Source organism: Furipterus horrens, unplaced genomic scaffold, assembly GCF_987537825.1.
Source record: "Furipterus horrens unplaced genomic scaffold, mFurHor1.1.pri manual_scaffold_4, whole genome shotgun sequence".
NCBI classification, from domain to species: Eukaryota; Metazoa; Chordata; class Mammalia; order Chiroptera; family Furipteridae; genus Furipterus; species Furipterus horrens.
Window position 1 is genome coordinate 6,631,579 of NW_028327174.1, and position 138,502 is coordinate 6,770,080.

Below are 138,502 nucleotides of genomic sequence, written 5' to 3' on the forward strand. Positions count from 1 at the left end.
CCCCCTTACCTGCTCTACCAACCTCTGGTCTGGTACAGCCTGGCAGAAACCATCACTTAGACCACCCAGAGGGAGAGAGCCCTTTCTCTGATGCAGAAAACTGAGGCCAGCAACAACCAGTTGTCGCTTGGCTCTTTCCCCTCACTGCTGCCCCTTGGGAGGACTTGAACAGACCTGAGTTTGACTCCACGCCCTACTGCTCACTCAAACTCTCTAAGCCTCAGTTTTCCCTTCAGTTAAGAAGGGACAGTGATGCTCCTTCTCTGCCTAGGAAGTGCCTTCTCCTTTCCTCACTGCTGTGCTGATCCCTGCCATGGTCAGCAGTCAGTCCCCTGGGGAGCCTCAGCCCATCGTGCACCCCTGGTCCAGATGAAGGCTTAGTGCTCATTTCTGACGGACTGCCAGCACCTAATCCCCAGCACAGGGGCCCAATCACTGCTGCATACTACCTACCTCTTAGGGTTTGGGGGAGCATGGGGTGCTAGTGGGGGGGAACACCTAGAACCTTGCCCACCCACAGTCCCCTTGCCTTGCTCCCCAGGACACTGGGCTCAGGTCTTCCCATACCTCTTTCCACTCACTGTTCAAGGCCTCCCTGTCTCTTAAGGCTCAATGAAGAACCTCCCTTGTGCAACAGCCCCCCAACCTTCCCTGTACCTTGGGGACCCCTACTACCCTCTCCTCTACAGCCTGTGGCCTCTTCAAACCTACCAAGCACCAGGGGTCTCACCGCCTGTCTTGGGGTGGTCTGTACCATGGTGGCAGCTCCCAGTTTGGCCACGCAGGGCCCGAGTCCTTGTCCTCCCCACTCAGCCTCCACAGGGAGACCGGCCCCTTGGTGGGCTTTTGGGAAGGCCAGGGGAAGGACCTTCCATTCCCTTGGCTATTAGAGCCCCTAGGCCCCTGGCTGACCCCAGAAGAGGAAAGATGAGACAGTGTCCCAGATCAGCTGTTTCCTGGGAGGTCACAAGGGCAGAAAATCAGGACACCTGCTGAGTGGTTGGGGCCAAGAAACCCAGGCAGCAAGCCCAGCTCTGCCACTCACCCACTGGGACCTTGGGCCAGCTGCTCCCCCTTCTGGGCCCCCTTATCCACCTAGCCCTGGGCAGGGTCTTAGTGTGTCTCTCCTACTGGCAGGGATAGTGGTCAGTCCTTTGGGAGGCCACAAAGGGGTGCTGTGGTGTGTGTGTGAGGGACACACACAATACAGTGTGGTATGCAGGGCAACTCCCACTCTAGGGGGGGGAGCGGTCAGGGGTCATGTGGGGAGAGGGCCCATTGGGCCGACCAGGCCCCCTTGCAGCAGAATTAGGGTGTCTCACGGGCTGAGGTCCCCAAGGCCTCCCAGAGTAATGAGAGCACTGAGCAGTGGAGCCCCACACTGGGTGATGAGGGAAGGCGGGGACAAGGGACAGCAGGTGTTCTACAGTCAGGCAGCCTGGGCCTGGCCTCAGTTTCCACAACCGTAGAATGGAGACAGCCCCAGCTTGCCTAGCAGAGCTGTTGTGTCACTCCTAGCAGGTGACAGCCCTCAGGGTGGCGGGTGTCCACACTCACCCTGCAGCCAACCCTCCCCAGCATCACCTCGGTTTGTCTTCCCCACCATTCCTACTGCTGGCACCAACAGGGCCTCCTCCACATCTCGTCTTCCTCCTTTCCAGGGACCATTTCTCTCCCACACCCACGCCAGGCATGGACCGAACACACCGGAGGCGCTCATGTATGCTCGAGGACACAATGAATGAATGCAAACACCCCTGGCCCCTGCTGAACACACGTACACACACACGTAGAACCCCCCCCCTCCCATCCCGAGCTGCCCTGGATCTCAGTGGAACAACTGGGAGGCTGAGGAGGTGCTGGGCAGGGCAGTCTGGGAGGGAGCAGGGGGCAGGGTGTGGAGGGACGGGCAGAGGGCAGGCAGGGACAGGATGGGGAGAGGATAGGAGGCGGCGGTCATTGCGGCTCAGTAGCCCTGCGACTGGTAGCCCTGGGGCTCGGTGTCGAAGGAGTTGGCCGGCTGCTGGTAGGTGCCACCCATGCCAGTGGGGTCTGGCCCGGCGTTGGGCTCCACGTAGGGGGCATAAGGCATGCTGGAGTCCTGGCTGGGGTCCATGTAGTCCTGGGAGAAGAGGGCTGAGTCGGCGCCAATCTGGTACCGCTGGAAGGCCAGCACAGCCTGGCCTGCCTGGGGACGAGGGCCGGAGGGGACAAGGACAGGCGGGAGGGGATGGTTAGAAGAGAGACAGACAAGAGCATTGGGTTAGTGGTGGTTAGTTTACCAGACACAGACAATAGGGGGTTAAATATCCTCAAAGCACCAAAGACAAACCAAACTTGACCAATGAGAAGGAAAGCTGTCCTTGCAGCCAGTCGTTGAGAGGCCCAGAACCACATCGTCCAGCCAGAAAGAACTTCAGAAGTCACCTGCCCCATGTCCCCTAATCCCAGAGGTCACTCTGAAGCACCGAAAATTCTAGTCTCCACTGTAGGGTGTTAAATGGCCCAAAGGCCCACATCTTCTTTTTCAAACTGTGTTTTCGGAAGTGTTGTGGAATGGGAAAAAAAAAAGTTTCTTGGTGGGACAGAGAACTTACTGTCTCCTAAATCATTCTGCCTCTCTTGCAGCTAGGTGCAGCCATATGACTAAGTTCTGGCCAATGGATCACCCCAAGTTCTTTGTTCACCCTTTGACATGATGCCTGGAACACAGATGTGAGAGCTGGAGCTCTAGCGGCCAGAATGGACCATGAGGCCCGGGAAGCAAATTGTAGGGATGAAAGAGGCCTAGATCATTACAGACTTCTGGAGTCCATGCCAGCCTTGGACTGTCTTCCCAGCCTTGGACCTCATTTAAATCACTGTTATTTGCTGCTAAACCTAATTCTAACTGAAACAACTTGGTCTAACAAGTTTGGGAAACTGAGTTAAACAGAGTGAGACAAGTTTCAGGACCACAGGACTTGTCAGAGCCTTGACCATTTAACATATGCTGGGATCCCCAAGAAGGAAACTATGAGCCACATTTGCCAACCTATCTGACCACTGAAGCCCTTTTTTTTCAGTTGGGAAAAATTTGTCTACAGCATACATGCATAGGTGGGAAATTCTTTTTCAGTAAAAGCAATTATATTGCTATTAAGGACAATGACACTGACCACTTCAAGCTAGGGAGTAATTAAATCTGTCGTTATAGCCCTGGCTGGTGTGGTTCAGTGGATTGAGTGCCAGCCTGTGAACCAAAGGGTCACCGATTTGATTCCCAGTCAGGGCAAATGCCTGGGTTGCGGGCCAGGTCCCCAGGTCAGGGCACACAAGAGGCAATCACACATTGATGTTTCTCTCCCTCTCTTTAAAAATAAAGAAACTCTTTTTTAAAAAATCAATCATCATAAAAACAGCTCACAGGTTTACATTGATAGCTTCTCCAGAGATCTTTCCGTCCCAGGTAATCTGCCTGCAATAGAAGCATGCCAATGCATCACATATCCCCGTTTTTGAGCTGAGAAGACTGTGGCCTAGAGAAGGGAGGCCTCAGGGCAGAGCTGGTGCCAGAACCCAGACCTGAACACAGCGGCCTTCGAGGGCCAGGGCCCTTCCCACTTCCTTCCCTTTGATCAGCCCGCTGACAAGGCACCAAATCAACCAGGGACCCAAAAGGGCCATCAGGGCAGAGGCATGTGCTTGGTGTTTAACTCCAGAAAGTTCCAGAAGCCCAGTGACTAGGCATCCACTTTTAATTTGTGCCACTGGAGAAAGCTCTAAGGGGCAGCCCTTCCTGGGGAGGCAGGCTTAAAGGAGCTGGCTGAGGAAGCCAGGTGGGGCCCTCTTGTATTTTGAGGTCCTGGCCGCTGGGGGCTCAGATGCAGAAACCTACAGAAGCAGGAGGGGAAAAGCACCCTGGGATAGTGGTCTTCAGCACCGGGAGCCATTGGCAAGCCCACCAGAGCACAGATGGGATGAATGAATGAGTCCCTGAGAGGAACCCCAGCAGGCATGGTTCCCTGAAGCACCCTGGCTCCATTGTCCAGGCTGGTCTCCTGCAGAGACAGACGGCTGGAGCAGACGGCCTCTGTGGGTCCCTTCAGGGAGAGACCTCTGACTCCAGACACTGACTGCTACCTCTGTTGGCACTTCTGTGCCCTCATTAAGTCAAGGCCTCCCTTGACTCAGTTCAAGGGGCCACAAGACAGGAGCAAAGGAGGGGCGTGGACCCCTGCTGGACTGGGGTGCAGAGGTGAGGCTGGGAGTTCCGCTCAGAGCCCAGGAACCTGTGCTCCACCTGGCCCTGCTTCTTCAGATCAAGTATATGCTCTCGAGCCTCTCCCCCTTACTGGAAGCAACCTGCACTTGTATGCCTTCCGTGTCAGGAAGCTCACTCTGTGTGCTCTGCTCTGGGGCCTGCGTGTGCTCTGTTACCACTTCAGCTCCTGCAGAGAGGGGAGTGACCAGCGGGTTCCTGCCCCGGAGCTGAGGGCCCCAAGGAGGGAACCTGTGCAGAACTGGAGGCCAGAGTCCTTTGGAAGAACAAGGATGCGCCACATAAGAGTCACCCTGAAGCTGAGATTGTGGAAGTGTCCCTGACTCCCTGGACAGAACGACTGAATAAACGAATGAGGGTATAAATGAAAGAACAGAGGAGCCTACATTTATTGAGCATCTCTGCCAGCCTTTGCGTCACCCGTACAACAGTGATAGTAGTGGTCTACTATCACTCCTCAGCCCAGGGAATTAGGCTGAGGCTCAGAGAGGTGCAGGGGTTTCCCCGGAGTCCTATAGCGAGGCCGGGGGTCCTGTGATGTCCTCAGCCAGGCCTTCCCTGGCAGTCAGCCTCCACTGGGACTGTAAGATCAGCCTTCCTGACCCAGGCGGAAATAGGCTCTCACCCCGTGTCACTGGCCCAGCAGCCTGGCAGCCCACACAGGGAGCCACCTCCAACCCTCTAACAGCCCGTGGTGGGCCCCTGAGGGAGCTTTTGGTTTGTCTGTCTCCCCTCCCCAGCCTATGGGCTTCTGGGGCCAGGGACCCCATCTGATTCATCAGTAGGCACAAAACAGCTGCTCAATAAATGTTTACTCAATGAATGAACACATGGAGAATAAACAAAGGAGGCAATGAATGAGTGGTGAGCCTTAACAGGCCCCCCAAGCCAGCCTTCCACTGCCCTGGGTGCCCCGGCACCCTGGCCGGTCCAGGCAGTAGGCTGCCCTCGCATCCTCGCCATGGCACAGGACACGGGGCTCCCTGCCCCTGGGAGCCGGGCAGGCCTACTGCGGCTGTGCCGAGGTGGGGAACAGCGTGTTGTACTCCTCCTGGAAGGTAAGGTCCTTGAATCTCCGCACGGCCAGGGCTGCGGTCAGGCTCTGCCAGGAGAGAGCAGGGGTGAGGCCCAGGGAGGGGCTCGGAAGGGCAGAGGGGCCAGCAGCAAGGCAGGCTTCAGTGGCCATGGGGGCACTATTAGCTGCCCCTGGAAGTCCTGCTGTCCAATTACCCACTGCTGCTGTGTGAGCCCCGGCCCTATCTCAGGGCTGCAGGGCCCCCACTTCCAGGGTTAGCTTCTCTGGTCTGAAATTCCCTGGGGTCACCTGGTTTTCCCTCCCAGCCTTGAGGATACAGAGATCTGAAGTGACCATGGTTGGCCCCTTGGGGCCTATACCACAGGTTCTCCTCTTCCAGACTCTAGCTCCTAATATTGTATTGGGGTGAGGGGACCCATGTGGAAATGGCTTTCCAGGGCTCCTCACAGAGAGAAAGGGGCTGCCCCCATGCTGGCCAGAAGAATTGGGGCACAGGGGTTCCTCCTGGCAGGCCAGACCAAGGCTGGCTCGAAGGCCTGTAGGCAGTGGGGGGAGAACCTTTGGGGTGAGAGCCGAGGGGACCCCAGATAACTGCAGGAGGGAGACGAGGAGATAAAAGAGAAATTGAGGTGACTTGGAACCTCAGTTCCAGGGACAGCCTTGCTGTCATGCGGTCGGGCCCTCAAGACCACTGGGCTCAGAGCCCACAAGAGCTGCTCTTTGGCCAGTCCAGCGCAGAGACACGCTCTCCTTGACCCACACGATATATATACTTTTAACTTCAATAAACTGCTAACACGTGAAGATCAGATTTCACCTAGCAATTCAGATTTCTGTCTTCTCTGGGAAATGGCAGCCCCGGCCTCTGCAGGTCCCCATTCCTGACTCTGAACAGGGGCTGAGGCGAGGATGCCCTGTGAGGATAGACATGCCACTTGGCCTGCCCACGCCTCCTCACGTCTTGCCTGCCAGGTGGGCAGCTAAGACTGTGACATCCGCCCCCAGATCCAACCTCCTGAGGTTGCAGATGGGAAGACAGAGGCTGGAAAATTAGAGACAGCCCCAAGGTTGTGATGCCCCAGGTCTCCTGACTGCTAGGCCTGGGCTCCTTCCCGGCCTCGAAACTGCGAAGCCTTGCCTGCCGGGGTAGGCCTCAGCTTCCTCGTCTGTTACAGAGGAGAGGAAATGCCCACCACCCAGCTACCGTGGTGGGCGCTCTGCACCAAAGCAAGAGCCTGCTGTCACCACGCGACAGCCCCTCCGTGGGCATCGAGGACAGAAGCAGAAGGAGCCCTGGCTGTGCTGGAAGGCCCCAGCCCCGGAGCCCGGCTGGGCAGGCGGCGTACTCACCCACGTGAAGATGGAGAAGAAAGAGAAGGCGATGGCGGCCCGGGCCGCGTCTGTCCCTTCGTTAAGGGGGTTGTCCTTGGGCTTGGAGACCTGCCACTGGTTGGCCAGGTAGCAGAAGCCCACGAACCAGAGGAAGGCCCAGAAGGCTGGGGTGTCCACCAGGGTCAGGCAGAAGGGTCCACGTGTGGGGACAGGGGGACAATGGGGAAACCGAGGAACAGGAAGAGGTTTAAGAGCACATCTCCCATGCTCCCCCACCCCGAAGGGGGGCAGAGAGGGGAGCACAGGGGAGGTGAAGCGAAAACAGAGGCCAGTCCGATGCACAGCCAGGCAGAGACCATGGACAGGAGCCAGCCACGGCCCAGGAAGAGCCAGGGGCAGTGAGAGGGAAGGAAGGGAGGAAGGAGGGAGGGAGAGACAGAGAGAATATCAATCAGCCGAGGCTGGCATTTCCCTCACCTCAGCCAAACCCAGATTTCTCTGCTGCCCCTGACTGCCCACCCTGAGGCCTGAGCTTGCTGGGAGGAGTTCCCCGATGCCCCTCACTCCCAACGGCAGCCTCCCAGAGAACTGGGCAGGGGAAGGTAAGGGGGGCTGGGACAGGGTGTGTGGTCGAAACCAGTGGGTCTGAGCCTTGACCTCTAAAGTGCCTGCAGCCTCACAGAGTCCCCAAGGGCAGCGAGAGGCCCTCTGAGAGCCCAGGGCTGGGGAGCTCAGCAGTGGGAGCCTTGCGCTAATACGAGGTCTTCTTCGGCGCCCAGGGCCCATCCACAGAGGACCGGAGCGTCCCAGGTAGAGCAAACGTGTGCCCAGCAGAGGGGTGTCTAGGGCCCAGCCTCCCCAAGACACTGTTGGGGAACACTGGGGTTCTGTGGAACATGGCTGGAGAACTACTAATTTTGTTCTAGTTCCTTTAAATCTAAGAGACCCCAGACCTTGCTGCTGGGTTCATCCTGAGTCACTGGACTGGAAATGGGGGGAGGTCCCTGCCACAGACCTGACACCACGGCCTTAGGCTGGTGAGGCCGGGTCTGACTGACTCTTAAACTAAGCCTCCGCTAAGCAGATTCCCCAGACTCATAGGACGGAGGTCAGGGCACCTCTGCCAAGGCCACTTCTGAAGGGCAATGACAGCAGGTCACCAGGTTCCTGGGTTCCAAGTCCTGACTCCCCAGGGGCCTACCCGGGAGGTGGCTGCTGGGAGCGGAGGCGGCTCCCCTGGATGCTGCCCCGCCCTCCCCGCCACCAGCCGCGTGGCCCCAAGCCTGTCCCTTCCCCACCGCACAGGCGCGCATGAGGATTAACGGGGCCGGGACTGGGAACTCACCCGAGACTCCGATGTCGGACAGGACGGCCTTCTTGCGGTCCTTCACGCTGCTGATCTGCGGGAAGTACACGTCCAGGGCCAGGTACAGCAGGCAGGTGAGGAAGGCGAGCACGCCCACGGTCACGCCGTAGCTGCAGGCGTTGGGGTTGCGGTTGTAGATGCAGAACTCCTCGCCCTCCGAGGGGGTGTTGAGGTAGCCCTCGTTCACAATGGATCCGAACACCACGATGGAGAACACCTGAGGGGGGCGGAGAGGGGCGGGGGGCATGAGCCCCATGCTGGCGCGAGGGAGCATACCAACACCCCTCAGCCTGCTGCCTGCCTTTCTGTGAGCCCTCTGCACCCCGAACAGCAGGCATTTCAGAAGGAGGCCCAGAGAGGGAGGACAACTTGCTTGGGGTCACACAGCAGAGGGCAGGGTCAGTCGCTTCCATCCTCAGCCCCAGGCACTGAGGACCCTCTTGCTGCAGATGTGGCCCACCCCCGCCAGCCAGGTCCTGAGAGCTCTCCCTGGGCCCTGCCACCAAGGCTCCTCTAGCACTGGAGCCGGCCTCCCAGAACCAGGGGTCTCGTCCCCTCTTGGGCAGTGGACCTGCTAAGCCTCCACCCCTGTCTATGCACCCCTTCCCTCCACAGAGCCATGGGGTGTTGTGGGGTCTCAGGGCCCCCCCTTCCGTCCTTGGTCCCACTTTTCCCTCGTGTCTAGGCTTTGACGAGAGGAAGGAGTGAGGAATGAAAAAATAACACCAGCCACAACCCTGCCAATTACAGGGCCACCTGCACCACCCGCACCCGAGTGAGTCACACGTGGCACCTCCGTTAACCCCGCAGCAGGTCTGTTTCCGTTCGGTTGGCTGCCCGCTAAGACGGCCCCATGACCCCGCCTCTGCTATTCACACCCTGGACTGTGGGCTGGGCCTAGTGATTTGCTACAGAACATGGCAAAAAGGGGTGATGCATTGCTCCTGCGAGGAAGTTACGAAGACTGGCTCTCGGCCCCTCTCGCCTGCTCCCTCTGATGGAAGCAGCTGCCATGTTTTGAGCTGCCTCATGGAGAGGCCTACCTGGCAGGGAACTGGGGGATGCCTCCAACAGCCCACAGAGAAGTGAGTCCTGCCAGCACCATGTAAGTGAACTTGAAAATGAATCCACCCTCAGCTGTCAGAGGAGGCCAGAGCCTCCGCTGCCACCAGGACTGCAGCCTGTGACAGACCCCGGGGCAGTGGCACCCCGCTGGGCAGACTGCTGACCACAGAAACTGGGAGATAACAAAGGTCTGTGGTTTCAGGTCGCTGTCCTTTGCGGTAGTTTGTTAGGTGGCAACAGCTAATACAAAATCAGCATGATCAGCATTCTGCAGATGAGGCGGTTCAGGTGCAGGGACTGGCTAATGTGTCCAGGGTCACACAACCGGCCAGTGGCAGAGCTGGCATCAAACCCAGGGACCCAACGCTAAAGTTCATACTTTCTCTTGCCTCTTGCCTGCCCTGAGATTGTGTGAGGAGTAGGCCCAGACCGACAGACGAACATGCAAGAAGGCAGAGCCTCGGCCGGGGGGGATTATTATCATCCATTTCCCACTTCTCTTTGCTTTCCTATTGTTCTACAACAAACTGTAACTTCAATATATGCCAGATATATTTTTATATTCAGCTGACACCCAGGATGGCTAGTGACTCCAGGGCAGGTGGGGGGGGGAAATATGAGAAGCACTATTATCTTTTTTATCTTATCTTTTTCAGGTATCTGCACTTTCCATGGATTTTATAATGTACTGGATATATTAATGTGTATGTGTAACAAATACATCTACATTTAATGGGAGAACTGCTTCAGACACTTTCCCTGAAGGAGTGCATGGCTCATCCCTCTCTGTGCGCAGAAGGGTCCAGCGGATGAACGGAGAAGCAGGCGACAGCGCGTCCGTACAGTGGCCGTAAGGAGGACCGCAGTTCTGATACGTGCCACACATGGTGACCCTTAGAACGAGTGAAGAAAGTGAAAGGAGCCAGGCACAACCAGTCTGTAGTACGTGATGTCTTTCATGCACTGTATCTACATAGAGACAGGAAGCAGGCTGGGGGTTAGCAGAGGAGGGGGAGGGGAGGTGCGGGGGGATCACTTAATGGGTTCGGAGCATGTTATGGGGTGACGAGGAAGTTTTGGAACTAGAGAGAGGTGGTACCTATGCAACGTTGTAAAAGCACTAAACGCCACTAAACTGTACACTTTAAAATGGTTTAGTGCCTGTTATGTGAATCTTTCTGCAATTAAAAATAAAAAAAGGAAGGACTGTGGAGCTGTGTCCCGGATCAGCCACGGGCACAGAGACGGGCCAGGAGCCCCACGCCTGCCAGCCCTGATTTGGGGAGGCCCACAGACCCAGTCCCTGAGGTCCGGGCGGGCGCACCGTCACGCCAGCTCATAGCGCTGCCCTGGCCCACGCTCCATGTCTTTGCAATCATGCACCTGAGGGGCAATCTGTACTGCACCTCACTTACAGGGTGCAAAGCTGGGGTTCAGAAAGCGGTGACATCATTGTTAACGGTACAGGCTGAACATGAGCTCAGGTCTCCTGAAGCTCAGCCTCGTCCTTTTTCCTCCTGACCAAGCTGATTCTCTGCTTCAGGAGGTGGGTCCTGAGGAAAGAGTGGCATTTCCTGAGACCCGAGGGGTCAGGCAGTGTAACAGAGGGCCAGGTCCCGTGCTCAGGGGCACAGGAGGGCAGAGACAGGGAGCCCTGACTTCACAGTACTTCCTGACAGACACACCCCCTGAGGGCTGCTGCCAGAGGTGCGAACAAGGGTGGGCCCCTTTCCAAAAGCAGGAAGAGGAGATGGGAGGGGAAGCAAGCGGGCAGAAGTCCCTTTGGGGACAGCAGAGGAGGAACCATTAAGACAAGGCCCTCTTGGGGAAGAGAAGCAGCGAGTCCTTGGAGAGACCAAGAGGAAAGTGCTGGAGACCATGTATCCCCAAGAGGGCGAGAAGCAAGATCAAAACACCCTCCGAGGGACAGGCAAGACCAGGGCAGGGCGGACTGGAAGAAGGAGGCTTCACACCAGCTCCCTGCTGCCTGCGCTCAGGGCCCTGGGTCCCCAGCCCGCCACTCTACCCCATGGTCCTCTGGCAAACACGGGCCTTGGTCAGGTATTTGTCACAGGTCAAAGGCTTCTTGGTGCCTGGCACTGTGCTGGGAGGGGGTGTTGGGGGCAACCATGTCCATGGGGACCCTGCTGTGGAGGAGCTGGCTGGCTGGAGGGGCAGGAGTGGAGGGGCCAAGAGTCCGGGTCAGACCACCTGGGCTGGCTGAAACCTAGGCTGCTTGTCTAGCAGGTGACCTCGGGCAAGTGACAACCTCCCTGAGCCTTAGTTCCCTCAGCGGGGAGCTGGGACTGGAGAGGTATGAAGGGGAGGGACAAGGCCTGAGGGCCACAGTGGGGACACTGAATTTAAAAGCAGTGAGAAGTCACAGGGCAGGGGAGTGACGAGATCTGGCTCTGTGGATCTGGCTCTGTGGATCGTGGACCCCCTGCCATGCCGCAGCACAAAGGTCACTTCAGTGGTTCCCCACTGCCTTCTGGATACAAGTCAAGCTTAGGGTGGGTGGCCAAAGCCTCCCCTTCTGACACGTGCCACCACACTGACCACCTGTTACCCCTCCTCACACCCCAGACCTTGTCACTGTTGACCTTCCAGAAGCTGGCTTCCACGCCGCAGGTCCTGAGCTATAACGAACTTTCCTGTTTAAGTTCCGTGGAGGTGCAGTGAGCTGCCAGGATGCCCCTCTGCTGGACACGCACTGTCTGACCCGACTGCTCTGTACCCGCAGGTCACCCTGCGTCCGGGGCCTGGGAGATCTCATCTTGGAGGCCAGGAAAGTAGGGCTTGCCCCGAGCCATTTATTCATTCTGCAGTATTTCCTGAGCACCTAGTATGTGCCAGGCCCGGTGTGGGAGGCGAAGGAGGCGGCAGGGTCCCTGTTCTCACCAAGAGAAACAAACAGTAGCTGACAATATGAAGGTTAAGTCCTGACAAGTGTCCTGAAAAAGCATAAAGCAGGGCAAGAGGAGACAGACGGGGCAACTGTGTGGGAGGGGCTCTAATGACGTGACCTTTGAGCAGAAGACCAGTATTGCAAGGAGAAGGAACCGCAAGTGCAAAGGCCCTGGGGCACAAACAGCTCAGTGTGTTGAGGGGACACATGGAGGCTAGTGTGTCTGCAGCACAGCCAGTGAGGTGAGCTAACTGGGGTAGGCAGGGGCTGGCCCCTGTGCCTTGAGGGGTAGGGTGACATCAGGCTTAAGGCCAAGCAAGTGACATGACCTGACTGAGGTTTGAAAAGAATCACCCTGGCTGCGACACAGCAAGCAGACTGCAGGGGCAAAGGTGCAAGCAGTGCCCAGGTGAGGGGTGAGGGGCCTGGGCTGGTGTGGCCAGTGGTGATGGTGAGAAGCAACGGGGTGCTGAATGCATTTTGAAGGTAAAGCCACCAGCACCTGCTGACAGGGCTGCTGTGTATGTGGGGGGTGGGGGAGAAGAGGAACGCAGAGCAAGCTGGGGAGGGGCTGACAATCAGGAACTGTGTCCAGTCCCCTGCAAGCTGCAGGGCTGGGCCAGGACAGAGAGCCTCACCCGGACCAGGCCGACGGAGAGACTGAGGTTCAGCAAAGGGAAGAAACGTAGCCAAGGACACACCTCCTGCCCTTTGCGGTCTCCCAAACTCCCTCCAGGACCCTAAGCCCCAGTTTAACGGCTCCGCTGAGTGGCCATCTCCCCACCCTGAGTGGGAAGGAGCACCCCAAGAGCTGGGCATGGGCCCGAGTTTCCGTTCCTCAGCTGCTGACAGCCCATGGCAAGACAAAGGCGGACTCTCCCAGGACCCACTATGTGACTCTTAATTAACTCCACGTGGTCCATGTCCTTATCCTCATTTTACAGCTCATTTTATAGCTGCTTTTGGGAACCTGCCCAGGCCAAACAGCCCGTTAGGGTGAATCCAGTCTCAAACTTGAGTCTCTAAATCCAAGCTGGTACCCTGTGGCCTCCGGGATGACTTGCTAGGGCCAGATCTGCAGGGACAGCGAGGAGCACACAGAGCAGTCACTGGCGAGCCAGAAATTAAGCCAGAATGAAGTTCCCTGCTGTGCAGCGGGGGCCTGGGGAACTCATCCCAAGGAGCAGGGACCGAGGCGGGTCTGCCGAAGCAGGAGAGGATGGAGGGAGGGTGGCCTAGGGCACCCAGAGAGGCTGCTGGTTCCTGGCAGGCACAGGAAAAATAATCTTCATGCTACAGACAAAGCTAAAACAAACACAAAAAACATACCAAGGTAAACGGGCCAAGGCGTTGTGGGTTTTTTTTTTTCTTTTTTTTTGCCATCTTATAAGCCAATCCTGGGTCTTTTTAAAAATGGATTCCAGATGGCACTTGGAGCAGAGCTGTGTCAAACTCAGAAAAACAAACCAGAAAGAATTTCACTATCCCAGAATTTCAGGAGCTTGGACTACTGGATTCAGATAGGAACAGAGAGACCTGCCAGACCCAGCCCTGGCCTCCCTTCCCCCCACCCCTACTCAGCCACCCCAGGGTGCCAGCGCTGGCATTGCTTGGTAATTTTGCAACTGCTGGTCCCACATCTCCAAATGCCCTTCCCCACCTTTTTCGTCTTTCAAATAGAAGCAAACTTCTTCTCACCCTTCAAAACCCTCCCGGGAGGTGACTCCCTGCTGCCTTCTGGGACACCCTCCTTCCCAGTCACTCTCCCCAACCCTCACCCTGCACGCACTCCTGCTTGAGATTCATTGACCGCTCTGTCCTGCTCCCCCTTTCCCCCGCCCCATGACACACCGAGACAGCCCACAATCTCCACAGGGCCCCTGCATCTATGGGAGTGCCTGACAACAATCATCTCCTTTAATCCTCACCAAAACCTCTGGAGAGAAAATAAACCTAAAAACACCCCCACAAAGCAGGCTTACCGAGCCCATTTCACAGAGAGGGAAGCTGAGGCTCAGCGAGCCCCAGACCCTCCCGGCCCATAGCAGGTCAGTAGGGTGCCAGGCCTCTGCCCAGGCCCGCCCCTTAGCCCCACTCCTGAATGGGAGCCCAGCCTCTGAAGGAGTGGATTCCAGATCCCAAACTCTAGGATCAGCATGAGGCCTAGGAGGGACACCGGCTGTCCAACTGTGTCCCCAGCCCACAGGGCGGCAGGGGCCAGGCCCACCTTACTCCACGTCTGCACACAGAGCCGGCAGGCTGTGCGGGGCCACTGCGGGCACTGGGCTAACCTAGGCTCCTGGGTGAGCTCGGCCCAGCCAGCGTGCGGGGGGGCGGAGGCCACTGTGCTTCCCGGAACTTCCCCGAGGCCTGGCTTTAAACGTCTTCAGGCGTTTGCCGAGGTTCCCCAGATAAGCCTGGGGCCCTCCGGGCCTGCCCGGCTCCAACGAGCCCCATCCACCTCACCCTGCACCAGTGGCTGGGAGGAGTCCCTGGTCCCTGCCGCCCACTTGGCTGATTGCTCACTGGCTCTCCACCCACTTCCAGGCAGCAGCGTTACCTCCCTTACCGTTACCCCCGCCACCCAGGACAGCCCCCCTTCTGGCCTCCTCCGAGCCTGCTCCAGCTCCCCAACCCCAACTCTCACCAGTCCTTCCCCTGGCTGAGCGTCAAGTCCCTCCCCTGGGTGGGCTCCGGGTCTCACCTCCCGCCTCTCCCAGCCTCTCAGTGACCACAAGCTGCCCTCATTCTGGATTCCACCCAGTTGCTCAGACCCCAGACTGGGCTCATCCTCAAACCCCATCCAATGTGGCGGCCAGGCCCTGCCCCTCACCCTCCCCCAAGTACCTCTCGAGTCACTCCATGTCCCCATGCCGGTCCCGCCAGCATCCTCTCTTGCTAGGCGATGACAGCAACTTCCCAGTCTCTATGTGTCCACTCCTGCCCCCTTCACTGTCCCCTTTACAGCAGTTAGAAGAAAATCTCTTTAAACCTGAGTCAGACCACGCTGCCCACCCCCTGCTCCATCCCCCCTCCCCCCTCCCCCACGGTGAAATTCCCCACCCCACTCAGGGCTCAGACTCCTTTCCTACCACACTCTTCTCTTCTGGTCGCCTCACAAGCTCATTTCCACCTCAGGGCCTTTGTACTTGGCTGCTCCCTTGGCCTGGGATACCTAGAGTTCCCCAGATTTTCCTGGCTGGTTCCCACTGGTCCCTTCTCAACATCCAAATCTCAATGCATGACACCTCCTCAGAGAAGCCCTCCAGACCAGACTCCCAGATCTACAATATTCTCCAATAACTCAGCTTGTTTTCTTGATAATATCATTATCTTTTTGTTGTTGTTGTTGTTGCTATTTATTGGTTCACCTGTTGGGTGTACGTCCCCAGGAAGGGTCAGGAAAGGCTTTGAGGGGAGCAAACAGGAAGCCTGATAGGTGGACAGAGGCACAGGCAGCACGGAAGTCGGGAGGAAGGAGTATTCTCTCCTTAGCGTCCTGGCTTGTGCCCCCACTTGCACACCTGGGACTACGGGGAGCTCACGCACTCCACAACAGCGGGGCTGCTGAGTCCAGCTGACCCTGCCTTCCCGCCAGTGGCCCTGTGAAGTCCTGCATCCTGCCTCCTGGGCTCCAGGGAAAGACTGAGTGAAGAAAGGAGCAGCAGGCTTTTGAGGGATGATGAGTCAGGCTGCCGAGGGCCCCCCTTCATGGGAATGGGGCCCTGTCTCCCCCAAGGTCATGTGAGGAAAACAGCTGAAGCCAAGGCAGAGGCGCGTGATGGGCGGGCAGCAGGCAGGCAACCACTGGCTTCCTGAGGAGCCCCGTGCAGAGCCGCAGGGCTGGTAAAGGGTGGGTGGGGCACCCAGGGTCCCTTCTCTCCTCCCCTGCCCGGGCACCACGTCCTGCAGCCTTGGACGGGACCTGCTGGGGACTAAGCTGTAATCTTCCCACAAGCTGTCCCCTCTGGTTCTCAGCAGTGGGCGTGGGGGATGGGCTCTGCTGGGCCGGGGTCTGGCAAACAGTGCCCCTGTCTCCAAAGTGCTGAGACTCAGCCTGGGTGATGTGAAGGCTCCCCCTTCTCGCCACACTGTCCCCACCCTCATGCTCCTGTGGCTGTGTAACAAGAGGGCCAGTAGCCTCATTTAAAAGGGGGAAACAGACCCAGAGAGGGGCAAAGGGCCATGCTCAATGGCAAAATTATCTGGACGCCCACCCCATAGTCTACATCCCAGGCCTTGACATCTCTGCCCTTTCCGAGGTGGGGAGCAGGGAGGGGTAGGTGAGCACTGCCACCCCCAGAAAAGCACGGCTGAGCCCTTCCCAGGCAGGACCTCAGGTGTGCCCCGTTTTACGGGTCAGGGAGACTGAGGCTCTGTGAGGTCCCTCAGCCGGTAAGAAGGGTAGAGTGAACCACCCAGTGCTGTGTGCTCTTCCTCACCTCAGTGCCTGCCTCCACCCTGCCAGCCCCTACATGCCTGACATTGTTCCCTGTTGCTCCCCTCTGAAAATTCTAGGTCTTTACAGAGACAGACTGGTCCCAGGCTGCCTCGCATTCTAGAAGAGAAGAAAGACACAAGGGGAAAAGCCCTCTGCTTTGAGAGTTCTTAACAGCCCGTCCTGCAGAGAAAAAGAGAAGGCGGAAGATGAAGTGAGCTTGGAGGAATCCTGGAAGGCTTTAAGGGGGAGGTGATATTTGAGTTGGGCCTTTAAGGCTGGGCGGGAAACTTGCACAGGGATGGTGGGCTGAAGGAGGAGGGCAGAGCAGTGCACTTCACAACGTGGTCCACCCACATGGTGAGTCCTTCCGAGAAGCCAGGAATGGTCTGGCACTGGGGACACGACAGTGATGTAACAGACAAGGTCCCTGGCAGCCTCTCACTGCTCTCCCGCACCTCTCAGCCTTTCCTGTGCCTTCACATCTGCCTGGAGCTCCTTCCCCTTCTCCCCGAGCTGGCCCCACCCCTCTCAACTCCACTGTCACCTCCCCTTCCTGGCCCAAGTGAGTGTTCCCTCACTCTAGGTCTTGTGCTCACCTCCGTACTTTGAGGATTTTATTTATTTACTCTTAGAGACAGGGGAAGGGAGGGAGGAGGGAGGGAGAACCATCTGATGTGCTAGAGATATATGGATCGGTTGCCTCTCACAGCCCCCCAAATGGGGACCTGACCTGCAACCCAGGCCTGTGCCCCGACTGGGAATCAACCAGTGACCCTTCGGTTTGCAGGCCAGCACTCAATGCACTGAGCTGCACCTCCATGTCTGAACTGGTTTTTTCACCGGAGCTCCCTCACGGAAGAGCAGGCACCCAGCACGTGCTCAACGTGTACATTAGAGAGAAGATGCCAGGGCATCTGTGTCCTGTGGCTGCTGCGTCCAGGGGAAGGGCACCTAAACCCCCCATTGCCTGCCGGATGCACCGAGAGATCCATTCATAACAATCAGCCATGGGATTTGGCAAAGGGAAGGTCACAGGCGATGGACGGCTGCAAAGAAAGCCCCGCGAGGTGCATGTGAGAGAAAACCGAAGGAGAAACCCTGGAGGTGGTGACCATGGACAGATCTGAAGGACCAGAGGGATGGGCAGGAATGGGCAAGGGGATGGGAAAGAGCCGGCGAGGGGAGGGCCCAACTGAGGGTGGAGAAGAGGGAGGGAGGGAGACTTCCTGCCACTAGATCTGAGTCCTTGCTCAGGTGAGGGGGCGGGGTCTAGTGACAGGAAGGACCACCTGGGTGAGGGCGGCGCACAGCAGCGGGGGTGTCACTGGCTCTGAGGTCCTAGGCCCCAGGACCGCTAGAATCAGGGTAGGCGAGGGGGAGCTGGAAGGCAGAAGAGGACAAGGCTGTGGGAGGAGGGAAGGCCAAGGAAGCCAAAGGCCGAGGCGTGAGAAGGATCACAGCGGCAGCGGGTGCTACAATGACCGAATGACGGCGGGTACCACATCTCGGCGTCTCAGAGGGAGAGGGAAAGTGACCGGGGCTGGCTTACCAGAGGGGAGTGGCTGATCCTGGACTGGCCTAAGGGTCAAAGCTGGGGGAGGACCCTGTCCCACCTCCAGTCCCAGCAAAGGCAGGGTAGTGGGAAACAGTCCCCCTGGATGGCTGCCGAGGAAGCAGGGCCTGGGGGGGGAGGCCAGGTTCTAGTGCAGTTTACAATTAGGGACGCTCAGAGGGTGCGGAAGACTCAGGACACAGGCCATGTCCCCCTGCCCCCCAGGAGTTTTCTGGGGAGCCCCAGGTTGGGGTTCCTGGAAGATGTTCTAAACAGTCTGGGTCTGAGAGCCTGGAGCTGTCCCAGCCAGACGGTTATCCCTTCCCTGAAGTACTCCCCCACACTCTTCTCCCTGGCAGAGGGGAGCTGAGCAGAAGTCCATGCCAGGAGGGAGGACTCCCCTCAAACACAGAGGCACAGCTGCCCTGCCAGGCCCCATGGACTCTGCTCTGCTCACATACACGGACCTGGGGCCGAGGCCCCCCTGCTGCGGGCCCTTACAGAGCATTGGGGCGGAGGGTGGAGGCTGGGGGCACCGTGGTTCTTGACATCACTTCTTTAAACACCAACCAGGCCAAAAGTTCCCAACCTAGAATCCACTGGAGGCGAGAGTGGGGTTCTTTGAGTGTGAAAAGGTTGGGAACCATTAGCCCAATGAGGACAATCCTTTTCCACTCTGACAGATGGGGAAACTGAGGCTCCACCTGAAGGCACGGCATCTCGCCCAAGTCAACTGGCAGTCAGGGTCAGAGTGGGCGCAGGGTGGCCCTCGGCACTTCCCAGCGCCCGGCCCTGCCCCTCCTGCCCCTGGGCAGGCGGCTGCCTCTTCCCTGGGTGCGAAGTGCGGCTGCCTCACCAGCTCCGCCATCTGCCTTCTGCCTTTCCTCTCTCCTCCTCCGGGTTTTAACTCCTCTCCGCCATCCTCCCCAGCCTGTGTTCTTTCTCTCCAGCCTCAGGCCTGTCGAACAGCTTTGCACAAGCAGAGCCCTGAGGCTCAGGACTCCCCGAAGCAGGAAACAGGAGCCCAGTCCTCAAAGCCAGTGTAGGCTGTGATCCCAGGAATGCGAGTTAACTTCCCATGGCCTCAGCTTCTCACCTAAAGTGGGGGCCACGAACCCGCTTTGACCAGGATGTCGCGTGCCTAGGAGGAGCGGATTGCATGCCAGGCCCTTTAAATGTTCATTTCCCCCAAACCCAGGCACTGCAATCCCGTATTACAGATGAGGTAACAGGGGCTCAGAGAGGCCTGGGATTTTTCAAGGTCCGGCTCTGGGGGTCCTGCTCTTGGTGCCAAACCCTCCGAGGCCCCCCGAGCTCCTCAGCTGCCCCCATACACAGGAAATGCCAAGAGACCTGGCAGAATCCCATTAGCCAACATCTCCCGAGAACACCTTGCGGTTGACCCCACCCTACACCTGAGAGATGGGCCAGCCAAGGCTTAGCCGCAGGCAGACAAAGAGGCTAGAAAGGTTCCAACACGGTCAGTGATAAAAGCCAAAGGAGCATTAGACCTGTCTTCATGGACCTGGATCTCAGAGCAAGTGACAGGGACGTGACTGGTGCTGGGAGAGGACAGGCTAGATAGAGACCTCATACTTCCTGCCAGGACACCTGCCCCAGAGCCATCCCCAAGAGACGTTGCCACAGGGCAGCCACAGGGAACTTTTGAAATACACCTCTTCTCAGCTTAAAACCCCTCTCTGTGGCTCCCCACGGCCTTCAGGTGAAGTCCAGCTTGCGTATCTGTCACACGAACACCCTTCTTGGGCTGCCCACCCCTACTTGTCCCTCTAGCCTTTTGACGTGTCACTTTCACTTATATACCTGGGGACCCCAAGAACTCAGCACCATTTCTAAAACCCACTCAGACCTTGTGCACATTCTGTTCCTTCCACCTGAAATGCCCGTCCCTACTTCTTTATCAGAATCGGCTCAGGAGTCACCTCCCCCTGGAAGCCCTCCATGCCCCTACCCTGCAGAAGTAGCTAGCCCCACTGGTTCTCCTTATAGTGCCCCAAGCCTCCTGGGTGGTGCTTGTCCATTCAATTCTCTTCTCATTGGACTGAAAGCATCTCTGGGGGGACACACAGGCTGGCACTGACAGGGACTTGGTGTATGTGGAACGAATGAACGAAGACGAGAGCTGGCCAGAGGCTCTGTCTCCAGCTGGACCCCTTTTACCCACCCTTCTGATGCATGATGACAAGGGCCTGCAATCTGGCTGGGAACCAGACCGAGGGTCTCATCTTGAAACTGCTGTGTTTGCAAAGCAAGGTCACCTTTCATGCTCAGTGTTCACTTGGGATGATGAAGGGGCTGATAAAAAAAGAGGGTGTAAATCCTTCCCCCTGAGCCAGCCACCCCTTGGTGCCATGGGGAGTACAGTATTCCCTCACTTACCGCGGGTATTACGTTCTAGATACCCACCCCCCCGACAGGTGAAAATCCACGAAGTAGGAACCTTACATGTATTTTAGTATTTATATATATTTAAGGCTTTATAAACCCTTCCCACACACTTATAAACCGTTCCCAGTCCCTTAACCTTTTCCACACTTTTATAAACACTACTTATGTTCTTAAACATATTCTACACTCTTAAACCTACGTAACTTTAACAACATATGTATACAGTACTGCAAAATCCCGCGATATAACAAAAAATCCGCAATAAATAATTAAATATAATATTTTTAAAAATCGCACGATACAGTGAGGCCGCGGTAAGTGAACTGCGATAGAGAGGGACGACTGTACACTGAGTGAGGACCCTGCAGACCAGGTTCAAACGGTGGCTCTGACAGTTTGAACCTTGAGCCAGCAGACAAGTCTCCTCCATCCTGTACCTAACTTCTGTCTTCTGTGGGATACGACCCACACCCTACTTCCAGGATCCTGGGTGTTACAGCCAATACCCTCAAGAGAGCAACTCTGAAAATGGCAACATTTCAAACATTTTATTTTTTATTTTGCCAAAACAGAGCATTAATTTAAAAAAACTCCTCTCGTTGACCAACACCAATATTTTTTCCCCATGGGTCATGTTAACCCTCTAAAAGTAAGACTATAAGTTCTAACCAGAAGGGGGTCCTTCCTGTTCAGTCAGTTCCCTGCGGGCACGCCCTCTGTCCCACTCAAGCTCCAGCATAAGAAAGGAGTCATTATAGGCTGCGCTTGGGAGCAGCGGCCCCTCTGACCTAGCCCGGGCCTCCTCCTCCTCCGCTCAGAACGAGAGACCGAGGCACGGAGGGGCGGGGGGGGGGGGGGTGTCTGTGGGGGCAGGGAGTGGCAGCAGCAGCTCTGGGCTTGCCTTAGACCTGTCCCAGCTCAGCCGTCCCTCCTTGCCCGGGGCAGAACCTGCCAGTGGGCTCACCACCTTTACCCAATAGTCAATTACTCAGTTCTTGCTGCAACCACCCTTGCTGTGTGTGTGTGGGGGGGGGGGCAGAGGCAGAGGGGAGCTGAGAAAGCCTCTGTTAAGAGACAAGAGGGTCCCAGAACCTGTTTCGACCCCAATAGGATCTAGGGACATTGGGGGGGCTCCGGTTCCAGGGTGGTGAGGCCCTGGAGTTTATATGGTTTGGGGACCCTCTTTCAGAAAAAAAAATCACGAGTGATTTTTACACAATCACAAGTCCACTGCACACACTGCTAGGCCCCTCCCCGGGCTGCAGAAGGAGGCTGGCAGCACAGGAATCCTTGAGAGAGTGGCCATCGGCTGAGTTTGTCTGAGACTGGGGGGCTCCCAGGACATGGGATTTTCAGTACTAAAGCTGGGAAGGTTCCGGCAAATCAGGATGAATGGGTCATCCTAGCCCTGGAGCTCAGGCTTCATTAGCGAAGGTGAAGCTCACTGCCAGCCTGCCCACCCCACCCACACTCCCCCACCCCATAGCAGGAGGGGGAGGGGTACGCTCCCAAACATATTAAAATGTCTCAGCATGTTACTTATTTTTTTAAAAGACTGCAAGAAGACAGCAGGCCTCCTTCAGTGGTGGGATCTGACATGCTTTTGTCCCTTCCAAAATTTTGTTACTCATAACATAAAATTTACCACCTTAACCATTTTTAAGTGTACAGTTCAGTGATACAGAGATAATAAGTACATTCATACTGTTATGCAATCAACACAGGTGATTTTTATATTTTCCAGTAACTGGCAGGGATTATTACTTTTATGATCGGGAAAAAACTCCTATATTTTGTTTATTTTATTTTTTTTTAGAAAGAGGGGAAGGGAGGGAGAGAGAGGGAGAGAAACATTGATGTGTGAGAGAAACATCAATTGGCTGTCTTCTGTACGTGCCCGGACCAGGGATCAAACCCACAACCTAGGTATGTGCCCCAACCGGGAATTGAACCCGCACCCTTTTGGTTTGCGGGACAATGCCCAACCTGCTGAGCCACACTGGCCAAGGCAAATCCCTCTATTTTAAAGGTATCAGGGATAGGAGGCAGGGATAGGGGGCAGGAAGATTTGGGTTTGAATTCTCCATCTGCTACTTGCATGCTCAGTAGCCTTGGACTTCTCTGAGCCTCGGTTTCTTCAAGTGTGACACAGGCTGTTGGGGGAACTAGCTGGGTAACAGTGACAGTGCCCCTCACACAGTGGGTACTCAAGTCACTTTTACCTCCTCTTGCATGGAATGTCTTCCCTGCACCCCACTGTGCACATATGTAAACCCTCCTCAGCTTTCCAGGCCCGAATTGACATCACTTTCTCCACGAAGTCTCTCTGACACCCATGGCAGGCAGAAGACCCCCTCCCCTGGCTCTCACCGCCTGGGGGTGCCTGGCTCCCAAGCAGGGGGGCTAAGCCTGCGTCTGAGTCATGCTGCCTTCCCCTGGGGCCCAGCAGACTCAGTAAAGCTTTGCTAAATGAAGCCATCACAGGCACAAGTGATCCAAGCAGACACACTGCCCACGCCCCCTCATAAAGCCAGTGGCTTCGTCCTCCCAGGCCCGTGGCCCGGAAGCTGGCAAAGGGGAGCAACGCACACAGCCACCCCACCTGATCAGGCAGGTGACGCCCAGAGCTCTCTACCTTTGCCAAGGGCCTGCTGGGTCTCTGGGGAGCTGGAAGCTGGCACAGACGAAGGAATTCAGCGCCACAAACCCTCATGCATGTGCCAGGGGTGTCAGGCCTTGTGCCAGCACTGGGGACCCAAAGACTAACAGAACAGGGCTTCCCTGCCCTCAAAGAACTCCCCATATGGTGGGCACCCTTCTTGTGACACTAGGAGGTTTCAATGGTTTTGGACAAAAATTTAAAAAGGCACTCCATCAGACCCTGATATGGCCCAGAAAACCCAGGAAATGAGGGAGTTTGAGCACCCCCAGGCCTCAGCTTGCTTTAGGTACAGCCTCTTGGAGTCACTGACAGCACCACTGACCACCATCCCTAATTGGGGACCTCCTGGTCTGGGCACACAGCAGCTGGCCCCACGCCTGTGGTAGCAAGACCCTCCAGTGAGGGTGTCTGGGCAATGGCTAGCCAACGCTCCGCAGCCCCAGGCACCTCCTCCCCAGACCACAGCAGGCCTTCCTTCCTGGGGGGAGGGGGGGCTGCTGTGGCCATGTGAACCCTTCCCCTGGTCCCATCCTCCTCTCCCGGACCCCAGGTCTGAACAGGGACCCCACTCAGCCCTCTGCACTGGGGTATTCAGCTCCTCACCAGGCTGGAGGTCCAGGAACAGGCATTTCTGTCTTTCACGGTGCGGAGGGGACCTTTCCCCGGGTCTCCCAACCCCCACAGGCATCCAGGTGTATGTTGGGTGGGGGTGGGGGGACTGCCACAGATTCATGAAATATCAGAGCTCAAGGAGGCTCCTCCCACCTCTCTACAAATGAGGAAACTGAGGCACGAAGGAGGTGACGCTTCCACTTCGGAATTTAACTCCTAATTTCCCGTGCATATTTGTTGGGTGGTTTCCAGCCCAAGGTCACGCGGCGAAGGAGAGGCAGTTCCCAGGCGGAAGCCAGGTATCTGGCTCCCGACGCATGGCTCCACAGCGTCCGGAACGAGCCATAAGAACCGGGTTGCCTGTTCTCTCCTTTTTGAACGTCCACCGCAGGCGCGGCAAGCACCCCCGCGAGATGTTCCACGCCCTGATCCACCCCTCAAAAAAGGCCACTTGAAACCCGGGCTCCATCCCCACGGTCTCCGGTCCGCCCGGGCGGCCGCGCGCAACCCGAGCCGCGAGCTGCAGGGCCGCGGCTTGGAGGTCACGGAGATGGGGGTGGGGGAGGGAGGTGAACCAACTGGGGGCACCGGGAAGGGCGGGCCCCAGGAGTGGCAGCGGGCGGCCCCCCGCGAGCGTCGAGACCCCCGCCCTCGGGGCCCGGTCAGGAGGGAGGGGCAGGCACCTGAACCCCTTCTCAGGACGGCTCCCCGCCGGCTGCCGCGGCCCTGCCTGGGGTCCGGTGGGGTCGGGGTCCACCCCGTACGCGCCGCCCTTGCCCGCGCCCCCGCCCCCGCCCTACCCCGGCCTGGCCGGGCGACCCAGACGTCCTTACCCAGGACACGACGCGCAGGATGGTATGCGGCTGCCTGACCAAGGTGTGGGGGTCGAAGGCGCCCCCGGCTTTGCCCGCTCCGTACGCACCCCCTTCCATCGTGCCTGCACCCGCACGGTGCCCCCCGCTTGGCGCGCGCCGCCGGCCCGTGCGCGTGCGCGGCGCCCCCGCCCCGTCCTCAGCTCGTGGGGTTGGCGCGGCTGGTGTAGCCCAGCGCTCCCGCGAGGGGGCGTTGCGCGCGGAGGGCGTGGACCGCCGTGGGCGTGCGCCGGGCGCGTCTGCTGCAAACCCTGTGGGGGGCGCGCTCGTCGCTAGCTTGGTGACCTCTTTGCGAAATTGGGGGTTGGGGGAGGAGGGTGTGTGCAGCAAATGCGGGGTGTGTCTCCGCTCCCGAGCTGCGGGTTTACCTGGCCGCCCTGCCCCCAGCACAGCCCCTCCGGGTCTAAAGCTCTGGCTGAAACCACCTTCGTTATTTATTGGCTGGTTTCTTGTCGCTCTACCTCCAATACAGGGAGGGGCAGGGGCGCGTTTGTCCTGCTCAGAGGGTGCTCGGCACACGGTATGAAGATTTCGCGAACGAGTGAGTGAACTACGACTGAATACGCCTTCTCTCAGAGCCCTGCAAAACACAACCCTACCCTCCAGAGGACCATTCCACCTTGCTTTTACACTGATGTCATGCGGGTCCCCAAGTCTGCGCACTTCTCACGCCCAGCCTAGAAGGGCCCGACACTGGACACAGGTGGAAGCTGAGGGAGAGCAGAAAATTCTTTAGGAGACAACCCCAGCACCCTACCCCTTTCCTTAACCCAGTAATTAATTATGTAATTATTTGTTCATTTTTTCCTCTGCTAGCCTGTGGCTTTTGTCTATCTTGTTCACTGCTATAGCCAAGGCCGTGGCACACAGTAGGTGTGCAATAAATAGACCCTAGTCCCCATCACTCCGTCAAAGGTCAGGCAGGTTTCATGGAAGCAGGCTGGATGCCCTCGAGCTCTTGCTGCAATGGGAAGAACCACCATCCAGGTCTGCCTCTAGTTACCTCCATTGGTTCCCGGAGCAGGTTGGACAAAGATATCTGCTAAGGTTTTTGCCACCGTAGTAATGACAGGACACAGGAAACGTGTGGTGGGTGTGAGGGCACCTCCTAAACATTACAGAGGCCAATGTCCATCTTAGGCTCGTATTGAGGGTTAAGTCCATGCCAGACCCTGTGCTAGGGGTTTACGTCCACTATTTCATTTATTACTGCAACCTTATTTTTAAAATTATAAAATAGAAAAAAGTGTACAAGTGTGATGGGTCAAATCAGTGAGTAATAATCAGATAAGTGACTAATATTCATTCATTTATTCATTCGATAAATATTTACTTGAAACCCTCCTTGCACAAGGCTTTGGGCTGGGCATGGGGGGATAAGGACTGAAGAATTTAAGAGACTGTCCCTAATCTGTCAGCGCTAAGGTTTGATCACACTAATGAACTGAATCTCAGAAAGGGTGGTGTTCAGGAACCTGCTGAGCTTCAAACTCAGATCCTGCCTGCCCCCCCATGCCTGCCCCCCACCCCACAGTCACTGTGTAACCTTGGGCAAATGGCTTCTCCTCTCTGGGCCTGATTCCTCATCTGAAAAAAATAAAAATAAGCATAGTAGCTGCCTCTGAGGATTATTGTCAAGATTAAATGAGAGAATGAAGAAAATGTGCTTAGAATAGTACCTGATGCAAAGAATTAGCTTAGTAAATGTTATTAGCCTCCCCATTGCAGTTGGTTTTCAAGGTCGGTATGTACAACAAGGTATGTAGACATTTTCTTAGAAACACAAAGTTATAAATGTTGAGTAGGTTCCCAGGCTCCTCTATGAACCTTTACTTTATAGTTATCATTGCAGTTTATAGAAACATCCTCCTCTTCTACTGTATTTGTGTTCCGTGTTAGCAGCAAGGCTAAAGGAGGAAGTCAGGCTGTAATTTTTAAAGTATATTTTATTGATTATACTGTTACAGTTGTCCCAATTTCTTTTCCCTTTGCTCCCTTCCACCCAGTACCTCCCTTCCCTCCAGCAATCGCACCCCTCTTAGTTCATGTCCATGGGTCGTGCATATAAATTCTTTGGCTTCTCTTTTGGACCTACCAATTATGCTTCCTAATCCCTGCACCTTTTCCCCATTGCTCTGCTTTCCCCCTCCCAGCTGATACCCCTCCAAATGCTCCCCATACCTATGATTCTGTTCCTATTCCAGTTGTTTGCTTCGTTTGTTTTTATTTTTATTTTTTTATTTTTCATCACTTTGAATACTTCTTGCCAGTTCCTTCTTGCCTGCAAAATTTCCTTTGAGAAATCAGCTGATAGCCTTATGGGAACTCCTTTGTAGGCAACTCTCTTCTTTTCTCTTGCTGCTTTTAATATTCTCTCTTTATCTTTAACCTCTAGCATTTTAATTATGATTTGTCTTGGTGTGGTCCTCTTTGGGTCTAGCTTGTTTGGAGCTCTTTGTGCTTCCTGGACTTGTACGTCTATTTCATTCACCAAATTAGGAAAGTTTTCCTTCATTATTTTTTCACATAAGCTTTCAATTTCTTGCTCTTACTCTTCTGCTTTTGGAACCCCTGTGATTTGAATGTTGGCACATTTAAAGTTGTCCCAGAGGTTCCTAAGCCTCTTCTCTTTTTTTTTCAATTCTTGTTTCCTCATTCTGTCCTGGTTGACTGTTTTTTTCTTACTTATGTTCCAAATCATTGATGTGAACCCAAGTTTCCTTTCCTTCACCATTGGTGTTGTGTGGGTTTTCCTTTGTTTCACTTAGTGTAGCCTTCATTTCTTCTCTTATGCGTTTGCCGTACTTAAGCATATCTGTCAAGCCTGTGAGCATCTTTATCACCAGTGTTTTGAACTCTGCGTCTGTTAGGTTGGCTATCTCTTCATCTGTTAGCTTGGCTATTTCCTCCTCACTTAGTCCTCCCACAGGAACGTTGATTCGTTCCCTCTTTTGGGCCATACTTCTCTGTCTCCTCATCTTGACAGGTTCCTGTGTTTGCCTCTGTGACTTAGGTAGAGCTATCACACCTGTTAAGTTGTAAGGGGCGGAGCCTTAGATATTTGTCAATATGGGGTGACCTGTTTCACCACGTTGTGGTGCTGTAAGTAGGGGAAAGGTCTGAGAGGGAACAATGCCACTTACTCAGGACTTGCCTCTCTTCCAGGCACTTCTCCCGCTTCCCGTATGGGACTGGCACCTCCCTAGCTGTTGCCTTGGCTGTGGTTCCCAGAATGAGTGGATCTGCGGACGTTCTAGGACTGTGGGGGACCTCTAAACAAGCGGCTTTGCTGAGAGATCAGCAGTTTCTTCCTCTGCCCCAACCCCCACTAGTTTTCACAGTCAGAAGCAATGAGGCTTTATTTTCCCCAGGCATTGGAACCATGAGCACATGATCTTGTCTGGGGCTTGGTTTCCCTCCCTACTTTTCTTTTCTTTTTATTTTAAAAGAATGTATTTATTTATTTATTTTTAGAGAGAGGGGACAGGAGACAGAAAAAGAGGGAGAGAAACATTGATGTGCGAGAGATACATTAACTGGTTGCCTCTCGCATGCCCCCGACTGGGGACTTGGTTTGCAACCTGGGCATGTACCCTGACCGGGAATGAGCCAGCGACCTTTGGGTTTGTAGGCCAATGCTCAATCCACTAAGCCACACCAACCAGGGCCCCTCCCTACTTTTAAAATGTATGACTGCACTTTCCACCGCCAGCCACAGGCACTGCCCTGCCGCTGCCACCGCCGCCACCGCCACCACCACCGACACACCACATCCTCTCCACCCAACAGTCAGGCTGTTCTTTGTAGATCAAGCCTTTGCAAACCCAGAGTTTCCTACATCTTGTCATATTCTTCGGGTTAATTTGTTCCCAGCCCAGGCCAAGTGGCATCTTGCCTTTGCTTCTCTGCTGCCCCCTGGAGACTGCTTTGGTATAGAAGACGTTAAGTCTGTATCCTGTGAGCGTGGACTTGCCTGGGCAGAGGGCGCATGCATTCCTGGTATTTGAGTGGAAGAGTCACAGCATAACTGCAAACTTAAAAATTTGCCTCTGGGCTGGTGTCTCTCTGCACACCACACCCCTCTCCTTTCTTGGAGAGTGAATAAAATCTCTACTCTCTACATCTTCTACTCTTTGTGAATTCTTTCACAGCTCGCATCACCGACCACCTTAACATTTTGGTGGTCCGTACAGGGACATTCTCTATTTCTCCCTCTCCTCCCGCCTCCCAAGACTTGTGACTAGGGGAGCAGTGGGCAGCGGAAGCTCGACCCAGGCTGACTCCCTGACCCAGTCTCTGTGAGGTTTGGAGAGAGGATTCTAATTCTTCTCCATCTCTCCAGACTCTGTGGACAGCCTCCTCCTCACCCATCTTCACAGCCAGCAATTGCGTGGGGAAACCTGTCTGTCAGCTGTAGAACAACTTCATCAGGTGCATTTTGTCAGTGCTGAGATAGGAGGCCTGGAGATTACTGGAAAGTAAGAATAGAAAGTGACTAACCAGCGGCTCCTTTCAGCCACAGGCAGAAGATAACATTGGAACAAACTGCAGCCTCGCGTTAACGCCCTCGGCAGCCCGGGGGCCTCACAACAGCACCCCCCACCTTTTTTTACCCGATTACAATTTGATAAAAGCGCAAAGACTCCACCCCTTGATGCTGGTATCTCTCTCCACAGCATGCCTCTCTCCTTTCTTGGAAAGTGAATAAAAACTTTACTCTCTACAAAAATAAATAAATAAATGATTGCCTCTGGTACCTTTCAGGAGAACCGTTGGGCAATGCGTTTCAGTTGACTGAAGAATGTGCCAATTGACCAAGCAAACCCATTCTTTTCTCAAAGAAATGAACACTTAGTGAATTAAGTGAACACTTAGCTCTAAGCCTATGTATTGCACATTCAATCAGACCAGCGATTTTCAACCAGTGTGCCGCGGTTAAAACATGCAATACCTGACTATTTAGTCAGGGACACTGACCTCTTTTCCCTTAGGTTGTCAAATTAAAAAAAAAAAAATTAGACAACACAACAATAGCTGTCAATGTGAATGAATCAAAATTCTTTTTTTTTTTTTTGTCAGATTGGCAAAAAAATGTAATATACTTTTCGGTGTGCTGCAGCACATGGTTTCTGCCCTAAAGGATCTTAGAGTCCAGGGGAAAAGAATTAATGAGGGTGGCCGATGAAATAGGGTCACACGTTCTTTGGCCTTATTCTCTTGGATATAAGCAGGGTTGTGATTGGCTGATCAATAAAATGACGTTGTGCTATTTTCCTGGTCCAGGCCTTAAGAAAACATTAGCTTTCACTTTCTTTTTTTAAAAAAGATATTTATTTGTTTGTTTATTTTTAGAGAGAGGGGAAAGGAGAAAGAGAGGAAGAGAAACATCACTGTGTGGTTGCCTCTCACTCGTGCCCCCAACTGGAGACCTGACGGGCAACCTAGTCATGTGCCCTGACTGGGAATCGAACCAGCAACACTTGGCTCGCAGGCTGATGTCACTTTCCATTTCTTGAAACACTCTCAGCCCTGAGCCGTCATGTAAGAAGTCTGACTGGGTTAAGATCACCAAGTGCTCATTCATATCCAAGACAAGAGTCCCAGATGAGCCCAGGCTTCAAGCCATCACCACCACTGTCCTGAACCCTCCAGACGGACCCACGTACCAGCAGAATATACCACGTGACCTCAGCTGATGTTGAGACAGGACAGTAAGAAGCTAGGAAAATTCCTTGGCAAGTGGAATAGGGAAACTGAGACAGACAGCTGAACAAACTGGCCAAGCAATTTACAGCCAGATACAGAGGTCACCTCCCTAGCAATAACATCTAGGCCTCCATTCTATTTTAGCTCCAGGCCCACAAAAGCAGCAAAACCAGGTGGGTGACACCAGGACCAACTGCCATGAGTAATGACCCTCTGCCCTGTCACTGCCACTCAGTGGAGACCACAACCCTGAAAAAGCACACCTGGAAAACGGGTGAATATTCTACTGAAACCCTCCCCTAAAGCCTCCCCTAGGAAACTGCAAGAAAGAGATAAAAGCCTCAAGACAAAGGACCCAGCACACTCCTATTCTCTATACTTGCAGAAAAGGAATTAAGGCTGAGAAGGGTGAAGGGACCTCCCCAAGAACACATGGTAGTGACTGAGCTGAGACCAGGTGCCCCAGCCCAGCCCCTGGTATGCATATGGCTTGCATATTGCATATCACCCACCCTTGCCCCCAGCCCAGTAAAGGCCTGGGGGGCATATCTGATGCTATTCAATCTCTCACTGACAAAGTAATCCAGGGACACACCAAAGGCCAGTTCACACTTGATCATTTATTTTAAGATTTGCACGAAGAGAGACGCAGCAAAGATATACAGAAGAACGATGAGAACACAGGTCGCCTTGACTTGCTGTGCAAGCGCCTTCCTGAACGAAGACCTAAAGATCATCTTGCTTGTCCTGTTGCTCTGGAACCTGATGCTAATGGGTACCTTAGTAGCCCCTAAGCCATAGCCTTCTTTTTCCTTGCTGGCATCCTTGTCCCCAGCCACAAGGCACAGGATGATGGAAGCTGGAGTGAGCCTTCTCAGGGTGGCCGGGTCAGGTCCAGGGAAGCGCTGGCTAAAAGGGACAGTGGTGGCCGGAAGGATGGCGGTAACTGCATCCAGGTCTTTGGAGGCCGCCCTGCATAGCCTGGCCCATTCCAGGGGTTGAAGGCCACTGCACCATGTGGCCTGGGTGACCCATCCCCGGGCCACCCACAGCTTGTCTAGACAGCGAACCAGCAGCGACACAGCCACTTGCTGCAGCACAGCCCATGGCAACCGCTCCAGGGCCTTGCTGTTCTCAGGGTGGAAGCTGTCCCGGCTGCAGTAAGCCCACTGGGCCACGGACAGCAGGACTAGGCTGGCCTCCCATCGCAGGAGCCTCAGGATGCCGCGAAGGGCTCCGCGGATCACGGGGGTGAGCATCTGAAGGCCCCAGGCCCATGCAGTGATCAGTGGCTGCCACACGGCCTGTTGGATGGGTAGCAGCACCTCCACACCCAGCTTCCGGGCCAGGATGAGGGTGAGCCCATCACTCAGCCGCAGGATGCAGAGGCCCAGCAAGTAGACCGAGAAGCTGTGAGAGGCCATATTTGCCATGGCTGCCTGCAGCCCCAGCAGGGGCGCATAGAATTTTACCAACCCGGGGCCGAGCAGGAGCAGGAGCAGGAGCAGGAGCAAGAGCCACCAAGTGCCCCTGGCCAGCCAGTTCTCTTTCTGAGGGGCACCTCTCTGGCAGCTGGTGGTGGAGGAGCAGAAGGTGGGGTCCTTCAGGATCCAGAAGCTCTGTGCCCAGGCTCTGCTCTGGGGACTTGGGACTGACTGTGCGGATGCCACAAGCTCATATTATCTGACCCTCTGGCCCAAGTGCCCTGTCATCTAAGCCAGGTGGTTTTGCAACAATCACTGACAGCACACAAGATCATAATGGGAGCTCCTGTCAAAGAAGGGGCCTTTATTGCTTCAATGGGCAAGGGAGGCAGCCTTTGAAAGTGAAGCTGCGGGGCTGTAGCTGGGGCCTCCTGTGTTCACGCCCTCGTCTGACCAGTGTGAACCAGAGCTTTCTCTGTGCCAGGACCTGCACTGGGGCGGGGCATGTGGGAGGAGGACACAGTCTCCTCTGACAAGAAGCTTCCAGTCTGGTAAGAGAGATGAGCATCGAAATACCGTCATGGCTAAAGCTGCCCCACTCAGCTCCTCTCTTGTCCTCCTGCCTCCTCTTTCTGCTCCTGCTCATGTCCTCCTAACTAACCTTCGCCATGGTTAGACCACACCTCGGGTTTTATCTTGTAGCAGTGAACAACTGACCTTCAGGTATTTGAGTAAAACGCTGGATGGACCCTTTTCTGCTTTTGTAAACAAAATCTATCCATTCCTTTCCAGACTCTGGATTTTATCTTTGGATTAAACCAGCAATCCAGGATCAGGTAACCCAAGCCCCTTGTTTCAGCCTTGTAAACAGCTCGCACAAATCGGATCGGCGAGGCGCCATGAGTTCACTGGTCTGCGTGGAGTGTGCACAGCCACTGTGTGTTCGCTGTGGGAGGACATTCAGGGCCTCACCAGCGGCAGCCACTCTGGCCCTTTTAGGAGAAGCTTGTCTCCTCAAAGAAGCTTGTTTCAAGTCTTATTTCAGGCACAGTGAACTCCTGGCCACTGGTTTGTTTTTATCACGTAGATATTATAAATCACGGTACTAGTCATAGTCATCTTTTTCATCTGGCCTCACAGAGGCTCAGAATCATGTGGGTTTGGGTGTGGTTCTTCTCTGGCTTCCTTACTTTTTTTCGTGGTGTGTAGCCTTAGACATGTGACTGGAAGGAGAAAAGATAGTTATCTCCATAAATGAATCCAAACCCACACATATAATCTCTCCCTTCTAAAAGTAACACTACCTACCCAATATTCCAAAATGGATATCCTGACTCAGGCCCTCTCTGCTTCCTCTCCGCATCCCCAGCCCCGGTGACTCATACAAATAGTTTCCTGGTTCTGCTTCTTTATGTCCATCATCAGTGTCCCTTTTCAGGTCACCCATCATGATGGCTTGCATGGGATAGTGAAAGCCCTTCTGCTTCATCCCCACTTTCTAGCTGGCCTCTCCTAACCCTGGGGGCCCCTTAGTGTCATTCTTAGGCAGAGCAGCTCAGTCTACATTTGTTGAATGAATAAATCCCTTATTTGACAAATGGGGAAACTGAAGCTGAAGACAATATGCGAGGGAACTATATGCATAAATGGTATGGCAGCGAAGGTCTATTGATGCCACCCTTTCTCATGAGTGCAGAGAGGGAATTCCTTTTGGGAACAGTTTGTCCAGGACCTCGTGACATTGTTTGTTAAATCTTTTTTAACCGTCATCACAATTTTATTTTATTTTGAGATTCATATTTTATTTACAAGCAAATGAAGAGCGTCCCCTGTAAACTCTAATTTGGGATGAGAAGAGCAATATGGAAAAGCAGCTGCTGGCTCCATAGTAATGTGTGAAGGGAGTCCATCCAGCTGTTTCTTTAAACAACAGTTTTGTTATTAAAAAGAGAAAATAAAACAACTTACTTGGCAGGAGAGATACCATGATTGCGAAGGTGGTTTTCCCAGGGTGGCTTATCCATTGCCCTCCGGATGTGCTGACCCCTGCGATGCGATGTCCCCAAATGTGGGAAACCCGACTGCATCACTTGTGGTCGTGGGGGACTGCGTTAGCACTCTCCCCTGGGGGGAAAAAAAAAGATAAAGCCACGTGATTTTTTTCATGTTGCATATGTGAAAAAACTAAAAAGAAAAATGACTTTTCAAAAATTCTAGTTTCTAGTCAAAGGTGAGAGGTGACCAAAATGTCACTTTTATTCAGTGACATCTCCTGCTCCCCTAATCCTCATCAAGAGTATCTGCTCGAAGAACGGAGAGACCTCAATCTTTAAGAGCAGGGTCTTTCAGCCCTGGCTGGTGTGGCTCAGCGGATTGAGCCCAGGTCATCAAACCAAATGGTCACCGGTTCAATTCCCAGTCAGGGCCCATGCCTGGGCTGCCCGCCAGGTCCCTAGTTGGGGGCACGTGAGAATGTTTCCCTCCCTCTCTTTCTCTCTCCCTTCTCCTCTCTCTAAAAATAAATAAATAAATAAATAAATAAATAAATAAAGCCTTAAAAAAAAAAAAGCAGCTGTACTTTCAGCTTCTCGGCTTCCAGCTTGGCCTTCTAGGAGTTCTTCAATAGACACTTGCTGAAGGGGTGTGTCACTCTCCTTTTTCAAGTCCCGAAGGGGGTGAGCTACTCACTGTCCATGTCCTCGATGAGGCTGGCGGGGCTGGCCGGGCAGGTCGTTCCTTTTGAGCTGAGATAAGGCTGCTCTGTGTAGCGGCAAAGGGCCAGCGTGTCCACCGCCGCCTTCCTCCTGCCGCAGTCACCGCCTCGGCGGGACCGGGACCGGGACCGGGACCAGCGCTTCTGCCCCAGCTTTCAGCCCCCGGGCACACTGGAAACTCCTTCCTCATCCCAGTTGTAGTCTTTTTTTTTTTTTAGAGCGAGGGGAAAGGAGAAAGAGAGAGTGAGAAACATCACTGTTTGGTTGCCTCTCACTTGCACCCCCCCCCCAACTGGGGACCTGACATGCAATCTAGTCATGTGCCCTGACCGGGAATCGAACCAGCGACACTTGGTTCACAGGCCAATGCTCAGTCCACTGAGCCACAGCAGCCAGGGCTTCCAGCTGTAGTCTTATCTGGTCTGTGATGGTGGCCATCTTGGTCCCCTTTGTATTCCCACTGCCTGGCGCCGGGCCGGTTCAGTAAGAATTCCTTGGTTGAGTGAATGCGTGGCTTAGGACCCAGAGCTCCTTTTTCAGGGAGCTACTGAACCCTGAGTCTAACGTCATGAATAACCCAATCTAGAGCCAGTCGGACTTGAGCACTGTCCTTCATGAATTAAGTGATTTTTGTAAAATTATTTCCTCTTGGCCTAAAACTTAGTTTTCTTGCTAAGAAGGGACAATATGGGTCATAATCCCTTTTCCACCATTCTGATACTAAAAAAACAAATAAATTTCCTAAGCCATTGGGTGACAAAAGCCAAATTGACCTGAATTTTTTAGGCAGCTAAATTGGCCCTGAACTGATTGATGGAGGCTTTTTATATTTATCCCACCTTATGTGAATATGCATGATTCTTTATAGAATTAATTAATGCATTTCATCGAAGAATTTTGGGAGGATTACATAATATACAGAATGTTCACCATATTGCACAATATTACCTCAAACATTAAAAGAACCAGATTTGGAAACACATCTGGCCTTGGTGTGAGCGTTAAATAAGAGAATGTTTTTAACCACGGTGTAAACGACAGCCTGGTCTAGAATCAAGGAACATGACAGGTGGAACGGAGGTGGAAAGTGACAAGGGAGAGTCTGTGTGCTCAGCCTCAGCAGAGACGCGAGTAGCCAGCCAGTTAGGGCAGAGTCCTAGGGAGCAGCCTCAGGAGTTTACGCTTTATCCTGAGGGGTGGCGATGGGGACGGGGGAAGTAACGAGATGAAATTTAGAGGGGCAAGCCTGGGGACTGGGAGAGCAGTGAGAAGCGTCCTGAGGCCCCTGGGAGCCCAGGCAGACATCAGAGAGGGTCCTTCATGCACCCGGTTCCTTGAGGCTGGGCAGCTGTCATGATCCGGAACATGAGGCATTTTTTGCCGCCTCAGAGACCGTCAGAACCAAGCCACTGCGGCTGGAGAGCGGGACGAGTAGCCAAGATCGGGTTTGAAGGACGGGGTGCCCGAAATCAGGACACATTAAAGGCAAATTCGCGTCGTGGAAGCGGCTCCGGGTTGGGAGCCAGAAAACCAGGGGTTCACTTTTCTCTCCAATTTAGAGCAGGTGAGAGCAGTGCAACTCGTTGCAACTCAGCGTACCTGCAAAATGGCAACGACGCTGATCTACTGTGTCAGCACGCGCGAAATTATTTTGGACTGAATCCCAAAGCTGGATTATTCACTTCAGAGGTGACTGCGTTTCATATGAAAAGACGCGACGCAGCCACCTTCCCTCAGCGGAACGGCGCGTTTCACAAAACTGGCTGCCGCCATCGCCGTAGGTTTATTGCGCTCCAGCCCCTGGCCAGCATTTCCGAGGCGTTTCACCACTTTTGACCCCAGCCGCTCGCACTAGGGCTCTAAGCCGGGTCTCCGCAGCTCAGGTCTAGCCGGGAACGAACGCCAGGCGAGGACGCGCGTGCGCGGAAATGGCAGCCGGTATCCGTCCCCCGACCCGACGTCTGCCGCGGGTGCGCGCTCGCACGCCGGAAGGGGCGGGCCCAGACTGGGCTTTATATAGTGCACGCCACTCTCCAGCCGACCTCTACCGGCGGCGTTTGGCGGCGGAATGGTATGTAGTGTCATGGCTCCTTCCTCCTTGTCTGTAGTGGCGGCGTGGCTGATTCCGCGGCGCATCGACGCCATCTCGGCTCGCTCAGCGACGGGCGCCTGCTCTGGGAGCTCAGGGTACTCAGCGCGATCGGCAGGCAGGCCTATTTTCGGGAGACGCCTGAGGCCTGTGGTCGGCCTTGGGCCTACCGGCCAGCTGGCAAAAGGCCTTGCAGCGGGAGCTGGGGCGGGGAGCCCGGGCCCGACAGTTTTCAAGCCCTGGATTACTTCTGGGTCTCGACCTCATCATTCTAGTGCTAGTCGAGATCCACTGGAGTCCATGAGTACTTGGGCCAGGAGGACCTGGAGTGAGGTCGCTTGGCTCTATAGTTTACGCTGGGAGGTGCAGAAGTCAGCGCGGTAGGCGGGAGGGGAGACTTCAGCGGGGGCTGTTGAGGCCTCATTCTGAAACGCCTGGGACGGTTTGGACAGGACGAGTCCTTAGGCCTCTAGAGTTCCCAGAAACCACAGATGATGAACTTATTGACGGGCGGACAGAGAGACTCTGTGCTGATTGTCATGTTCTGATTTGGCTCTGTCGAGTTCTAGTGGCCTGTGTATCATTGTAGCCAGAGGGGCCTTTAGCACCATAACCCACTACCCATCCATTTGTCCCAAAAGTCCCTTTTGTGGTCAGACTTTCGGAGTCCATCATAAAGCCACCTGTTAAGGTATTTTAAAATTTGGTGTGGTTTTGTCTGATTGGGGGGGGTGTTCATCTTGCTATAGAATGAGAATTTGACATAAAAGTTCAGTTTACCTAGTTGATTGCAGCTTCAGGATGTGTGGCCCTGCAGAGAGCAAACCTAATTAACTTGGGTTGCCGGGGCTCTGGTCTGATTCAGCATTGCTGAGACTCCTCGGAGGACCGCCTAGACAGCTGGGAATCAGGAAGTGAGGTGCAGGTGCTAACGGTCATTTTCTCCTAGTCTCACAGGAAGTTCTCCGCTCCCAGGCATGGGTCCCTGGGCTTCTTGCCTCGGAAGCGCAGCAGCCGTCACCGTGGGAAGGTGAAGAGCTTCCCCAAGGATGACTCCTCTAAGCCTGTGCACCTCACAGCCTTCCTGGGCTACAAGGCTGGCATGACCCACATCGTGCGGGAGGTTGATAGGCCGGGATCCAGTACGTACATGCTTTATCCTCCAAGCTGGCGGGGGATTAGGAACGGAGGGTGGGGACAGACTAGTTGGGACCAGGCTGTAAGAGGGCAGACCTGAGATCAACAGTGTCTCCATAGCAGGATGGAGAGGAATTATTTTAGGGCTGATGATTATTCCTGAACACTGCCATTTGTAGGTGGAGGGAGGTGTTGAAATCAAGGAGCACAACGTGGGTAAATTTGTCAAGCGCCACAGTGTAGAGAAGTGTGCTAACCTAGAAAGCTTGAACGCTACCCATGTCCCTGGGTTGTGGGCTTGAAGTAGGAAAGTGACCAAGTAGGAGGACACAGCGCTGGTTACTTAACCACGGTTGCTCTTAATGTTAGGCAGCTGGTATCTACGTGAGTTACACTTCTTTGGGGCTCCGGTACTACCTAGGTGATAAGGAATTTGCCTCTAGAGATTTCTGTGATAGACAAGAACTGAAGCTAGGCTGTTAATTTTACGAGGGTCCTATAATCTGAAGCAAGTTGCCCTCTTGGCCTACATGAGCACTTCAACACTAATCCTGGTTTGGGGGGTTCTAGGTGGCCACTCAAGTCTGACCCCTTGTTTGCTTGGCAGAGGTGAACAAGAAGGAAGTTGTGGAGGCTGTGACCATTGTGGAGACTCCGCCCATGGTGGTTGTGGGCATTGTGGGCTACGTGGAAACCCCTCGAGGCCTTCGTACCTTCAAAACTGTCTTTGCCGAGCATATCAGTGACGAATGCAAGAGGCGCTTCTATAAGAACTGGTAAGGGAGGGGGACACTGCACACACTTTACCTAGGTTAGGGCCCGGAGAGGAGGAACTCCTGTGTGGGCTTCTCAGCTCTGACAGGGGTGGTAGGGCCAGTTGCCTCGGGAACAGAACAATTCCTGGGGATGGATCTTGAGTGCTGGTGGTTAACTGAGCTGGGAGCAATACCTTAAGCCTTTATTTCGTGTTCAGCTTAGTGGGTATTGGCTGAGGACTCAGTTTTCAGGATTTTTGGGGGTGTTGGAAAAGTATTGCGAGTCCAGTTAGAAACCAAGATAGCAGTGTTGTTAACTCCCCTAGTCCTTCTGCCTGGGTGTGTGGCCTGGGTAATGGCTAGACTGGAGCAGGAAATTGTGTGTGTGTGAAAGTATGTGACTTCTATTAATCTTGTGGACGTCTGCTCAGCTCCGCTCGGCTCTGCCCGATGAGCTCCATCCAGGCTCCTCTTGCCGGTGGAAAAGGCTCCTTAGAAGCCGGCAATGAGCCCCATCCCCACGTGGTGCCCGTGTGCCTTCCTCTCGCCCCTCGGAGGGGCGATGAAGGCCTGCACCCGGTCCCCGGCCCCAACTCTGCTCTGCTCCTGAAGGCATAAATCTAAGAAGAAGGCCTTCACCAAATACTGCAAGAAGTGGCAGGATGACGACGGCAAGAAGCAGCTTGAGAAGGACTTCAGCAGCATGAAGAAGTACTGCCAGGTCATCCGCGTCATCGCCCACACCCAGGTGAGCGCTCGCCAGTGTGCCCAGGAACGCAGCTCACCGCTGCTGCTTCTCATGTGACGTATGGTCACATGGGGCTTTGCAGATCAGATGCCATCAGTTTGGGAGATTTCCTTATCTCCTGAGTCAGTCTTCAGCTCCAGCTGATTTTGTGCCAAGCCTCAGATTTTAGGGGGTTGGCTAGACTGGTTCAGGTTCCTCAAACTTCCTGGTGGAGGAGCTAGGCCAGTGAGCAGCCCGGGGGCTGTTTGAAGCTACACAGCAACACAGTCCAGTCACTGCCCTTGAAGCCTGGGCTCCTGGGCCAGGTGAAGACCCACTGGACGGGCCTGAGCCAGGCCTCCAGTGCCCCTGCTTGTGGGTTGGTCTCTCACTTGCCAGCAGAGGGCAGTGTGCCCCTATTGGCTCTTAATTAGGGAAACTCCCATTTTAGGGAAAATTGGTTGAAGGGATTGGTGACTCACAATTAACACTGTCGGGTGTCTGATTGAAAACAGTGTTTACATTTCACACTTGGCAGAAGGAACCCTTCGTGGGCTTGGTTAGAGGGGGCGCCTCCTCTGCAGCCTGGGCCACTGTCCTGGCTGTCCACTCCGCGTGGTTAGCAATGACCACGTTATCACAGGTTTATAGTAGTCCGTCACTGAAGGAAGTTCTGTAGGGTAGTGCTGGGCACTTTTTAACTAAAAGCTTTAGGCTTGAATTTGTTTCCTTTTTTAACTTCTGGGTTGTTGGCTGCAGTGCTGTTCTACTTTCCAAAGTATGTGTCCTGTTGGTAGTTAATAGAGTGAGGTAGGTGGCCAAGGTGGATGAGGGCAGAACCCCAAAGGTGCGGGCCACAGGACAGTGATCAGGAGTATCGGCTCGGTGGTGCCAGGATCTGGTTAAGTTGACCTGCTTTGGTGTGGGCCTGGTGTGTGTTAAGGGTTGGCTCATCAGAGTTGAACGGGGCATTGTACCCAGTGGGGAGTCAGGACACAGGCAGGTTGTTTTCTGCACGGGAAACGAGCTTGACGCCCAGGGAGCTAAGCGGTACCCATCCCCTCCTAGATGCGCCTGCTTCCTCTGCGCCAGAAGAAGGCCCACCTCATGGAGATCCAGGTGAATGGAGGCACGGTGGCCGAAAAACTGGACTGGGCCCGTGAGAGGCTAGAGCAGCAGGTCCCTGTGAGCCAGGTGTTTGCGCAGGACGAGATGATTGATGTCATTGGGGTGACCAAGGGCAAAGGGTACAAAGGTGAGCTTTGCAGTGGCCCGGGTTGCTGTGGTTCTGGTCGGGGTGGGGGTCTCCGACCCGCTGTTCGGTGATGAGGCTCTGGAATGAGCGCTGGGCACAGCGCCCGAGCCAGACTGCGGAAACATTCCTTGCTGCCTTCCTTCTGAGAACAGCCCTGTGGGCGGGGGGCTGGGCGTGTGTCCCCTGGTTGCGGGCTAATTGTCCAAGGCCTGTGCTTTGCGCTTTTAGATGGGCATTCAACTTGGGGTGATATGGCCATTAGAGGGTGATGTGCAGATTAAAGCCCCCTCTGTGCTTGGGACTTAGAAGGTGTTGAACTCAAGTGGGCCCTCCCAGCAGGAAAGGGCCAATGGCATGGGTCCTAGGCAGCCCAGTAACAGTCTGCGTCTATTCCAGGGGTCACCAGCCGCTGGCACACCAAGAAGCTGCCCCGCAAGACCCACCGAGGGCTGCGCAAGGTTGCCTGTATCGGGGCCTGGCACCCTGCCCGGGTGGCCTTCTCTGTGGCCCGGGCTGGGCAGAAAGGCTACCATCACCGCACTGAGATCAACAAGAAGGTGAGGTGCCTGCGGGGGAGGAGTCATGTGGAGTTCAACCCTGGGAGTGGAACGGTGACCCCATAATAGGGGGGGTCCCAGTCCCTGTCACCACTCCGTTGGTGATGGAGCTTCTGGGCATCATGTGGATTTAGCTGCTCCCGTGATGGGCATAGTCTGGCTCTTGGGTGATATGATTTGTAAGGTGCCACCCTCAAAGGTGCTTCTGGTGCCCCTGTCCCGTGGTGTGACTGGAGATAAGAGCCTTGTCCTTTCTCCCGGAAAGTGCTGGCGAGGCTGCCATCTGCCGTCTCAGACAGCAGTCTCTTGTTTAGAGCTGGCCAGCTTTCCTTAATTTTCAGCCCGGGGCTGAGGTCGGTGCTGCTTTCTCAGTCCTGGCAGACTTGCCTGTGCTGTCTGGCTCGCATGTGTGTGAGTCACCTGCCCTGTGTCCTGTCTCCCAAGTGTTTGCCCTCGTTCCCTTGTTCAGATCTACAAGATCGGCCAGGGCTACCTCATCAAGGACGGCAAGCTGATCAAGAACAACGCCTCCACTGACTTCGACCTGTCTGACAAGAGCATCAATCCTCTGGTAAGCAGCGGGAGCTCTCTCCTCAAAGCCTCTAAGTTACGGGCTGGGGCCGCATGCTGTCGCATCCTGGCTCATCCGTGAGGCTGTGTTCGCCGTCAGTTCACTGGTCCCTTGCACAGCAGCCAGCTCTCTGCTTCCTATAAAGGCCTGTTGTCAGCCCCCTGGTTGGGGTTGGCTGGTGAGAAGTGGGGTCTCGGGCCCAGCTGTTAGGTGAACAGGCTCGGGAGTGAGCGCCGGGGACAGCGCCGGAGTGGGACTGCAGACGCGTTCCTTGCTGCCTGCCCTCTGAGGACAGCCCTGCTGGCGGCGGGCACCTGTGGACCCCAGAACCTGAAGGGGCCTTGCGTGTCCAGCATACTTCTAGCCCCGCGCTTGAGCTGTGCTGGCTGACCTGGCGGCCTTGCTTTTTTCCCAGGGTGGTTTTGTCCACTACGGTGAAGTGACCAATGACTTCGTCATGCTGAAAGGCTGCGTGGTGGGAACCAAGAAGCGAGTGCTCACCCTCCGCAAGGTGAGACGGGGGGCCGGGGGTAGGGTGGCGCTGCACCAGGGGCCCGTGGAGGAGGGGACAAGTTCATGAGCATAAGGGGCACAGTCCACAGCCAGGCTGAGCTTTGTTAGGGAGGGGAGTTCAAAGGGAAAAGGGGGTTTGCTGCTCCTTTAACATCCTCATCGTCTTTGAAGTCCTGGGAGGAGGAAATTCCAGTCTGGCCCAGCTGTTTGTTTCTGTTCTCATGCGTGGAGGCCAGTTCCGTGGATACAGCCAGCCTGACGATAAGAGCTGATGCTCTGCCCTCTCAGGCCTATGGAGTAAGAGGGTGAGGAGAAGGCCCTGCTCTTCAGAACTAAGCTTTTCCCCTCTTGGCCCACAGTCCTTGCTGGTGCAGACCAAACGGCGGGCCCTGGAGAAGATCGACCTGAAGTTTATCGACACCACCTCCAAGTTTGGCCATGGCCGCTTCCAGACAATGGAGGAGAAGAAAGCATTCATGGTGAGCACCTGCGTGGCGGCCCTCAGCTGGGTCACCTGTCAGCCTGCCTGCTGCCCATCTGGGGCTGGGGACAGTGGCCTACATCTGATCCCACCGGGGTGTGGCTTTTTCTTACTGAGTTTGCCTTCCTTCACCAGTAACCTTGTCGCCTGCACTTTTTCCCACAGGGACCACTTAAGAAAGACCGAATTGCAAAGGAAGAAGGAGCCTAATGTTAGGAACAGATTGTGTAGCTGGTGGGTTCTCAATAAAAATTATTTTCCAGTGATACCTGCCTCTGACTTCACTTTCCCCAGTCTTTGCTGCTTCCACATGGCCCTTGTGGTCCCAGAGGCGTGCTGCCCTTGACCTCTGCCTCTTAGCTCCAGGTTCCATTTGGTCTCATTTTCCCTACCATCTGCCTGACCGGGAGCAGGCTGGGAACAGGGGTAGGCTACAGCCGAGCCTGGGACTGCCCCTGAACTTGTGAAGCCAGCCTCGGGGGATAGCTTTGTGCAGAATGTTTGTCACCAAGGTGAGGCTGCTGAGGCTCGGCTGGGGAAGTGTTTGCACAGCTTGGGTGGCAGCTGTGGAGATGGGGAGGAGGTGACGAGGACTTGCCATTCCCTGATGCTTTTGGCTGCTGATGGGCACGGCAGGGCAGACCCTGGATCTGCTGAGTGCAGTTGAGCCACTTAGTTACTAATCCATGCAGGAGCAGGTTCCAGTTAAGGCTTGTTGAGCTGCTTTTGTGACCTGCAGCCCAGTTCTGGCACTGGGAGAGGGGCGCCCATGCTGAGGGCCTGCGCCACACCTGGAGCTGGGAGGAAACACGGGGGTGTTTACTCTGAGGAGGCCTTGGTGGTTTTAATGAACTCACCCAGCTGAGTGAAGTCATTGGAGCCCTCTGGCCTGGGTCTGCCCCGGGGGACTGGGTTGAGCCCCACCCCCTGCAGGAGGGGACTACCCTGTGCTCCGCTGGCCTACACGTGGAGCACCTGCTATTGAGTGCTTGACACCAGAAAGGAGTGTTGGCTTTTCTAAGCTCAACAGCCCAGCAGATGACCTCAGACCTACCACTCAGGGATTGACTTGGCCTCGGTGAACCCTGGTATAGCTGGCACTCCAAGGCTGCCTCCCACATCTGGCTGCAGCATGTTTTGCTTCAGCAGGCTGAGGGCAGAGACCACAGCTGGAGCAACTGCCCTGTCCCCTAGCTGGCAGGGCTTTCACCAGTCAGTGTTGTGCTTCCCGTCTGGAAAGGGTAATGTTGGGGGGGGCAGTTAGACTGAGATCCCATATACTGGAGGGTACTTACAGAGGTGTCCCTCTAGTCCCCGGTGAGCATGGCTCTCCTGTGACCAACAGCCTCACAGTGTGGGGCAAGGTTCAGAGGAAGCTGGCTGTGGGTCCCGAGAGGAGATGAGACTTGGAGTGCACTGAGCAGGAGTCTATCCTGGAGCTCCCGTGCGTCTTTCTGAACTGAGCTAATGCAGAGCCCACTCAACCCTGAGTGCCTTCCATCTGCTGGGGATTCGGGGCCCAGAGCAGCTAGAGCTGCACTTCAGGATGGAGCCACCAGGGGGGGAGAGTGGGTGCCAGCGGTCCGGGCCAGCCCCTCAGTCCTGCAGGATGGCCTCCCTACCAGCTTTAAAGGGGGCAGAGTGCCTTCCTGGCAGGGTGTTCTGTGCTCGCTCCTGGGAGTCAAGTCCAGAGAACAGTGGGGACCTGCTCAAGGCAGAGCCTGAGTCCAGGCAGGTCCCTGGCGGGCCCCACCTAATTCCTTGCTCATCCCAGTGGGCCTCCCCTCCCACAGTTAGGCCAGCCCTGGAGCCCAGCTGCCCACCCGGCCCAAGGAGGAAGGGCTTGGCTGGGCTGACATCCTGGCCAGGGCTGTGTCCCATTGTGTCTATGGGTAGCCAGGATGGTTCTGGGGATGCAGGGTCCAGAGAACACCCCACCCCCGTGTGTGTGCCCGAGGCTGAGAGCATGCACACGTGCAACATGCAACCAGCACCACAGATAACTTCCAGGTAATGTGCTGTCCCCACATGTCCCCGCACATGTGACACATGCATAGAAAGTCATTTTCGGGGACGGGCTTGCTTGACCTGGGGGCTTAGTCCTTGGCTGCTGACCATTCCTACACGACATCGTCATTTCTGCTCTGCCCCTGGCCAGTGAGTGACCTTGGGCATATCCCAGAACAGTGGCAAGCCTCAATCTCATCTGGTGGTGACTCATTACCTCAGTGGTGGCTGTGGCACCAAATGAGGAAGACCCTGTGGATGCACAGAAGGCTGGAGTTAATGTGGCTGAGACAAATGAGCAGCTTCCTGGGGGCAGCGGGAAGCTCAGCCTGTGTGTGTGGTCCACCCACTGAAGAAATCCTGAGTGCTGCCGTGGGCACAGCGGTCCCTCGGGTGCCAGGCGCAGAGGTGAGCCCGGAGCTCCTCTCCAGGAGCTAGCATTCCAGCTGGGGGTAGCAGACAGCAAACGCTGGTAAACAAGACAGTTTTTCAGAAGCGATGAATGCTGTGAAGAAATAGAACAGGCCACTGGGGTAGGCTGATGAGGCAGGGGAGGCCTCTCTGAGACCTGAGAGCATTAAGGATTCAACCTGATGGAGCTCTATGGGGAGAATAACCCAAGCAGCGGGAACAAAACAGGTGCAAAGGCCCTGAGGTGGGAAAGGGGCTTCTGGGCTCTGATTCTTGGGAGGCAGCTCAGTGAAGGAAGGACCGGATTCTTGCCTCCCCAGCCAGGGCCTGGCGTGTAGCAAGTGCTCAACAAATGTTACTCCCTACGTCTCTGGGACTCACCCATGCTTGTGCGTGTGTCTGGGTGTCCCAGACCAGGGTCCCCAGGCACTTCTGTGGGTCTGCGGTTGGTGGGTCTGTGCCTGTGCGTGTCACCGAGGGTGCATCCCTGAATGCGTGCTGGAGTGTGCTTCCTGCCATCAGAACCCCCAGACAGGCCTCGCTGGAATCCTGTGGTGGCAGAACAAAGAGTCTCATTCCATTCCCCCTGGGAAAAAAAAAAAACCTGATGGGAATGTCTGAGCAAGTGGGAACAAGGAGGTAGCGGGAGCCACCATCGCCTTAAAAGGCACGACAGCCAGTGACTTCGCTGAGCTCACCTGGGGATGGCCTTGGGGCAGAGGGGGTTGGGCAGTTGTCTGCCACCTCATGGGCTCACCCAAAATGCTTTCCCCTGGATCTTCGCTGACACCCTTGATAGCAGGGGCTGCCTGCTGGACCCCCTGTGCCCCTAGCCACACTCCCCACCCCCCCAGGTGCCCAGCCCCTCCCATCGGCGCTCAGTAAGCAGCAATTTGTCTGAATCTTCCACGGGTCCCCCGGCCTCCATGCGATGTCTCCCTGCTCAGGCTGGCACTCAAGGTCTCCAGCATCATGGCCAGGTCCACACTCCCGGTCTGCTCTCAGGGCCCCAAATAGCTTTCTCCGCCTTTTCAGCACCTGCTCAGAAGCAGGGCTGGACGGCTGACCCAAAGCTCGCTGGAGGCAGGAGAGGAACGCCCATGAGCCTACGAGTGAGGGAAGCGGCATCCAGGAACGTTCCAGGGCCTAGTAACACATCGGAACTGTTACCACGTCCTCTGCGTCCATCAGCCCCGGGGCCCAGCAGCACAACACCGCCCCTGGCCCACAGTGACCAGGCCTCACAACGGCTTTGAGTGCCTCCAGGGGGCAGTGCCCATGCCAGCAGGGGATAGCAATTGTGAATACCTTACCCGCTTCAGGCACCATCCTAAGTACTGGTCTATATGTAACCTTGATCTTCTGCTCTTTGAGGCAGCTTCTATCATTGCTCCATTTCACAGATAAGAAACTGGGGCTCAGAAAGGATGAGCAACTTGCCCAGGGGCACACAGTGTACAACTGGTAAGGCTGGAATTTGAGCCTGGCGCCCCTTCACCCTGACCCTCCTTATGCTATTAGGGGGCCTGTAAGGCATATTTTAGCTCAAGGGAGAAGGATCAGGGTGCTCATTTGTTGAACAAGCCTTTTGTTAGCCCCTTTTGGGGTTCCTTGATCTAATCTGTACAAGCACTATTTCCATTTCACAGATGGGGAAGGTGGGGGCCCAGAGAGAGTCAGAGAACCCTCGGAGGTCACGGAACCAGAATGTATCCTGCCAGGCGTCTTAGATGCTGCATCTCACCGAGTGGCTGTGACAGCGCTGAGAGCCGCGAGCCTGTCCTCCTGTTGCTACTGCGCCAGCTTTCACAATGAAGAAACGGGCGCTTGGAGCAACAGCCCCTCAGGCCAGACTCTCGGGAGTGGTGCGGCAGGGGTTCAAATCCCAGCTCCGGAAACTTAGTGTTAACCACTGTACCACACTGCCCTCAACTGTAGGGGCCTGGAGGCTCCTGTGAGATGGGGTGGGGGAGCCAGTTCCCAGAAGCCCCTGTTGCCCCTCCCTGGGTTCCTTTGCCCCAGTCCCTCACAGGCTCACGTGGGCCCCTGCTTGCCTGATAGATGGGGCGGTGGGGGTGCTACCCTTAGGGCTACTAGCAGACAGGTGGGGGTGAGGAGCGGGCCACAGCCAGCCCCACCCTCCTCGGGCCCTGGCCCCACAGCTGGCCTCCAGGTCAGTGGCTTCATGTGACTTTGGAGAAGTGGCGCCTCTGAGCCCTAGCCCCACAAAGCCAGGCAGAGAAAAGTGCTGTGAGGGAAGGCTCTAAAGATAGCCAGCTTGCCGACTTCCCCATCCTCGCTGGCCACCACCTCGTCCCCATGGCTCCTTTAGCATCCCCCCCCACCACCACATCCACCCCCCATCAGGCCTCTCCTTGGGTGGAGCCTGGTCACCCAGCCTGGGGCACAACACAGGGACCAAGGCAATGGTCACAGTGTGGAGACCCGCTGCCCTCTGGGCTCCCCGCCAGGCAGGGCTGTACCTTGTCCCGCCCACGCAATCCCCTTGGCAGGGCAGGAGTGTTATTATCACCCCCACTTTATGGGGGGAGCCTGAGCAGAAGGGACACCAGCCCATTCACGCCTCGACAATGACACAAACATTCCGTTTTTCATCGTGGCCACAGCCCTGAACGCGCTAGCGTGGCGACCCTGAGGCCCGTGAAGACATTGTGCCGTCACCCATTCATCTGTCACCAAGGAAATTGGTGATACCATGCCCAGGTCTCCCCCTTCTGATCTTCTGCTGGAGACTCCCAATGGCTGAACCCAACTGGGAGCTGGCAAAGGAGCTGGGCTGCGGCAGGCCCCAGAGCAGGGGGGGATCCAGGATCTGGGGACAGAGTGACCTGGCACCAGGCCTAACACCGTGCTCTGCCTCCTTGGGCCAGGCACTATCCTGAGCACTCGCATAAATACTCAGTGAAAGGCAGGCTCTCCCTGCTCCAAAGCTTTCTGTGGCTCCACATTGCACATGCACTGATTCATATACGCAAAAACACTTAGTAAGCGCTTACTATACATCAGGCACCTTGGCATGGCATTCAAGACTCCTCACAGTTTGGCCCCCGTCTACTGACCGGCTCATTCACAGGCCCCTGTACATCGTCCACGTGGGGCTCCCAGAGTCGTGCTGCCCAGGCCTCGTGGTTATGCCGAGGTGGCTCCGTGTGGTGGGGGAAGAGCCCACAGGGGCTGGGTCTTGGCTCAGTCCCCTCCCTGGGCCGTGACAGCACTCCTAGGGCTGGAGGGACCCTGCACAGGATGTGCCCAGCCAGGCTCCTGGCATGGGGTCCATCCCCAACGTGTGGCCCACACTTCCCATCAGTAAATTCTGCATGAGCAGCAGCCAGAGGAGAAGGCAGTATTACTTCCATTTCACAGATAAAACCAGAGTTCAGAGAGGGCGACGGACCTGCCCAGGCTCACACAGCCAGCAGGGGGCTCTGCCTGGTCTGGGACCCAGGGCCTTTAAGCCAGAGGCTGCGACGGGCAGCCAGTCATCCCCCAGCTATTGGTTTGGCTTTTAAGGTGGGCTTGATTTACATGAGGCTTTGCATTTGGGAGTTTGCAGCTTTGCTTTTATCCTTAAAAACCTGATCGGCAGCACAAACCTGGACACATGTAAAGGTCCAGCAACCTGAGAGTCACTAAAGGAAATCCACGTCTCCTCAGGTTGGCGGACAAGGATCGCCAGCTGTATAGGAACCTTTTGGCAAAGAGTATTTTCCAGAGGAATCTTGAGGCATGGAGGGTGCCTTCACGTTTCCTTTGTATGTGTGAACCCCATTAGTAAGTCTAGTCTGCACTGGCTGGGTGTTGTACCGGACAGTGACTGGACTGGGCATTGGGGTGGCTTGGCCCCCACCCCAGCTGCCCTGAGAACTCAGTGCGTGGGCCTCAGTTTTCTCATTTGAAGCATGGGAGCTCAGGAACAGGGGGTTGGACAATTTTGGGGGGCCCTTTCAGCTCTGAGGTTGGGACTCTGAAGGCCAACACCAGTGAAGAGTGAGGAGTGAGAGACAGAGAGACTCAGTGAGTGGCAGCAATCAGGGAAGGCTTCCTGAAAGAGGGAGGCTTGAGCTGACCTGTGAAGGCTGAGCAATACCCTGACTGGGACTAAGCTGAATAGGAATGGATGGTTCTGGAAAGATGAGAAAGCACAATTCAAAGGAATGAGTTTGTAATAGACTTCAGGCATAGCAGGAAGCAAGGTGTTGGGGGTATGGGGTTGGGGGTGGGTTGTGAGAGGTCTTCCCTGAGATATTCCCTTGCACCTTATCACAGGGCCCCACCTCCCCAGGCCAGGATGGGGTGGGTAGGGGTGGGGAAGTTAACCCTGTGGCTCCTAGTACACCGTGTGCAGGCACCACACCCAGTACTTGCCCTGCATCGGCTCATTTACTCTTCATCCAGGGGAAGAAGGCACGGAGAGGACCCATTTCACAGAAGCGGAATCTGGGCTTGACTCCCAGGCTCCTCTGGGCCCCTTTACCTGGGGGAGGGGAAGAGAGGAAGTCTTTCACAGTAGCAGGGGGCCAGTGCCTCAGAGCTTCTGCACAGACTGTCCCCCTTGCCTCGAATGCTTTTCCTTCTTTTCTGTGGTGCGTAACCCCAGCTCGCCCTCTGGGCTTGGTGCCAATGTCACCTCCTGGAAGCCTCCCCTGATTCTCACCTGTTCTCTCTGCTTCTTACCATCCATGCTATGACTGTCACTGCATTATCATTTGTGCTGCTTTTGGCTCCACATCTATCTTCCCAGCCAGGAACTGTATCTGATCTGCTATTTTTATGCCTTCTGCACCCAGCACATAGTAGGTATTCAATATCTGTTTGTTGAAAGGCCAGTTGACTGAAGGCATGAATGAACAAATTTAAGAATGAATGATGTGATTTTTCGGAAATCACAGATGCCCAGATGGTCAGGGAAGCATGGCCATGGTGGGACCCAGGGGTCCTTCCTCCAGGGCAGGGTCTCACCCTCTCTTGCCTTCTGTCTGGTTTCCCTGCTTCCCTTCTGGGCGCTCATGTCTATTCTCCATCCAGCAGCCAGAGCGATCCTATTAAAACTCAAGTCAGCTTGCATTTCTCCATATTGAGTTTCAGTTTTACAAGATGAGTTATAAGAACATATATACAGTTATATTTTATACCACTAAAATATACACTTAAAAATAGTTAAGATAATAATTTTAAAAAACCTTTTAATTTGTTGCTTTTACAGAGAGAGTAAGGCAGAGAGAGAAAGACAAACACCGGTTGGTTTATGCACTCACTGGTTGATTCTTGCATGTGCCCTGACTGGGCATTGAACCCACAACCTTGGTGCATCAGGACGACGTTCTAGCCAACTGAGCTGCCCGGCCAAGGCAAGACAGTAAGTTTTATGTTAAGTGTATTTTACCACAATAATAATAATAATAATAAGTCATCCCTCCTCTGCTTTAAACCCTGAAGAGTCCCCCACTGGAGCAGAGGGAAAGCCAAGGGGTCACCACAGCGGGCCAGCCTCCCTCAGCCATAGCCGCCCTGTCCTCCTCTCCTCGATGCTCCCCCGACAGGGCCGGCTCGCTCCTGCCTCAGGGCCTTTGCACAGCTCTCCCTCTTTCTGGAATGGCCCTCCTCTGCAAATTTGCAGAGCTGCCACTTTCTCAGTGAGGCCTCCCCTAAGTACCCTAGTTACCATGGCACCGGCGCCACGGGGCTCACCTGCTACCATCCGTGGAATGAACTTATGCCTCGTGTTTACTGCCTCTTTCCCACTCCCTTCCTTTTCGTCGCTGTTCTTCAGGTTTCCAGAGAATCGGGGTGGGAAGGGATGTGGTCTGGAGCGCGTGAGCGAGTGGGGAGAACTCCGAGGCGGCAGCGACTTCCTCAAAGCATTTTTAGGAAAAGTTGAAGTGAAAAAGGCTTGGGCAGCTAAGTGCTTCCTGCAGCCGGTCCCAGAGGCCAAGGGCGTGTGTCTGTCTCTGCGCCCCTCTCTGTGTGGACAGTGTATGCAGGGGGAAGGGTTTCTGAAGCAAGGGATGTGCCCTCCCAGGACCTCGTGGTTGAGCTCTGCGTGCTCTGGCTCCTGGGTGCTCCAGACCCCCCAGTGCCGTGGGGCCCTGTCCTTCCTCTCCCTGGATGGTGTGACCTCATGGGATCGCATGTGGGCTCTGGAGCCAGACTTTCAGGGCCCCCACCCCAGCTCTGCTACTGACTGGCTGGGAGACCTTGAGGAAGCAATTTGGCCACAATGTCCTTCAGTCTCATAATCCAAAAAATGGGGGTGATCAGAGAAGAAGCCATTTCTTGTCATTGTTGCCAGGATTTGATGAGTGGAGGCATGTGAGGGGCTGAGGCCAGCAGTGGGTCCCCAGTAAATATTCACAGTTGGTATTGGTCTAAGATCCAGCTTGGGTGAGACCCAGCCCAGCCTCAGGGAGTGGGCACCTGGGCAAAAGCCAACGGCCATGGAGTGGGGGCTGCAGAGGGAAGTCCAACAGGGCCCAGAGTAGGCATTGGCCTCCAGCAGGTGGTCCCAGGTGAGATCTTAGGGATGAGGATGCTCTGGCCAGGGAAGGAGGGAGGAGGGGAAGGGGCTGCAGGGAGTGGGCGATGAGGGAGTGAGATGGCCTGGTGGGGACTGCAAGGGACTCCGTGGGACCCATGCCCCGTGAGATCAGGGGTGAGGCTGGTGTGCAGAACCAGGGCCCACCTTACCTGAGTGCCAGGCTGTGTGGACTTTGTCTGGGGCAGTTGGGAGCCATGGGAGGTGTAGGGGCTTCAGCCCAAGGCTCTGGTTCCAGGCTGATGGGGAGACCCCACGACAGCATTGGCTGGGAAGACAAGACATTTTTGCACAGAATATTGTACTTAGAGAACAAGGCCCAGGTAGTTAAAGCACATTGCATGGTAGAGGGGTAAAGTCTTCAGGGGCAAAGGGCCTAGGGGAATATAATCCATGAAGGCTTCCTGAAGGAAGAGGTCCTGAAAGTGGGCCTTAATGGAGGTAAAAAGAGACTCTGCTACAGTATGCTGGCTGACTTTGGGCAAACCACTGCCCTCTCTGGTCTCTGCCCTGCAAGAGCTGACCCAGGCCCCTTCCCTGTGACTCTCTCAGCTCTGACATTCCGCGGTCAGGGATGAGGGCCATTGGAATCTGCCAGGGGCAGCTTCAGCTTCTTGGCTTAGACAGAGCCCGCACCTGCCTTGGTTTCCCCTCTGCACTGCACTGGGGGTGAGGCAGGGATGATAATAATGCTTGATTGTTAAAGACCTTGCACACCTCAGGGGCCAGATGCCAAGGATTGTTTCCATTCATAGGAGGGTGGGCCCTTCCTGCCAGGAGAAAATTCTAAGCTCCTGTAGCTGGGGAGAAGGGGACCCTGCCACCCCCTGTGACCACATATGCGCCGTCCAAACCTATGGCATCAAAGGGATTTTTTCCCTTCTCCTTCCCTCTCTTGGCAAAGATAGCAGCCCAGGGCCCCAAAGAGAGGCCCTCAGGTCCGTCTGTTGGCTCAGAAGAGCCCCTTCTCTTCCCCTCTCCCTTCCCACATTCGCTGTTCCGAGGCAGGAGCCATACAGAACAACCCCCACCGGGGTCTGGCCTGTCCCGCTCCTTGATGTCTGCAGTCCGGGTGATGGGAAGAACCCAGGCCTCATGTCCTCTGGGACAATGGGATTGTTGTTTGGGAATTTTCTGCTTCTTGGAGCCCTCGCTCCCAGAATTCCATTTCCATGGTTTTGATCTTTGGTTGCAAAATGCTACATTTCTGAAATTATTTCGTTCAAAGAGTTCTTGGTCCTGGAATGAAAAATGTTCCAATATTTGATGGTCTTGGAATTTTCCGATTGTAAGAACCCATGTTTCTAAAATGTTCTCCTTCAAAGGTACGGTGACTAGAAGCTGGATCCAGTTGTCCTGTAGTTCTGATGCCACACCTTGGGTTGACAGTGCCACAGGGGCTTGGGGGTGGGGTGGGGGAGGAGCTGGGAAGGGATGGTGGCGGGCGGCGGGTGGCGCAGTGGCGGGCCAGGTGTGCTGGTGTGGGCGTTGGCAGCGGCACCGGTGTTGACAGCAGGGTAGGGGCCACTGCTTGAGCTCTTGGCACCTGGCCCTGACCCAAGACCAGGAGGTGATGGGTGGGGGGTATGGGGTGTCCAGAAGAGGCCAAGCTGGTGGCCTCGCACAAGGTCTGCCACCTCCTTCTCTCCCTGGGACCCCTCTCCTGTTGCCCACTGAACTCTTCAGTGGCTGAGAGTTCTGGGCCCCCCAGTGAACCAGTGGGGGCTCCAGGCACAGCCAGGGGGAGGGGCTTTCCTGGTACCACCAAGGGCAGCGGCAGCTCAAGACCTACCCCCTCCTGGCCCCTGCTGCCAGTTCAGGGCTCTTTCCAGGGGGTCTTATGTTAACTAGCCCCTCAGGCACCCCTCTCTTCTCTGGATATTTGGTCTCTGGTCCCAGAGTAACTCCCCCCACCCCTCTTGCCCCCACAACACCCCTGTTCTCCAAGATCTTTGATGGGGAAGAGTCAGGAGCTCAGAAGTTGACACCAGGGGGCCTCAGTCTTCCCATCTGGGCTCTGGGAGGCTGGGATCTGGCAGCCGCCAAGGCTCCAACCACAGCCACTCTGTCTGCTTCTTCCATCCCCGGGCCCTTCCCCAAGCTCCCCGGTGCCCTCCTGCCTGTGAGGAGGGGCTCCCTGCCCCTCCCAGGCCCCACTTGGCATGCTCCCAGCAGGCTCGTGGGAGCTGGAATTCAGAACGGCCCCTGGCGTGTGTGTGCTGCCTCCCGCCTGCCGGGGCACCTCCCCTGATATGGGGCCAAAAATTCCTCCCAATTGCTCCCAAAAAGCCCCCGGGAAAGGAGGAGCTGTGGGAAGGGGCAGGGAACATGCTGGATGTCAGGGCTGCGTTGGGGGTAGGAGGGAGCCACAGTCTGGGGACAGACACCCAAGGTAAGACAGGCTGGGGTGGGGGGGCAGCCCTTGTCTTCAGTTCCATCGTGTGCACAGGCAATGATGGTTTTAGAGGTCCTCGATGCCCTTCCTGGACTCATTCACTGATTCAAGTATTTATTGAGCACCTACTACATTCCAGGCATTGCACCAGGTGCTGGGGACAGGACCACGAGTAGGACAGAGAGATGACGTCCATGTGGGGCTTACATTCTGTGTGAGTGAGGCAGGAGAGCAAGAAGCTAGGAAAATTCCTTGGCAAGTGCAATGGGAGAACTGAGACAGCTGAACAAACGAGCCGAGCAATTTACAGCCCGATATGGAAGGCCACCGCCCTATTGATAGCATCTGGGCCTCAGTTGTAGTTCAGCTCCAGGACCAGCTGCAATGACTAATGACCCCCATCTGGCGCTGACCAATCAGAAGAGACCGTGAACCTGAAAGAGTGCACCTGGAGAACTGATAAATATTCTGCCGAAACCCTCCCCAGAGGGTTCCTGCCTGCAAGAGAGATAAAACCCCTCAAGACAAAGGACCTAGGGGATGTGCGCCTCTCCTAATCCCTGAGGGTCCCTAGGAGACTTGCAACCAGGGGAGCAACAGGAAGCAGCAGCTTCTCCCAGGCTCACCCCCTGCACCTGCCCCCAAGGCCCCCTGTTCTCTGACTTTCCACTGAGCCAAAGCCGCCCTGCCTAGGCTCTCCTGCTGCTGCTTCTCTGCTAAGCCCTTCCTTGTTTCACTGTCCCCAGTTTTAGTAAACATACCCTCAAAGTCACCTGTTGTCTTGCACAAAGTCAAGAACCCACACATCACTTGCTTGTCCCAGGCAGACCCGCTCTCAGGGCCAGGCCCCTGTCCCGGTAACATGAGGACAGATGATAAATACAGCTATGACCTGGAAGATCTGTGCAGAGAGAGATTTATGCAAAGACACAAATCAAGGGGGTGCTGGGACAGAGAGTAGCTTCTGCGGATCAGGGATCCGGGACAGCCTCTTGGAGAAGCCCCAGGGAAGGAGACGTAAGTGGTGTGCTGTGGTGATGACAGGGCAAGTCAAGTAGGCCAGGGTGCATGGGAGAGGCTGGAACAGGATCCTCGGGGCAGTGAGGAGGGAGAAGCCGGAGGGGCAGGGAGGGGTGAGAGGTGGGTCAGAGGTGGCGCAGGGACAGACATCTTGGTCTCATTCTGTTTGGTGTCCTTGGTCCTTTTAAGTTGAGAAAGGTTTTCCTGGCTGCTGGGTGGAGGATGGACTGTCAGGTGGCTGGGCAGAATCAGGGATGGGGGGAGGGGCAACTACCGTAGTAAGAGAAAGGATGGAGGCTCAGACCAGGTGGCGGCCATAGAGGGCTACAAGTGGTCAGAGTCTGGTAAAATTTCAGAGGGAGAGTTTTGCTGATGAATTAGATGTGGGCAGAGGTGAACTGGTTAACAACTGATTCTTCGGGTGGGCGGGTGGGCAGGGGGCATGGGAAATCTCTGATTTGTAGCATTTGCCAATTTTCGTGGTATAAATACAACCACCATGGTCAATTTCAAGCCACTCCTGTGAAGTCCCTGGACTCAGAGCAGGGGAGAGAGTCACAGCAGCATGTCCATTGTGCAGAGACCAGAGGCGTAAATTACCTTGAGACCATAGATAAGAGCACAATGTGGGAAAAACATAGAAAGGGATGAGTTTTGAGCATATATTTACTTGCAAGTTTAAATACTTTCACTTTTAATAATGACTGTGTTTAAAAGCTGGCTTGCAAAATTTGTGCACATTTCATAATGGGCGAGGGAGCCAGCTCCCTCACATGGCCGGAAGTGGGGCCCGGGATCGGGGCGGCTGCATGTTTTCTGGGCAGCAGGTGGACAGAGCACAGAGATGAGGTTCTGGGAGGAGCCAGTGCTGGGAAAGATTCTGAGCTGTGCTCCCCACCCCCCACTGTGAGTTCCTGGGGGCATGGAGCACTGCCCCGGCAGCCTCTAGGCCCCTCTTGAACACCGTCCCCGTTCTCTAGCACCCCTCATGCCCCCCCGCAGCACCCTAACCCAACAGGGTGTTGGGGAGAGTGGCCCTCCGCTGAGCACGATGTCCCAGGGAACACATTTGCAGGGCAGAGTGCTGTGCTGGGAGATGAGAGGGCTGGGTCCCCTCCCTGGGCCACCTCCCCCCTCTTACTTGCTGTCTAAACTTGGGAGAGGCACTGTCCTCTCCTGGCCTGTTTTCCTATCTGTACAATGATTCACTTGAACCCGAGGTGATGGGCACTTGGATGGCCTTTCCTCTGATTTCCAAGGCAACCGGGGGTCAGTCATCTTCCAGGGGCTTTGGCTGCTGATGGGGTTGGTTGGCCCCAGGGCTCGTGACATATTTCCATTTGCCCACATGGCCCCACCCCAGCATGCCTAGTCCTTCAACTGTGTGGCCCAGAGCTGTCTGACTTGTCAGTGATGTCACTGTTGAGGAGACAGAGACTTCAGGTGGGGGTTACCCTGCCCCAGGCTCTAGGCCCAGCGCCAGGCCTGCTTCCTGCAGGAAGCCTTTCTGGGTTACTCTGCTACTCTGAGCACCTCGCAGCTAACCCAGATCCTTTTTTGGGTGGGAGCTGGACTTCCCCAAGCCGCCCTGGTGCACCCAGAGGGCAGGGAAGCTTCTTGGGGCAGAGCAAGGGGTCCTGGCTCAACCTTAACCAGCTATGTGACATTGGACCAGTCACTCTCCCTTTCAGGACCTCAATGCCTCTCCTGAAATAGGGGTAAGTTTGTAAACCAGGTGCTTTAGGTACCTCCTGGCGAAGAGTCCTGCATCTGTGGCAGCCAGAGTCTAGATAATTCATGCCCTCCCCTCCTCTCATCACTTCAACATCACTGATGAGCTTACATTGCCAGACTTTCACCTCCAGCCCAAGTTCCGTGCCCAGCTGCCTGTCCCACACCCCTACCCCCCCCAAAACAGAACTCTGGGTCCCCCACATCCTTCTCCTGCTTGGCTGTTCCCAGCTCAGTAAATGGCACTGCTGCCCATCTAGCTGCTAAGCTACAAATATCTCTGTCACACAGCAACTGGGATGCATCTCACACAAACAGAAAGCCAGGGCATGAAAGGAGAACCCGGGTGGCTCCATGTCTGTGAAGGTCAAGAACCGCGGAACATGAGCGTGGTTCCCCTTGGGCAAGGGGTGTGGACTGACCAGAGAGGATAAGGGAAATTCTGGGGGCCGGAAATGATCTGTGTCTTAATCTTGGAGCCGGTGTTGCGCGTTAAAAAGATCCAATCCTCAGTCTAGATTCTTCCCTTCCTACATCTACTTTATACAGCAGGAGAGAGAAATCCCATCTCACACACCTGCCATCCCAGCAGGGGCGACTGGGGGCAGGTGGGCAAGAAAAACAAGTAAATACATCGTAAATCAGAGATTGGGCCATCCAGGAGGTGAAGGACGGGGGTCAGGGAGAGGAGCCCTGAAGGATGTGAGGGGAGAAGCCAGGAGGCTCAGGAGGTGTCCCGGGGAGGGACAGCAAGCGAGGGAGGGACGTAAGGAAACATATTCTGATAAATATGGCAGTGGGTTCGAATAGGTCACCATGGGTACTGGGGAGAAATAGAAACTGGGGGAGGGCAGTTAGAGGGGATCATTTTAGGGGTTGATATTGGAAGTTGACATATTTAGCAGCTGATATTTTAGCCCCCGGTTTTATAGCCTGTAGAGCACGGATCTGACTATTTTCTCCCGAACTGAGCGCCCTGCGTCCTCCCCCCACATCTGAGCCTTCATCCTTGCTTCCCTGGGACGGGGGCTCGGCACACGTGTCATAGACGAGCGAACCAACATGGACAGACCGGCCTGCCTTTGTGGGTCGGGCGCACGTGCTCGCGGCAAGGTTTGGGTTGGACCTGGATGCCCTCTCCGTGCCGCCCACCAGGCCTGCTTCGGGCCAGGCTGCTCCCTGCAGGAGGTGCAAGGCGTGGGCTCTATCCCGTCTCAGCTGCTTTCTTGCTGGGTGGCCTTGGCAGCTCCTTCCCTCTGATTCGGCTTCCTGGACTGAAAAATGGGGATATTGCACATGGGCAGGGGCTGCGAGCTGAGGTGCCCAGCGGCCTGCCGGATGTAGGGGTTGGGAAGAGGAGGAATTCTCGGGGAAGAGCAATTAACTGGGGGCCCTGGGTTTTGGCCTGTGTGACTTGGGGCAAGTCACCTTCCCTCTAGGATCCTAGCTTGGTTCCAAGATCAATGGCCTGGCTGCCTTTCGGGGCTGGGCCCCAGGATGGGGGTGCTTCAGCTTGTGGAGCCCCACCTGGGAATGGGAGGGCGGTGTCAGAGGCCGGGGGCAGCGGCAGCTCACAGTGTCTGGGGCAGACAATGGGCACTGTGTGTGGGGGCACAGGGTGGGGTGTGGGGGGGCACTGTGGCACCCCCACTGGAATGTGCTGGCCTGTCTGGGAATTTGAGCACGTGGTTCCCCTCATGACCAGCTCCCCAAAGGTGGGCTCCCTCCCTGGCCTCGCCCACCCCGTCACATGTGGTTGAGAGCCTGGAATGGCCAAGGGAGGTGCCAACAGACGGGAAGCTCCGGGGTCCCCACCCCCTGCAAGCCTGAGCAACCTCTCAGGGCCTTGAAAGAATGATGGGGGTGGAGGCACGGAGCTTCCCCATGTGGCTGGCTTGCTAGGTGATCTTGGGCGGGTCCCTGTCTCCCTCAGTTTCCCCATCTGCAGTCTCTGATCACCCGACAGGGATTTCTGTGGGTTAAACCATGGCGCATGGCCCCGTCCCTCACCCCCTTGTTCTCCCCTCCGTGGAGAGGGCTTGTGGTCTGTCTGAGTTACCACTCTGTCCCCTGGGCCCAGAACAAAGCCAGGCCATGGCTGCGCTCAGGAAACATGTGCTGAATGGAGGCATTTTTATGATCTTTCAGATTATTTTCTGCTGGCTGCCCTCGTGGCCACATGCAGCCTTTCTCGTCCTGCCCCGCTGGCTGCCTCAGGGCGGTGGGTTCTCCTCAGCAGCTCCTAGTGGGGCCCAGCAATGGAGGTGCTGGCAGATGGCGGGGTGGGAGGAGAGAGGAGGGGGGATTTCTTCCTTTTTTTGTTTTTTCAGGAAAACTAGAAGTTTAATAAAAATGAAAAAAAAATTATAATACAGTTGGCTGGGAACAGGCTGCTTTAGAAGGCCTGATCTGTCGGCCAGCCTGACGTGCTGACTCCATGTGGGTTCTAGGAGGCCACAGGATTGGTCCCTCACACCCCAAGAGTCGCTTCACTCCCTCGGCTTGTCCCCATGGGGGAGGCCTCTGTCCTCCTGGTGTAAGTTGTGACCAGGCTGGTTCTGAACCCCCTCATCCTGTGAGGAGAACCACCCGAGTCTGACCTTCACCCTTGATGACAACGATCACTTACATGGTCTCCTTAGGTCCACACCTGCACCCCAGTTTCTAAGCCTGTTTCAGGGAGAACAAGGGCTTTGGGAATGCTGGCACCAGGAGGAGGTATTTCTCTCCTGCTCTTCTCCTTGGTCCCAGCTGTCACTACCGAGGCTTCCACTGCTGTGGCCCCTCTGCGTGTGGCCTTCCTGCCTGGCTTTCAGGCCCCTCGGCCCCTGCATGCCCCTCAGCTGTGGGATGGTCACAGGCACTTCCCCTCCTCCACATGCTTCATGCCCACGGCTCAGAATGGTCCCGTCTCCAAGCTTTCTTCCTCTAAAGCCCCTGGTGTCTGCTTCTTGCCAGGATGCTGACACGTGCCTCTGGGCTGGGGAGCTTTTATGATCCCCATTTTACAGATAAGAAGTTGAGGCCCAGGCCAGTGCTGTGAATGGCTCTAAGCCTTGTGGCTGGGAATGCCGCGGTTTGAACCCATGTCCCAAGCCTCCCGTGTCTGGGCCCCTTGGTGCTCCCGTGGAATGCCCAGCAAGTCATAAACACAGCCGTGGTCACGTCCCACACTGCCGCTCAGGCAAAGCTCTGGGCCCTGGGCCAAGGGCTGGTTCGAGGTGTCTCTGCTCCTCTCGGTGGCACAGACCGTGAGAAGAGAAGTCCAGGCAGGCGAGGGGCCTGTAGCCTGGGCAGCTGGAGTGGAGGGCCAGGTGCCTCCGCGGCTGGTCCCGATGGGTCAGTCGTCTGTCACCATCCTGCAGCCAGGGGAGCAGATGGCCCTCTTTCTGGGGGAACTCCCGGCTGGGGAGTTCAGGGACCGGACAGGCTACCGAACTCCTGAGGTGACTCGGGCTGCTGCATGATTTCACGGGCCTTTCCCACTCATGAGTCACTTGTGCCTCACTCACTGACCCCTAGGGCACCTCTGAAGGGAGGGGAGGTGACCCGAAGTGCTGGTGGACAGGGCTGGGCTCTGTTACCTAATGGTGTAGGAGGAGATAGGGAAAGAACAGCCCTGGGGTTGTCTCTAGGGTGCTGTGTAGAGAGGCATCCCAGCCCCTCCCTGAGCCTCGGGGACCACATCACCCCCTCTGGAGGCTTCATCTAGAATTCCCCACCCCCTTTATTTTAGCTGGGGTCTGCTGGAATTGGCCAGCTTGGGACTTTGGATGCAACTGCACCATGGTAAAGGAGTATGTCCCTGTCTTGTCTGTGTGTCTGTCTCCTCCCCGCCCATCCCGCCCCAGCACAGATGTGAGTCAGCCCAGGTGAGGAAGTTGACTCACTTGCCCCACCTGGCCCTGGAGAAAGGGCTACTTTCTCTTTTCTTCAAGTTGGAATAGAACTTGAACTTGACTGTTATTCTCAGAAGAGAGGTACTGTATTCTGTCCTAGGGGTGAGGAGGGACACAGTGCCAGGACTTAGGGTGTTGGGTCTCTAGAAGTAAGACACTGATTGCCTAAGAAGCTCCAGGCCGATGGCCTCCATATTATCTTGGAGAGTCACACACCAACCTGCTTTCTGTGCCCTCATTTGCAGATGAGGAAACTGAGGCTCAGAGCGGGGACTGACCCACCCAAGGTCACACTGCCCAGATGTGTACCTATGGATGGAGGGCTGACTGAACCAAGGATTCTTGTCCTTGAAAGAACTTTCTTGCCCCCCTAGCTCCCCAGCCCCCCAAGAGACCAAGGGAGATAGAGAGGGGCAGAGGCAGGGAGGGATGGGGGTGCAGAGCCAGCCTTCTTTATACCTCGACCTGTGGCACAGGGTCCAGGGGTCACGAGGGAAAGGGTTAGCTCCTCCTCTGTGCCCCCACTATGGGTAACCCTGTCCCCCACCATCCGGCCAGCTGTGGTTAATCTTTAAACAGCCTGATGATTAATTAATTACCAAGACCCAGGGGGCTCGGTTGAATGCACCTCGTGTCTGTGACCAGGGTACCGTCTTCCCAGCCTCAGTTCCACGGGGTCTGTTTGAACCTGCAGGGCACTCTGGGAGTTCTGCGTCCTGAGTCCAGCACCACTGACTGGGCAGGATGGGCCCAGTCTGAGCCTCAGTTTCATCATCTTCCTCACTGTTCTGCCTGCCTGCTGGGACAAACTGGGAAGAATGACTCTCATGTGGAAACATGGGGGGCTCTCACTAGTGGGTGTGGGGGAGGCCTGGGGACAGGGTTCTTGCTGAGAAGCAGGACAGGGCAAGTGGTTCAATACAGGAGGTGACTTTGGCCACATTCTTTCCTTGCTTTCGGCCTTGGTTTTCCCACCTGTGAAAGGAAGGCTGCGGATCAGTGAACACCCAAGCCCCTGGGAGGCTTCTAATGGGTGAGCGGATCCATGGTGCCCCGCAGAGCCCCCAGTATGCCGCTCCTCTGCATCCCCACCACTCCCCCTGTGCTCACCTCACACCCCAGGGAGATGCTGAGCTGTGAAGGTCAGTTGGTCATCTCCATGGAAACGAAAGGCCCATTATCTGGAGGTGGAAGACCCCAGGTGACCTCCTTGCTGGGCAGCCAGGCTGGTGTGGGAGAAACATTAGCCCTGCCCACCTGGTCGATTCTCACCTTATCACTGAGGAAACTGCGCAGAAAACCCGAGACACTGACCCTGGGAGGTGAGGGATCTTTCACAGCATCTGGTTTTCTGGGATGTTAGAATTTTTTTAAGTTGAAATGAGATAACATAAGCAACACCTACATTCCTAAACACACTCTCATTGTTAGAAGGTATTCTGCCTTCCCAGCCTGTAGGGATTGAAGAGTGTCCCCACCCCCATGCCACAGAAGTTCAGGTCTACCAGGAACCTCAGAGTAAGACCTTACTTGGCATAAGGGTTTTTGCAGATGTAATTAGAGTAAGGATCTCAAACTAAGATCACACTAGAATTGGGTGAGTCCTAAATTCACCAATTATGTCCTTGTAAGAGAAGGAAGAGGGAGATGTGAGACCAAAGACGCAGGAAAAGCCCCGCGAGACAGAGGCTGTGACCAGAGCAGTGCAGCAACAAGCCAAGGGTGGTGGGAAGGGTTCTCCCCCAGAGCCTTCAGAGGGAGCGCGGCCCTGCTGACACCTGACCTTGGACTTCAGCCTCCAGAACTGTGAATAAGTGTCTGTGCTTTAGGCCTCTCATCTGTGGTTCTTTGCTGCCAGCCGCCACAGGAAACCAAGGGGCCTTCCCGACCTGTCGTCTGCCCCTCCCCTCTGCCCTTCACAGGTCAATAACTGTATTGTATGTACAGGACATGTGTGCTCTTATAGCTTAAATAGGCGCACAGCCCACAGAATGTCCTGTAGATGGCTCTCACCTCGCCACGGTGCATCTGGGAGAAGGCTCTGGGTTCTTACTCCTACAGCTGACCCTGTCCTTTCTAGTGGCTGCAGAGAATCCATCGTGTGCCTCTGCCATCCCTTATTGAAGGAGCCCTCATGGACAGACACGAGGGCGTTTCCAGCTTCTCACGGTGATACCCAACGCCACAGGGAACGCCTTTGCACCATCTCCTTTGCACACGCCTGGTGATTTCTGGAGCATAGAAGGCTCCTGAGGAGAATCGCTGGGGTCAAGGGTAAGCTGCTTTACAATTCAATTCATTTTGTCAAATTGCGTCAAAGGGAGTTGGAAACTTAGCCTCTTGAGAAGGAGAGAAGCATGCAGGTAAACTGGGATTGCATGGTGTTGGGTACTTCTTCCCACCCCAGAATCATGAAAATGTAGGGCAGAGGGAAGGGGGCCTTGGAAAGGACCTTTGTGCTGGGGTCTCACTGGGGCCACCAAGCCCTGCCTGGGTCTCTGTCCCCTTGGGCTAGGCAAAGAGAAAGCAGAGGAGATAGGATGGGGGACCCTGGCACCTGGGGGGTCCAAGGGAGCTCTGATAGGGAATGAGGCACCTCCCCAGTCTAGGCACCCAGTTCCTCTGTCCAGCAAGGCTGCCCTTTCCCAGCTGAGGTGCCAGGGCAGTGGAGCCTCTGTAGCCACACTCAGTGTCCCCTCTGTGTGTGGCACGGAAGAGGATGGGAATGGAAAGGGCAGGGGAGGGGAGGAAATGGGGCCGCTTGCTCCAGGACTCATCTGCTAGCCCCGGCTGGAGGTCTGGGGTCTGGGGGCAGGAAGGGGATTCTGGACTAGACAGTGGCTGCCTACCTTGGGGCCATGCTGCACCCCCCCCCCCCCCCAATTATCTTATACTCCTCTTCCTGAAGGTGGGGCCTATGTCCCCTAGCCTTGAATCTGGGCTCTGTGGATACTTGAGCAACATGGTGGTAGTGATGGTGGGTCAGAGCAGAGAGACTGCACCTTCCATGTCTCACTCTTAGGACCCTCGCTCTGGCAACTCAGTCACCATGCTGTGAGGCGGCCACGGGGAGGGGAACAGAGGCCGCAGCTCTCACAACAACAGAGCTAATGGGTCGTCCAGCGCCAGTAGAGTGGCCCCCCTGATGCCACCTAGACTACGGACGTGCCCTTTCTCCTCAGCCTTGCTAAACGTGTGGATCTGTGAGCCGCACAAATGCTCACTTTTATTAAAAGCCTCTACATGTTGGGATCATGTGTTACATAGCCATAGAACACTGGAGCACCCCCCTGGCCAAGAAAGTCACCATCAGTGCCGGAACAAGGGCTTTGGGGTCAGCTGGACCAGCCATGTGCCAAGACCTCTCTCAGCTTCAGTTTCTTCACCTGCATGTGGCGATGGCACTTGGGTTGAGAAGCTGCATGGAGGGGGCTGGGCACAGTGTGGGCACATGGTAAACGGTAGCTGTTATGACTGTTGACTGTTACTGTTGTTATTTTCTTTTAAAAACATTTTTTTTAAGATTTTATTTATTTATTTTTAGAGAGAGGGGAAGGGAGGGAGAAAGAGAGGGAGAGAAACATCAATGTGTGGTTGTCTCTCGCACACTCCCAGCTGGGGACCTGGCCCGCAACCCAGGCATGTGCCCTGACTGGGCATTGAATCGGTGACCCTTTGGTTTGCAGGCCGGCGCTCAATCCACTGAGCCACAGCAGCCAGGGCTCTGTTGTCATTTTCATAGGCACTAGAAAATTACTCACTTCATGCTTCATTAAAACAGGTAGATCCTTTATTGCTCATTCTTTCAGGAGTCTCTTCCAGGAAGCCTTCCCTGACTACCCTAGGCCGAGCTGCCTCCTCCTCTGCGCACCTACATCCCTCTGTTCTACCCACAGCCATGGCCTGGTCATGGCCTGTTTACAGCCCCATAAAGAGGGCTCCCTAAAGGCATCATCAGAAAGGCCAGCAAGTGGCTGGAATGTCTAAAGTGGAGACAAGGTATGTATGCATACAGGTGTCCTCGGGGTGCTTACGTAGCTGTGTGACCTTCACCCAGCCTGTGGACCCTGAGTGTACGCATGGGTGAGCCTGGGGTACAGGCCTCTGTGTGTTTTGGAGGGCCTGTATGAGGTGTGTGTACGTATGTCTGTGCACACATGAATACCTGTACACATGTCTGCCAGTACGTGGAGCATGTCTCTGTGCATGTGTGTGGGCACACCCCCATGCACACACCTCTGTGCGTGAATACATTCACATGCATGTGCTCATGTATTTGCATAAGTGCTGTGTGCATGGATGTGTCCATGGGTGTGCATGTGCATGTCCAGGGGCAGGCCGCTATATTGAAAAGAGTCCTTGTAGCAGCTGCTACATCTGGGTCCCACCATTCCTCATTTGAGAACTAAAAATAGCCCTGCCCAGCCCTATCCTAGCAGGCAGGCGGCCGATGGACAGCCCCACAGGTCACCCTAGCCAAGCTGGTGACCTCCTCCCTTCTTGGGCCACCGCCCTGCCTGCCTTGCCCTGCCTTGGTCTCCCATGAGCTCATGTAGGCCTTGCTCAGCCAGGGCAGGGAGGGGGTGGGGAACTGCTGAGGCCCTGCCCACATCCAGGCCACTGAACACAAGCAGGGCCTGATAAGGTCAAGCATAGAGTGGGGTCCGCCTCCTCCCTCCAGCCAGGGCCAGCCAGGCGGACATGAGTCAGCATGGGGGGCACTGGGCAGCCAGGCCTGACCACTGGCTGGCGGCAGACAAGGCCGGGGATGGGGGTAGGGGCGCCTTTCTGGGCAGGGCAGGAACTGGCCAGGAGGAATCACCTCTTGATGATGGACAAGCCCTGACCTCATTCTTGACCCTGAAGAACCCACCTCTACCTCCATCTAGAAAGCCCCTCTTGGAGGCGCCCTGAGGACTTCCTGCCCTGGTCTGGCCATACCCTTGGCCTCTGGAGGGTTGATGCCAACCCCGAAGAAGGCATTTCCTGGTTTAGCTGAGCTGCCCCTTCCTCAGGAAGTCCTCGCAGACCCCCAGACAGGCCTAGGCGTCCTCTGAACTCCCACTCCCTCCCTGTCTTGCAGCTGCTCACTCTGGAAGTCACGCCTGTTTTCTTGTCTGGAGAGCCAGAGCTTCTAAAGGCAGGGAAGTTTGTCTCTTCTCCGTGTTCATGCTGTGGTCCCTCGCTCCGTCCTTCCTCATCAGAGTCCAGGAGGTGTCATTCTGTCCTCTTCTCCAGGGGAGAAAGCCAAGGCCTTGCTGAGATGGGACTGGCCCAAAGTCCCCACTTGCTGTGTGATTTTTGGCTAATGGCTTAATCTCTCTGGTCTCCTCATCAGAGGACCCAATGGGACACTAATCTCCTCTTGGCGATTCTGTGTGTTGTCTAAGCAGAATTCTTGAGGTGCCAATCCCACCTTGGGTAGGATGCACTGGGGGCTCCCCAGACACAGGCTCTGTTGGGGGCTGTGCAGCCCTCACCTGGACTGGAGGTTCAGGGGTGGAAAAGCTTCTGGCTGAAACACAGATGGTCTGTGGACCTGGGGTTGAGCCATTCCCGGAAGGAATCCAGCTCCTCTGAGCCCAGCTGGATGGGCAGGAGTGCAAGGGTCTGGCTGGGGAAGCCAGGAACTGCCACACCAGCTCTCAGAAAGGAACCTGGAGAAGAAGCCTGTGGCCTGGGGTTGGCCAGTGACAGGCCCCAGGCTGAGGACCCTTGGTAGAGGAAGGGGAGAACCTAGGGGAGGAGCAGGGACACCCTGAGAACCTGGCCCCCGAGCTCTGAGCCAGGTTCCGTAACTCTGGTTGTGACTCAGTTTCCTCATCTGTAAAATGGGGTTATAACTGCTTCAACTCAAAGACTTGTGAGAATTGAATGGCTGACATGCAGGGGCTTGGTCCACAGCAGGCTTCATTCGGGGTCACTCCCCTCCCCCATCAGCTCTGGCTGCCAAGGAGCTGTTGACCCCGGACCCTTGGACACCTGTAAATTCCTCTTCACGTCCCAGGCTCAGAGAATGGCAGGAGTGGGAGAAGAGGGACAATTAAAGAAAACAAACAAGAACTATTTACTTGCTAAGAGCTAACACACTCACGTGTCCAACAAACAGCCCTGGCTGGTGTGGCTCAGTGGATTGAGTGCCGGCCTATGAACCAAAAGGTTGTTGGTTCGATTCCCAGTAAGGGCACATGCCTGGATTGCAAGCCAGGTGCCCAGTTGGGGGCATGCGAGAGACAACGGGTCAATGTATCTCCCACACATTGATGTTTCTCTCCCTCTCTTTCTCCCCTGCTCCCCATCTCTCTAAAAATAAAGTCTTTTTTTAAAAAAGTGAAAAGTTTCCCTCCCACCTTGTTCTCTAGTCCAGTTCTGGAGTCTTCTCCCAGAGACACGACTGAATATGGGTCTATGCAGATACATGCAAAGATATATTTATATTCTTTTCTCCTCCTTAAATACACCCTGTAAACGGCAGACTCTCTCTTGCCCCTTGGGGAATGCCTGCCTCAGTACATACAGCACCTCCTTATTCTGTTCTGTTCCGTGGCTGTGGCCTATGGGTGCTCCAGTATTTATTTAACTGGATTATAGACAGGAGGGTGACTTATCTATCAAAGCAAGGGAGCAGCTTCATGGACACATCCTTCTTCGGGGCTGGAATGGGATACCTAGGTTTGAGCTGGGCTCTGCCATACGCCCCACGGGGAGACTTGCGTGTCTTGCTTCTCTTAACTCAGCCTGTTTTCCCAGCTGTACGACGGTGGTTGTGGCCATCAAGGAGATAATGTTGCTAATCAGTGGCCCATGGGGCTGTATTCAGCTCATGGGTGTTTCCCTTCCCCAGTTTTTCCAAAATCCGGAGATTTCACATTGAAATTCAGATTTCTGGTTTCTCTTGAAAACGAAAGTCTGGCAACAGCTGGCCAGAGCCCTTTGCATGGGGCAGGGGTGCTGCCCACCCCTCCCCATTGTTCACTTGCATTCATTCCTGCCTGATCTTGTGGGCCTCCTCCATAGGAGGGTCTTTGATGCTGGGGTTCAAGTCCCACAAGATAATGGGGTTTTGCGAACTCCCCAGCATAGGCCCAGCTTCACCCTCTGAAGCATCTGGGGCTCCGTAGTGGGAGCCACAACTACTCCAGGCCTGGGGACCCAGACCCAGTGCAAGAGGCTCCAGAGCGTCTCCCCAGCAGAAGGGAAGTGGAAGTGCCGGCACCATTTCCAGGACACGCTCTGGGCTCCGAGCCAGGTGGCTGCATCTTGGGAAGTTGCGGCTGAGGCTTCTTCTCCAGGCTGGAGCCGGAAGCTGGGCTACAGGCACCTGGAGTTCCCATCTCCTGGTCCCCAGGATGCAGATTCCTGTGCACGACCCCCACGCCTTCCTCTTCCCCACCTACATTTGGCAACCACATCCTGCCTTCAGGGGTGGGTCAGGCCTGAAGGGAGGCAGGGATGTAGGTGGAGTCTGGGGGACCTCCAGGGCTCCAGGGGGTGCTTGGAGCCTCTTCTTGGCCCCAGGATGCCTTGGAGCACAGTTTGAAAACCACTGCCGAACCCCTGCAGACAAATGAGGAAACAGGCCTGGAGTTGGGAACGGTGGGAGAGTCAGACTCTGGGGTCCCTTACAGCACCCCCACTCCAGTCTACTACAGAGCCTGGCACATGGAAACATCACTCCTGGTGCCCCCAGCCCACCTCCCCTGGAAAGGCTGCCCTGGCAGCCCCACCCTGTTCTCATTTGTCCAGAAGGCCAGGATGCGTTGGGGTTCCATCATTTTCTGTGTTGGATACCCCACTTCTCTGAGCCTCACTTTGCCACACCTGCCAAATGCCCACCTCACAGGGTTGTTTTTTGTAAAGAACAAGAACTCCCATTCTAGCTGCTACTGCTCCCTGAGCTCTGCCTAGACCCCCAGCAGGTGGGCTGGGAGCATCTCATGTGTTAAAACAGATTTATCAACATATAATTTACATACCATGGAGCTCACGCATTTAAAGTGTTCAGGTCAATGGTTTCGAATATACTTACAGTTGTACAACCATCCTCACAATCTAATTTTAGATTGTCCCCAAAAGAAACCCGATGCCCATTGGCAGACACTGCCATTCCTCCTTCTCCAGCCCACGGAACCACCAACCTAATCTCCACGGATTTGTCTCTTCTGAACATTTTATATACATGGAATCATACAATATGTTGTCTTTCATGACTATCTTCTTCCACGTAGCATAATGGTATAGCCTGTATTGGAACTTCATTCTTTTTATGGTTGAGTAATATTCCATTGCATGGATTTACCACATTTGGCTTATCCAGTCGTCCATGGACAGGCATCTGGGTTGTTTCCACTTTTTAGCTGTTACAGAAACGACTGCTCTGAACATTCCTGTACAAGTCAGTGGGGACAAAAGTTGTCATTTTTTTCTTGGGTCTATACTTAGGTGGGGAATTACTGGGTCATCTGGTAACTCTATATTTAACATTTTGAGGAACTGTTCAATTGTTTCCAATGTGGTTGGGTAATTTTTCATGCCTACCAGCCATGTATGAGGATCTCGATTCCTCCACACCCTTGCCAACACCTGTTACTATCTGTCTTTTCAATTATAGCGATTCTGGTGGGTGTGAACTGGTATTTCATCATGGTTTTGGTTTTGACTTCCCCACCCACTAATCACGTTGATCATTTTTCCATGTGCTTAGAAGCCATTTCTATATATATGTTTTGGGGAAATGTCTATTCAAATAGCGGCACCTCATTCAATTCTCAAAACATCATGAGATTTGTACTATCATCAGCTCCACCAATGACGGTGAGAAAATTGAGGATCAGAGAAGCTAACGAGAGGTGACAGGGACAGGGCTGGCGACCCCTGGGTCTCCATGTGGAGGCACTAAATCTGAGGGGGGAGGGGCCCTTGCATTACAAGGTCGTGGGAGTGGACCATGTGGGTGATGGGGGGGCAGGCAGGAGGTGTGAGGCGTCCCCCCTGTAGCTGCAGACGGGGAGAACTGAGCTCTGAGTCTTGTTCCTGTTTCCCTGTTCCATTCTGTGGCCTTGGACAACATATCTCCTGCTCTGGGCCTCAGTTTCCCCATCTACCTACACCTTTATTCTGCTGCGAGAATCAGCTTTGGTGCTACAGGCGAATTCACTGAAGGCAAGATGAGGGCTTGGCGGTTACAGACTCCTGGGCTCCCTCACCCTCCAGCCACTCGCCTGCTGGGGTTGGCTGTGGGCAGGGGCCTTTGTCTGGGTCTTGAGCCAGCCTGCCCTCATGGGCACCAAACACTGGGAGGTGCTGAGCCTGCAGAGGAGACCTTGCTCAGGCTGGTGAATAGCAGGTGGGCCGTGCCTGGGCTGCTTGTCTGTGGGAAGCAGCACATTTGTCCCTGGCTGAGCACATCCTTCCTACTGTCCACCTGCTGCTTCCACCTGGGGCCGGGGGTGAGGCAGGAAGCTAAAATGGGGGGTGGGGGGTTAGGCCAGGCTGGGGAGGAAGCTAGGCTAGGGAGGAAGCTAGGCTGAGAGTCCCTCCTCTGGGAGAGAAACTGAGATTTTACTCATTGATTCATTCATTGATTCGTTGATTGATTGGTCCATTCATTCAGTCACTCATTCATTCATCAGTCATCCACCCAGCCCTGGGTGCTGCCCTTCCACAGCCTGGTCCCTTCGTGATGCAAGCACTGACCACAGCAAGGTCACCATCTCAGGAAACTTGCTGAGGGGGCGGACGCCCCGAGCCTGGGACCCATGCTGAGAACTGAATACACTCAGCGCTGCCCTCCTGAAGCTCCCAGTAGAGCAGGAGAGACAGAAAGAGAACCAGCTGCAGCAACCAGAGCCTTAGAATGCTTGCCAGGGGCCAGACGTTACCGTCTCCATTATAGAAGGGAAACTGAGGGTCTGGGTCGAGGTGCCGCAGCGGGTTAGTTACAGAGCAAGGGGCAGAAACCCGGTGTCCTTCTCCCAGATCTGGGCCCCTTTCCACAGCATGTGTCCCTTCCTCTCAGTTCTGCGACCTGCCCTCTAGAATGCAGACCTGGTGCTCTGCAATCGCTCTCTCCTCCTCTCTCAGTATTTGATCGGCATTTGAGGACGAAGAGGAACTTGCAGCAGCCAGAGGAGATCTGGGTTCAAGTCCCTACTCCGCTACCAAGATGCTGTGTGACTTGGACCAGACCCTTCAACCTCTCTGGTTCCAGCTTCTTCACTGGTCACCCAGAAGGCTGGACCAGGTGCTTTTGAAGGGTCCTTGGTGGGCACTGTCTAGGCTGGGTCGGGCTGAGTTTCCTGGAGAAGGTATGGGTGGAACCAGGCTTAGGGAAGGGCGGCTACACCCTACAGGTCATTTTCCAGGGACACTGGAGACTGTGCCCCTCCCCACCAGCTCTGGCCCCGCTTATCACCTGCCTGTCTCAGGAGGCTCTTCCGAGTGTCTCCTTGGGTTTCAGCCTGGAGTCTGTGCTAGTGGGATCGTGGGAGACCCGGGGGGCAGGTGGGTGGCCCCACTGCTAGGAGGGCTCCGGGCACCCTGTCTCCCCTGGGTTATCTCTGGTCTGGGACAAGCTGGGAACGTGAGAAGCTGCGTTATCTCCTCCACTTCCCTCCGGAGATAGAGCTGCTTCAAAGCCCTCTTGTTCTGCCCCCCTCATCCCAACTGGGCCCCCAGGAAATGGGGGGGGGGCACTGCTACAGCGCCAAGGCCACAGGGAGAGACAGCAGTGAGCCTGAGTGGACCAGGCACAGGGCAGGGAGTAAGGGGGCCTTGAGTGTTGTCAAGCCCCCCCTTCACTCACTTGCCACATATTCATGGAGCACCTACTATGTGCCAGAGCCAGGGAGACATTTAAAATAGTTCGCACCCTGTATGGCCCAGGCACTGGCCAATCAGGTGACCTGGAAGCAGGTCCAGAGACGCCCCTGCTGGGACAGACTGTATAGTTACTGACTCACGAGGTGGTCTCCGGGCTCTGGGGGAAGCCCTGGCAGCACTGAGGGGCCGTTTGGAGCCCTGGAGCAGAGACGAGGCACCAGTTGTGTGGGGTGGATTTCAAGATTTCAGCAACCTGTGAGGCCTCCTGGTAACTTCCAGACTACAGGGTCACGGCAGGGGCCTGGGGCGGGGCTGAGACCCCTGGGTGCGAACTGTTCCCCCACCCGGCCCCTGGGTCTCCCATGGTCTCACTAGCACCTGGAGGTGGGTGTGGCCTCATTTTCTTATCTGTAAGATGGGTCTGGCCGTGGCTTGTTCTCCACAGGCAGTTGAGGCGGAAGCTAGTTGCTCGTGTCCAGGGCTGCGTGCTGTGCCGGTCTCATAGGGAGACCTGGTGAAATTGCTGCTATTTGACCATTTTTGATGACTACAGTCATTTCCGGTGCTCAGGCCAGGCAGGGTGAGTGCTGATGAATGTAGGGATTCAGGTTGCCCAGGCCTCCGCTGGCGCTGGGGACACTGCAGCAGGCGAGGTCGGCGGGCCCTGCTCTCCGGAGCCCATGTCCAGTGGGCAGACAGGTCATCAGCGGTGTGGCTCCAAGGAAGGGGTAGCGGACAGAATAACAGTCCCCCAAGGACGGCCACATCCTAACTCCTGGAATTCGTGACTATGTCACCTTATAGGGCAAAAGGGACTTGGGAGATGTGATTAAGCTAAGGACTTTGAGATGGGAGATTAGCCTGGACCAGCCAGGTGGGCCCAGTGTAAGCACAGGTGTCTTGATGGGAGGGAGACACACAGAACTGTACACTGAAAAATGGTTCAAATGACAGCTGTTCTGTTAGATGTATCTTACTACAATTTTAGAAAATCAATGATGTAATCACCCCCAAATCATTGAATTGTACTTATTTAAATTGTAGACTTTGAAGCTGTGCTTTGTGAATTGTATCTCATTGTAGCTGTTTAAAAAACACCAAACGGAGGGACATTTTACAAAATACCCAAGAAGCGCTCCTCAAAAGCATCTAAGTCAGGAAAGGGTGAGCCACGTCACTGAGGTGATGACAACCAAGGGCTACATGGGATTCTGAATGGATTCTGAACAGAGAAAGGACCTGGGTGGTGAGGCTGGTGACATCTGAGGAAAGTCTGGAGTTCCAGGGTTGTATGTATGTTAATGTGTTCATTTTGATCACTGTAGCACGGTTATGTTCATGTTAACGTGAGGAGAATCTGGGTGACCTGTTCATGTGAACTCTCATTTGTCTTTATAACTCTAGAAAGCAAAATGAGTTCTAAATAAAAAGTAAAAGAGAGAGAGAGAGAGAGAGGAGGGAGGGGAGAGGGTCCAAGTCAGAGAGGAGATCAGCTGCATCACTGGCTTTGAAGAGGGAACGCAGGGGCCTCCAGAAGCCGGAAGAGGCCAGGAAACCGACTGTCCCCTGAAGCCTCCAGAAGGAACACTGCCCTGCTGACACCGGGATCTCTAAAACTGTAAGATGAGAAAACTTTTTTAAAGTTGCTCCATTTGTGGCCATTTGTTACAGCAGCCACAGGAAGCTCATACAGATGGTCAGGGGGTGCTAATGACGATGACTGCTTAGGCTTGGGGTTCACTCGGTTAACGTGAAAACTCCCCTCTGCAGAGGCACTATGCTTATTCCCATTTTACAGACGAGAAAACTGAGGCACAGGGAGGGCACGTAACCCGCCCAAGGCCACTCCGCCGGAAGCCGCAGAGTGGGATTCTGACTCAGGTTGGATGCGTGTGGCCGCTGCCCTCACTACCTGGAGTCACCGTGTTTGTGGATTCTGGTCCCACCCTGGTAGTGTTAGGCCATTTACAGAGAGGACTGGGTGAATTTCACAACTACCGTTTCGGGGGAGGTGTTCTTGTCATTCTCCATTTTTAAAAAGAAACAATTTTTTTTAAGATTTTTTTTTAGTTCCAGTGATTGGCGGGAGGGATGGAGAAAGAGAGGGAGAGAAACATCTCTGTGTGGTTGCCTCTCACGCGCCCCCAACTGGGGACCTGGCCTGCAATCCAAGCATGTGCCCCGACTGGGAATCGAACTGGCAACCCTTTGGTTCTCAGGCCAGCACAGAATCCACTGAGCCACACCAGCCAGAGCTCATTCTCCATTTTACAGGCAGGAACACTGAGGTACGGTGAGATGGAGCTGCCAGCCACAGGAGCAAGGCTGGGGAGCGCTCCCCAATGATGCTGCCTCCCCAGTTTGGGCCTCCTGCCCCCATCTCCACATTCCCTGTGCTCCCTGAATGGTCACGGCATCCTCATCAGATGTCACACCCCCCCGCATGCCAGAGGCAGAGGGACATCCCGGCCCCATTGTTCAGGCCAGGAAGCCACCCCCTCCCTCCGGGGCCAGGGGAGGCAGGCGGTCTCTGGGGGGGAAAATTCCTTCCCAGAGAGGTGACTGCTCTGGGAGCAGCAGAGCCCAGGACACCAGACTGTGGCCCTATAAAGTCAGGGGTTGGGACGGGGGCTGCCCACTCATGGGTCACTGAGTCTCTTCTAATCAGAAACTCCTGCTGGCGGATGAACCAGGACCCAGGGCCCAGGGCAGCTGGCGTCAGGGGCTTGCTCAGGCATGGCCTCCTCCCTCTCAGGACTCAGTTTCCTCCGCTGTACAGTGGGAGAATGGGGCTGCGTCTCTCTAACCCCCCCGGGGCGGGGGCGGGGGCTCCCTGTTCATTCATAGTAACAGAATGAGCACGCCAGGCCTGTTCCAGCAAAACCTCGCAGTCACTGGGAGCACAACATGCCCTTACGGTCTGTTTCAGAGGGGAAGAAACTGAAGCATAGAGGGGCTGGGGAATGTGTTGAACGAATGCTAAAGCTGGGATATGCACCCAGATTCAAGGCCACAGCCACAGCCACTGTCCTGGGGCCACTGTTCACTCTCTCTTTCTCTCCTAACCCACAGAGCGGAATCAGGGGTTGGGGCGTAGGGAGTGAGAGTTTCCCACGGGGTAGGTGTTGGGAACTTGAGAATGTGGATGTTGCTGGTGCTCCAGTCTCTCTCACCCAGCCAGGCCCTGCGCCCTCTCTGGGCTGGACCAGGGCTCAGCAGCCAGCTGTAAACCTCCCCTTGGAGGGAGGGCTTCATGGAGGAGGAGGCATATCAATGGAGCAAGGGGAAGCATTCAGCAGGTCATGGAAGAGAGAGAGGGCATTCTGAGCACAGGTAACCCCAGGTCCAAAGGAATAGGAAATCTCCAATCTGTCTTGCCACTTCCAGCTCCCAGGCTCATTCTCGGTGCTGCTTCTTGGACCTGCGCTGTCCTGGGGACTCCTGTGAGCTTCCTCTGGCCATGGCAGGGCTGTCTGTCCCCTTCTGGTACCTGCCGGCTTACGTACTACACTACCAGCCAGATGCATTCAAAAGCCCAGACTCAGGAGCCCCGTTGCCTAGTTCAAATCCTGCCTCTGTCACTTGTACCCGGCCTGATTGACTTCATCGTCTTGTTACTTATCATAGTGATATTATCATTATTGTTCTTATTACCGAGTCCCTCCAGCCCAGTTCACATTAAGAAAGGCCCATGGACTGAATGTGTGTAGGAAGGACAGCCACAGGGTCGAGGTGGCCAGTCAGGGCCTGGGCAGTGGGGGTGCCTCAGCCAAGTGTTGGTCCCCAGGGACCAGATGAGAATTGGGCCCAGCATGGCCAGGTATGTAGTGTCCAGGAGATGCCATAAACCTAGACTCCTGTAAAATCTACCGATTTTTAAGGAAAGGCCAAATTTTCAAAAACAATTTGGGGTCAGGGAAAACTGGGCTGGACTCTCAGATGGGGCGGCCGGATGGCACCTCTGCCTTTTCACCTCTGATATCAAAAAGGACCAGAATGTGGCTTTATAAGGCCCAGGCCTCTGATATGCAAATAAGCACCTTGATTTGCATATAGCCAAATGCAAAGGCATGGGAGAGCCCGCCTGCCCTTCCTGTTTGCTCCTCTCCCTGCCTTTGGGATTGAAACACCTTGAGGGCAAGCAGCTTGTCTGATTTGTTCACTGCAGTATCGCCATGGCCTAGACCTGCGCCTGTCACACAGGAGGTGCACCATAGCCTTTGAATGAACGAGTAAATGAGTGAATGAGTGAATGATTAGAGGGACAGGTGATGATGGAGATAGGTGAGGACAGAGGAAGGATCGCAGGCATTGCTGACAGGTTGAGTGACAGTTCATAGCACCTCCTGGGGCCTCTCTTTGCTCACTGGTAAAATGGCTCAGGTCCTTCAGAAAGCAAGTGGAATATGCCAGAAATGTGTATGATTCACTGCCCCAGTAATTCCATTCCAGCTATAGAGCTATCCCTAAACATGGAAAGAGGAAAGCTTTCTGCACAAAGATCTACCAAAACATATTATTTATAACGTAAAAAAACTGGAACTAATGAAGATGTCCAACCATAAGGAAATGGCTAAATAAACTATGGAACTTTCACTTTGGCAAAATACTAGGCAGCCAATAAAAACGAGGCTCAGACAAGAGGAAAGGAATGGGGTTACAGAGAGTAAAATATCTCGAAATGTGCCCATGATATAATGGCAAGTCCAAAAGGCAGGATACCACCGTTTTGTGTTTTTCTTTTAATATACAGTATGATCTCAGCCATGTTTTTAAAAAAAGTCCCCAAACAAAAAACTATGGAAGGAAATACATCAAACCTTAACAATGATTGTCTCTGGGTGGTGGGGCTCCGGGTGGTGATTTTTCTTCCTTATTTTGACTTTTATGCATTTTTCAGATTTTTATAAGTGAACATGTATTGTTGCTTTGATGGTAAAGCCATAAAGAAAAAAAGAATTAGAATTAGGGGGTGGGAGTGGATGCTTGTCTAAGCTCTGCCTGGGTCTCTGAGAAGGAAATCGAACTCACCTCCAGGGTGCCAGGGAAGGTTCTGGGCTTGGGGCTTTCCCACTGAGTGTCAGAATCAGGGCTGCCTGCGTGACCCTGGGCAAAATCTCTCCACCCCTTTGGGCGTTTGCGGTACCTCCTATTTCCCAGGAGTGTAGCAAGAACAGGACCAGAATGTGGCTTTATAAGGCCTTCGGGAACTCCGACCAAAGGAAGTAAAATGATATGGTCATTATCAGACACCTCAGGAAGATGTCAGCATCCTCGTCAGGGTGCCCCCGGGGGTATTTTTGTCCCCTGGAGGTACAGATGTTCTTGACTCATTTTGGAAAGTAGAACTGGGGTGATTTCCAGAAGCACATCACCGTGTGGGGGAGGGGCATGGCTGGGGGTTAGAGTCCCAGATCGTAGCTCTTCCCTCATTGCTGTGTGACCTTGGGCGCGTTACTCAGCCTTCCTGGCGTCAGCTACGCCTATGCCACAGGCTCTGGACGCATAGATCACTAAGATTCCTAAACTCTCTCTGTTTAAATGAGGCCATCTCCTCCAGGCCCTTCAAGGCATGGACTCAGGAGTCTGAGAGGTAGCGCTACAGCCTGGGATCTCCAGAACCTCTCCCGTGGGCCTGTGACCTCATTTCTAGTCCACCCTTCCCTGGGAGGGGATGGGAGTGGGGAGGCATTTCCCAGCAGGTCTCTGGCAGCCCATTCTGCCAGGGTGGGATTACCCTCAGCTCCTCTCAGCACTGTCTGTCACTTTTGACCCCTCTGAGAGCCCACAGTGGGGGGGGGGGGCGGCTTCTTCAGGGCAGGCAGTGTGTACAAGCAGCTTGCATACTTGCAGCCTGAGGGTGACAGCTGGCACTGTCCTCGGTGCCACCAGGAACCCCAGATTCTCTGTGTGGGACACTCCCAGCCTCTTGCTCTGGTACATAGTGGATGTGTGTGCGCAAACCTGTCTCATCCCTGTATGCACAGATCAAACCTCAGACCTAATTATGGTCTAATAACCATAGGATGAATGCTTGTCCAGTGCCGCCCCGAGACTGGGCTTTCTGCAGGGCCATGGCAGTGAATCTTCAGAACCATCTGTGGGACAAGCCCTGATGCCCTTCAGCACTTACAGAGGGTGACATGGAGGCTCAGAGAAGTTAAGAAACCTGCCCAAGGTCACAGAGTTAGCAAGGGGGTGGGGCCCTGGTTTGAAGCCAGGCTGTCTGACTTGAGTCGACACTTGTGACTGTGATGCTCTGAGATCATTTAGCCTCTTCCAGCTGCTGCTTTGGCAAATGAGGAGAAGCTCAGCACAGGTCAGAGACTTCCTAAGGTCACAGAGCACATCAGTGCAGAGCCCAGACCTGCTTCAGGCCCCTGGAAATGGGGAGCACCAGTGGATTTGTCTGTCATTGTCATCCTTGTCTCCTGTGCCCAGCACGGTGCTTGGTACACAGGCCCGTGGGTAATGGGCTGACTGGACTGGAATAACTTGCCTGTTCATTCATTCATTCATTCACTCATTCACTCGTTTCCTAAGTCTTCTTGATGCCAAGCCCTATGCCTGGCACTGTGGGTGTAGAGATGGGCAAGACACATCTTTTTTGTTCATAACCCAGGGGCTTCCGGGCGGAGGTAACAGCTGAGATTTGGTTAGAGGGGGGAGGGGAAGAAAGGGCCTAGGGAATGGTGGGTGCCTTTGGGGAAGCCCCATGTTTCTGGGAGGATTGGTGAAAGAGGAGAGGGGGCTGCCAGGGCCAGTCGGTGGGTGAGGGGTGGGAAGGCAGATAGGAAGTATGAAGGGAGTTAGCCAGGGGCTGAGGGTCAGCTGCTCCGTCCTCTGCCGTCCACTCTGGAAGCCTGAGGCCCACCCCTGGGGAGGAGTGAAGGGAGTGGAGAAAAGGATGCGGTTGCTGCCTTTCTGGGTCACAACTGGAAGGGGAAGTGGGGGCTGGGGGGTGGGTGGGGCTGAGGTCACAAGGCAGGAGCGATGGCGGCAGAGCAGCCCCCCAGTTCAGGCCAGAGTGGGGAAGGGACAGTTCTGCAAGGGCCAGTCCCGCGGAGGCCGGAAGGGGGAGAAGGAAGTGGACCGGGTGCTCTGACCTCATCTCCCGCCGTGCACTTCCTCACTCACTTCCCACTGTCCTGGTCACTGGTTCTGCAGCGCATCTAGCTCATTCCTGCCTCAGTGCCTTTGCACCTGATGTTCCCTCGGCCCGAAATGGCTTTCTTCTTTTAACCATTCACCTCTTCAAATGCTACTCCTCAGAGAAGTCTCCTGCCCCCTCTAAACTGCACTGCCCACCCCCACCCATGCTCCCTAACCCCAACAACGTCCTCATTGCCCTCGTCGCTGCCTGCCACTCAACGTCCGTTTGCTCACTTGCCCACTGTCTGTTCCCCCTCTCAGGACTTACACTCCACGGGGACAAGGGTGTGGTTTATCGTGTTCACCGCTGAACCCCCAGCTCCAAGCGTGGCATCTGGCACACACGGGGCCACCCAGCATGCATAGCACTGAGCACTCACCACGTGCCCGGCACTGTCCCATGGGCAATAACTCATTTAATTATGAAAATGCTGTAGGCAGAGGCCAATCCCGGAATGGTGGTGCCTGAAGCTGAATCCGTGTTTGGATCCTTAAGGAAAACAGACGTAGTCAGAAATATTCACTAGGAATGGTGCCTCGGAACGGGCGTGTAGGGGAGGCTTGCTAGGGCTTCAGTTTCATTAACCACAGGGAAAATCTCGGGTGGGGGTTTACCCCCTGTTAGATGTGATGAAACTGAGGCACAGAGAGGTTAAATAAGTTCTCTGCTTGTCTTGCCAGGGGCAGCCTTGGTATTTGGAATTAGGAAATCTGGATTCAAAGACACTGGAAGGTTTGGATGCTATAAAGCTCTTACCTTTGACTCTGTGAATGATCTGTGCCTTCACCAATGATTTAACCTTCCTCTGGCCTCAGTTTAGAGCCTGAGGATGCACCCTGAAAAGGCAGGAGGGCAGCCCATTTTGAGAGTCTCAATTTCCCCTCTCTCACCCTCTCACTCTTCAGGGATTTCATTTGACTGGAAGGGTTCTGAAGTCACCCACCCACCCATCAATTCAATAGACAGCTGAGGCTCTACTATGGACCAGGCCCTGTGCTAGGCACTGAGGATAAGGCAGTAAAAACAAAGCCGCTGCTGGCAGGGAGCTCATTTGATAATGGAAGAAGGCAGACAATAAAAAATTGAGATGCAGTTTGTCCTCATCATTGGAGAAGGAATTCAAAGGAGAAAAATGAAGCAGGCGAGAAAGGGGACGTGGGGGAACAGGGTGGTCGGGGAGGCCTCACTGAATAGGGGACATTTGAGCTGAGAGCTGAAGGGGAGAGCAGAGAGCCAGGCAGGCGTCTGCGGGAAAAGAAATCCTAGGCAGAAGGAAGAGCATGGTCAATGGCTCTGAGGAAGGGATGTGCTTGAGGAGTTTGGGGAAACAGCTGGAGCAGATGAAGGGAGCTGAGGTCAGAGAGTTTGGGGGGCAGGCCGTGTGGGGCCTGTGGGTCACAGTCAGGATGCAAGGATGATGGGGTCCACTGGAGGGCTTTGAGCAGAGACGTCTCTGCTCCACAGGCTGCTCTGGCTGCTGGCGGAGAACAGGCCGCAGGGTGGGGGCAGGAGGAGGGAGACCAGTCAGGAGGCCCCCGCACGGGTCTGGGCAAGAGATGACGGTGGCCCAGATTAGGGATGTGTGCGGAGAGGTGAGAAGCAGTTGGATTCTGGATTATTTTTGGACATTGGCCAGACAGGATTTGCAATGGGTTGGGCTCCAATGAACTACTCCTGGGTAACAGACCAACCCAAACAAGAATCACGTTATTATTTCTCATAGTTTCAGTGGATCAGGAATTTGGGTGAGGCTTGGTTGGGTGGTCTGGCCTGGGGGGTCTCTCATGCAGTGGCAGTCAGTGGCTGGAGTTGGAACAGCAGGGTGGGAGCAGTGGATGCTGGCAGGGCGTCTTTCTCCACTTCCTATACTCCTGGGGCCTCTCCATTTGGTCTCTCCCTGTGAGCTGGTTGGGCTTCCCCACAGCATGGTGGCTCAGAGCTGCAGAGGCTAGTGTCCCAGGAGAACCACGCAGCTGCTACATTGCACTTTGTGACCTAGGTCAAAAGCCAGAGCATTGCTTTTGCAAGTTCAAGTGTACGCAGATTCGAGGAGCAGAAACAGGGCAGAAGTGTGTGTCTCCATGGGAGGAGCACCAGTGTCCCACTATCAGAATGAGTGGGAGGAAAAATATGGCTGTGGTGCTCTCTGGGAAATGCAACCTGTCACAGACTGAAAAAGCCAATTTCAGCGCTGTCACCGTGTGACATGACCGAATTGCTCAGCCTCCTCACGCCTCCGTTTCCTCATTTGTAAGAGGGAGCAGCTATGAACTACATTCTAAGGTTGGGATTTCACACGAGTCTGCTTCTGACAGGGACGGGCTCAGTGAACCTGAGCTTCCCATCCCCACTTTCCACCAGCCATGTGCTTCCGTGCGTGCAGCCTGGAGAGGTCTCCCCCACAGAGGCTGTGCCTCGAGGGGTCTGCCACCTCTGTGCCACCTGCCTTGGACCTGCGCTGCCCTCCTCCTTTTGTGTGTGCAGGTATGTAAGTGCCTGTGGCCATGTGTGTGCCACAGGTGTGCTTGCGTGTGCACACCCACGAACTCATGCACCTGTGAGCACATCTCTCTCCCAACCAGGCTGCGAGGGTCATCTCAGCCACCGGCCAGCTGCTCCTTCAGGAAACCTGGTCACATCTTCCAGGACCAGATGCTTACCTGGTCCTGAGGACTTCTCTCAAACCCAGTCCTTGGGCGGCCCTCCTTCACCTTTCCTGGGCCAGGCCTGTCACTGTCACCTCCATCCTGCAGAGGCCTCCGTCTTCCAGGTCCTTCTCTCCAGGGCCCATGCGGCTGCCGGAGCCATCTCCTCAGATGCAGGCATGCAGTTCTAGAAAGGGCAGCACTCTGTACCAGGGGTCGAGGGGAGGGGCATGAAGGAACTTTTAGGGTAACGCAGTGTTCCCGACTGAAGTGGAGGCTACACGACTGTGTGCATTGAAGTTTGACAACTGGAGACTTTTATTGTGTGCACACGACACCTTGATGAAGAGAGCAACAAAAACAACAAAGCCTTCCCGGGCCCCTCAGCCACCCGAGTGCCGGGCACAGCAGGAGACAGAACGGACAAAATCCTCGTCCTCACGGGAGCGGCGGGAGACAGCAGACGCAGTGACCACAGGGAGGGTAACGGGCAGCAATGCTGTGCAGAAAAATCACAGCATCCCAGGAGACAGGCAGCTCATTTCAAGGTCTTCAGGTGACCTGCTTCCTCCCAGACGTGTCCCCTGCTGAGTGGCTCCCCAGCAGCCTGGGAGCGGGGGCTCTGATGCTTCCCGTCCCAGCAGGAGGAGCTGACAGTGGGAGGAGACACACGGACGCTCCTGTGCTCCCACCTCCACGTCAGGGCGAGGGGACTCCAGCCGGTTCAGGCCCTTGTGAACGCGCCCTGGGAACACACGTTCTCCTCGGACACCAAGGCGCACACGCTGACATTGAACTCTGGCCTGAGTACAAGTCTGTACCCTAATCTCGGCGCCCGTTCTCTTTCACACACATCCTGTGGCTTCCACACTCTGTGCGCACAAGCACAAACGGGCTGGTGCCCATGCATGCTCTCACGCACGCCGCTGCTCTGCTGCATACACGGTAAGAGCTAATGCTATGGAGCACTTACTCTACACGTCTATGTCAATCTTCCCGCCAGCCTACGACACAGGCGATCTCACGATCCCAGGGTCCAGATGGGGAAAGAGAGGTGCCAGGGGAGGGGCACCCAGAGTCTGAGCCGGACACTGGAGCGTGGAGATCTGAAGCCCGGCGGTCTGGCTCTGGGGTCTGGCGTCTGTGACTCTCCTGTCTCCAGTGTCTCCTGCCAACCCAGAGGCCCTGTGCCCCACATGTGCACAGCCCCTCAGAGCTTCTGGAGCCCTCTCCCACCCTGAGATGGGAGCGGGGTGGGTCAGTTCCCTCCGTTCTACAGGAGAGGAAATTGAGGGAGAATGGGCAGTATGGGTCCTGCCCAAGGTCATGCAGGGGCTGACAGTAGAACCAGGACTAGAGGGACGTCCCTGATCCCTGGTCCATCCATCTTGCCCTGCCCTTTTATTACAGAGCGAGGCCCTCGAGGAGATGGGAGGGGCTTTGACTGTAGAATGGTGACAAAAAGCTTACGGGGCCTGCATCACAGGCCCGAGTCAGGCATTTAAAAAAAGGCGGCAGCCATAAACAAGAGGAGAACCGTGCAGTTTGAAAGGGAAAAGGAGAAGGCCATGTGGTTTGCATGGAGGCTGGGGACTCCACTCAGTTGCAAGGAGGCTGGGAACTGCACGCAGGTTAAAACAGAACCATGTGACTCTGGATTAAGAGAAGAAAAGCACCTCGCCACAAGCCCAGCCGCCCCAATCAGGCTGGAATGATTGGGAGCTGCTGGTGAAGCTGAACTGCGTCTGGGAAGTAGGGAGACGGTGCCTCTGACCTTTCTATTAAAACTCGCCCGGTTTGGCAGGGGGAGGCAGAGCTATGGGTCTGTGGGTGTTTTAAAGAAAGTAAGACTTAACGGCAGAAACCCACCATCAATCTACATCTGTGTAACCTTTAAATAAACAATTCCTTTTCTTCTCACCAAACTCTGGTATTGAGTTATGCTTCTGGTGGCGGGCCATCAGGCCCCTCATAGCTGGACAGCCCGTGGGCTCTGCTTTAGTCTCTCTTTCCCACCTGCTGATGATACGAACAAGAATGAGCTGCTGAGCTCCACCAGGTGCATTGTCCTCAGCTGTGCAGACTCAGGACTTTTCTGGAGAGCTGTGAGCACAGAGACGTGTGAGTGAGCAATAGCGCATCGCGGGCGCTGGGCGGGACGGGCAACCTTCCGAGGAGGCACGATCATCAGCCTGGTCTTGGGGAGCTGTGAGAGTGAAGGGAGAGGCTGAGGGGCCAGGTGTCCTGGGTCCTGAAGCCACTCCTGGGCTGGCCCCTCTGGGGGCCCTGAGCACGGCAGGTGTGCCTCATTCACGCCTGTGATGGGAGGCTTGTCCCAGCCAGGGGACAGGTACCAGGGAGGACTTGAGAATACAGGCTCCTGGAGGGAGAGCAGGCTCGGTGTCCCCTCGGCACCTGTCTGAAGGTGAGAAGAAATGTGGCTCTCCGCCCATCCTCGCTCTCTCTGTCCTCTGCGGGAGGCTGTGCCGGCCAGGCATTGTTCTCAGGTTTAAAAATAAAGGCATCTTGGCCTGTGCCCTGCTGGCAGAGGGGAGGAGGGGGCGGCCGTGCCCCAGGCCTGAAGGGCATCTGGCTGCAAAAGGAGCCTCACCCAGCTCTACCACCAGCATAGCTGGGAGCATGGGGGGTCCCCAGAGAATCACCGGCACCTCAGCTTTTCCTGCCATGGGAGGCACAGGCTGAGGGTGTCTGGGTGCCCACTGCCTTCAGCTGCCTTCTCCTCACTCTGGCCACCCAAGGCAGCCCCTCACCCTCAACAGAAGCTTCCAATAACCTCGGGCCACTGCGGGGACACCAGCTTCCGCTAATACCCTCTTTTTCCATACTAACAATAACAGCTGTGTCCCAACCACCCAGTGGGGAACACACTATTATTATTGCCATTGGACAAATAAGGAACTCAAGGCTCCGCGTGGTTTAGCAGCTTCCCTAAGGCCACACTGCTGACCAATGGAGGAGCCAGGGCTCACACCCAGGTCTGTCTGACTCCTGAGTGAGGACCCTAACCGGGTGCCCCACTGCCCCCATCATTCCAGCACTCCACCTTCCCCTGCTCCTGTCCCAGGCCCTCCAAGGGCCAGCAGAGGGAAGAAGCTTCCTACTTTCCCTAAATGGTCAGGGATGGGAAAACCAAGTGGGAGTGGGAAGAGGAGGGAGGGAAACAGCCAGGGCATGTGTGTGTGTGTGTGTGTGTGTGTGTGTGTGTGGTATTACCTTATTAAAATGTCCTCACACCAAGCCCTTGCACAGTGAGCTGTCTCCATTTTGTAGATGAGGAAACTGAGGCCCAGGGAGGCAGTCACTGTTGAGATGGGGTTTGAACCCAGATCAGCCCAAAGCTCTTCTCCTTACACCCAGTGTCTGAAGGGTTAATAAGAATCTCCAACATAGGGCATTATCTCCCCCCTTCCGAAAAAGGGTTCAAGTGTAAACCTAGAGGCACTGTGGGTGTGGGCAGCTGGCTGGAAGAGTGTGATGGGGGCCACTGTTGCTAGGAAACCAGCTCCCCTACTCCTGGAGGGAAGGTAAGTAGAGAGAGAGCAGCTCTAGTACAGGAAGGCCCCCACCTGAGATGAGGCAGGCAGGCAGGCCGGCCCTCCCCCCGTGGCTCATGGCTGCCAGCCTCCCAATTCCAGACAAGATCCGGTGATCCCCCCATCCGCCCCCGAGGGCTCTGCCAAGGTTGGCACACTGGTGCTGGCACCAGAAAGCGACATTCCAGAGGCCCCCCACAACTCCCTGCCAACCCCAGATTCTTGGCAGAGCAGGAGAGCGGGGGCTTCTGGGAGATGCACAGAGCAGGAGCATGGGGGTGTGGGTTACAGTTGGGGAGGGTTGTGGGAAGGACCAGAGTCAGAACACCTGTCCACAGGAAGTAGGAGGACCCAGGCCAGAGACTGGGCAGATCCCCCCACCCCTCCCCCAGGGACCGTGCATCTGCAGCCTGCTCACCCCCACCCCAATGGAAGCCTGGGCTGGGGTGACAGTGCAGCCTATAGAATGGGGGACTGGGCCAGGGACAGTGTCTCAGACATGGGGTCCCTGAAAAGACACATTCTTTTCAGGAGCCAAATTCCTGTTACTATGTACTATAAAAGGTTTTCCAGGCAGAACTCTGACTCCCTGTGTGACCTTGGGTCAGACACATGCCCTCTCTGGGCCTCAGAGAGTCAGGAGAGGACTGAAGCAGGCCAATCTCGAAGGTGTCCTCTAGCAAGTCGTTGTTCTTATCCCAAGACGTGATGATGTCGGTCCCCTCCCTGGTCTCCCTGTAGTTCCATCACTACACAATAGCCAACTGGTCCTTTTATTTATTTACTTAAATTTATTTGTAGAGAGAGGGGAAGGGAGGGAGAGAAACATCGATGTGCAAGAGAAACATTGATTGACTGCCTCTCCTACGCTCCCAACCGGGGACCTGGCCCGCAACCCAGGCACGTGCCCTGACCAGAAATCGAACCAGCGACCTTTCGGTTTGCAAGACGACACCCAACCCACTGAACCACACCAGTCTGGGCCAACGGGTCCTTTTAAATCTGAGATCTGGGCACTGGCTCCTCTGCTCATCACCCTGGGGGAGGGGGCCACCCCTTACCCAGGGAACGCTGCCCGCTGAGCGCTGGCCCTCCTGGGAGTGGGGTCCAGCCTCCCAATGGCCCCAGGCCAGATGGGTTTCCTCTCTCCCGACATCTGTCCTTGACCCTCTTCTGGCTGGGATGGCTCAGCCCCACCCACACCTTCAAATAGTTCTTCCTGGTCATCCAAGACTTAGCTCGGATGTGACCTCGCAGAGGCCTTCGCTGACCCTTTCTCTAAACCAGGGCCCTCTACCCCACCCAGGCTTTGAGATCTCTGATCTATTTCCCTCAGAACATTTGTCACAACTGAAATGATGCTGGTCACTTATTGTTTACTTGCTGATTGTCCTCCTTCCTCTGGACTGTGCACTCAGGGCCAGCCCGGCCAGGCTTTCTGCCCAGCACGAAGCGGGCCTTCAGTAAGTCACTTTTCAATGGATAACTATGAGATTTGGAGGTTTTCCCCAACTTGCCCAGGCCCCTGGTTCTTCAATGTGTGCTTTTTATCCGGGTGGTTGAGGCTCCGTCCCTCCCTCTGTGGGCTCCCGTCTCCAGACTGGTGGTAAAGTTCTTGGGGACTCAGCTTTGGGCCCAGCAGCTGAGGGGTCGGCAGGGCCGGGAGGGAGGGAAGCTCTGTGGCCCCGGGAGCCAATTCCCCAGGAGCGAGAGCACACACAGCCCTGGACCTGGAAACCCCCTTGGTCTGGCTGCTGGGGTGGTGATTCCGGGGTGACCTCATTGTCTTGAAAGGAGGGCAGCAGGGGCAGGAAGTGGAGGACGAATCAGGAGCTAAATTTAGAGCCGTTGATTCAGCTCAGGCTGGACAATATTCATGGGGTCCCCATTGTTGTGAGAGGCCAGAGGGCAGAATGTCCACTGAATGGCTGGGTCGGAGCCATGCCGAGCCGTCTGGACAGGCAGTGGTTGGGGGCAGTGGGAGGGGTGGTCCCCTTCCTGCCAGGGGAGAACCTAGGCCACGGGTCATCAGGGCAGAGCCAGGGGCTGCAGGGTCTGGGGGAGCTGCCCTTGGGATTAAGGCCAAAGGTGGAAAGGAGGATGCCCCGAGGATGAGGAGGGGGCTCTTGGAGGATAACAACCCCTCAGCGTGCAACGGTCACAACAGCCAGGACGACCGTTAATCCTCTTCTCTCCTCTGCCATCTTACAGGCCAGAGGCCCGAGGCCCCGGCCCAGGGAGCTCGTCGCTGAAGGCCACACGGGCACAGTGTCCTGACTCCCAGCCTGTGTCAGCAGCAATCAGCTGGGCCCCTGGCCCGCTGCCCTCCCACCAGGCCAGGCAGCCTCAGGGTGACAGGAGGGGTGGCTCTGCTTGTGCAGGCTCCAGAACCCGTTGCCATAGCAACCCGGGGTCCAGGCCTGCCCTGCTCTGGAGATGAGCCTGAATCCAGCTGGAGGTTTCCTCAGGTGAGCCAGCAGGGGCTGGGGGTGCCTTCTGACCTTGGCCTGCCAGAGCCTGGGACTGGGCCAGCAGCCCAGCCTAGCTGCCTGGGCTGACCACAAGGGCTAGGCCAGTGATCCTTGAGGGTGTTCTGTTTCTGCACCCATGCCTCATGCCCACACTGCAACCAGGCAGCGAAAGAAGGGTGGGGACTGTCCCTAATTCAGGGCCACCCGGCTGGGGGAAGGCTCAGCAGGCCAGATGTCCAGGAATCTCATGTTCCTGTTCAAGCCCCCCAGCTCCCATCTTCTGAGTCCCATTGAGGCCCAGAGAGCTTTTTGGGCCACCTGCCTTGAAAATGGGGGAGGGGATCAGAAGTCCAATCGACCTGCTCTTCCTGAGACCTGGGACAGGCACAGGGAGAGGACCTTCACTGCCCGGAGCGTGGGCCTTGCCCTCTGTCCTCTCCCCAGCTCAGGGATAGCCTTGAGAGCGAGGCCAGCCCCCTCATCCACCCTCCAGCTCTTTACAGGTGGGTAACCTGAGGGTCTGAGCTAGAAGGAAAGAGCCTGGTCTGAGGCCATGTATGGGGTGGCAGCTTCACCTGCCCTCCTGGGTCCTGCCCACTTCAGGTCCCCAGGCACCACATCTCCTGCCCTGCAGCCCCTCGGCCCTGCCCCGGTGGCGGCCCAAGGCTGTTCACTGCTCCTCTTGATTTCACATCATGACTCATGTTATCGTGTTCTCAGGAGCTGAGTAACCACCTGAGTTATTTATACCCTGGCTTCCTTCCCTCCTCCCAGAACAGGGGCAGGGAGGATGGGGTGGGGGTGGGGAGGAACCTGGGGGGGGGTGGACTGGGAGAAGGCAGCTGAGCACCCCCCATATGCCCTCCCCTGGGGTACCACCCCCGTAAAGCACCCAAAAATAACTGTGACTCTCAGCACAACAGGATGGGCCTGGATCCACGGCATTGATACATAGGTACTATGATGGTTTGGGGAGGGGGGAATTCCTTTCCCGAGCGAGTCACCCGTCTGGAAAAATAAAGAAGGAAAAAGCTGAAATTTTTTTCCTTCCATCAAAACAGGAAGGAGCTGGGGGAGTGGGAGGGTGGATAGGGAGATGATGGGTGGAGGCCGAGGTGCATCCTGCACCCTGTGGTGGTCTTCAGGGAAGGGACACCCCCAGGCGCCTGCGCTCTGGGCCCCACTGGCCCCGCTCTGGCCCTGGGTGTCCCGCGGGGGGCCAGACCAGATGCCTGGGGCAGCTCTGTGCTCCTTCCTCCCAGTGCTGTGAGCATTCAGGGACACCCGCAGATGCCCACGGACCCACAGGCCCGTGTGTGCCCCCCCCCCCCGTCCCCAAGCCACACAGACCTGCTCACCCATCCCCGCACGCCCCCACCAGAAGCCATGAGAGACAAGCTCTCACTCTGGATGGTGGGACTCAGGGAGGCGGGGTGTCGGCCTTCCTGACTTACTTGTTTGCACTGCCCTTGAGTCCTGGGAGTCGTGTGACTTAAGTTCACTTCTGACTTGGCTCCAGCTCCGCCCAGCAGGTGATCTTAGAAAAGCCACTTTCTCTGCGCCGCAGCTTTCTCGTCTGTAGTAGGGGTGCAGCCGTTCCCTTTGGGGCAGGCCATGGAGACTTCCTGGACCAAGTGCAGGGAGCTGGAACCACCGCTGAGCGCACTCTATGTGCTAAGCACCTACATTCAGTTGCTAGATCAACCTCCTCACCAAATGTGGGAGGTTCCAGAATTATCTTCATCTATGGCCCAGAGGGCAGGGCCTCACTCGGGTCAATCAGCCGGGATGTGGTCAAGACTGGTGGGGAACTCTGGGCTCCTTAGCTCTGTTCACATCCAAGCAAGAAGGAAGGAGATCTGATCAGAGCCCAGAGGAGAAGAATGACAGGGAGGGAGGAAGACAATGGAAGAGGGCGGCCCAGTTTCCTTGGGCCGTGTGCTCCCACCTGGGACCGTGGATGACAAGGCTGTGGCTTCAGCAAGGATGTGCCCCAGTGGCCAGGGGGCACACCTTCACCCAAGGAGCGTTCTGCACAGTGCCGCGGTGGTTACTGTTAGGACGGTTAGTCACCCGCCGGGCTGCCCTCCGTTTGCTTGTGGCCTTACATAAGCACCGCCCCAGGGTGTTTGTACAGTTGTCTCGGGTTCTCTGCCTTCCACCTGCATGCCTCAGCCCGTAAGCTCCAGGGCAGGGGGCTCTGGAGAGGTGAGCTGGCCGGGTAACTAAGACCCAACTCCGGGGGAGGGCGACCCCGGGTTCCGTGCGGGGTGTGTCTGCACACGCTCCCCACGGTGTGCTGGTGTTGGGACCCCTTCTCCAGGTGAGGACACTGAGGTCTTGGGCTTTGCTCCTCCAAGCCCAGCCCTGGGCAGGCCTGGATCTGACCACTCCAGGAGGTGTAGCTCCGACATCCCTGGCCACTGGTTCCAACCTGCCCCAGCCACCTCCAGGACTCAGTTTTCTTGTCCGTAAAGTGGGGACAACATACTTTGCTCTGCCTGGATGGTCAGGTGGTTCAGGGCCCGAGGCATTCGCTGGAGCCATAGGAGATAATGCCCCTTCGTTTCCTACCCTTCAGATCAGCGCTTCTCTACTGTGCACGTGCGTCACCGGGATGACGCGGCGGGTCTCCGCTGGCCGGACACGGTGCGTGGCTAACAAGCCCCCCGGTGAAGCGGCCGCTGCTCAGTGGGCCACACTCTCAGGAGCAACAGTGGAGATCCAGACTACACTCTGGGCTGTGCCAGGCACTGAGCTGCCACCTTCGTTCCCATTCTCACACCCGCCCTCTGCAGCACCCCTGCCAGGCAAACGTGGCCACCCCCAGCTCACAGACGAGGAAGCTGGGGCCCAGAGAGGTCAATGTCCCACTCAAGGACACACAGCCAGAAACTGGCCCAGCGGGGTCTCAAAGTCAGGCCTGCAGGGTTTACAGGGTCCTTGTCCATTAATCCAAACCTTTGCACCAGCTCCTTGTCCCTGCCCTCGAGAAGCTCACATTCCTGATGGGGACCTAAGATATACCCAGGACAAGGAAACATCCTCAAGTGGACTTCAGGCAGTGGAGGGGGGGGTCAATTTGCTACTTTTGGGAACTCGCCCTAGGGAAAGCTCCCCAGTGGGCAGGCGGGAGTGGTGAGGAAGTGGGCGAGACGTGGGTTAGAGAAGAGTGTGAAGGGCACTCTGGGAACAGCACGAGTAGCGGTGTGGTTTGGGATAAAAATAAGCCACCCCCTATTCCTTGTGAACCTCAGCCTCACCCAGACCCCCTTCTCTGCTACCTTCCTCCTTCCCTCCCTCACCACAGAAGACACTTCCAGCAGAGGAGGGCCGGGGTCCCTGGAGTTGGCAGAACTGAGTGCCACCCCATTTCTATCCCTGACTCACTGCGTGACCTTGGGCAAGTCACATGACATCTCTGAACCTCAGGTGTCCCCTCTGCACACCCTCGGCTTGTACTGTGGGAACAGAGACTTGAACATTGATGCTCTATCAGATCTTCTCCCACCTGGGGTGATAGGATGAGGGAGAGGAGAGAGGACAAGGACAGCATGATCTGTAAGTGCTGCAGGCCTCTGTACCTTCCAACTGCGTTTCCTTTCTAGCAGCCTCTAGGGTCCCTTGTCCAGCGTTAGCCCAGCATGGTAGATTACCATTCATTACAGCAAGAGGAGGCTCCTTCAGCCAGGGGTTCAGTCTAATACCCACCCCAGGGCCCTTCCCGGACAGGGTGGAGCTTGGCTAAAATATGTGGGTGAGTGAGGCTGGGGCCCAGGGGAACCTGTGTGTTTTCATCTTTGCCTGGCAAACGGGGGCATGGATGTCCAGATAGTGACGCTGGCCCCAGGCTGCCCAGCTTTGAATCCCAGCTCTACCCTCACTCATCCTTGACCTTGCAAAGCTGCTCCAGACCTTGGTTTCCCCATCTGTAAAAGGAGGGTGATCATAGCTCCTCCCTCACTGGCATGTTGGGAGGCTTAACTGAGTTAGTACACCTGAGGGGCTGGGAGCAAGTGCCATGCAAACATTTGCTCTTATGAATATTGATGAAAAATTGGTGACTTTTACACTGTGGCTGGCTTCCCATTCCTTTGACAGGCCCATTGCATTGCCTGTAGTTACAAATACTTCCTCTGAAAAGCTGGTGACACTCTGTGTGGTCCTAGCCATACCCCGACCAAGAAGGGCTGTTGCTACTTATCTGCCCCTCTCTCCCTCTGGCCCCATCCCTTCCAGAATCCCCAGTCAAATCCTCAGAACATGGTAGCAAGGATCCCCTGGGCCAGCTAACGCAGATCTCCTACCCAGCTTCCCATGTGGGGGGTTGCAAACAGCTTCTCGCCCTGGAGTGGTGGGCGGGTGCTGGGGGCCCACCGTCTCCAGCCCTGCACAGCCTCCTCCATCCAGCTCTCTGATTCAATCTTCTATGTGCAAAGTGGCACGGAGACCTGGGCGGCTCTGATCCAGGCCACACAGGGAGGTGTCATGTAAAAGGGAGATGGCGAAAGCGTGGGCTTTGACATCACAGCCCGGGATTCAGATCCTGGTACTGCCACTGCCTTGCTGGGTGGTGCTGGACAAACTAGTATCCCTCTCTGAGCCTCGGTACCCCATCCTCAGGAATGAAACCATAGGACACCAGCCCTCTGGGAAGGGGGAAAAGACTCACTAGCTTCCGTCTGTTGCTGATAACAAGGGAATCATTGCTGTACCTCCCTCCCTGCAGTCAGTTCAGGCAAGGCACTTGGCCCAGGGTGAGTGCTCTGTACGAGGGGTGCCAACACTGTCAGAGTGCCCGAAGCCCAGCAGGTGAGCAGCAAAGGGTGCCGTGAGAATGAGCTTTCTCACGAGACCCTGGTGGGGTCATCACCTAGCCAGCCCAGAGCGGCCCAGCTGCCCGCACCCTGGGGGGCTTCACTGCATTTCCAGCCAGCTTCCAGGACAGGTAGATCTGAGCTGGCCCGTCCAAACATCCTCTTCCTTGTCTGGAGACTGGAGGAGCTAAAAATGCATCGCTTGGCCCAGGAAAACAAACACTGCGCTTCCCTTGCCTTTGTATACAGGACACAAGGCCAAGGCCGCAGAGGCAGTGAGGTGGGCTTCCCCAGGCTGGGTCAGTCTGTCTGTCTGCCTGCCTGTCTCCCTGCTACTCACAGCCACAGTGGCCAGAGCCCCGCCAGAGTGGGGGCTCCATGGGAGGACACCCCCAACCCCAGAAGATGTGTCCTGGCTTTTCCAGCCTCGGGCTCCTCTCCTAAGCTGCCTCTGGAGTTCACAGTGTGTGTGTGTGTGTGTGTGTTCTCATGTGCAAACATGTACACATGCACAATATGCATGTAGCTTGGGGTATTGATAATGATAACCCTGATACCCAGCATTTGTGGATTGCTTACTCCTACTTTCAACACTCAGGATGCAATAACTCTGTGCTTCCATGTGGATGATCTTGTGGTAATTATCATTGTTATCCGCATTTAACAACAGCAAACTGAGGCTCAGAAAGGTGGAGTCACCGGCTCAAGGCCACCAGTGAGTACACGGTTGAGTGGGGCTTAGAACCCAGGCAGTCTTTGATGGGAAACCCGGTCCCTTACCCTCCCAGAGCCTCAGGTGCCCCATCTGTAAAATGAGCACATACAACATAATGCCCCCCTCGCTGGTGGCTATGAGGGTGAAATAGGGCAAAGCTGTGCAGATGGTGGTGGGGGTGGTGGTGGTGGACAGGACGAGGCAGCCAGGGGCCTAGGGGACCAGATTGCAGCTCCATGGTATGGTGCAGAGTAGGTGCACTTTGCCATCATGGAGCCCTGGGCTGGGGTCTCAGACCCTTTGTGGCATGGCCTTGGACTGTCCCCCATTTGGGTCCCCATGTCCTTCTCCACCAAGCCAGGAAAGACACACTTGCCTGGCACAGGTGCTGCCAGAGGCCTCTTGGCAGAATGGGGGTACCTGGTACATGGTATCTCCACCCTCTGGACTTGGGTCCACCCCTGGGATGGAAGCCAGTTCCTTCCTCAGCCTGGGTCCTCACTCCCAGGGTGTGAGAAAATTTTGATGGACAAGAGTGCGCACAGATTGCTCTAAAGACCCAGTCTGAAATGCCTGGCCTTGGGCAGGCCCTGCATCCCAGCACTTGGCTGAGGGCTGTGGCCACTTGGTTTTCCACTTGGTTCAGACCTGTCAGGGGCTTGGTGGGTGAGAATTATGGGGGTGGAGCCCCCACCCCACATAAACCCACTCCAGGCCCTACTGGAAAGCCTGATCCTTGGTGGCCCCAATGCCACAGATGAGCTGGGGCCTCCCCAGGCCTGTGAGGGCAGTGCCCTTTGTTCCTGACTTAAGGGGCTTGGGCCCTGCCTCACCTCTGTCCACCCCTCAGGCAGGGTCTAACATCTCTGCATCAACAAGTCAGAACTCCAAAAGAGAAAAAAGTAAGATGTTTACTCCTTTTTTCATTCCTTCAGCAGACATTTACAGGGCAGCCACTGTAAGGTGGGAACTGGAACCAGGCCCTTGCTCCCCTGGAGCTCAGTCTAGTGCTAGACCTATAAATGGGCAATGACCATACCATGAGGTACATGCTATGGGAACCCAGAGCAAGCACTGAGCCGGGGTGGAGGACTTCCTGGAGGAGGTGCAGACTAAGCCAAGCATGGCAGGAGGGTTAGAGGAGCTGTTCTTTAGACAAGTGCTTGTGTGGAAAGACCCACACATTAACATGGTGTCTGCAAGGAGGGTACAGGAAAGGGGTTCGCCTTAGCATGGCATTCAGGCCCTGTGCCATGTGGTCCCTGTCCTGCCACTTCTAACCAGTGCACAAAGACATCTGAGTTGTCATGATTTGTATCTATCTCACTCAGGGAGGTCCCAGATGCCAGCGCTGGCTCTCCTACCTCATTCCATTCCCTGGTGCTTCACACAGGGCCCGCACACAGTAGGTGCTCATTGATGCTGCGCCCAGTAGCCTTCCTCTCTTTGGGAAGCTGTGTGCTCCTTCCTTTGTGCTCCTATTGCACTTTGTATAAGTATGTGGGCTCTGCAGCTGGACTGCTTGCATTCAAGTCCTGGCTCTACTACTTACTGGCTGTGTGACCCTGAACAAGTTGCTTAACCTCTCTGTGCTTCAAGTTCTCTATTTGTAAGATAAGAGTAACATATCCCATAGACGCACCGGGAGGCTGCACTCAGAGTAAGAACATTCCCCACCACTCGATCACCTCAATGATAATGGTAGGTATTACCATCCCACTTACAGATAAGAATATTGAAGGTCAAGGTCAAGATCACCTAGCTGTCCAGTGGAACAGTTTTAATCTCTCAGTGTTTAAACTTCAAATCTTGTGTTTTGGGGTTATCTTCCCACCCACTCCCCCATCCCATCTCCCTTGTCACTCTGTCTCCTAAGTTACCTATTTATGCATCTGTCTGTTCTCTGGACGGGGGCTCCTCCAGGGCTGGAGCCTGCATTAGCAGTATGCTGTCTCAGATGCCCGGAACAGCACCTGACCACCGGGAAACACTTGAAAGCTGTGTTGAAGGAACGGTGCACTCCACGCGCCAGGCATCCTGCTCTGCGCTTCCATGTGGATGATCTTGTCGGAGCCTCTAGACCCCTGTTTGTGTGGCTTCTTGTAAAGAGGCCCTCCTGAGAAGTTGAGAAGTCCTCCTCTGAGCTGCTGACGGTGCTTGGGTCTAAGAAGATGACTTATGAGGAGGTGTTGGTGTGCTTGTCACAGTAATAGAGGGTGTGTACACGTGTGAGGAGCAGGCCGCCACCCCAGAGGGATGTTTGAGTACAAAGGGCAGATGAGACACTGCAAGGGGACCGGATAAAGTATCCCACAGCCAGGAGCAGAGTGATGCGGCGAGCTGGGTGCTGGGCTCCGTGGGTGTGCGTGTGACTCTGTGACTGTGACCGTGTGACTGCTAAAGGCAGGGACATAGCAGCTGCCAGAGCTGGGGGTGGAAGGTGTTAACTGTGTGAATACTGGTGTAGGTGGGGGGCCCTGGGCCTCAGAACTGGGGGCTGAGGGAGGTAGTAAACATCAAGGTGACTAGAGTGCTGCAGGATTGGGGGGGGGGGTTGTGTGACTTTGCAGTTCAATCAATTCATATTCAGCCAACGCCAGCAGTGCCTGTTATGTGCCAGGCAACCAGCTAGGAGAAGAAGACAAGAACCCAGCTTTCAGATGAATGGCATGGGCTGTGGGGTTTCTGTGATCACCCCCCGGCTGGGTGCTTTCTGCCATCTCTGGCATTAAGTCCTCACAGTAACCATATCCCACTTTGAGGCTAGACGGAAGAGCTCAGAAAGGAAATGACTTGTCCAAGGTGACCCAGCTGCTCAGCGCCAGGGTCGGATCTGGACCAAGCTGCAGAGCCTGAGTCCTCTTCCACCACGCCTGTGCCAGGGTGCAAATATGTCTGATCCTGCAGGAGCCGGCTCGGACTCCCGGCCGTGGTACTGGAGATTTCTCCCCAACCACGTGAAACAAGGCTACTGTCACTGCATTGAGAGGCTCAGAGGTTGGTCGCCCCTAGCTCTCCCTTTCCAGGGGCCAAATTACTGGACAGAGGGGCTGCTGGGCTCTTGGAGACCACCAAGCACCTCATCTTCTTAGGCTCTCCGGAGCTCTTGCCCCCCCCCCCCTCCTAGTGCTGACTCTCAGCCAGAAGAGGAAAGGCTGTCTCCACCCACCTCTCACTCTCCTTCTTTATAAAGGCCAGAACAGCTGAAAGGGTGGCAACTTCTCCTCCTGCCACGGGGAGCAGCCCGCCTGCCTCCCCTGAAGCCTGCAGCCAACCCCCGCGGCCTCCCTGAGGGCTCTCCTCCGGCCGCCAGCGCCCATCTTTCATTCCCGAGATAGAGATATCTTGCACACACGCACACATACACACACAACGCAAAAACGGGGGGGAAAAAGCCCACCCTCCAGCCTCGTTGCAAAGAGAAAGCCAGAGCAGCCGCAGCTCGCAGCCCGTAGAAGACTCCCAGAGTCGGGAGCAGGCGGGCAGACTGACCACGGACTTGCGCCACGTCCACCTGTCTGCTGCGTCCGGTCCAGAGAGCAGCCGGCACGCCGCACTCGGAGCAGCCGTGCCCGCCACCGGGGCTCCGAGCCAGGGCGCACACGCTCCGGCCCCCCCACCCGGCCCGGGCGGGAGTTTGCACCTCTCGCTGCCTGGGTACTCGGGCCGCCGCTGCAAAGCCAACTTTGGAAAAAGTTTTTTGGGGGTGACTTTGGTTTTGAGGTGCCCAGCTCTGCGCTTTCTGACTTCGAGGGCCTTCCCAGAAAATGTTGGAAAAAAGCTAAGCCAGCGGGCAGAGGAGAACGCCTTTAGCCGGCGAGAGAAGACGAACCATCGACTGCCGTATTCTTTTTCCTCTTGGAGGTTGGAGTCCCCTGGGCGCCCCCACACGGCTATACACCTCGGCTGGTTCGCGACGCAGCCCCCCGGCCGTGGATGCTCGCTTGGGCTCGGGAACCGCCCAGGTAGCGGCCTCGGACCCTTGCCCCGCGCCCAGGCCCTCCGCAGTCCCCCAACGACGACGGAGCCGGGGCTGAGGGCGGGGGCGCCCGGGGGCCATGCGGGTGAGCCGCTCCAGCGGCTGCAGCGGCCAGAGCGCCTGATCGCCGCAGACCCCAGCAGAGCCCACCTTCCTCCCCAGCCCCCGCCCTCCACCCTGGCCGAGGGGGCGGCGTGCTCGGTCCACGAGTCCGGGGCCCCGTGGGGCCGGGCCCGGAGTCGGCATGAATCGCTGCTGGGCGCTCTTCCTGTCTCTCTGCTGCTACCTGCGCCTGGTCAGCGCTGAGGTGAGTTGCGAAGGCGGCCGTGGGGCTGGGTCGCTTCATTCATTACCCCCACTGTCACCCCTTGGCCGCCCCTCCCCTCCCCACAGTGAACTTTGGACCCTTGCAGCCCGTGGGCCTGGTGCTGGGCGCTAGGTGACCTCCGAGGGCTGACATGCGAGGTGCGGGCGTGCCAGGCTCTAAGAGGAGGGTGCAGAGGTGGCTTTCCTTCCCAGGAGCTATCCCAGATTTCCCCGCCTTTAGGGGTCCGGGGAGATGTGTGTGGTTCTGTCCCCCACCCCTCAGGAACCAATGAGCCCCTTCCCTGCGGAAAGGAGAGGGGGTGGGGCGGCACGGAGGGTGCAGAAGGCAGCCGTCCTCCCGAGCCCACTTCGGCTCCAGCTTAGCTTCTGTCTGGGACTTAGCTTGCACGAGAGGTGCGAGCTTGCGCACTGGTAGCAGCCACGCCAACCTTCAGCAAGGTTTTGCGTCCCACCCTGGCTCCCACTCCCGGTCAGGGTGGGCACCCTCGGGCTGGTGCAGGGCATGGCCGGCCACAGAGCTCGGTCCAGGGGCAGGGTGTGTCTTGGGCGCGGGGGGAAGGGAGGTGGGGGAGAAAGACAGGTTTTGAGCACTCGGGGTTCAAGAGGAGTGGGAGCTCTTAAGGAATCCAGCCCCAGGCCGGTGTGTGCCTGATTCCCCGCCATACCTACACCTGAGCCCTGCAAGAGGAAGCACCTCTCTCCCTGGCTTGCTGGGTGCGGAGCGCGCCGCCTGGAAAAGCCTAGCTGCAAGGGAGGTGGGGCATAAAACCGTCTGCCAGAGCTATCGGGTCTGATCAGTCCCCCACACCTCCCATCCTCAAGTAGCTGTGAGTTGGCAAGTGTACCCGGAATCCAGGTGGGAAAGGGGGCGGGGCAGGGAGGAGGCGCGAGGTGGAAGGGAGAAGAGGGCTGCGGGGAGCGCGGCGCGCCTAGGTCCGGTCCGGATTCTGCTCGGCCTCGGCCGGGAGCCCGCACCTCCCCTCTCCACCTCCAACGATGCAGGAAGGAGGCCGGGCTGCGGCGGCAGCGAAAGGGTTAAGGTGAAGGGCTCCGAGGCCGCGGCCGAGCCTTGGGCCGCCGCCAGCGCAGGTTGTTTTGACCACGGAGGAGCAGTCGCCGTCTCCTTTTGTTCTCGGGGATCCTTGAGGGCCGCCGGCCGCTCGCCCTGGGGCCCCGCCCTTCCGCGGTCGTCCCCCGCGGCCCGCACCCGGGAGGGAGGACGCGGGGCTCGGCCAGGACGCCTGCAGGCCCTTCCCGACGCCCCCTCCTCTCCTCCCGCAGGCCCCTGGGCCGCGGCCAGCTGTTGAGGAGGGGGGCACCGGCCGGCCCCAGCTGCCGCCTCCCCGCGGGGCCTGGGGGCTGGGCCCGGTGCCAGGGCGTCCTGGGAACCGCGGCGTCCCCGCCGCTGCTGTCCGCAGCCCACCCCGTCCGGCCCCCCGACTCGCTCACTCACCCCACGCATGCACACTCTTGGCCGGAGGCGATGCTGCGCTCCGGCGGGCGGGCGCGCAGAGCGGCGGGCACGCACTACTGCGGCCGGGTCGCGCGCGCCCGAGGCTGCCACGCCCGTGCACACGCGGGGCACACGCGCGCGCACCGCACACACACGCACGCAAGGTCCCCGCACACGCGGCCTCAGTACACGTACGCGCACACCCACACACGTATGGCCCAGCGGCAGCTGCCCACCCCCGCGCCACAGGTGGGCGCATGGTGGGCCCTGGAACCTTCTCACCTCTGTAGCGACTCCATTTCCTTCCTGGGTGCTATGAGCGAGGGGAAACAGGGACCCTCGCATCAGCCCTGGTTCCACAGCACCCACGTCTTTTTTTTTTTTTTTTCTGCCTGGTAAGGTCAGCTGCACACCTTTCAAGCATTACTCTTCTGTGATTGCTCTTTTTCAACTACTCTTGTGTGGCTGAAAATCGCATTGATGTGCTTGGGGGCCACTGTCATGTCCAGAGCATTTTTTCATTCGAGTAAGGCTTCAAGACTAGAGGACCCTGAGCTGCTGATGGGATGCCCTCCCCCCACTGTTCTGTCCTCTTTGCTTACCCAGCTGGGTGACAGCTGGCTAAGGCCTTCCCAGGCCTGCCCTTACCCTTCCCAGCTTCATCCAGCACCTCCTCCTCCTTTCCCACAACTCCATGGGTATGTGTTTTGGGGGGCGGGGGAGTTATGGCACAGGTGCTGGTGCCTCTCTCCTCTCTTTAATCATGATATCCTTGAACACATGGCTCTAAGAAAAGTGCTTGCAGGCCTCAAGGCGGCTCTGGGAGAAGAGACCTAAAGGGCAAACCTATGGACATGGGGGCCCGTCCAGGAAGGGGAACTCCGGGAGGGCTTCCTCGGGGCTGGCCATGTTACAAGCAGGCATGGAATGAGCCTCAGGTGGAGGCTTCAGCAGCTGGGAAGGAGGGTTGGGAAGTCTGAGGCAGGGCCTGGCAGAGGGTGGGCTGAGGCCTGCCTGTGAGGTCCTGTCTCCATCAGCTGAGCTGGCTTCTGGGGATGATGACTCCCACTGTCATGTGATGCCTCTGGCCTTAGCACCCTTCTGCTGGGCAAGTGTGAAGGGGCCCCACAGCCCTTCACTACCCAGCTTCCATCTAGCTTGCTAATTTCTTAGGTAGCGGGAGACCAATGTGCTGGAATCTCCCAGTTCTAGAAGTGTCTGCAAGGTTAGGATCAAACAAAATTTGGAGGCTCTGGTGCAAGACCTAGAAAGAATGTACTTAAGTGTGTCTGTGTGTGTGTGTGAGAGAGAGAGAGAGAGAGACAGAGAGAGAGAGATGCAGAAAGAGTGGTAAAGAGATGTTTGCCATGTGCCTCATCAGCCCCTCTCGGTCTTCCTGACCCACATTGAAATGGACAGCTCTTTTCATTTTCTGGTTTACGTAGCTGTTTATTATCTGTGTTTCCTCACTGGACTGTAAACTCCACTAGAGAGCTTTCGTCTTAGTAACAACTGTCTCCCGTGCTTAGAATGGTGCGTGGGCTATGGTGGATAATCTAAATATTTGTGGAAAAGACAGTGGACCCTGCAGAGGGGGGAGGGACCAGATCTGTGCCCAGCACTTGCTAAGTGCTTTATAAACACTGCCTCCTTTAGTCCTTACCCCAGGGCAGCCCAGTATGGCCACTGTCCCCCACCAGGCATCTTCATTCGTGCTCCCCTGCCCCATCTTGAGAGACAAGCTCATCTTTCTTTTTATATGTCTTGGGACTTGGACTGCCAAGATCGAACAGGACAGAGGGGAAGAAGCAGAAGGAAAACCAGATTGCAAAGGTTCTGTGTATCCTGAACTGGGCCTCAGTTTCTGCCACCTAAAAATAGAAGAAGATTGGATTAGCTCAGAGTTCCCCAAGAGCAGCAGAGTTATCAGGCTTCTTGAAAATGCAGAGTCCTGGGCTGGGAGTTGGGACAGAGGTGGGGTGGGGGGCAGTGAGGGCCACGGCTGCCAGAGTTAGATGGCTGCACCGGCCCCTTTCTTCCAGCTCTAACAGTTTTTCTGCTCAAGGGAGAGGCTGGGGAGCCCAGTGGGAGGCTGGACTCACATTAAGGAGGGGTGGGGTCGTGGGAGGTCCCAGGAGCAACAGGGAAGGGAAATGGTAGGTGGAAAGGCTGGTTCTAAATGGCTTCTGTGGTCTGCCCAGAGAAGGCTTCTTCAAAAGGCTTGGCTTTGGCACTGAATCTAAATTAGGCCTGAGACTCGCAGGCAGGCAGGCAGGCAGGCACTCAGAGGCCTGGTAGGCTTCTTCCTCTGCCAGCCACAGCCAACGCCCCTGGTTGCTTGGGCCGAGCCCTGAGCCCCATGTCTCTCAGCTGAAGGCCAGGAGGGCTGGTGAGTGTGTGTGTGTGTGTGTGTGTGTGTGTGTGTGTGTGTGTGAGTGTGTGTGTGCTGGGGCCCAGGTGGAGGGTGGGTCCAAGCCCCTTTGATCTGCCAGCCTGGTTGGGAGCAGGTAATTCATCTGGCCCCACTCTAGCTGGTGCCCTTCCTACCTTCTGCAGCTGGCGTTGGGGGTGGGGTGGGGAGGAGGCTGTTTGCCTTGGCTCCCATGGCTGGCTGTGCCCCAGCTGCCGCCTTGCCACGCCCTCACCCCGCCAGAACCCCAGGCCTGAGATCTGGAGCAGCTTCCCCAGGGAGCCCAGCCTCCTTCCCCAGCTCCGAGGGAGAGCTATCCACCTAAGGAGGCTTCTGGAACTTGTGCCCAGGAAAACCCTCACCCTGTGCTTGCCCTTCCTCATCAAGAGGAGCCTCTGACCCCAAGCAGGTGCCCAGGCAAGTCCCCCTCAGGGCATTGCATCCTGGAGCTGACCACAGAGTGAATTTCGTCACCCTTCACCTGCCCCCAGCCCTGGAAGGGGCCCAGCAGCCCACACTGCCCCAGGCACTGCCATTGTGGGGCTTGGTGCCATTTCCTGTGGCCCAGCATAGGGGGTAGGACAAAGCCACACACTGTCCCATGGGTAGGCAGCTTTCCACCCACCCACTGTCATCCTCAAAAATGTCCCTCACTGCTGGCCCTGAGAGGGTGTGCTGCTCACTGCTGCTTTTGCCCTCAAAGGAGCCACCGAAGGGAAGACCACAGTGACAGCTCATTAAGCACCCATTATATGCTGGCTGCTCTGCTAGGTGCAATTAGGCCTCCCAATAACCCTGGCAAGGTATTATTAGCCCCATTTAAAAGATAAAGAAGCTGAGATTTTAGGTTGTTAAAAGACTTATTCCAACAATCAGGTTTCCTTGGCAGCTGCAGCTTCTCAGCCTCTGCACTGCTGACATTTGGGGCCAAGCAGGGCTTCACTGTGGAAGGCCGTCCTGAGCACAGTAGGATGGTTAGCGGTATCCCTGGTCTCTACCCACGAGGTGCCAGTAGCAGCCTTATAGTTGTGACAACCAAAAATGCCTCCAGACACAGTCAGTGTTCCCTGGGGGCCACTTGCCCCTGGTCGAGAACCTCTGCTCTGTGACCTCTACAGGGAGAAGAGGGATTCGAACTGAAAATAGTGGCTGAGAAGCTCCACAGCAGCTGAGAGAGGGAGGGGCCTGGCTCTGCTGCTTATTAGTCTTGTTGACCTGTAGCCATTCACTTAATTTTTCTAAGCCGCAGCTTCCTCATCTGGAAGGCAGGGATAAAAAGAGCACCAGCCTCTTGGGATGGGTAGTATTTAGTACCAAATTTAGCTCAGTGCCTGGCTCATAGTCAGCACTTCGTAAAAGTTAGCTGTGGAATTTGTCAAATCCAGGAGCTTTTATTGAGTTCTGGGCGCCCAGTGGCCAAATTAATAGAAGCATGTGCATGAATGACCTCTGCTTAGAATGAAGTGGACTCTATAGGAGGCAGTTTGCATGAGAGGTGGGAGATACTACCCCAGGTGGTCCTCCTGGTGGAGGAGGCAGGAGAATCATACAGGAGAGAATCCCAGGGAGAAGAAGAGAATCCTTCATGCATTTTACTGGCATTTATTGAGCCCCTACCGTGTGCTTCTCCACAGTCTCTATCCTGAACTCTTCCGCATGGAACCTGGGAGGGGTTCTGGGTTTGTTTCCATAAGATGTCACCTCCTTTGCATTATAGGCCAGGTCCATGGCATCTGCTGGGCCTTCTCTGCCATGGCTAGCAGCTGCAGCCAGCTCTCTAGTGGACAAGGAGGTCTTGGCACACGTGCTACGTGCCATTTGGCACTAGGCCTTCGGGCCCCTCTCCTGGGGAGTTAATTGAATCATTACTCCCCGAACAGCATGGGAGATCTGGCTGGGTACCTCCACCTTGGCTTTCCTCTGCTGCCTCTCCGGCCATCCCTAGGCAGAAATAGAATCATTTCAAATGTCTTCAGCTCCCTCAGTTCACAGGTGAGAGGCAGATACAGAAAGGGGCAGTGGCTTGCTTGAGGTCACTGGTGGTTAGCAGCAGTAGCGGGTGGGATCCAGCTCTCTGGACCACCAGTTCTGGAAGCAGCCTGCTTTGGTCTTAACTGGAGACCAGCCACCTCCCTTCCCTTCTTGGGTTGGGTTGTGTCCACAGTTGGGGACCACCAAAGGTGTGGGGGCTGGAGGGAGCATTGTATGGTGGAGAGGGGGGAGGAAAGCAAGGGGCAGCTAAGCCAACGCTTCTCCTCTCACACCTGCAGCCCCTGGCTACCTGGCTGCACAGTCATGGACCCTGAAGGAAAGGCCCCAATTTCCAGTCAAACTTACTGCTGTGCCCCAATCTCCCCTTCCTCGAACCCCCTGACCGCCCTGGGCACCAGCCAGAATGATCAGCTCCATGTTCAAATGAAGACACTGAGCTCAAGGGTTTTAAGGGATTCATTTTAAAAGGGGTTATGACCACAAGGTCAACTCGGGTGGCCACAGCTGGAGGTGCTGGCACCCCTGGAGGCAGAGGCCGTGATGAGTGTCCAGGAAACGAGCTCGGAGGGAGGCTCACAACTGATCACTCACCAGGGTTCTACCAGCGCTTCTGGGGAGCACCCCGTGCACCAGCCGTGCCGTGAGGTGGCCCGCCCTTCCCTGCTGGGCAGAGAGGAGGCAGCTGTGCTAAGCCTCCCAACTCAAGTTCTTGGAGTGCTCAGTGAGCCAACTAGAGCAGGAGCTCCTCCTTCCTTAACCCAGGGAGACCAAGGCACAGAGTTGTTACACCCAAGGTTAAACAGCAGAGCAGGTCAAGTCAGCTGATGCCCTCCCCTGGTCTCCTCCCGCGAGACTGTGCCGTCCTATTTGTGCGTGCACGTGTATGCATTCACATGGGTGTGAGTTCGGATGTGCAGCAGCATCTCACACATTTTCTTTGCTCCGAGGAGGCGGGTGTCCAGACTGTGCTTCTCATGCTCTCATCTCCCTCACCTGTTTCTCGAGACCTCTGGCATCAGCCCCTCGGGTCTCCCTGGACCATGGGGGACGTGGCTGCGTCCTTCCTATTGGGTTCCTCTCGTGTCATTGTGGGACCTGCGGTTTCCCTGGAGGAAGCCTGGCTCCGAGTGGGGCCTGTTAAAGTGCTTATTAAGTTTCAAGTGTTTTTGGCAACAGGCCAGAGGGGCTCTAAAAATAGGGTTTGGTTGGGCATGGGGCATGGGACGCTTTTGGGTTTCCTGGCCACATCTGAGGATTCCCTTCTCTACGCTTTGAGTGAGAGACTAAGTAACTACCGTGAGTACTTGTGGTCTCCTGAGGCCATCCGACTCTGCAAGCATTTATTAAACACCTTGTGTATCCAGGAGGCTCTGCCATCAGAGAGGCTGGGATTTCAATGCAGGTTCTGCTGATAATGGGCTGTAGGGCTTGGACAAAAGGTGTTGCCTGTTTGAGCCTCTGTTTTCTCATCTGTGAAATGGGGATAATCAGACCTCCCGTGTCAGATGCTGGGTGCAATTAGCTGTCAGGGTGGAGGAGATGCAGAAAGATGGGGGAGCCTCCCAGCACCTGTTGTGGGATGGGGAGAAGGACATACACGGTCAAACTCAGAGCAAGCTGGGGTTCCTGTTTAGGGGTGGGGAATGAGTCATCTGAGCTGCATCTTAGAGGCTTTGGCAGGTTCTGGCCTCCGGGACTTTGTGCTCCTGGTTGTTAGGCCTGGGATCTGCCTCCTGCCCACCCCCATAATGGCTGTCCATCCGTCGTGGCCAAGGTGCCCTATGGGAACGTCCCAGAGGAGGGAGTGTCTGTGTTGGGGCCAGAGGGCCCCATCTGGAAAGCCCTGACTCCCAGCTCACTTGATCCCATGCTGTCTCTCGGGCAGGGGGACCCCATTCCCGAGGAGCTCTACGAGATGCTGAGTGGCCACTCAATCCGCTCCTTCGATGACCTCCAGCGCCTGCTGCACGGAGACTCCGTAGGTAAATTGAATCCTCCTCCACTGCTCTGGTCCGCCACTGAGTTACAGGGAGCCGGGAGGGGCAGGGCAAGGGCCGTCCCCTCTTCCTTGACATCCAGAGAACCAGAGGCCTGTGGCAGCCCAGGGAGGGCTCGGCCACACCTGTCTGGGGCAGGGCTGAGTAGGCAGACGGGTTGGTACCTGGGATGTGGGGCGTGGCAGGAGAAGCACCCACATGTGTCTCTGGCTTGGTGCAGAGGGTGGGGCGCCCAGAGGGGCCAGGCAGAGAGAAGGTGCCCAGGGCATCTGCCCAATGAGTATCCAGGTGTGGACCCAGCCAGGGGTGGGGGGTGGGGGTGGGGCTAGAGGAGCCACATCCCTGCCCCTCTGGCCCCGGGCCCACTCTGCAAGGTCTCCTGGGGACACCTGGCCCAAGCCAGCGGGCTGCCCTGCCCGTGCCCAAGAACGCACTCCTCGAACGGGCACGTGCTCGGTGGCACACACGTGGCGGGGCTGGCGGTCTGGGTGGGGAATGTATTTATAAACGCTGTCTTCAGAGCAAATTCCATTCTATTCTAACCTCTGGCCTGATCCCTGGAGCCCTGGTCAGCACCCCCCCTGCACCCCCAGCTCTCCTTCCCTCTGGGGTTTTGTCTCTTTGTCACTTTGTAATCCTTGCCCAGACTGCTATCTACGGGGGACAGCATTTCCTGCCTTTGTTTCCTCTCCCCGTTGGGCCCCTGGCTCCCTCTCAAAAGCATTCCCGGGCCCTTTCAAACCCGCCTGTGCTGGGGGCTGGTGAGGTAGGCGGGAGGGGGCCCCAGCTGGGCCCACCTATTGTTCACCAGGCCCCCCACCCGACGTCTCCCACACCCCCACCCCATGCCTGACTGGCCGGCCCTGGCCAACACAATGGGGCAACTTCCAAATTTAGCCTTTCTGCTGTTCCTTTCCAAGGGCCTTCACCCCCACCCTCGGACAGCCCCTCCACACCCCGGGTGGGGGTCGGGATCAGGGAGACGAGGTTTTCAATAGCAGCCCTGTTTTGAGGCAACCATGTGGCTATTTTTTCCTAATCAACTTAACCTTTCCACAAAACACATCTTTTCCCCATCTCCTCCCCAGCAGGGACATTCCAGAGATGGCAGAGAGAAAGGAAGGGACCCAGAGGCACAGACAGACGCACTGATGTGGGACAGTGTGCTAGAGGGAAAGGCACCAATTATAAGACAGTCTCCTCCAAACAGGACCCCTTGGGAGCCTTCAGGGCTGAACAGGGCCAGCGGGATGGGCAGACCATGGGAGGGGGTGGCGGGGGCTAGTCCCCGACATCCCTCAGTTTATTTGCTGGCTCTCAGCCATCAGAGAGCTAGAAGAGTCTGCCTGCCATTCAACATCAAGCTCACAGTCCCCCTGCCCAGCCCTCACCCCCAGCAGCCAGCTTCTGGCTGTCTCTCTAGAGAGGGGTGTCTCCCCAAAGTACTGATGGTGCTGGGGTGAGGGCTTCCCAGGCCAGAAAAGGGGGCTGGCATTGTGGCCTTAAGAATACATGGACAGCTTAGGGCAGATGTGGGACAGAAGGTTAGAGGGCAAAGACGGAAACACAATGAGAGGCTGGGGGGTGGAGCGAGACCACGGTTTAGAAGGGCACTGGGTGAGGCTCCCTGATTCCAGCAGCCTGGGCTCCCCACCCCTCTCTGCCTTCAGCCCCCACCCACATCCCTCTCCCTCCCTCCTTCTCTCCCGCCCAACTGGGCCATTGTCAGGGGCTCCAGAGGGGCTGTGTCCAGGGCAGGCTGGTGCCCCCGTGGGGATTCTGGGAATTTCTCCATGTAGCACTTCCTATGGGAACGCTGGGCGGAGGGGCACTGGAAAGTGGCCTTCAGAGCTCCCAGTCCTTGCCCTGCCCTGGAGGCCAAGCAGGGTTCGCTTACAGTAGCAGAAGGGAAGGGCTATTTTTAGCTCCATTGACATGGGTTCAGTTAGAAAATGTGACTGAAGAGCTCGGAGTGGGGCTGAAGCCCCCCCCCCCCCAGAGGATACTGTTGGGGCTCCACCCCCTGTGGAGCCCCCTGGGGTTTGCCTGGAGAGCCTCTCCTCAGAGCTGGGACATCAGGTTTACTGGGAGCCAGAACAGGAATCTGTTCTCTGGAGTGGGGGTCCCGGTGAGGGGTGACAGGCAATCCTCCCGCCTGCCCCAGAGGCCCCATCGGAGCCCCCAGCTCATTACCAGAGTACAACTGTCTGTCGCTACTCTTGCAGATGAAGATGGAGCCGAGCTGGACCTAAATTTGACCCGGTCCCATTCTGGAGGCGAGCCTGAGAGCTTATCCCGAGGGAGAAGGAGCCTAGGTAAGACTGAGGGTGAAAACGAGTCCCCCCCCCAACAAAGGTGGGGGCCAGAAAAGAAGGCCTGGGGCGTGCAGTCTGTCCAAGGCTGTGCGGGCGATTCCAGGTGTCCCGCCCTTAGGACCAAGTTGAACTAAGAGAAAACAATGTCCTTAAATACCTTATATTGAGTTGGGCCATCACACCCCACCCCCAACACACTCCGTTTCCTAAATATAATGCTTTTCACCTTATTTTTAGTTCCTTCAACCCTAGAAATAGATATCATTAACCCCATTTTCTAGAGCTGGAAACGGGAGCCCAGAGAGGGTGAAGAAGTAGGCGTGGTCACACAGTTAACAAGTGGCAGGGCTGGGATCCCAATAATGCTTCTCAGTTGAACCCAGTGCCCCCTGGCTGCATGCCTCTGCTGTGACTAAGGGCTGTGTCCTGGGACAGCAGACATGGAGCACAGCCTGAGGCCTGCTTCCTGCTCTATTGCAGAAATCAAAGGACGACGTAGAACAGTAGGTCTCATGGAAGCCTTCCCAGGGAAGGCAGGTGCTCACCCCAAGCACCCCCCTCCTCTCTTCCCAAAATACTGTAGATAGTGCCAGGGGTGGGGGGTCTCCAGATAAGAGTTGGTGGCCTGGGTCCCCCTCCTTGCTTTGTGAATTTGGGCAGCGCATTTAGCTCTCAGAGCCTCAGGTTCTCATATGTGAATAATGACAACCCCCGGCATTGACGGTACGCTGGCTCTAGGCCAGGCGTCACTCACATGACTCCTTAGGTCTGCAGGTGCTGTGCAGGCACTGTTATTATCCCACTTCACAGATGAGTGAACGGTGACCTCTGAAGAAGCAACCGTGTCAGATAAGACTACAGTGTAAAACGGCAAAGTAGCGGGCTCACGAGAGAATACGTGACCAGTAAGGGCCGTGTGGGCAAACCCATAACGGTGTGAAATCACAGAGTAAAATGACTGAGGGCTGGCGGAAGGATTCTGGCATTTACAACATGCCAGCACGCCCCGAATGATCTCTCTTGATCCTGACAATGGTTCCTGGGTGTAGATCGCCCCCGTCTTCACGTGGGGAAACGAAGGCTGAGAGCGCATCAGCAACCTGCCCAGGTCCTTGGCTGATAACAGCCAGGACCTGAAACCTCCCCTGAGACGGAGGGAAGAGGGAATTGGCCGACCCTGTAGGAGGAGAGCAGACCCAGAGGTGCCCCACTGTGCTTTCCTGCCAGGGGGGGAATCTAGGCAGGCCCTCCCCTCTGACAGAGGTCCCCTCTGCCTTCAGATTCCCTGACGGTCGAGCCAGCCAGGATTGCTGAGTGCAAGACCCGCACGGAGGTGTTCAAGATCTCCCGGAACCTCATAGACCGCAGCAACGCCAACTACCTGGTGTGGCCGCCCTGCGTGGAGGTGCAGCGCTGCTCCGGCTGCTGCAACAGCAACAAAGTGCAGTGCCGCCCGACCCAGGTGCAGCTGCGACCCGTCCAGGTGAGCAGCCCCCCCCCCCCCCACTGCGCCCCCACTGGGCCAATGCTGCCAGCAGGGGCTGCCCTGCGGGGGCTGGCGGCACTCTGACCAGGCTTCCGAATGCGTGGAAAGGCATTCCTGGCAGGCTGCTGGGCTCTGACCAGAGAGGACACTCAGGAAGCTGTCAGGACGGTTGTGCTGAGGCTGCCCAGGAGTCCTCTGTGGCTGTCCAGGCAGCTGTGACCAAGGCCATAGGCAGACCCCAAGGCAGGCTGGGTATATAGGATGTTAAGTCAGGGTGCCGCCTCGGCTCTTACAGGCATAAAATCCCCAGATGTCTCTTGAAAAGATGTCTGCCAACATATCGAGCACTCAGAACAATCTGGATAGTTGCTCAGAGAACCCCAAAGCTCTCCCCTGTCCTGGCCTGTCCATTTTCTTTCTTTCGCAGAGAGAAAGGCTCCCCTGTGTCTGTAACACCTGCTTACCTCCCTTTGACAAGCTGTGCCTTTCATAAGGAGGGTGCAGACACCCTCCAGGCCAAAGCCACTGCAAGCGGTGGGGTGGCCCCCAGCACAGTCAGAATGCAAATCCTGCCTCATTTCTGGAAATATTGGCAATGCGCTCTGACTCAAGGGAAACTGAGAGTCGAGGCAGTCCTGGGGGAGCTCCTGATCTCATGCCGGGCAGATAAGCGTCAGAGAAGCCCCAGCCGCCCTCTGATTCACATGGAAAGGTTTCCGCCCCGCTTGGGCCAGCCTCACCCACACACCAGCTCAGTTTGGGCCGAGCTGCTGGGCGGTGGACATACCGAGGGCTCAGCGGCCGGGGGCCTCTCTTGCCAAATACTCTGTTGGCTTCACCACGCCCCCTCCCCTTCCTCGTGCCCACCTGCATCCCAGGCCTGAGCCCCGTGCCTGAGATTACAAGTGTCACTCGCCACCACATGGCCCACTGTCATGGTATCTCCTGTCCCCAGCGCTTCCATCTCTATAGATGGACACCTGACAGCTGACCTCCCCCTTCCCGCCTCCCTCCTGGATAAAGCCTCCCCCCCACTTCCTTCCAGACAACCATCTCCCCGCCTCTGCCACAGCCCCTGACCTTGGCTGGCGCTCCAGGAATGAGGACACCACGGCCCCATGCTCTACCCGGAAATGCCTTTCTCCCTCTCTGGGAGTGCTGAGGGGGGCTGTGGCCAAGCTGGAGGCCAGGTCGGGAGGGCTTGTTTTGATGGAAAAGCTACAAGAAGGGCAGAGGGCAGGGTCCTGCTATTGTTCGGGCCACCTTGTCTGCCCTGCGCCTCGCAGCTCTCCCGGCTTTCGAGGAAAGATTCCCCCAGGGGCTGCTGGGGTGGGAAGGGCAGGCAGGTGGCTCCCTCAGACCCTTCATGGTCTTACAGAAGCACGTGGGTGGTTCTGTCCTTCAGGTGAAAAAGATTGAGATCGTGCGGAGGAACCCGGTCAATAAGTTGGTCACAGTGACCCTGGAGGACCACCTGGCGTGCAGGTGTGAGACAGTAGTTGCTGCACGACCTGTGACCCGAAAGCCAGGTAGGTCCCAGGAGCAGCAATGTAACTATCCGTCCAGGGTCTGCCTCTGCACGCTCCGCCTCCTTCTCCCACAGTGGCTGCCGGTGGGGAGAACTGGGTCAGGCATGCCCCACCCTGGTTAACTTCCCCTCAAGCTTTCCATTTCACTGAGAGCAATCCAGGTCCCCCCAGGACTGTGAGGCCCTACCGAGGACATGGCCCCCTGGCCTTGCTGACAACCAGTCCCCTTCACTTTTGCCACCCCAGCCAGCCTGGCCTTTGTGAGTGGCCAGATACATTTCTGCCTCAGGCCTTTGCTCATGCCAATCTGTCTGAAATTTGCTTCTCTCTGCTCTTCATAAGCCTACTTATTCTCTTCGTTTGGGTCTCAGCTAAAAATTCACCTCCTCCTAGAGGTCTGCCGTGACCACCCTGTGCAGAGTAGTCCATCCCAGACTTGATACCACAGCCCCTCTAGTTTGTTGAATGAGTGTGCGAAAGAGGGAGGAACGAGGACCTGGACAAGAGAAGGCCCCATGCACATGGTCTTCAGGTATTTGACCTTGTCCTCAGGATAAAAAAAACAAACTAATTCCTGTGGTCTTGAGGGGGAAATTAGGACCAGTGGGGCAAAGCCATCAGACAGAGATGTTAATTCCATATACTAGTCAGGCATCCAAGATAGAGTTGTTTTCCTTATGATGTAGTGAGTTCCCTGTCATTGGAGGTATGTAAGTAAAGGCCGGGGAACCATGCAGCAGGGATAGGAGAGATAAGGTTCCAAGCATCAGATGGATAAGTGGAACCAGAGTTTCCTTCCTATCTTTAGATTTCACAAATCAGGGGCATAGTTCAGCTTAAAAAAAAAAAAAAAGATCTGGTTTAATTTTGCAGAGGGTGTGCCTGAGGCCCAGAGAAGCTGAGATCTTGCCCAAGGTCACACAGCTAGTCCCAGGTCTGATAATGTCTAGTTCTGGATTCTTTAGACTCTATCTGACTGCCTTTTCTCCCTCAGAAGTTTGATGTAAGGGTCAAATGAGAATCATTAAGTTAATGTGATTAGATAAATGTTAAAAAAATCCCCCAAGTTGCTGTTTTGATTTTCAGTGACTTTCTCTTGTTAGGGAACAGAACAGCCCCCTTCTTGTTTTTAATTAACGCGCCTTCTGAAGCAGAGCTGCCTCTTAGCCTCTGCATCCTGTTCTCAGAGCCGAGCTGAGGCCGGGGTGTTCTGTGACGGCTGATGATTGGACAGCGTCACACTGACCTGTCGTGAGTTATTTATAGTGTTAACATGGAGAATGAGTTTTCTGTCAGGGAAAAGTTTTCTTCTTTATGTTTAGAGTGGCTTTTTTTCCCCCACATGTATTTGTTTCACGTGATTTTTCAAACCAGTTTCTTGAGAGGCATGTTGAGTTGGTTAGCGTGTAGATAAGGTCTTGCCATTTCGGTTTTAGCATTTTGGCCCCGTGGGACAATCCTTCTGGCAGCTGTCCACGGGCTGGGTCAAGGCTTGGTGGTGTGGCCGGTGTGACGTGGTCAGTGTCAGATCTCGGGCTCAAAGCTCTGTTCTGTCCTATCCCTTGTGAGCTATGTGACAACCGTGAGCTGGCTCAGGTGTTGCCAGCCCATGTCCAGCTGGTGGCCTGGTCTCTGGTTCGAAAACTCCAGGCCATTCACTGGCTTTCCTGGTGCATAGGTCCCTAGTCCCAGGTAGCAGAGATGGGGTAACTGCCTCATGGGAGCTTATATTCGAGGCAGGAGGTCAGGTGTCGGTCCCAAAGAGCCGGGTGGGCTGGGGAGAAGTCAGATGGCTCCAGGAAGAGGGGTCCTTGAGCTTGGCAGGCAAAGCTTTCACTGCCAGGGTGTCCACCTGGAAGCCCCGGAGGAAGAGAGGTGATAGTACTAACCTTGACCGAGACTCATAGGCATCGTAATTTATAGCAGAAGGGTTGACATGTGGACGCTAGAGGCAGATCCCTGGTTTAAAACCCAGTCTCTCTGCCTCAGTTCCTCATCTGTTAAATGTAGGTACTTGTACCCTCTGTGAGGACCAATGAGCTCAGAACATTGCCAGGTGCATGGTAAGGGCTAAGCTAAGTGTTTCTGGCTACTTCCGTGTATTATCTCCTAACCGTAGGAGGCCAGAGCTGCTGGCTGCTCAGTTTAAAGATGCGGAAACAGAGGCGCAGAGAGTTGACATGATTCGCCCCCAAGTGCACAAAGGATTTGAATCCAGGTGGTCTGGCCCAGCGCCCGAGCTCTGGCCAGCCCCATTGTGCCGCTTTTCCACATGGCGAGGGCCAGGCCAATGACAGGTGCAACGAGGGACAGGGCCAGCTCTGTGGTGGGGGGTCTGGCTCTGGCCAGAAGCCCAGGGGCTCCCCAACACACGACTGCAAGGGGCTGAAAAGTTGGTGAGAGGAGACCTCAATAGGGGTCGAGCAGAGGAAATAAGAGGCTTGTGCGTAAGAGCCGCGGCCGCTCGCTGGTCCCGGCTTCCTCTGGACTTCGTAGCGGGGACAGGAGCCGTTTCCTTCTCTCTGGTCTGTGGACTGATGGGGCTCAGCTGGGCGGTTCTTCTGGCGTTCCTTGCAGTTGCTGTTAGTCATCTGGAGGCCGCACTGGGACAGCTGGCCTCTGTCCCTCTCCCTGTCGTCCAGGGCCTCTCTTCCCCATGTGGCTTCCACAGCAGGGTAACCAGACTTCTTATATGGCAGCACAGGGCTCCCCAAAGCACAAAGGTGGGAGCTGCCAGGCCTTTTTAAGGCTTACGTCTGGAACCGGCATAGCATAGCATCACTCTGCCCCCCTTTATTGGCTGGCAGGTGCAAGTTCAGGCCAAGTTTGAGGGGCCTGGAAATAAAGGGCATGTCTGTCGAGTAATGATGTGCTTGCCAGCATCCTGCCACTTAGTCCTTCCACCAGTTCTATGCAGTGGACAGTCTTATCACCCCCATTTCACAGATGGGGAAACTGAGGCACAGAGAGGTTCAGTAGTTGGTTCCAAGGGACGTACAGCGGGTGAACAGTGGAGCTGGGATTCAAACCCAGGAGACCCTTCCCTCAGCCCAGAGGCTCTGGGGAGGTCTGTGGCAGGTCCTGGAGGAGAGGGAGAGAACCCCCCACAATGGTTCCCACGTGCTGACAAGACCTTTCTTTTTCTCAAGCAGCCAAGATGCCCCAGACTCGGACGGCCATTAGAACAGTGCGTGTCCGCGGGCCCCCCAAGGGGAAGCACAGGAAGTTCAAGCACACACAAAACAAGAAGGAGACCCTTGGAACCTAGGGGCATCGGCAGGAGAGTGCGGGCAGGTAAGGGCCAGCTGGGGAAACTGAGGCCCAGAACCCTGTGTTTCCTTCTCCCTGGCCTGTGGCTTGGGCTGTGGCAGGAGTTGGGGGAGGGACATTTTCCCATACAAAGTGCACGCTCTAAGTGTGGCTCCCCTCTATCCAGGTATCAACTGAGTTTTTTCATGGCACCAGTGGGTGGGGGCTTTGGGGGCCCGGGCCCAGCAGTGTGCCAGCATGCCCTCAGGGAAGGGGCAGTCCAAAGCTCAGCTGCCTAGCCCCGAGCACTGCTGGAAACCAGGGACTCCAGGTTGAGCCCAGCACCCTGTCCCTAGCAAGCAGGGCATGTGAGCGTGGCAAGGAGCTCCTTGGCTGTCTCTGAGCCCTGTGTCCCTCTGCTTGGCTTGCAGGGTTATTTAATATGGTATTTGCTGTATCGCCCCCATGGGGTCCTTGGAGTGATAATATTGTTCCCCTCGTCCGTCTGTCTCGATGCCTGATTCGGACGGCCAATGGTGCTTCCCCCACCCCTCCACGCGTCCGTCACCCCTCTGCAAGTGGGTCTCCTCTCAGTGGCCTCCAGCATCTTGTCCAGAAGCTTGAGAAGGAAATGAAGAACCTGGACTCCATCGAGGTCTTTCTCGCCCCAAACCCGAGAATCTGGGACAAGAGTGCAAGCGAGACTGACGGGGGAAGGACTCCTTCCCCAGTGCCTGGCCAGGGCACCCCTGAGCGCGGTGGACTGGCTCGAGGAGCCTTGCCTGTGGCCCTGGGGACATCTCAGCACGGCCTGCCTGGTCCCTGGTTCCCCAGCCAGCTCCGATGGGAACACCTGCAGGCAGGCCAGGTGGGGGGGCACAGACTGGAGCAAACCCCCTCCCACAGCACCCAGGCCCAGTCGCTTCTCCTTCGTCACCTCTGCTCACAGTGACTTACTTTCATTTTATACGAATGAAATCTCTGAAGACGTGGACTCCTCTGGGCAGGTTTGACCTGAGCGCCAGGCAGCCCAGTGCCCTCTCAGATGGGTTAGAGATGAGGTTTGCTCTGCAGGTGGATGCAGACAGCGCCCTGGGCACCCGCCGCCTTCTCCCACCCCCCTTTCACTTCCTTCTGTTTCACCTCTACCTCCACTCCGCGTCTTCCTCTTTGGCCCTTCAGCCCGCTCCACCAAGGGCAACACCCCTTATTGAGGCTCCTGATAAGCCCAGTGACTGCTCCCTAGGGCAGAAGACCAGGGGCCAGGGCAGCAGGGGACTGCCCGTCATATCCCGGCCCAGCCGAGAATGCCAGGTGAGGTCGTGCAGGGTGCGCCCTGGCCAGGGGCACGGCAGGCAGGCAGGGGTCACTGCTCACATCATCGATGTGGCCGCTTTGTGTATTTATTATGGCAATTTCTGGCAGGTGGAGGTAACATGTCTCGAGGAAAGGGATCCTTTTCCTAACTGACACAAGGGCTCTGTGTGGCCTGGCTGTACCCCTGACCCAGCCCATAGCCCATGGCTTAGAGTGGTCGGACAGGAGTGAGCCTCATGGTGGGCGGCGAGGAGATAACGCAGGGTCCACCTGGCCTCCCTCTCCCCAAGTCCTCAGCTCAAGCAGTCCCCTTCCAGGCAGGTGTGCAAAACCCAAGAGAAAGTCTCCAAGGGAAGGGGCGCCCTCATGCCCCCCATCTTAGATCCTTTTGAGTTCTGCATCTCATGGCTCCTTCCAGGAAAACAGCTCCTGGGCTGGGAATGGGGGAGAAAGGGGAAGGTCCCTAGGGCCTCCTGGGGTGGGGGTCTGAGCTCCCACCCCCTTCCCACCTTCCATTGCACTTCCCCTCTCCCCCTCTCCAAATCTGCTTCCTTCAGTTTGTAAAGTCGGTGATTATATTTTTGGGGGCTTTCCTTTTATTTTTTAAATGTAAAATTTATTTATATTCCGTATTTAAAGTTGTAAAAAAAATAACCACAAAATCAAACCAAATGCATCCGCTGGAGGTCTGTCTGTTGGCATCATGCGCGGCGATTACCCTTTCCGAGTTGGCAGAAGCTGCTGACAGCTTGCTGCATGTTCCTCTCACTCTGGGAGGCCCGATGCATGCTCGTGCACACACACGTTTGCACACGCACGCCACACGTGGGCCTGCTGCTCGGAGGGAGGCCTCTGTCTGGCGGTGGGCAAGAGCTATACAGCCCACCCTGTAGGTCTTGGTCCTGCAGCAGCTCCTGACATGCGGACCCCAGGTCTCAGCCCTGTGCCTCTCACTGGCAGTGGCCAGAGAAAGCTGTCTCCAGCTTGAGGGTCTCCGTCCATAAGGCAAGCAGGTCCTCAGCATCACGGAGTTAGACTGACTGTTGGCAGAGGCTTCTCAATGTGGGGAAGGCTGGAGGAGGTCCTGGAGGGGCTCTGGGATTCTGAAGGAACACAGCTGAAAGTCGGATCTGCCATCTGATCTTGGTTCAGTCCTTCGTCAGCTCTGTAGTTTTGGGCAAGTCACAGCCACTCCCCGGCCAAAACCTCATCTGAAACACAAGAAGATGACCAGGTGACTTGTGGCCCCTCAAGTCCAGCTGTGGGGTTCTGCGCTTTCCCTTGCCTGTGAAGACTTAGGTACCATCCCACACAAAAGATACAAATGTGTCTGGGTCCCACCTGCAGGCCAACTGGGGCTGATGGGGAAATCCAGGAGGTGGAGAATCTGACTCATCTGAAGGATGATCTAAAACCAGAAGTAAGTAGTAATCTCCCTGCCAATGGCAGTATGGAAGTGGGAGCTGGGCAATAGCTGATGTTAGACCGAATAACATTTGGGTTCCCCATGATTGAGTGACTTGCTGATTGATTGACCGACTGACTGATTCACTCATTCATTCATCCATCCATTCATCCATTCATTCATCCATTCATTCATTCATCCATCCATTCATTCATTCATCCATCCATTCATACATCATCCATCCATCCATTCATTCATCCATTCATTCATTATCCATCCATCCATTCATTCATCCATTTATCCATCCATTCATTCATTCACTCACCTTCATGAGCCCCTAGCACAGGTCTGTCTCTACGGGGGGCTGTTACAACCATGTGGTCTAAATTCCTCCTAGGATGCCCAGCCCTGTGCTTGAGGAAGTGGGGACCACCAGTGGGCTGGCGGGCAGGGTTTACCTGCCTGCCCAGCCCTGTGTGTAGGACCCTCCCCTCTCCATCAAGCTCCCAGTGTCCTGGGTCCCCAGCGCACCTGAGAAGCTCTGGCTGGGAGGAGGAGAGGACAGCTTTGCCAGGAGACAGGAATGAGAGGGCAGCTGCAGGGCTCGGTGCATGCACCAGAGCGGTAGTGGAGCCCTCTGCAGAGGTTACCATTTGCTGCCTCCGTAAAACAACAAAATAATGAATGTTTACTGCTTATAAAGTAAAATACCTGTGAATTCTTTTTTGTTTTTTTAAATCCTCACCCAAGGCATGCTTACTGATTTTAGAGAGAGAGGGAGAGAAACATTGGTGTGTGAAAGAAACATTGATCAGTTGCCTCAAACACAGGTGCGGACTAGGGACTGAACCCCCCAACCTAGGCATATGCCCTGACTGGGATTTGAACCAGCAAACTTTTAGTTCATGGGACTATGCTCCAAGCAACTGAGCCACACTGGCCAGGGCTATCTGAATTCTTAACACTGGCAAGATTGTTTTAAGGAATGAATAAAACGGGTGGCAAAGTGATGCCAAACAGGCTTAGAAAAATTAAGATCATGCATTTGACTGGTCAGGTCCCAACAAAGTCATCCTTCACCAACATTGTATCTGGTGTGTTTTCTCTCTGTTTCAGGGTCAGAACAGGAGCCCCACGACACCAATACCTGTACATAACCTGGGTTATCGTCCTGATTCAGCCTCCTAGTTACTGTGCAATCCTAGGAATGTCATTGCTCCTTCTAAGTCTCAGCCTGACCGGCCCCTGCCCTTCCTTCAGGCCTCCAAGCACGTGTCAACCCACCAGGCAATCCTGTCCCACCCAGCCTTTCCAAAAGAACAGACCCTGCTCCAGAGACCCCTTTATTATCCAGCTTTAGTTCTCTGCACCGTATGTATCCTTGTCAGCATTGTCTCCCCCATGGAAGCTCCACATGGAGTTATTTTGTTCATGACTCCGTGTCCAGAGCCTAGAATAGGTACTTAGTAGGTGCTCAGTAAATGCCTACTGAATGAATGAACATAAAGGTCTGTTACTGGAGCAATCAAGAGTGTTGGTCCCAAGTCACAGCTTGCCTGGCAGATCTTTATCACACACACTATGATGTAGCTGGGAAATCGCAGACTCTGAGGGTGTCACTAACTACAGATGAGATATATTTCAGCTTCTCAGCTATCTCCCTGCTTAGCACTGCATCCTCCTGGGTTGGAAGGTCCTTGAGGGTTGGGGCCACGTCGAATCCATTTCCTAAGTCTATCCAGCCATTATCTCCTTCCAGATCTACACCTCTCCATCCATTTGTCTGTCCATCCATCTAACTATCCATCTACCCAGCCATCTATTTGCCGACCCATCCATCCATTCATCTGTCCATTCATCCATCCGTCTGTCCATCCACCCATCCATCCATTTACCCCTCCATCTATCCCCCTCCTTCATCTCCTCTCTATTTATCATTGTCACCATGTCCCAAGCCCTGTACTTGCTATCCCAGTTTATCAGCTTCTGAGGAGCCTGGTGCCACAGTAGGGAGCAGCCGCACACAGCTAGGTGCCCACCTGGCGTTGCCACACCCCGCCGCACACGACCGGGCAGAGCTGTTGCATTGGTTAGAGATGCGAGGCCGAGCCCTGCTCCTGGCGCAGACTGCACCCGCAGCCGACGGCAGGGGTTACTTTTTAACTCCCAGCACCCAGCCAATGGCTGATCACAGTACGGCGGAGTGAAGTTGGAAACAATGGAAAGAATGAGCATGAAATCACAGAGATTAAAAGTTCAGCTGCAGTCAACACACGCATTTATATTCCAGGCACTGGCCCGTTATTCCACTCAATTAACCCAGCAATCCTTTCAGGCAGATATGATGATCCTTGCGTTCCAGATGAGAAAACAGGGACTGAGCGAGGCCCATCCCCTTCCCAAGCGCACACAGTTCTCCTATAGGGGGCCACAGTCCCCTTGGGACTCCACAGCACCGACTCAGAACGTAGCATCAGGTTCTGTAAACTGACTGAGGTCTGGGACTGGGGAGAGAGGCCAAGGGCTGCATCCGTTTACCAGACCTTTTTGGTTAGAAAAGCCACAGGTCCGTGTGGGTCACTCATCCATTTTGCCCTGGGGATCTTGTGATCCTTTTGTCCCACCAACTCCTGCTGGCCAATCCCAGGCAGTCACTGCTGCCATGGGGCCTTTGCCCTCCCAGGGTCTTGGTCTGCACCCCAGACATCTCCCACCTCACACTCAGGCCTCTGGAAGGCTGTTGCTGTCTCAGCAAGGTGGTTTGTGCTGTCTTGGTGAAGGGACGATGGTATTTGGGCTCTGGCAGGGGCTGTGGTTAGGTGCAGTGGTTGCCTGTAGTTAATCCGCACTCTGTCTCTACATTATACGCAGAATTTCTGTTACCTCTACTTCAGTGAGCATGCGCCACTGCTAATTTGGACTTCAGTGGCCCGTGCCAACCAGCAGGCCAGCCCTGGAAACGATGAGAGCCACCCCCAGCTATGAGGCTGGCACCCAGATCCAGCACTGCTGGCTGGTATGCTGCGTTAGTAAGTTCCACGCGTTCGAGCCATCCACACGCCATCACCAGATTTTTTTTTTAAGTATATTTTATTGATTATGTTGTTACAGTAGTTCCAATTTTTTCCCCCTTTGCTCCCCTCTGCCCGGTACACCCTTCCCTCCAGCAATCCGACCCCCCTTAGTTCATGTCCATGGATCGTGCATATAAGTTCTTTGGTTTCACCCTTTCCTATATTATTCTTAACTTCCCCCTATTTTGTACCAACCGATTATGCTTCTTAATCTCTGCACCATTTCCCCATTTCTCCCCCTTCCCCCTCCCAGCTGATAACCCTCCAAATGATCCCCATACCTATGATTCTGTTCCTGTTCTGGTTTGCTTAGTTGGATTTTCTTTGTATTTTTTAGGTTCAGTTGTTGATAGTTGTGAGTTTGTTGTCATTTTAGTGTTCATAGTTTTGATCTTCTTTTTCTTACATAAGTCCCTTTGACATTTCATATCATAATGGCTTGGTGATGATGAACTCCTTTAACTTCACCTTGTCTGGGAAGCACTTCATCTGCCCTTCCATTCCAAATGATAGCCTTGCTGGATAGAGTAATCTTGGTTGTGGGTCCTTGCTTTTCATCACCTTGAATACTGCTTGCCAGTCCCTTCCTGCCTGCAAAGTCTCCTCTGAGAAATCAGCTGATAGTCCTATAGGCACCCCTCTGTAGGCAACTCTCCGCCTCTCTCTTGCTGCCTCCAGGACTCTGTCTTTATCTTTCACCTTTGTCATCTCAGTCATGATGCATCCTGGTGTGGTCCCCTCTGGGTCCAGCTTGCCTGGGACCCTTCGTACTTCCTGGACCTGTATGTCCATCTCCTTCACTAAATTTTGGAAGTTTTCCTCATTTTCTTCAATTCTTGCTTCCTCATTCTGCACTGGTTGACTGTTTTTTTCTTCCTTATGTTCCAAACCATTTATTTGTACCTTGGTTTCCTTCTCTTGACCATTGCTTTTGTGGGGATTTTCCTTCGTTTCACTTAGCATAGACTTCACTTCTTCTCTTATGCATTTGAGGTACTCAAGCATATCTGTCAAGCCTGTGAGCATCTTTATCACCAGTGTTTTGAACTCTGTGTCTATTAGTTTGGCTATCTCCTCATCTGTTAAGTTGGATATCTCCTCGTTGCTTAGAACTCCTACTGGAACCTTGATCCGTTCCCACTTTTGGGCCATATTTCTCTCTCTCCTCATTCTGATAGGCTCCTGTGTTTGTTTGCCTCCGCGTCCCAAGTAGAGCTGTCGCTGCTGTTATGTTGTAAGGGGCGGAGCCTTAGGGATTCATCAGTACAGGGCGACCTGTTTCACCACGTTGTGGCGCTGTATGTGGGGGAGGGGTCTGAGAGGGAACAATGCTGCCTGCCCAGCACTTGCCCCTTTTCCAGGCACTTCTCCCACTTCCGCACCGGACTGGCACCCCTCTAGCTGCTGCCCTGCCTTCTGCGGACGTTCTAAGTCTTTGGGGGCCCTTTAAACAAGCGGACTCTGCTAAGACCAACAGTTTCTGCCTCCACCACAACCCCCACTGTTCTGCACAGTCAGAAGCAATGAGGCTTGATATTCCCCAGTGCCGGGACTATGAGCTGCGTGGTCTGGTCTGGTGCTGGGAGCACTCCCCAGGTGTCCCTCCTGACATTTTAAAACGTGTGACTATATTTTCCACTGGCCTGCCGCTGCTGCTGCCACCACACCACATCCTCTCTGCCCCGGCTCCGCCCCTCCGACCTGTCTGGATGAGTATTTCTTCTTATATCTTTGTTTGCTGGACTTTCATGTGGTTTGATTTTCTGGAACTTCTGGTTGTTTCTAGTTTTCAGGTAGTTGTATTCCTTCTTAGCTGTGGAGGGAGATGCAGCATGTCTGTCTACTCCTCCATCTTGGCCGGAAGTCTCTGTCACCAGATTTTTGATGATATGAAATAGCAAAGTTTGGTTTGGGTTGCTATTCAATCCTGCCCCATCCCTTTGGCTATCTGGGGACCCAGCTGTGGTCTGGTGACACTGAGGTATTGTGGGGCACCGGGGGTCATTCCAGGGGCCCTACTGAGGTAGGACCAGCATCATCAGACAGTGAGAAGGGGCTGCTTCAGCCCACAATTTGGGTCACGTGGGGGATCGGGGGTTCAGAAGGTTCAACATCACCCCAAACGCTTTCCTGTGGTTCCTTGTAAATACTGAGCTCATTCCTTCCCCCCTTTTTTTAATTATTGTTTTTCTGTTACAGTTGTCCAACTTTTTCCCCCATTGCTTCCCCCAGCTGAGCTCACTTTTTCATGCTCAACAGTCTCACCTCCACAGGGCAGAGCTGGGGAGGCCGAGGCATGAGCCAATGATGTCACTCGCCATTCTGCAGGCTCAGATTTTTGAGTTTCATTTTTGGGCCATCTCATGCTTGTGGCTGCGAGAACGAAGAGGTACTCTTAGCAAGCACAGCAGTCCTCAATTTTTGATCTGAGTCTTGAGCCAAGAATTTAGGACTGAGGAGATCGTCTTCTCTTTCTTTAATGAGCCGGCCCCTTGAGAATCAGGAGCCACATCCACAGTCTAATTCCTCGGTCTTGTCACCTCTTGGAAGGCTGGCATCTCAGTCTCAAAGCTGTGCCTTCAGTGAGCTCTTCTTGGTTCCAGGTAATTCCCAGCCGCAAATGTGAATTTCCCTTTGCCTCTGCACCCTGGGGGATTCCAGAGCACTTATTACATGCTGGCTCTTTACTGTCTCCAGCCCAAGCAGTCCAGATAACCCACCCCAGCTTCTCTGAATTTCCTCCAACCTCTATTGCCTACAGCCACTCCTGGCACCGACTTCTATATAAGGCAACATTCTTAGCTGCGGGCATCAGAAACGAACTCAGGTTAACTTAAGCAGAAGAGGATGTTCGAAGAATAGACATTCAAAGGGGTATTCAAAGAATGCTGGGTGACTCATGACTCCTGAGTGAGCGGGAGACTGGGGCTAGTGGTGTGCAAACACAGTCAATGCTCTCAGATGGCCGTGAGGGTAGCGGGGCAAACACCCGCAGGATACAGCAGCACCTGTGACCAGCGTGTCCCATGGCCAACACCAGAGCCGGTCACCACTGCCCTGGTGGCTCAGCACAAGTTGCATTTTGAAACCTCAAGTCAGTGCATCTACTTGGTGGGCCTTGAAGGCCATGGGCGGCTGGTATTTCTTGTTTCTGTAGAGGAGAGTGAGGTAGGGTTCAGAGGGTGGGTGGGCAAACAATGAAATGAAACAACGGCCACGTGTCTGTCTCCTCCTGCACCACGCTCCTCTTGTTTCCTCCCGGCCAGCACCCGTCCCAGTCTCTGCACCTGACTTATTGTCTCCACTTGGCCGTTGACCTGAGGATGGAGAACTACGACTACAACTACTTCCCTTACTATTGGACCCCTGGTCCTAGCAGAGTTGCAGGCACAGCATCGACACCCAGGGAATGTCCTTGGATGACTGGATGTATCTGCCCCTCAGCCCAGGACGAGGGTGGGGTGAGTGAGGTACTCACCTCAGGAGCAAAGTCCCAGGGGGCACCAAAAACTCAGTGATCAAGATGAATAATATTTCTAATGCAATACGCGTCTCTATATTTTCCCTCTTGTGTTCCTTTTGCCAGTGCCCGAGCTGGGAGATGGTAAGCCCCTGGGAGTAGAAATGGGAGAACAATAAAAACGATCCACTGGCCTTTCTTTTGCCGTGAGCAGGAAAAGCGTGAGAGAAGTGGTTGGTCAAAAGAGAAGTGGAGGTGCCAGGGATTGAACCGGGGACCTCATACTTGCAAAGCACATGCTCTACCACTGAGCTACACTCCCAACTCTGATCTTTTCTCAAATAAAAATTAATGCAAAAATTCTTCAATGAACTAAGTATCAAATTTCAATTAAAGACAGGCTCCGACCCTGCCTGTTCACGATGCCTCACCTGCCTCCCCCTAATCTTGACCCTGTCAGTTCCTTTATTTAAATAAAATATAAATGTCTGCATTTAAAATTTTGTGACCGAGCTGAGTGCTTCCCTGGCCTCACTCTAGTCCCTGCCCTGCTTTTCTGGCTCCATTGTCACCATTCTTTCTTCTTCTGTGGCCTTGGTTTCACATCTTCTCCCTGTCTTGCTCCAACCATCTCAAGAAACTCGTCCTTGGTTACCCGCCCCGGAATCTTCCGCCACTGTCTGCCTCACTCTCAGCTGCCCTAGTAGCCTTCTGGGGGCAGAGTGGTCAACTCATTCCTTTGCTCAAAACCTTCTGTGACTCCTGTCCCCAGGCGAGGGTCACACTCCCATTAAGACGGGCAAAGCCCTCTGTCCTGATCCCATTCCCGCCTCTACCTCCCCAGCCCCCCTGCATGCAGCTGGCCCTTTGCCTTGATGTTCAGGCTGCACCTTCTCCTTCTATTCCCCGTTTGGAGTGTCTTTTCCCACATCTAAACCCCAAGGATCATCTTCAAGGTCCAACTCAAATTCCCCTGCAGGAATGAGAAATGGTGTAACCGCTGTGTTAAACAGCATGGTGGTTCCTCAAAAAATCAGAATTACCGTGTGATCCAGCAACCCCACTTCTGGGTATACACACAAAAGAACTGAAGCCGCATCTCAAAGAGATAGCTGTACACTCATGTTCCTCACAGCATTATTCACAGCAACCAAAAGGTGGAAGCAGCCCAGGTGTCCATTGACAGATGAATGCACAAGCAAAATGTGGTCTATACATACTGTGGAATATTATTCAGCCTTAAAAAAGAAGGGAATTCTGACAAAATGCTACAGCATGGATGAACCTTGAGGATATTACGCTCAGTGAACTAAGCCAGCCACAAAACCTGTGTGAGTCCACTTAAAGGAGGTACCTAGTGCAGTCAGATTCATAGAGACAGAAAGAATGGTGGTTCCCAGGGGCTTGGGAGAAAGGGTTAGTGTTTAATGGGGACAGAACCCCAGTTTGGCATGATGAAATGAGTTCTGGAGATGGACGTGATGATGGGTGCACAACAATATGAATGTACTTAAAACCACTGAATTGTACACTTAAAAATCCCTTTACCCCTCTACGCACGATTTCCTTGAATTAAGAGAGAAGGGGTGGCAAGGTCACTCCATGAGGGCAGGGTTTGTGCCTCAGCCACCAGTCTGTTCCTGGAAAGGTCTGTCTGGCACTTGGCACCCGAGGATGTTAAATGGACAAAACAACAAGACATGGGGGCTCCGCCTCTGGCCAAGGGTCCCGAGAGCCCAGCAGCCGCAGTGAGCCCCGTGGGCACACGTGCCCACTTTCCACAGCTGGTGGTGGCTGCGCTGACACCACACAGCACACTCCCAACTCAGCGGCATGGGGCATGGAGCACACGCTTCTCCCTTCCGGGTCTGAGGGTCAACTGGACTTGGTTCCAAGCTGTGGGCTGGGCCCAGATGCCCTCCCCCTGCCTGTTTGGACCAGTGGTTCTCTGGTCTTCTCTTGGCCCAAGGCAGGAGCATAAGAGGACAATTGTCAAGCATGTTTCTGACTTTTGCTCATGTCCTGTCTCTGTGGTCAAGCCCGCAGTCCAGGTATGGGGCTGCCACACACGAGGCAGACACACAGCCCTGCTTCAGGGCAGTGAGAGCTGAGGCCAGCACCCCGGTCCTGTACGTCCACTGTGTCACACAGAGCATAGCATGTAGCGGGCACTGGAAGAGCAGGAAGCTTCTGGTTATCACATCAGGCACTGCACTGGGACAAGATCAAGTGAAGGTCCATCATTGTGCCTGCCCCGCCTGATCTGATATCTGACATCCATTTACCTCTACTGTGTGCCAGGCCCTGGCTAGTCCACGTTGGTACTGGGGGCATGAGACCAGCAAGACAGGTCATGCATCTGGAAGCTCATGGGCCGCTGGGGTAGACAGGCAGGTAAACCAACTGAAGATGGAATGACAGGACTGTGCCAGTGGAAAGTGGGGAGGCTGTGGAAGCCTCAAGAAGATCGGTCTTGGACTTCCGGCCAAGATGGAGGTGTAGACAGACACGCCTTATCTCCCGCCACAACTAAGAAGGAACACAACTACCTCAAAACTAGAGACAACCAGAAGTTCCAGAATATTGGGCTGTGTGGAAGTCCAACAAACAAAGATATAAAGAAGAAATACTCATCCAGACAGGTAGGAGGGGCAGAGCTGGGGCAGAGAGGACGTTGTGTGGCAGCAGCAGCAGGATGGCGGAAAGCATGGTCTCATGTTTTAAAAACTAGGGAAGGACACCTGGGGAGTGCTCCCAGCATCAGACCAGACCTCACGGCTCACGGTCCCAGCTCCGGGGAAAATCAAGCCTCATTGCTTCTGACTGTGCAAACCAGTGGGGATTGGGGTGGAGGAGAAAACTGCCGGTCTCACAGCAGAGTCTGCTGATTTAAAGGGCCCCCATGGTCCTAGAATGTCTGCAGACCCACGCACTCTGGAAACGATGGCCAGGACAACAGCTAGAGAATCGCCAGTTCCATAGGGAAGTGGGAGAAGTGCCTGAAAAAGGAGCCAGGGCTGAGCAAGCAGCATTGTTCCCTCTCAGACACCTCCCCCACATACAGCGCCACAACATGGTAACATGGTGAAACGGGTCGCCTTGTACTGACAAAAACCTAAGGCTCCACTCCTTACAACGTAACAGGCGCAACACCTCTACCTAAGACACAGAGGCAAACAAACACAGGAGCCTAACAAGATGAGGAGACAGAGAAGTATGGCCCAAAAGAGGGATTGAATCAAGGTTCCAGTGGGGGAACTAAGCGATGAGGAGATAGCCAACCTAACGAATGTTGAGTTCAAAACACTGGTGATAAAGATGCTCACAGGCTTGACAGATATGGTTAAGTATGGCAAATGCATAAGGGAAGAAGTGAAGGTTATGCTAAATGAAATGAAGGAAAATCCACACAAAACCAATGGTGAAGGGAAGGAAACCAGGGTTCAAATCAATGATTTGGAACATAAGGAAGAAAAAAAGTCAACTAGTACAGAATGAGGAAACAAGAATTGAAGAAAATGAGGAGACGTATAGGAACCTCTGGGACAATTTTAAACATGCCAACATCTGAGTCATAGGGGTGCCAGAAGGAAAAGAGGAAGAGCAAGAAATTGGAAGCTTATATGAAAAAATAATGAAAGAAAACTTCCCAAATCTGGCGAAGGAAGTAAACATACAAGTCCAGGAAGCACAGAGAGTCCCAAACAAGCTAGACCCAAAGAGGACCACACCAAGACACATCATAATTAAAATGCCAAAGGTGAAAAATAAAGAGAGACTCTTAAAAGCAGCAGGAGAAAAGCAGGGAGTTATATACAAAGGGGTGTCTCTAAGACTACCAGCTGATTTTTCAAAAGAATCTTTGCAGGCAAGAAGGGACTGGCAAGAAGTATTCAATGTGATGAAAAGCAAGGACCTACAACCAAGATTACTCTATCCAGCAAGGCTATCATTTAGAATGGAAGGGCAGATAAAATGCTCCCCAGACAAGGTAAAGCTAAAGGAGTTCATCATCACCAAGCCATTATTATATGAAATGTCAAAGGGACTTAAGAAAATAAGATCAAAATTATGAACATTAAAATGACAACAAACTCACAACTATCAACAACTGAATCTAAATAAAATATAAAATAAAAAAATCCAACTAAGCAAACCAGAATAGGAACGGAATCATAGACATAGGGATTATTTGAAGGGTTATCAGCTGGGAGGGGGGAGGGGGAGAAATGGGGAAGTGGTGCAGGGACTAAGAAGTATAATCGGTTGGTACAAAACAGACAGGAGGAAGTTAAGAATAATATAGGAAAGGGTGAAGCCAAAGAACTTATGTGCACGACCCATGGACATGAACTAAGGGGGGGGGGGATTGCTGGAGGGAAGTGGGTACTGGGCAGAGGGGAGCAAAGGGAAAAAATTGGGACTATTGTAACAACATAATCAATAAAATATACTTTAATAAGTAAGTAAATAAACAAATAAATAAGATGGGTCTCTAACTTTGTCAAAGGATGGCGGGGGCAGGGGGAACTGGCAAAGAAAAGACATTTGGACACTTTGGGGTGGGGTGGGTACTCAGCATTTGGGTAAGGGAGGAGGGGATGAGCAGCATGAGCACAGGCATGAGAGAAGCAGATGGGGTGTCAGGAACTCGGGTGCATGCCGGAGGGCAGGATGTGGGCAAAGGGGGGAAGAGGTGGGAGGTGCTGCAGTGCCCGCTGGCGTGCGCACCAGCGACTCCATGGTCCAGCCACTGGAAGAGCCAAAGGACCCCGAGGGAACTGTCTCCACCGGGCGCCACCTCCTCGGGGCCTCCACCCCCACATGTGTGTCTCCCGTCTTCTGCACCCTGCTGGCCTTGGCCCTGAGAGAGACTGAGGGTGCCCCTGCTCCGCACACAGTCCAGGGGAATTTGGAGCCTGTGGGGAGAGACTGGCACGGCCTGGGGATGGGCAGGATGCCTGGAAGGAGGTGTAGGAGGGACCCTGACCTTGAGGCAGGCTGTTCTGCAACAGGTGGGTCAGGCCTGCAGAGGAAGTGGGCTTGGCCCGGGCAGGGCCGTGTCCTAGCAGTGTGGGGGGCAGGCTGGGGAGCTGAGGATAGATGGCTGTGTGGGTCAGGTGGTGGCACCTCCGAGCCAGGTGGCGGAGGAGGGGCTGGTGCACCCTGGGTTCTGGAAGGATGGGGCGGTCACATCCCCACTCTGCTGGACAATCAGGCAGCTCTCCGGGAGGCTGGCTTAGGAGATGAGAGAGAGGACTACAGGGCTGTGGGCAGGGCAGGGTGGCCCGGTCATTCACTCAACAAACAAATGTTTACTGAGTACCTACTAAGTGCCAAGCCCTGTACTGGGTGCTGGAATACAGCTGCGAATGGGGGAAATTTCCTGTCCTTATGGAACTCACATCCTCCTCGGGGGAGAGCGCAATGGAAGCAGATGAAAGAAATGGGGACAACAGGAGAGGAGTGTCAAAGGGCCGCCTGCTGCCCACCTACTGTGCACCAGATATGGAGAGCTGAGCTCTCTGCATACCAGGAGCTCAGCCTAGTGGGGTGTGCATCCGCCCGCCTTCTCTGTGGGTCTGTGGTCAGTGGTCTGTGTGTCTGGGTGTCTGTGTGCACAGCTGTCTGTGGGCGTGGCTGTGCGTGCGTCTGTGTTTTGCTGGCAGTGCTGTGTATTCCTAAGTGTGTGTGTGTGTGTGTGTGTGTGTGTGTGTGTGTGTGTGTAAGGAGGGAAGGGAGAGCCGTGACTCAGACCTTCCCCAGCTGTGGCAGAAGCTGAGTCTGGGGGGGCTTCTCCCACACACCTGTCCCCTTGGCTCTGGGTGGGGTTGGGGAGCCCTGCGGGTGCCTGTGACTTTATGGAAAGAAAGGCTGGGTGCAGCCAGAATGTGTTTGTGTTTCCCGGGTGATTGACGACGGGGAGCAGGCTCTCTTGCCGTGACAGATGTAGGAATGTTTCTGCTAATCAAGGCGGAAAGCAGGGGCGTGGGGGCTGCTGCCTTGGGCCTCCCCCACCAACCACGACCACCTGTTGGGGCCTGGGAAGCCCTTGGGCAATGCTAGGGGGAAGCTCCCAGACCCAGGGGACTCCACTACTCGCTCCCACATCCCAAGGAGTCCCTGGTCAGGCACTGCTCCCCTGCCCCCAGACCCCCTCCAGGGTAGGTGGGAGAATGAGGTCTGGGCTTCAGCCCAGAGCACGCTCCAGGTTGTGGAAGGGGTTAGGGTAGGGGGGGACTCTGGGTGTCTGCAGGAGAGCAAGGTGGGGAAGGTTCCTCCTCGTGAGCCCCTTGCCCCTGACCAGCCCTGCCAAGGGCAGCCCCAGGGTAACCTCCCCCTTTTCAAGGTCATGGTGTAATCAATGTCCAGAACAGTCAATCATGGTGGGAAGTTACCCAAACGGGGAAAACGAGGTGGGCCCCAGGTCTCAGGGGGGTGGCGTGGTCATCCCAACCCCAGGGGTCCTGCCCAAAGGTCACATGTTCTCCCAGCCACTGCTCTCCTGCTTATCACTCATGCAGTTTATGTCTCCGGTGGGGTGGGCTGAGGAGGGGGCGGCAGATCACGTAGTCACCCAAACCAGTGTGGTCCAGGCTCTGCCTGGGTCTGGGCTCTGGCCACTCATCCGTGAAACCAGGTGACTCCCTCCCTCGTCGGCACCCATGCCCTTGGGGGTACAGTCCCCGGTGAGGTCCGGTGGGGTGGGGTCCAGGGCTCATGGTTGGCTGCCAGTCTGAATGGCCCCCACCCCCGAGAATGCACTGGGAAGCTGTGGTTGGTGCCTGTCTTGGTGTCACCCTTCTCCCTCTGTGTCCCAATGATGTCCTCGACTTGGCTTGTGAGGCTTGTGAAGGAGCGAAGAACCTGACCTGGTGACTCGCCTTGCCTTCCCAGCTAGCACAGGCAGGCCACCCAGGACCCCAGCCCCGACCCCGGCAGCCGCTCAGCCCGGCTGTGTCCACAGACGCTTCCTCAGGTTTGGAACGGGGACATGCCCTCTCCTTCTCCCCTTTCTAGTCTCCTCCGTGAAGACCAGAGAGGAGGGAGCTGCCTGTGAGTCACCTTATGACTCATGGAGACACAGCCAGGCCGTGTGTATGCATCTGTGTGTGCGTGTATGTCTGTGTGTGCGTGTGTTAGGGGGAGGGGCCTGAGCTGGGGTCAGGGACATGCCTTGACTTTCTCACAGTTAAAACAGTGTATCTCATTGCAGCCAGACCCCCCACCGAGGGGGCCACCTGGTCACAGCCAGGACAGACTGGCCGCCTGGAGCAGATGGATACCAGGTCTGTCCTGACCAGGGGAGTGCTGACTCTGCAAACGCGGAGCCCGGTGGCCGCTTGGATGGTTCTCTGGGGACTGTAGCCCGGTGGCCGCTTGGATGGTTCTCTGGGGACTGCTGGATTCATCCCCAAAGGGAGGCTCCAGCAACAAAAGCTGCTGGAGCTAGGATTCACTTTCCAGACGTTTTAATGATTGAGTCACGGACTGAACCAATGAATCAATCATGGGGCTGCGTAGGGAGATTGGGGATTCTACGCTATGAGAGCAAGCTTCTCAAATATTAATGTCCGAAAAAAATATTAATGCCTGAAAAAGATCTCCTGGGCATCTTATCAGAAAGCAGATTCCAGTTCAGCAGGTCCAGAGCAGGGCCCGAGGCTCTGCATTCTAACAAGCTTCCGGGCGAGGGCAGCCCTGCTGGCCAAGGAACCAGCCTTGCAGGGTCTGGGGCCAGACTGGGACGGGGCTGAACCTCACGCAGGTCCAGAGGGGCCTGGAAACTTCCATTTGGTTGAGGCTTTCAGTTATACTGAAAGCATGAAGAAGCATGCAGATTGGATTTAGGAAAGCTGTGCTGTGTTTTAGGTTTTTGTTTTTTTTTAATAATTTATTTGTTATTTATTTATTTATTTTTAGAGAGAGGGGAAAGGAGAAAGAGAGGGAGAGAAACATCACTGTGTGGTTGCCTCTCACTCGCGCCCCCAAATGAGGACCTGACGTGCAACCTAGTCATGTGCCCTGACTGGGAATCGAACCAGCAACACTTGGCTCGCAGGCCGACGCTCAATCCACTGAGCCACAGCAGCCAGGGCTGTGTTTTAGGTTTTTGATATGAATCACATCATGCAATGACTATATGTGGATCCAAACAAGGAAATAACCTGAAAAGTCAAGGTGGGTCTTCCCTGAATCTGAGGCCCAGGCCCACAGGCCTTGTGACCCCCGCCAGTGACAGGGCCCTCTGTGTGGGACCAGGAGCCTCGGATGAAGGATGGAGGTAGAGGGCTGGGCGGAGGAGAGACCAGATGCAAAGACCGGTGTGAATATGTGTGTCTGTTTTGCTCACTGCGGTTTCCTCAGAGCCTAGGACAGGGCCTGGCTCACAGAATCTTCTCAGCTTGGATTGTTGGGTGGGCGATGCCTGAGCCAGGTGTGGCTGCGGGGACGAAGGGAGGGCCCTGAGGCTGGGTGCACCTGTTCCTCTGTGTGCAGAGGGCATTCTCCTTTCCTCCAGTTCTGACCAAGTCAAGTTGGGCGCAGAGCCGGGGCCTGGGCTCCGACCCCAGCCTGCCGGGTGATGCGCAGGGCCGTTCCCCTCTCTAAGTAAGCGTCGGCAGCCTTGCCACCTAAGGGTGTGTCACCTTACACCTTTGGGGGCCTCACGGCAGCGTTGGAAAACCGTCTGAGGCCCTTTCTAACTCTAGGACCCAGAGGAAAGACTGGGAAAGGGGAATTCTAGAGGCCAACAGAAACAAAGGAAGACAGAAGGATGGTTTGTGACCTCTAAAGTCAGCCTCTTGCAGATGCAGGAACTTCCCAGTGGTCATGAGCGGAGAGTGCGTGTGTGGTCCCCCAGCGACCCGCACGCACAGGGCGCGGCTACAGTTTTCAGACCACCCCCACGAACAGATCACACTCAACCATTCAGCCAAAAGCCGGGCTGTTGGGGAGCCCCAGTTCTCCCTCTTAATGCAGGGATACCTGAGAGCCATGTTCTCACGCTGCAGCAAAACTTCCGCACACAGGATCCCTCGCTTTTCCTCGGATTCCAGCTGGCCTGTGCAGACCCAAAGTTTGGCCCGCCCCCTTGACTGCTCCTCAGAGGCCCCCCTCTGCCTTGGCCCCTGTGGTTTACCCATGCCCCCTAGTCCTCTTCAGCCGTCTGTGTCCTCGGCCACCCTGGGAGTCCACCAGGGCTATGTCCAGCTCTCCAGTTTATATTTTCTGGTATCAACATTTCCCCTCTTTTCAACATGGGAAACATTTGCCTGCCTTTAGCACCTGGCTCCAGTCCCATTCTCTAAATTTCTTCAAAGACCAAGGCAGTGGCTCTGGAGCCCTGGCTCTGCGGCCCCATCTGGACCCCTGGTGGCAGGTCTGTCCCAGAAGCTGGTCATCGACCACAGCTCTCACGGAGCGGGCACTGAGGGGAGCAGGAGAGGGAGGCCATTGTGGCTAAATGTCATTTTTTTTTTTTTTTTTTAATGAAAAGGTTTTTTTATTTTGAGTTAATTGCCAGTTCACATGCAGGTTTAAGAAATATTACGGAGCAATCCATTTACCTTTTACCTGGTTCCCCGCAGTTGGAACATCTTGCAGAACAATAGCACAGGGTCACAACCAGGATATTAACAAGGATACAGTCCAGATACAATGTTGCCGCCACCACAAGCATCCCTCACCTTGTCCTTTTAGAGCCACACCCACTTCCCCCAGGCCTTAACCCCTGGCCTGCACTAATCTGTTTGCCGTTTCTGCTATTTTGTCATTTCAAGAATGTTGCCGAAATGGAATCATACACAGTATAACCTTGTGGGACTGGCTTCTCTCACTCAGCGTAATTCCCTGGAGAGTCGTCCAGGCTGTTATGTATATCAATAAATAGTTCATTCCTTTTTATCGCTGAAGAGTTTTCCGTAGTATAAATGTCCCATCGCTTGTTCAACAGTTCACTTGTTGAAGGACATTTGGATCATTTCCAGTTTGGGGCTGTTCTGAATAAAGTTGCTACAGACATTCCTGTACAGGTTTGCATTGGAACGGAAGTCTTCATTTCCCTAGGATAGATGCCCAGGGGTGCAGTGGCTGGGTTTTATGGTAGCTGCAGCTTTAATTTTTAAAGAAATGGCTGAACTCTTTTGCAGAGTGGCTGTCCCACTTTATGTTCCCACCAGCGGTGTGTGGGTGATCCAGTTTCTCCGCATCCCTGCCAACATTTGGTGTGGTCACCATTTTTTATTTGAACCGTTTTGATAGGCGTGAAATGATATCTCATTGTGATTTACTTTGCATTTCATTAATGGTTAATGATGTCGAACATATTTTCTCATGCTTATCTGCCATCTGCATATCCTCTGTGGTGAAATGTCTCTTCGTGGGTTTAGCTCATTTTCTATGTTTTTCACACTCAACCTGACTATGTCATTACATCTGAAGTGACTTTTCTCATAGACAGCGTAGAATTGGGTCATGTGTTTTATTCTACTCTGCCAATCTTTGTCTATAATCTCTGTATTAAACATTAATGCAATTAATGTCATTGTTGATATCTTAAGGCCTAATTCAGTCATTTTACGTGTTCAGTTTTCTGTCTGTTCTGTTGGTGGATATTGTGTTATGAGACTGTATCTTACTAAACCTTCTGTAGCTGGTCTGCTCTGATGCCACTTCAGCAGGGGAAGTGAGGATGCCGCCTCAGTACCGCCAAACAAGGTTAGAAGGCCAAGTTCCTCACTTGGCCTCTGTTGATACATGAGGCGGCAGGGCCCCTCATTACTGCTTAGGTGGGGAGAAAAGTCCTAGCTCCCTACCTGGCCTCCTCTGACAGCACCTTGGCAGGGAGATTGGAGCTCCTTGTTCTAACCTGTCGAGGGTGGAAATCCAGGTTTCCCACTCTGTCTTACTGGCATGGATAGGGCCATAAATTTTTTTTGAGGTGTTTGGCTAGAGTCATGATTGTCTTAAGTGCTCTGTCTTGCGAGCTGCCTATTTTCGGGTTCTTTGGGTCGAGAGAAAAGGCTTTTGATGCCCAGGCTCCTTGGCGTTTGCAGGTCGCTGGCTTCTTCAGCTCCAAGTGTGGGATGTATGCAGCCAATTGAAAGAAACACAGAAACAGGGAACTCTTCCTCGTGGTGATTCTCGGATCCTGCAACCCCCAGCTAACTGCCTTCTTCTCCCTCCTTTGAGAGTTTCCCGGTGCTCGTTTTCTCTTTCATGCCTGTGGGTTTTGGTTGTACGTAGCGGGAGGAATGGGAACAAGCATACGTACGTCTACTACGTCTTCCCAGAAACAGGAAACTTTTATAATCTAAATTTTACTCTATACCTCCAGTGGAGATCGTTGAGTTATTAAAGTCCTTGGTTTTCCGTACACTTTCATTCCCATGCGAGGTCCGCTTTTATTTTCTACAAAGTACACGTGTGTGTATAACGCGTGCGTATAAAAAACTCCCCTTGTCCCTGAATCAACTCATGCCCCCTCCAAAGCCTCCCCCTCTAATTACTCAGTATATGGCCTTAAATATGCACTTAAATCTGCACATGTCCTCAACAAGTACGTGGCTTTTTGGGGGGTGCATGTATGTGCTTTGTTTTAAGTTCACACAAATGGTATCATGTCAGACATCCCATTTTATTCATTTCCCTTTTGACTTAAAACTGGGTCTTTTCGGTTTGACCCCCGTTGTCCTGCCGATGGGCTACCTTCCAGCCACCATATGCACCCGTCACCTTTCACTTACGCTGAGGGGCGTCTGTGTCTTCTCCCCTTCGTGGCCTCTGCAGATGATGCTTCCAGGAACCCCTCAGACGTGCCCCATGGGGGCCTGGTTGGAACGTGCTCCGAGGTTCACAGTGGGGTCACTGGGCCTGTCATGATTGCTCCGCGTCCTGGCGTGTCGCTTCTGGGAAGGCAGTACCATGTATGCGCCCACGAGCCATACCTGGGAAATTCTGTTGGGAAAACTAATTAAGATAACTTTGGAAATTCTTTGGTAAGAGCAAACGTTGTTTTGGCAAAATGAACAGATGCCCCTAAATCATGTTTGGGCTCCTAAAAAACTAGGAAACATGACTCAGAATCCTGCCTGGTCCCCTGCAGGGGGCTGAGATACGGGGTGGGGCAAGCATTCAGAAGCAGGGAGAGACTTCAACCCCAGAGATCCCAGAAGTTGAAGCAGCTGCTGAGAACTTGGCGTGAACAGGAGGTCAAGGGGACAGCCCCTAGCACAGGGTCCCATACACAGTAGGTGTTCAATTAATATTTATCAGTTGAATAAAGGAAGGAAGGAAGGATTGGTTTGTGCCTCTGCACACTTGCCGGGGCTTGGTCTGTGCTGCTGAGAACCCCAACCTTTATTTCCTGCATTGGCTCTGCCAGCTGGAGGTGCACACTTGCGGAGGGACAATCTCTGTTCTTGTGGTCCCAGACCCCTGCCAGTGACCGTCCTGCCAGTCTATTACAGCCGCCTGTCCTTCACCCATTCAGAAAATACTCCCAGATACCTAACTGGGCCAGGCCCGGTGCTAAGCTCCTGGGGAGTCTTAGTCCCCAGCTGATTCTGTGGACTTCCCTTTTGGGGTATTTACTGCAATTCGTCAGTGTCTTTTTATTTCTGCAACTACTTAAATTTTTTTCTTATTTAACCTGTTAATTTACGAATGTTTTATTCACCAGCGCAGGTGCCTGGCATGTAACAAGTGCTCAACAGATGCTGTGGAGTGAGTCTCAGATGAATAAAAGCTGAAATGAAGGTGCATAGGTCTCCCTAAGGAGAGAGTGACCATCTCTGGGGCCAGGAAGGAAGGCTTCCTGGTGGTGGTGGTGAGCCCAGAGCAGGATGTTTGCCAACTGGATAAGAGAGAGCTGTATGGCACATCCAGGAAACTGAGGATAAGCTAGTGGGAACCCCCATGGAGAACCTGAGCAATGTAAGCAAAGTGTTCTTTAAACACTTTTTATTGGAGAGTGCTACATGTAAAGAAAAGTGCTCATATTGCGTGTTTGGCTCAATGAAGTTTCACAATCTCCATACCCCCATGTCACCAGTGCCCAGATCAAGAGAAAGGGCACTGCCAGCACCCAGGAGTCCCCTCTGTGCCCCCCAGGCTTTAGCCTTCCTTTTTCCCCAAAGGGAACCACTGTCCTGACTTTGGCGGGGTTACATCTGTTTCTGAAGTTCACATAAACAGAATTACCCAGTGCACACGCCTTTGGGCGCAGCTTCTTCCTTTCAACACTGTGAGCTGCGTGGAGCTGATTGTGGTACATGTACTTCATCCGTTCTTCCTCCGTTCCGCTACTGATGGACAGTTGGGTTAGTTCTGGGTTTGGGCTGCTACGAGTAAGTCCGCAACAACTGCCCCAGCACAGGTCTTTCAGCGGACGTGTGTGTGAGTTTATGTTGGACCCATACCCAGGGGTGGAATTTCTGGGAAGAGGATGAGCTTCTGTTCAGCTTCAATAGACAACTCCAAACAGTTTTCCAAAGTGTTTGTACCATGTTATACCCTCTTCTGCAGCAGTGCTCTGAGAGTTCCAATTGCTCCACATCCTCACCAACACTTGATACTTTCAATGATTTTTTTAAAAGCAATTTCGGTGGGTGTATAGTAGTATGTCACTGCAGTTTTATTTTGCATCCCCCTGGTGACTGATAATGTTTCATGTACTTATAGGCCATACAAAGAACCTCTTTTGAGAACGGCTTGTTCAGTCTCTTGGCCCCTTCTACTGGTTCCGTCTTTTTCTTATTGATTTGAAGGAGTTCTTTATATATTCGGAATACGTGAGCTCTTTGTCAGGTACATGTTTTGCAGGTTTATTCAGTGAAGGATTCAGAACGTGGGACTGATGTGGCTGAACTGGGTTTCTCAAAGCTCCCTCTGGCTGCAGGATGCAGGACAGACTGACTTCGAGACGGGAAAGGAGGGGGCGAGGGTGGAAGTGACCAGGAAGGCAGCTGTGGGGCTGGTCAGCAGGGGCCGGGATCTAGAGCTACTTCAGCAGCAGAATTGACCAGCAACATCTGTCATGTCATGTCCTGACAAACACAAGATGCGTGTGGTGACAGGCGGGGGGGGTGGGGGGGGCAGCAAGGCTGACCTCCAGGTCTCTCTGGCTGGCTGACGAGCTGACGCACCCTGCCCGCCTGGGTTTGGGTAGCTAAAGACGGCTTTGTCCTCCCAGACTCAACCCAGGCCTGCTGGTTGGAGATGCTCTGGGGTCACTGTCGGGACACTGGAGAGAGCACCCAGTGTAGAATCTGTGTCTCCCCTGGCAACTGGAGGACAAACGTTCTTTCCTCCCCCGCCACCCCACACTCTGCTGGGCTGGTCCAGGACAACCCTGTGTCCCAGATGGATTGGCAGCTGCAGGGTCTGGGCCCAGCCAGGATGGACAATGACCTCCTGTCTGCAGCCTCCTTGCCTCTGCTGAGCCAGGCTCAGGGACGACCGTCCTGCCTGGCCCTGGGAATGGGTAGAGATATCTGCAGTATCTGAGCAGCAGGGACCACACTGGAACTGGACCTGAGTCCCTCCCAGAAAGTGAGGACCCCTGCACCTGTACCCCCGGTTCGTCTCTTGAGAAATGTCCTGCCCCCACTCTGTGTCTCAGTGTTTACTTGGGAGAATCTCGGAAGCTTCTGAGTCTCACAGCGTCGGGTCCAGCTGGTCACTCTGTACTAGTGGGAGTGACCCTTACACCTCCTTCCATTGCAGAGGAATGTAACGTGCACCGCGGGCCACACTGCGCGCACAGGTCCACATATATGATGTCCATCGTGCCTCCCAGTGACCTCTAATAGAAGTATTTGTTTCTTCATCTTATAAACGAGGACGCTGACTTGCCCAAGGTCACACAACCAGGGTGGTGGAAGCAGGACTTGAGCTTCGGTTTATTGGATCCTGCAGCCCCTTTCCTCCGTCTCCCTGGGGGATTTGAATGCCCCCTGAACCAGTGACCTCCCCATCAGGTTACGCTGTGTGTGAGAGTGGGCCTGACTCTGGGCTGTGTGTGCTATGGCGAGAGGGCCGTCTTGAGAGAGCTCAGGTTCGTACCCTGGCTTTGCCCTACCCACCTGGGTCACCTGGGGTGAGTGACTTTTCTCAGCGCCTCAGCCTCCCCATCTGAGTAGTGGGGTAATCCCTACCCAGCCGTGCTCCTGGGGTCTTAGGTGAGCAAGGTCTGGAAGGACCCAGCAGAGCTGAGCCCACATGGAAGAGGCTGTTGACTGTTGTTTGGATCCCTCCTGGTGCCTAGGCTGACCTTTTCTGTTCCCTTTTTTGGTGTTAGGGAAGAATTAAATCACTTCCCCACCCCAGCGCTCTCCAGCCTGCACTTTTCCCAGATTAATCAGCCTCCAGCTGCCCGAGTGGCCCAGGCAGGCCCTGGGTCCCAGCCAATAGCGGCCACCCGCATCCCGGGGCTCCGGGACCGCCAGATGGGCAGCTGCTACTGGCGGCTGGAAACAGCCTTGATGGGAGATTCCCCGCTTTCTGATGCTCAACCACTTCCTCTCTGACAGAGCATGCAGTCTCCGGAAGATTCAGCTGGGCGGCCGGGGGTCACGCCTTGGGTCTTTGTCTGTTGTTCTTGAGTGTGTCCTATAGCAGCAGATATTGGGGGGCTGCCCCTTGACATTCATTCCCTGATGGGATCCCATGCTTCCCAGCCCATGGCTGAGTCAGGGAGATGCAGCCCCAGCTCCAGGTGGGCCCTGGTTTCTTTAAGCCAATTACTGAATCCCAGCCCATAGCCACTGTGATTGGTTCAGGGATGGACATGTGACCCAAGACCTCTGCTTGAGGTCTCCAGGAGGTAGACTGTCCCTCTCTGTACTGGACGTGAAGAGAAGCAGGTAGAC

At 55.1% G+C, this 138,502-nt stretch overlaps 4 protein-coding genes and 6 non-coding genes across 12 annotated transcripts; 7 read left to right on the forward strand and 3 right to left on the reverse strand.

Moving 5' to 3' along the window:
* Window positions 1-1,819: 1,819 nt before the first annotated feature.
* SYNGR1 (synaptogyrin 1) lies at window positions 1,820-24,671 on the reverse strand. Of its 3 annotated transcripts, none has more exons than XM_090272406.1 (4): window positions 24,478-24,671; window positions 7,975-8,212; window positions 6,648-6,793; window positions 1,820-2,184 (listed from the first exon to the last, which is right to left on the reverse strand). In XM_090272406.1, exons 1-4 carry the CDS (start codon window positions 24,574-24,576, stop codon window positions 1,957-1,959), a joined length of 711 nt encoding a protein of 236 aa, XP_090128532.1. In that variant the 5' UTR covers window positions 24,577-24,671; the 3' UTR covers window positions 1,820-1,956. The 3 variants fall into 3 exon arrangements, with proteins under 3 accessions (XP_090128532.1, XP_090128530.1, XP_090128531.1); XM_090272404.1 differs by having other exon boundaries at window positions 1,820-2,188; XM_090272405.1 differs by lacking the exon at window positions 1,820-2,184 and adding an exon at window positions 5,059-5,363 and having other exon boundaries at window positions 24,478-24,654.
* Window positions 24,672-30,842: 6,171 nt separating this feature from the next.
* On the reverse strand, window positions 30,843-33,764 carry LOC150010999 (uncharacterized). Its single transcript, XM_090275083.1, has 2 exons — window positions 33,615-33,764; window positions 30,843-32,856 (listed from the first exon to the last, which is right to left on the reverse strand). Exon 2 carries the CDS (start codon window positions 31,653-31,655, stop codon window positions 30,843-30,845), a length of 813 nt encoding a protein of 270 aa, XP_090131209.1. The 5' UTR covers window positions 31,656-32,856; window positions 33,615-33,764.
* Window positions 32,151-42,713, forward strand: RPL3 (ribosomal protein L3). The gene is made up of 11 exons (XM_090275084.1): window positions 32,151-32,197; window positions 36,469-36,703; window positions 37,399-37,591; window positions 38,194-38,362; window positions 38,954-39,089; window positions 40,137-40,323; window positions 40,720-40,880; window positions 41,350-41,451; window positions 41,867-41,962; window positions 42,324-42,443; window positions 42,611-42,713. Exons 1-11 carry the CDS (start codon window positions 32,151-32,153, stop codon window positions 42,653-42,655), a joined length of 1,491 nt encoding a protein of 496 aa, XP_090131210.1. The 3' UTR covers window positions 42,656-42,713.
* LOC150011001 (U1 spliceosomal RNA) lies at window positions 33,607-33,773 on the forward strand. The gene has a single exon (XR_016511081.1). It is a non-coding gene; the product is annotated as a U1 spliceosomal RNA (small nuclear RNA).
* Window positions 36,936-37,001, forward strand: LOC150011002 (small nucleolar RNA SNORD43). The gene has a single exon (XR_016510979.1). It is a non-coding gene; the product is annotated as a small nucleolar RNA SNORD43 (small nucleolar RNA).
* LOC150011003 (small nucleolar RNA U82P) lies at window positions 38,898-38,953 on the forward strand. The gene has a single exon (XR_016511026.1). It is a non-coding gene; the product is annotated as a small nucleolar RNA U82P (small nucleolar RNA).
* On the forward strand, window positions 40,383-40,476 carry LOC150011004 (small nucleolar RNA U83B). Its single transcript, XR_016511030.1, has one exon. It is a non-coding gene; the product is annotated as a small nucleolar RNA U83B (small nucleolar RNA).
* LOC150011005 (small nucleolar RNA U83B) lies at window positions 41,654-41,747 on the forward strand. The gene has a single exon (XR_016511031.1). It is a non-coding gene; the product is annotated as a small nucleolar RNA U83B (small nucleolar RNA).
* Window positions 42,714-96,807: 54,094 nt separating the features above from the next.
* Window positions 96,808-114,729, forward strand: PDGFB (platelet derived growth factor subunit B). Its single transcript, XM_090272408.1, has 7 exons — window positions 96,808-96,923; window positions 104,684-104,780; window positions 107,021-107,110; window positions 108,391-108,593; window positions 110,002-110,125; window positions 113,278-113,419; window positions 113,806-114,729. Exons 1-6 carry the CDS (start codon window positions 96,861-96,863, stop codon window positions 113,391-113,393), a joined length of 693 nt encoding a protein of 230 aa, XP_090128534.1. The 5' UTR covers window positions 96,808-96,860; the 3' UTR covers window positions 113,394-113,419; window positions 113,806-114,729.
* An 8,151-nt stretch (window positions 114,730-122,880) lies between these two features.
* TRNAA-UGC (transfer RNA alanine (anticodon UGC)) lies at window positions 122,881-122,952 on the reverse strand. The gene has a single exon. It is a non-coding gene; the product is annotated as a tRNA-Ala (tRNA).
* Window positions 122,953-138,502: the final 15,550 nt, after the last annotated feature.

Bases quoted from the DNA above. Each gene is read 5' to 3' on its own strand.
- SYNGR1 (XM_090272406.1), bottom strand. From the start codon at position 24,576: ATGGAAGGGGGTGCGTACGGAGCGGGCAAAGCCGGGGGCGCCTTCGAC. The intron at 8,213-24,477 runs GTAAGGACGTCT...CGCCCCCCTCAG, and splicing joins TCCTGCGCGTCGTGTCCTGG to GTGTTCTCCATCGTGGTGTT. The intron at 6,794-7,974 runs GTGAGTTCCCAG...TGGACACCCCAG, and splicing joins GTCCGACATCGGAGTCTCGG to CCTTCTGGGCCTTCCTCTGG.
- LOC150010999 (XM_090275083.1), bottom strand. From the start codon at position 31,655: ATGGCAAATATGGCCTCTCACAGCTTCTCGGTCTACTTGCTGGGCCTC.
- RPL3 (XM_090275084.1), top strand. From the start codon at position 32,151: ATGTGGGAGGAGGACACAGTCTCCTCTGACAAGAAGCTTCCAGTCTG. The intron at 32,198-36,468 runs GTAAGAGAGATG...CCTTGTCTGTAG, and splicing joins GACAAGAAGCTTCCAGTCTG to TGGCGGCGTGGCTGATTCCG. The intron at 37,592-38,193 runs GTACGTACATGC...TTTGCTTGGCAG, and splicing joins GGTTGATAGGCCGGGATCCA to AGGTGAACAAGAAGGAAGTT.
- PDGFB (XM_090272408.1), top strand. From the start codon at position 96,861: ATGAATCGCTGCTGGGCGCTCTTCCTGTCTCTCTGCTGCTACCTGCGC. The intron at 107,111-108,390 runs GTAAGACTGAGG...CTCTGCCTTCAG, and splicing joins CCGAGGGAGAAGGAGCCTAG to ATTCCCTGACGGTCGAGCCA. The intron at 108,594-110,001 runs GTGAGCAGCCCC...TCTGTCCTTCAG, and splicing joins TGCAGCTGCGACCCGTCCAG to GTGAAAAAGATTGAGATCGT.